Below are 144,179 nucleotides of genomic sequence, written 5' to 3'. Positions count from 1 at the left end.
CAGGTTCCCTGATTCCCCGGCCTGTACTTTTTCCCCCAGGCCATGCTGCTTCTTTAAGGAAGGAAGGAAAGGGGGCCCCTAAAACAGCACCAGTGGAAGTATGACAGTGGTAAGTGTTGGTCAATCGCTAGAGTAGCCAAGGGTTAGTCGGTCCTCCCACTTCTAGGCACCCTGGCATCACCCACAGGTGGCTAAACTCTAGACTGGAAGCTCGCCGTGGGCAGGGAATGCGTCTATCAACTCTGTTGCATTGTACTCTCCCAAGTGCTTACTACAGTGCTCTGCACAAAGTAAGCGCTCAATTAATCTCACTGATTGATTGATAAACTGAAAGGTAAAAGCCGTCAGTCACAGGAGGCGGTCCCATGGCTCCACGTCTTGTCTGCTGGAGCCCAACAGAGAATTTTCCAGTTCCCTCACGGATATAAAAGAGTCATTGCCAAATCTCCCTCCCCTCTCCTTTCATTAGTCCGTCAGTCAGTGAGTCAATCGTATTTATTGAACGCAGAACACTGCACTGAACGCTTGGAAGTGCAATATAACAATATAACAGATGCATTCCCTGACCACAACGAGCTTACAGTCTAGAGGAGGAGACAGACATTAATATAAATAAATACAATTACAGATAAGTACGTTAAGTGTTGTAGGGCTGGTGGGGGGGGGGGGCGGATGAATAAAGGAAGCAAGTCAAGGCGTCGCAGAAGGGAGTGGGAGAAGAGGAAAGGAGGAGTTCAAGAGGACTTCGAAGTTGGACTTTGAAGAGTAATTGTCTGTCAGATATGAGGAGGGAGGGCGTTCCAGGTCAGAGGCAGGACGGGAGTGAGAGGTCGGTGGCAGATAGACTGTTAAGAAACCAAGAGGATTCAATCATCTTTTTCAAACTGCCAGGAGGTTCAGCCGCTGGATGAAGTGGGAACAAGAAGGTTCCCATTATGTCAGGGGTTTTATTCAATTTATAAATGGTCTCCCTAGCAACCTCAAGTGCTGAGGCAATCAGTAACCAGTCTCAGATGTTGCAAGGTGTTTGGTATCTCTGGCGTTTGGTGGTGGTTTCAAGGAGCCCAAATGGATGGATTTTTTTTTAATGATTTCAATCAATCAATCAATCAATCAATCAGCGATATGTATTGAGAATTTACTATATGTGAGGACACTGGACTTAAGTGCTAGGGAGAGTACATTACAACAGAATTAGCAGACAAGTTCCCCGCCCAATTCAGTCTGGAAGTGCTTTCTTTGTGCCAGGCACTGTACTAAGCTCTGGGGTAGGTAGAGGCAAATTGGGTTGGACACAGTCCTTGTCCCACATAGAACTCACAGTCTTGATCCCCATTTGACAGATGAGGAAACTGAGGCACAGAAAAGTGAAATGACCTGTCCAAGGTCACACAGCAGACAAGTATCGGTGCCAGAATTAAACCCCAGGTCCTTCTGACTCCCAGTCCAATTCTCTGTCCACTAGGCACTAGAATGCACATGTAAGCGCACTGTGGGCAGGGAATGTGTCTGCTATATTATTAAGTTGTACTCTCCCAAGTGCTTAGTAGAGTGCTCTGCCCACATTAAGCGCTCAATAAATATGACGGACTGACTGACATATCGTGCATATCCTTCGCATTTGAGGATGATATCACTGCCGGCGAAGGTGATCTGCATTTGAAAAAATTCCCTTGGGATCTGATCATCTCAATCCCACCAGTGACAGTGGGCAATGGTCTCCACTGTGGTCGCATTTCCTCACAGTCTAGACTGTAAGCTCATTGTGGGCAGGGAATGTGTCCGTTTATTGTTATATTATACTCTCCCAAGCACTTAGTACAGTGCTCTGTACACAGTAAGAGCTCAATAAATACGATTGAATGAATGAATGAATGAAAGTTTGCTATTGGACCATGTGATGCCGTCTTTGATTTTGCCTTTCCCCCCAGAATTCTCTCAAAGTCTCTCCTAGAGGCCACAGGGGTGGGCAGGGTGCCAGGAGGAGGAGGAGGAGGAGGAGGAGGAGGAGGAGGAGGAGGAGGAAGAGATGGGAGTCAGGGCCTGGCTCAGGAGTCGGAGGTGTGACTGAACTTTGCCGGGGGGAAAGCCCGCTCCTGGCAACTTTCCATGAGGGTTGTTGTGTCTCTCATTGCCAGGGTCCACAGGAAAGAGTCCGGGCCTTGGAGTCAGGGAACCTGGCTTCTACTCTTGGCTCCTCCCCTTACCTGCTCTGTGACCTTGGGCAAGTCCCTAACTTTTCTGTGCCTCGGTCTACTTATCTGTAGAATGGGGATTCAATAGCTGTTCTCATTCACTCATTCAATGGTATTTATTGAGCACTTACTGCGTGTTAAGCACTATACTTAAGAGCTTGGAAAGTACAGTACAGAGACTGTAAGCCCCGTCAAAGGGCAGGGACTGTCTCTATCTGTTACCGATTTGTCCATTCCAAGCGCTTAGTACAGTGCTCTGCACATCGTAAGCGCTCAATAAATACTATTGAATGAATGAAAAGAGAGATAATCCCTGCCCGCAACAGGCATACAGTTTAGAGAGGGGGAGACTGGCATCAGAACAAGTAAACAGGCATCATTATAAATAAATAGAATTATAGATATAACATATATACATAAGTGGTCTGGGTCAGGGGCTGGGGGAAGAGCAAAGGGAGCCAGTCGAGGAGACACAGAAGGAAGGGGGAGCTGAGGAAAAGGGGGCTTAGTCTGGGAAGACCTCTTGGAGGAGGTGTGCCTTCAGTAGGGTTTTGAAGGGGGAAGAGTGATTGGCAGATTTGAGGAGGGAGGGCGTTCCAGGCCAGAGAAAGGACGTGGGCCAGGGGTCGGCGGTGAGACAGGCGAGATGGAGGCCCAGTGAGAAGGTTAGCACCAGAGGAGCGGAGTGTGTTGGCAGTGTTGGAAAAGGAGAGAAGGGAGGTGAGGTAAAAAGGGGAAAGATGATAGAGAGCTTTGAAACCAACAGTGAGGAGTTTTTGTTTGATACCGAGATTGATAGGCAACCATTGGAGATTTTTGAGGAGGGGGGTGACCTGCCCTGAACGTTTCTGTAGAAAGATAATCTGGTCAGTGGAGTGAAGTATGGACTGAAGAGGGGAGAAGTAGGAGGTTGGGAGGTTCTCCCTCCCTCTTAGTCCGTGAGCCCCATTTGAGAAAGAGATTGTGTCCAATCTGATTATCTTGTATCTACCCCAGGGTTTAGTACAGTGCTTGGCACAGAGCATGTGCTTAACAAGTACCACTGTCATCATTATTATTCTAATGAAGAGGTATTGGTGGGTGGGCTCCTTAACCTGGAGCTACATCCCCTAAAGCCCTTGCTTTAGATTAGTCCTGTTTTTTTCATCCCAAAGATTTCATGTTGGGGGTAGGGAACGTATCTACCAACTCTATTATAGTGTACTCTCCCAAGTGCTTAATACATTGTTCTGCACATGGTAATCATTATATTAATAATAATTATGATATTTGCTAAACACTTACTGTATGCCAGGTGCCGTACTAAGCACTGAGGTAGATACAAACAAATTGGGTTAGACACACTCCCTCCGCCGCAAAGGGCTCACAGTCTTCATCCACATTTTATAACAATAATAATAATAACGATGGTATTTGTTAAGTGTTTACTATGTGAGGAGCACAGTCCTAAGCGCTGGGGTGGATACAAGCAAATCGGGTTGGACACAGTCTCTGTCCCATGTGGAGCTCACAGTCTCAATCCCCATTTTACAGATGAGGTAACTGAGGCATAGAAAAGTGAAGTGATTTGCCCAAGGTCACAGAGCAGACAAGTGGCAGAGCTGGGATTAGAACCCACGATCTCGACTGCCAGGCCCGTGCTCTTTCCACTGAGCCACACTGCTTCTCACTAAGCCAGACTGCTTCTTTATTGCTGAGGTAAATGGTGCACAGAGAAGTGAGGTGGCTTGCCCACAGGTGGCGGAGCCGGGATTAGAATCCATGACCTTCTGACTCCCAGGTCCATGCTCTATCCAATAAATACCTGAGCCCCTTAAACTGTGAGCCCGTTATTAGGCAGGGATTGTCTCTATCTGTTGCAGAATTGTACATTCCAAGTGCTTAGTACAGTGCTCTGCACATAGTAAGCGCTCAAGAAATACTATTGAATGAAATACCATTGATTGATTGATTCGTAAGAGGACAGAGGTTCACCTGTCACTCACAGTGGGAGACTCCATCATCAAAGCAGTTATTCCGGTTTCCTGCCGTCAGCCATTCTCCTCACTTGTCCCACCTAGAGAAACTTGCGTTGAAGAGATTGCCTCTCTAATCTTCATGGATGGACTTGGTACCAGGTTCTGGCAGCTAGTGATCAAGTCTTGCTGGAGAAGCAGCATGGCCTAGTGGGTAGAGCAGGGGCCTGGGAGTCAGAAGGAGCTGGGTTCGAATTCCGACTCTGCCACGTATCCGCCGTGTAAACTTGGGAAAGTCACTTCGCTTCTCGGAGCCTCAGTTCCCTCATCTGTAAAATGGGGAGTAAGACTCTGAGCCCCATGTGGGACAGGGACTCTGCACACCCTATGTAGTAGATAGAGCCCGGGCCTGAAAGTCAGAAGGTCATGGGTTCTAATCCCGGCTCCGCCATTTGTCTGCTGTGTGACCTTGGTCAAGTCACTTAACTTCTCTGTACCTCAGTTACCTCATCTGTAAAAAGGGGTTTGAGACTGTGAGCCCCACATGGGACAGGACTGTGTCCAACCCATCTGGCTTGTATCCACCCCAGTGCTTAATATTAATTCTTTCAATCATATTTATTGATCACTTACTATGTGCAGAGCACTGTACTAAGTGCTTAATACAGTGCCTGGTACACAATAAGCACTTAAATATCATTATTAGTATTTTTACTATTATTACTACCATTATTGCTATTATTATCTTGTATCTACTCCAGTGCTTAGTACAGTGCCTAGCATACAGTAAGTGCCTAACAAATGCCATTAGAAAAAACCTTCCTAGACGTCAAGTAAAGAACATATATGATGCTGACAAAATTGCTCAGGATGCAGGATTTGGAGTTTGATGGGGATCAGGGTCTTCCTTCAGCCTTGCAGACTTTCACTTTGGTCTGAAGTCTCTCTCCAGCACACTCTCTATTTGAGAATAATAATGATAATGGTATTTATTAAGTGTTTTCTATATGCCAGGCCCTGTTCTAAGCCCTGGGGTAGATACAAGGTAATCAAGATGGACACAGTCTCTGTCCCACATGGGGCTCACAGGCTTAATCCCCATTTTACAGATGAGGTGACTGAGGCCCGAGAAAAAGCTGCGTGGCTGAGTGGATAGCGTACTGAGCATGTACTGTATTCAAATTGCTGTACTAAGCACTTCGGGAAAGTCTAAGCGCTAATCTTGGAAGTTCATTCTTTAGACTGTAAGCTCATTATGGGCCGGGAACATATCTGCTAATTCAGTTGAATTGGATTTTCCAAAGTGCTTAGTACAGTGCTCAGTACATAGTTAGTGCTCAATAAATACCACTGATTGATTGATTCAACTGATCGATACAATATAGCAGACTTAATAGATACGTTCCCGGCCCCCGATAAGCTTACAGTCTAGAGGGGGAGACAGACATTAAAACCAACTCTCTTGGAAATAACTGGCTTCTAGGATGCAAAAATAAGAGCATAAGGAAAATGTATCTCTACTTAGAGGTTCTAAAGCACCTTGCATGTTTTTAGGGGTTTTTTTAATGTTTTTCATTAACTGCCTACCTTATGCCAGGCACCATACTAAGCACTGGGGTAGACACAAACTAATCAACTCGGACACAGTCTAAACCTCAAATGCGGGGGACACAGCCATAATTCCCAGTAACTGAGGTCCAGAGAAATAATAATGTTGATATTTGTTAAGCGCTTACTATGTGCAGAGCACTGTTCTAAGCTCTGGGGTAGACACAGGGGAATCAGGTTGTTCCACGTGGGGTTCACAGTCTTAATCCCCATTTTACAGATGAGGTAACTGAGAGAGAAGTTAAATGACTTGCCCAGAGTCACACAGCTGACAAGTAGCAGAGCCGGAATTCAAACCCATGATCTCTGACTCCAAAGCCCGTGTTCTTTCCACTGAGCCACGCTGCTTGAAGTGACTTTTCCGAAGTCACACAAATTAGAACCCAGGTGCTTCTTACTGCCGGGCCAATGTTCTATGCACGAGACGCCACTGCTTCTAGTTGTGGAGCTTCTAGAAGTGACCCCAGTTTTTGGGTCGGGCAGCCGGAGAGAAGGGTTCGCGTGGTCAGGTTAGTATGGGGCCTGCACACACACAAGCACGCGCGACACACAATGCCACACTGGATGAAGTACGAGGTCCTCCTTGTGCAATATTGGCTTTTGTTTCAAGCTTTAGGACACACGCCAGGAAGCCCAGATAAATAACGAATTTCTTCCTTTCATCTGTCATGGAGAAAAGTATGTGTGTGTGTCTCTGTGTGTGTGTGGAAGTTTTTTTGAAAAAACTAGGATTCCCTCAGATTGAGCGGACTACCTAATCCTTGCTAAGGGGAGCCAATGGTCCCAGAGACTTTAACCGGGTGCTCTAAAGAGAACAAAGTCCAAAAGTCTAACTAGAGATGGCTTCAATTCCCACTTACAAATATATGCTAAAGTTCAGGTGCCTCTTCAGGGTATTGACAGACAAGGCTGATTGGGGAAGTCTCTGAAGTAAAGTATCTTAGCAATAATAACAATAACAACAATAATTTTCGTATTTGTTAAGCGTTCTCCAAGCACTGTTCATTCATTCAATCATTCAAAGTACTTATTGAGCGCTTACTCTGTGCAGAGCACCGTACTGAGCGCTTGGAATGGATAATATGGCAACAGATAGAGACAATCTATCCAATCTGCCCAACAACAGGCTCACAGTCTAATCGGGGGAGACAGCATATCAAAACAGAACGAAACAAAAACAAGACAACATTATCAAGATAAATAGAATCAAGGGGATGTACACCTCATTAACAAAATAAATAGGGTAATAAATAATATATATACAAATGAGCACAGTGCTGAGGGGAGGGGGAAGAGCAGAAGGTGGGGTGGGAGGGGAGGAGAGGGGGAAAAGAGGGAAAGGGGGCTCAGCTGAAGGGAGGGGAAGGGGGAAGGGGGAGGAGCAGAGGGTGGAGGGGGAGCAGAGGGAAAAGGGGGGCGCTCCGTCTGGGAAGGCCTCTCGGAGGAGGTGAGCTCTCAGTAGGAATTTGAAGAGGGGAAGAGAGTTAGTTTGGCGGAGATGAGGAGGGAGGGCATTCCAGGACAGCGGGAGGACGTGGGCTAGGGGTCGATGGCGGAATAGGTATCAACGGGGGACTGTGAGGAGGTGAGCAGCAGCGGAACAGAGTGCAGGGAGTGGGCAGTAGAAAGGGAGAAGGGAGGAAAAATGATGGTATTTGGTAAGTGCTTACTATGTGCCAAGCACTGTTGGGGGGTGAGGGGGAATAGAAGGTAATCAGGTTGTTCCATGTGGGACGCACAGTCTTAATCCCCATTTTGCAGATGAGGGAACTGAGGCACAGAGAAGTTAAACGACTTGCCCAAAGTCACACAGCTGACAAGTGGCAGAGCTGGGATTAGAACCCACAACCTCTGACTCCCGAGCCCGTCCTCTTTCCACTGAGCCAAGCTGCTTCGAACACTGGGGTAGATATAATCAGGTTGGAAACAGTCCCTGCCCCACATAGGGCTCACAGTCTTTATCCCCATTTTACAGATGAGATAACTGAGGCGCGGAAAAGTTAAGTGATTTGCCCCACGTGGGACAGGGACTGTGTCCGACCCTATTTGCTTGTATCCACCCCAGTGCTTAGTACAGTGCCTACCACATAGTGAGAGCTTAACAAATACCATCATCATTATTAATTTGTATCCAGCACTTAGAACAGTGGTCAGCATGTAGTAAGTTCATTCAATAGTATTTATTGAGCACTTACTATGTGCAGAGCACTGCACTAAGCGCTTGGAATGTACAAATCGGTAACAGATAGAGACAGTCCCTGCCCTTTGACGGGCTTACGGTCTAATCGGGGGTAAGTACATAACAGATGCCAACAGATAATTACCCCAGTGCTTAGAACTATGCTGGCACCTAGTAGATGCTTAATGAGTACTACAATCATCATTATTAACATTCTTATTTTATTATTACCAGTCTTTCTATTTTCCTTGTTGGGAGTTCTGTTTTATGGCAGAAACAGTCGCAAGAGTCTTTATTTTCTTTTTTGTTTTGGTGTTCTCTTATGGTGCTTCACACACTTTCAGCTTACAGCTCCTTTTCAGGAATCGCTCTGCCTTTTACAATCTTTCCAATGCAGATATTGTTCCCCAGATGATAAATTTAGGGCTCAGAAATCACAAAAATTCATAAATCAATTTTATTGTATAGATAGGCATTGCTCTGTATCTTCCAGCGTAGGGAAACGAAGCTCCCTTCAAGTAAGGGACCATTCCCCCAGTTCGCATTCTACAAATGCAGTGCTCTCCTTCTAAGGGCACATCTCTAAATACCAGCATCACTACTCCATCCTGCCATTTACACCTTTTAATCAATCATATTTATTGAGCACTTACTATGTGCAGAGCACTGTATGAAGTATTTGGGACAGTACAATATTATAGAGTCGATAGACATGTTCCCTGCCTACCATGAGCTTACAGTCTAGAAGATAATTACTTACTTTGGAGAAGAAGGAGTGGGTGAGGGTAATTTATTTAAATAATCAAAATAATAATGGCACTTGTTAAGCGCTTTACTATGTGCCAAACACTGATCTAAGTGCTGGGGGGGATACAGGATAATCAGATTGTCCCACATGGGCTCACAGTCTTAATCCCCATTTTACAGATGAGGTAACTGAGGCACAGAGAAGTTAAGTAACTCACCCAAAGTCACACAGTTGATAAGTGGCGGAGCTCGGATTAGAACCCATGACCTCTGACTCCCAAGCCCAGACTCTTTCCACTGAGATTTAATATGGTCTTTCCAGAATTTTCAAATATTCCTTATAGGTTCCAGCTTAATTTTCTGGCATTTCCCATTTTTTTGCTGGTAGAAATGTAGATATTTTTCCCATTTCCTTGCAAAAAAAGACTCAACTGTTTAGCCTGATCTACATGCTTCTTTCTCACAGTTTAGTAATCATACTGTCATTCACCTCTAAATTAATAAATCAATGTCACTGTCATTCACCTCTAAATTGATACCTTACCAGATGTTTGTCTAAACATTCTCGAGAAATAATTTCTTTCAAGCAGGGCCTTAGTCTGAGTACATGCTGGAGAGCTCGCATGGCCTAGTAGGTAGACCCCAAGCAGGGGAGTCAGAAAGATCTGGGTTCTAATTCTGGCTCTACCACTTGTATGCTATGTGACTTTGGGCCAGTCACTTACCTTCTCTGTGCCTCAGTTCCCTCTCCTGAAAATGGGGATTAAGGCTATGAGCCCACGTGGGACAGGGACTCTGTCCAACCTGATTAGCTTGTATCTGCCCCGGCACTTAAAACAGTGTCTGACACATAGTAAGCATTTAACAAATACCATACACACAAATTATAATCTGGGTAGCCATATTTTTAGCTTCTCCCCAATTTCTACACTGCCCCGACTAACACTTGAACAGCACCTTCCACTCGTGAGATGATAGCTTTTTCTGTTTTCAGTGGCTCTGATAATGACGCCTTCACCTCAGAAAGCTGAATAGCTGCCCCAGCTCACTAGGCCCTGTCTTTCTCTGGGTGGCTATAATCCCTTTAATGCCAGTTATAATAATAAAAATAATAGTAATAATAATTATGGTGTTCATTAAGCGCTTGCTATGTGCCATGTGCTGTGTTAAGCACGGGGAGGAGGGGGGATACAAGCAAATCAGTTTAGACCCAGTCCCTGTCCCACAGGGCTCTCAGTTTTAATCCCCATTTTTACAGATGAGGCCCGGAGAAATAAAATGACTTCCTCAAGGCCACACAACAGACAAGCGGCGGAGTGGGGATTAAAACCCATGACCTCTGACTCCCAGGCTCGTGTTTTATCTATGTCATGCTGCTTCAGTCAGCATGTGGAATCCACATCTTGACTGTGAGCCCGTTGTGGGCAGGGATTGTCTCTATTTCTTGCTGAAATGTACTTTCCAAGAGCTTAGCACAGTGCTCTGCATATAGTAAGCGCTCAATAAATACGAGTGAATGATTGAAAGAATGATCACTCCTATTTCCAGGTACCTGAGTCACAGATCATTCTCTAGGCCTCTTAACAGACCTATGCGGCTCCCCCCATTCTCTTTACAGAAACTTTACCCTTGCTGTTTTGTTCCTGAGCTCCATGCTGAGTACAAGTTTCTCCCCTCTCTAAAATCTGCCACACTTGCATTCATTCATTCAATCGTACTTATTGAGTGCTTACTGTGTGCAAAACACTGTACCAAGAGTTTGGGAGAGTACACTATTATCACACTTCCCCTCTTCAAAGCTCTACTGAAAGCTCACCTCCTCCAGGAGGCCTTCCCAGACTGAGCCTTCCTTTTCCTCTGCTCCTCCTCCCCTCTCCATCGCCCCGACTCCCTCCCTCTGCTCTACCCCCTTCCCCTCCCCACAGCACTGGTGTATATATGTAGTATTTATTATTCTATATAGTTTATTAATGATGTGAATATATCTATAATTCTTTTTTTATATTGATGCTATTGATTCCTATCTACTTGTTTCGTTTTGTTGTCTGTCTCCTCCCTTCTAGACTGTGAGCCCGTTGTTGGGTAGGGATTGTCTCTGTTGCAGAATTGTACCGTCCAAGCGCTTAGTACAGTGGTCTGCAAACAGTAAGCGCCCCATAAATATGACAATGAATGAACGAATACACTATAACAACAAACAGACACATTCCTGCCGCCCACAGAAGCCCACCCTTGTCCTCGTTCTGCTGCGAGCCAGACCACCAGTTCAGGAATCAATTCATCGTATCTATTGCTATTAATGTCCGTCTCCCCTTCTAGACTGTAAGATCGTTGTGGACGGGGAAGGTCGCTACCAGTTGTATCGTATTCTCAAAAGCACTTAGGGCAGTGCTCTGCTCACAGCGATCAATCACTCAATCATATTTATTGAGTGCTTACTGTGTGCAAAGCACTGTACTATACATTTGGAAGAGTCCAATATAGCAGAGTTGGTATAGTGACTGGTGTTAAAGGGGTGATAGCAGCCCAGAGAAGGACTGGCCCTAGTGAGTTGGTGCAGCTATAGAGCTTTCTGAGGTGAAGGCATCATTATGGAGCCACTGAAAACAGAAAACGTTATCATCTCAGGAATGGAAGGTGCTGTTCAAGTGTTAACAGGGGCAGTGTAGAAATCTGGGAAGAAGCCAGAATATGTAAATAATGTAATAAATACTACTATTGAATGAATTTGGCCACCCAAATTATGATTTGTGTGTCTGGTACTTGTTGAGTGCTGTGTGTTCCCTGCTCACAGCCAGCTTATACTAAATGCTCAATAAATGCCACTGATTGATTGATTGAGCACTTACTGTGTGCAGAGCACTGTTCTAAGCTCTTGGGAGAGTAGAATACAACAGAGTAGGTACACATGTTCCTTCCCCACAGAAACTGTTCAGAGGCAACTTTTCTTTGTATGCGTGGTTTATTCAGAGTCTTTAGAGTTGGCCCAAGTGGGCGTTTCAGCCTTAGACACTCATTTTAGTTTTGGCCCAATCAATCCTACCATCTCAGCAGCATCTTCCCAACAGCTCTTTTCTTCAGGCAAGTATGGTTCAAGATTTCCTTCAACTTTCATTCATTCAATAGTATTTATTGAGCGCTTACTATGTGCAGAGCACTGTACTAAGCGCTTGGGATGAACAAGTCGGCAACAGATAGAGACAGTCCCTGCCCAATGACGGGCTCACAGTTTAAACGGGGGAGACAGACGGCAGAGCAAAACAGAATGAAACAAAAACAAGACAACATTATCACGATAAATAGAATCAAGGGGATGTATACCTCATCCCCCGATTAGACTGTAAGCCCATCGAAGGGCAGGGACTGTCTCTATCTGTTACCGATTTGTACATTCCCAGCGCTTAGTACAGTGCTCTGCACATAGTAAGTGCTCAATAAATACTATTGAATGAATGAAAATAAACAGGGTAATAAAGAATATATACAAATGAGCACAGTGCTGAGGGGAGGGGAAGAAGGAAGGGGGAGGAGCAGAGGGAAAAGGGGCTCAGCTGAGGGGAAGTGAAGGGGAAGGGGGAGGAGCAGAGGGCGGAGGGAGAGCAGAGAGAAAAGGGAGGAGCTCAGTTTGGGAAGGCCTCTTGGAGGAGGTGAGCTCTCAGTAGGGCTTTGAAGAGGGAAGAGAATGAGTTTGGCAGAGGTGAGGAGGGAGGGCATTCCAGGACAGCGGGGGGACGTGGGCCAGAGGTCGACAGTGGGACAGGCGTGAACGGGGGACGGTGAGGAGGTGGGCGGCAGAGGAGCGGAGTGTGCGGGGTGGGCAGTGGAAAGAGAGAAGGGAGGTGAGGTAGGAGGGGGCAAGGGGATGGACAGTTTTGAAGCACAGAGAGAGAAGTTTTTGTTTCGTGCGGAAGTTGATAGGCAACCACTAGAGGATTTTAAGGAGGGGAGTAACAGGCCCAGAGCGTTTCTGTAGGAAGATGAGCCGGGCAGCGGAATGAAGAATAGACTGTTGTGGGGAGAGACAGGAGGAAGGGAGATTGGAGAGGAGGCTGACACAATAATCCAGTCGGGATATTATGAGAGGACTTACCCTCCAAGAGGCTTTACCTTCCCTACTATATTTCCTGGGAGTCAGAAGGACTTGGGTTCTAATCCCAACTCTGCCACTTGTCTGCTGTATGACCTTGGGCAACTCGCTTCACTTCTCTATGCCTCAGTTCCCTCATTTGTAAAATGGTGATTAAGACTGTGAGCCCCATGTGGGACAGAGACCGTGTCCAACCTGATTATCTTGTATCTACCACAGCGCTTAGTACGGTACTTGGCACATTGTAAGCGCTTCACAAACACCATAGGAAAAAAAAAATTCATATTTTCCATCAGTGTTGGTGCCAAGATACTAAATAAAGGGAAAGAGATTTCTGGAGTTGGCTTGGAAATGTTGACAACTCTCCAAAGGATCCAGATAAGCAGACTCGTAGTACGGTTGCTGCTTAGTGGATGCGGGACTCCTTCAACATGCAGATAGAAACACTTGACTTATGTACATACAGGTAATTTATTTATTTATTTATATTAACGTCTGTCTTCCCCTCTAGACTGTGGGCTCATGGTGGTCAGGGAACGTGTCTGTTATTTTGCACTCTCCCAAGTGCTTAGTGCAGTGCTCAAGAAATACGATTTACTTACTGACTGATTTGGAGCAGTAATAAACATGTCCCATTTGAACCTAAAGGCTCCCTGGCACTAGGTAGGTTTGTCACCCCACACTGATGACAAAGGAGCGGGAGACCCCCATACTCTCCCAAGTGCTTAGTACAATGCTCTGCACCCACGAAATACTCAAAAAATACGATCGACTGTCTTACTGATTTAAAAGAGCAATAAACACTTCCCGTTTGAACCGAAAGATGGACCGGCAACGGGTAGGTTCTGTCACTCCACACCCTGATGACGAAGGAAAGCGAGACCTTTGAACTGTCCGAAGGGCTTAGTACAGTGCTCTGCACACAGTAAGCATGGCTCAGTGGAAAGAGCCCGGGCTTGGGAGTCAGAGGTCATGGGTTCTAATCCCGGCCCCACCACTTGCCAGCTATGTGAATTTAGGCAAGTCACTTAACTTCTCTGGGCCTCAGTAACCTCATCTGTAAAATGGGGATTAAGACTGTGAGCCCCACGAGGGACAACCTGATGACCTTGTATCCCCCCAGCGCTTAGAACAGTGCACATAGTAAGCGCTTAACAAATACCACCATTATTATTATTACGGTAAGCGCTCAATAAATACGATTGGATGAATTGAATGAATGAATGACTGAACCTTGGTTCTAAGCCTTGGGGACGGATAATCTGGGTAGTGAATTCAAAACTGTAAGCCCGTGATTGGGCAGGGACCGTCTCTACCTGTTGCAGATTTGTACATTCCAAGTGCTTAGTACAGTGCTCTGCACATAGTAAGCGCTCAATAAATACTATTGAATGAAGGGGTCAGTGACTTGCCCTGGGCCACTTGGTCTCTCTGTTTCCTGCCACTTGTGATTCCAACTGGGGCACGGATTGCAACGAATGAGTAGGTGGCAAGGGCAGAACATTGTGTATTCTTCACCTGCTGCGGGGGCCTATCAGAGTGGCTGGAGCCCGAGCCCGGGAGTCAGAAGGTCATGAGTTCTAATCCCGGCTCCACCTCTTGCCTGTTGTGTGACCTTGGGCAAGTCGCTTCACTTCTCTGGGCCTCAGTTCCCTCATCTGTAAAACGGGGATTGAGACCGTGAGCCCCAGGTGGGACGGGGACTGTGTCCAACCCGATTTGCTTGTAACCAGCCCAGCGCTTAGTAGAGTGTCTGACATATAATAATAATAATGTTGGTATTTGTTAAACGCTTACTATGTGCAGAGCACTGTTCTAAGCGCTGGGGTAGATACAGGGTAATCAGGTGGTCCCCCACGAGGCTCACGGTCTTAATCCCCATTTTACAGATGAGGTAACTGAGGCACAGAGAAGTGAAGTGACTTGCCCACAGTCACACAGCTGACAAGCGGTGGAACTGGGATTCGAACCTATGATCTATGACTCCCAAGCCCAGGCTCTTTCCACTGAGCCACGTTGCTTCTCTATAGTTAGCGCTTAACTAATACCATAATTATTATTATTTTCATGAAAAGATCCACCCACCCCCTGGCTGTTGAGCTGCTGAGGGTGGTTCAAAATCCCTAGCACTGTCCTTTAGCGACCTGCCATCTTAGTGCCAGGTGGGTCAGTGAGATAGGGAAGACAGCTGGAGAGCTTCTGCTAATCGTTTGGGGTTGGAATAATAATAATAATGATGGGATTTGTTAAGCGCTTACTGTGTGCCAAGCACTTTTCTAAGCACTGAGGTAGATGAAAGGTAATCAGGTTGTCCCATGTGGCGCTCTCGGTCTTAATCCCCATTTTAGAGATGAGGGAACTGAGGCACAGAGAAGTTAGAGAAGCAGCGTGGCTCAGTGGAAAGAGGCTGGGGAGTCAGAGGTCATGGGTTCTAATCCCGACTCTGCCGCTTGTCAGCTGTGTGACTTTGGGCAAGTCACTTCACTTCTCTGTAACTCAGTTACCTCATCTGTAAAATGGGCATTAAGACTGTGAGCCCCACACGGGACATCCTGATCACCTTGTATCCTCCCCAGTGCTTAGAACAGTGCTTTGCACATAGTAAGCGTTTAACAAATGCCATTTTTATTATTATTATAGAGAAGCAGCGTGGCTCAGTGGAACAAGCATGGGCTTGGGAGTCAGAGGTCATGGGTTCGAATCCCAGCTCTGCCACTTGTCAGCTGTGTGACTATGGGCAAGTCACTTACCTTCTCTGTGCCTCAGTTACCTCATCTGTAAAAATGGGGATTAAAAAAATATGAGCCCTACATGGGATAACCTGATCACCCTGTATCTACCCCAGCTCTTAGAACAGTGCTCCGCACATAGCAAGCGCTTAACAAATACCAACATTATTATTATTATTATTAAGTGACTAGCCCAAAGTCAGACAGCTGTTCTCTCATCTCCCAGCCATTCTCTCATCATGGATCGTTCATTCGATAGTATTTATTGAGCGCTTACTATGTGCAGAGCACTGTCCTGAGACCCCCCCCGGTCCCAACACGCCCTGTGTCTGTGGGGCTGTGAGGGTCTCACATCTCTTCGTCTTCCCACTGCTCTGCTCCACAGGAAACCACCAGAATTCCCTGCCACCTTCTCATCATGGCACCCGCAGTCATGATTCCCCGCTCCTGTGGGACTGGGATGGGCTGAGCTGAGACAGCATTCGCCCGTGCCTCCGTTTTAAACGTGGAAATGCTTTGGTTCGAACTGCAATCTGGATGACTTAGGTAGCAGCACCCTGAGGCTTCACCGGCTCTCCTTTCTTACAGGTCCTGCTGGGCTTTGAGCTGGGTCTTTTACGTTGTTGGCATTGGTTTAGTGGCTCAGTGGAAGAGCCTGGGCTTGGGACTCAGAGGGCATGGGTTCTAATCCCGCCTCAGCCTCTTTGGGCAAGTCACTTCACTTCTCTGCACCTCAGTTACCCCGTCTGTAAAATGGGGATTAAGACTGGGAGCCTCACGTGGGACAGCCTGATCACCTTGTATCCTCCTCAGCTCTTAAAACAGTGCTTTGCATATAGAAAGCGCTTACTAAATGCCATCATTATTACTGTTTTCATCTTTCCCTACCTCTAGGTGAACAAACCCCTCCAGTATCATTCTTAGATTCTGAGACCTACCTCCTCCAAAAGGCTAGGGACAGTGTCTAATTCTCTCCCACGTATCTTTTCCCCCTTATTTAATACACTGCTTAACACAGCAGGCACTCAATAAATACCATCACTAATGATGATAGTTGTTAAGCGCTTACTATGTGCCAAGCACTGTTCTAAGCGCTGGGGGGAATACAAGGTAATCAGGTGTCCCACGTGGGGCTCACAGTCTTAATCCCCATTTTACAGATGAGGGAACTGAGGCACAGAGAAATGAAGTGACTTGCCCAAAGTCACACAGCTGACAAGTGGCCGAGCCGGGATTAGAACCCATGACTTCTGACTCCCAAGCCTGGGCTCTTTCCATTGAGCCACGCCGCTTCTCTAGTAATATTATCCCTCACTTACACTGTTCCCCTGGCTTGGAACTTCCTCCCTCCTCAAATCTGACAAACCATAGCTCCCCACTATTTCAAAGACTTATTTTTTTAATGGTATTTGTTAAGCGCTAAACCCCTAGCTAAGTGCCAGGCATTGTTCTATGTGCTGGGGTAAACAAAAGCTAATCAGGTTGGACACAGTCCATGTCCCACAAAGGGCTCACAGTCTTAAACAGCGTGGCTCAGTGGAAAGAGCACGGGCTTTGGAGTCAGAGGTCATGAGTTCAAATCCCGGCTCGGCCACTTGTCAGCTGTGTGACTGTGGGCAAGTCACTTAACTTCTCCGGGCCTCAGTTCCCTCATCTGTAAAATGGGGATTAAGACTGTGAGCCCCCATGTGGGACAACCTGATTCCCCTATGTCTACCCCAGCGCTTAGAACAGTGCTCGGCACATAGTAAGCGCTTAACAAATACCAACATTATTATTATTAAACCTTATTTTACAGATGAGGTAATTGAGGCCCAGAAAGGTGAAGTGACTTCCCCAAGGTCACACAGCCGACAAATGGAGGAGCTGGGTCTAGAACCCAGGTCCTTATGACTCCCAGGCCCATGCTCTAGCCACTAGGCCACACTACTTCCCTAGAGTTCACTAAAATCCCACCTCCTCAAACAAGCCTTCCCTAATTATTTCCCACCATGCTGCTTCATATAAATAATAATAATGTTGGTATTTGTTAAGCGCTTACTATGTGCCAAGCACTGTTCTAAGCGCTGGGGTAGATACAGGGTAATCAGGTTGTCCCACGTGAGGCTCACAGTCTTCATCCCCATTTTCCAGATGAGGTAACTGAGGCACAGAGAAGTTAAGTGACTTGCCCAGAGTCACACAGCTGACAAGTGGCAGACCCGGGATTCGATCTCTAGGACTACCATTTTCAACATTTTATATATGCACTTATTCAATTTTTTTTTTGATTTCTCTATCTGTAAATACATTTCAATCTTCCTCTTCTGTTAGAATGTGAGTTCACTGTGGGCCAGGACTTACTGGTTTTTTTTCTTTTTTTTGTATTTCTGAAGCATTTTTTACAGTGCACTCCACCCACCATGCACTTGATAAGTAATATTTCTGCTACTAGTACTAATTAATCACTCCCCCTTCCCTTTCTATGATGGCTATCAAAGCTTTTACTAAACTGGGCGCTTGGGAGGGAATCTAATTGCATGGTAAGGCCATGCAGGTCATAATAATAATAATAATGTAGGTATTTGTTAAGCGCTTACTATGTGCAGAGCACTGTTCTAAGCGCGGGGGGAGATACAGGGTCATCAGGTTGTCCCATGTGAGGCTCACAGTTAATCCCCATTTTACAGATGAGGTAAGTGAGGGACAGAGAAGTGAAGTGACTCACCCACAGTCACACAGCTGACAAGTGGCAGAGCCGGGAGTCGAACCCGTGACCTCTGACTCCGAAGTCCGGGCTCTTTCCACTGAGCCAAACCCATAATCAACTAGTAACAGAGAAATGTGTTAATAACAATAGACATTATAGAATCCGTATTTATCTTATTATTTATATTCATTAGGCTTACCTTTTCGGGGCCAAAATGGCAGAAGTGTGATATTTAAAGTAATATCCTATTATACATTTTTGGCTGCATTCCTAAAGCTTCCAATGAATCAGTCAATCAATCAATGGTATTTAGTGAGTGCTTAGTGTGTGCAGAGCACTGTACTAAACACTTGGGAGAGTACAAAATGACAACAGTAATAATAATAATGATGGTATTTGTTACATTTGAGAAGCAGCGTGGCTCAGTGGAAAGAGCCCGGGCTTGGGAGTCAGAGGTCATGGGTTCGAATCCTGGATCCGCCACTTGTCAACTGTGTGACTGCGCACAAGTCACTTCACTTCTCTGTGCCTCAGTTCCCTCATCTGGAAAATGGGGATGAAGACTGTGGGACAATCTGATTTCCCTGTATCTACCCCAGCGCTTAGAACAGTGCTCTGCACATAGTAAGTGCTTAACAAATACTAACATTTTTATTATTATTATTATTTGACACATTTCCTCCCCACAGCAAGCTTACAGTCTAGAGGGAGAGACAGACATTAATATCATTAAATAAATTACAGATAGGAATATAAGTGCTGTCGGGCAGGGAAAGGGGAGGAATAAAGGGAGCAAGTCAGGGCGATGCAGAAGGGAGTGGAAGGAAAGGAAAGGAAGGCTCAGTCAGGAAAGGCCTCTTGGAGGAGATGGGCCTTCAGTAAGGCCTTGAAAGGGAGCGGAGTGTGGTTTACAATGTTGATTCTAATTCATTCAGTGGCATTTATTGAGCTCTTACTGTGTGCAGAACACTGTACTAAGCGCTTGGTTCCAATGTTCCCTTCCCTTCTTTTCTTCGATAGTGCCACAGCCTAAAGAAACAGTGTTCATATTAATCAATCAATCATATTTATTGGCTGTTTGTTGCACGCAGAGCACAGTACTAAGCATTTGGGAACATACAGTAGAGTTAGAAGACACACTAGCTGCTCTCGAAAAGCTCACAGTCTGGCGTGGGAGACAGACAAAATGATTTAGAGATGGAAGGGAAAGGAAAAAGAGATATGTAAATAGTAGAGTAAGGAGGACTTGTGATTTCAGAAGGGCTTTGAGGGTGAGAGAATAGTGGTCTGCTGTATGTGAAAGGAGAGGAAGTTCTAGGGATGGGAAAATCAGTTAATCAATCAATCATAATTATCAAGTGCTTACTGTCTGCAGAGCACTGTACTAAGCACCCAACAGAGTTGGTAGACACGTCTCCTGCCCAGAAGAAGCTTACAAGGAATGAGCAAGGAGGTCATTAATGTGAGGAAAAAGAATTTAGTAGAGAGGAGAATGGTTCCTTGAGAAGAATGAAGAGTGAAACCTGGGGTGTAGTAAGACAGTGAATAAGAAATAGGAAGAGAGCTGACGGAACGCCTTAGAACCAGTGGTTAGGAGTTGCTGCTTAATGTGGAGAAGCATGGATAATCAATAAAAAGTTTTGAGAGCTAGGGAAATGTGAGCAGAAAGGGATTTTAGAGCAATAATCCAGGCAGCAGAAAAACACGGAATGGATCGAGGAGGGGCTGAGGCAGGGAGATGGATGAGGAAGGTGATCGAGACGAGGATATGTCAAGTGCCTGAATTAAGGTGAGGTAGATGAGGAAATGTCACGGAGGAAAAATGGACAGAATTTTGGGATAGATTCAGTAAGGGGATTGAAAAAGGAGCACTCAAGGATAAGACTTGAGGCTTCAGAAGTGGATAAGGTGATATCGTTATCGACTCTGATGGGAAAATTACCTGGAGGAGCCGATTTGGGAGGGAAGATGAGGAGTTCAGTTTTACATATACTGACTTGAAGGTGGCAGGACGTCCATTTGGTAATGTCCTGGAGGCAAGAGGAAATATGAAGTGGTAGTGAAGGCGATCGAATGGGGTGAGGCATGAAGACTGGCGAATCATACACGTAGAGGTGGGGGCTGAATTGTGGGTGCGGGTGAGCTCCACAGGGAGCCCCAGGATAGACCCTGGAGGGGCACCCACATTTAAGGGAGGAAGAACCAACGAAAGAGACTGAGGAGGGTTACATGGGCAGAAATTGTGTAGTTGAGCTGGAGATGCAAAGCAGGGGCCATGATGCTTGACACATAGTAAGCGCTTAACAAATACCATCATCATCATCATGATCGACATCTGGGAGCTGGGGGATGAGGGAATCTGGTACACTTGAGCTTTGCATCTGCTCCAGAGATGTCAGGATAATAATAATAATAATAATTGTGGTATTTGTTAAGTGCTTACTACTTGCCAGACACCGTAGTAGGCGCCGGGGTGGGTATGTAGAGGGGAAGCAGCGTGGCTCAGTGGAAAGAGCCTGGGCTTCGGAGTCGGAGGTCATGGGTTCGACTCCCGGCTCTGCCACTCGTCAGCTGTGTGACTGTGGGCAAGTCACTTCACTTCTCTGGGCCTCAGTTACCTCATCTGTAAAATGGGGATTAACTGTGAGCCTCACGTGGGACCACCTGATTACCCTCTATCTACCCCAGGGCTTAGAATAGTGCTCTGCACCTAGTAAGCGCTTAAGAAATACCAACATTATTATTATTATATGGGTACACCCAAATTAGGTTGGACACAGTCCCTGTCCCGCATGGGGTTCACAGTCTTAATCCCCATTTTACAGATGAGGGAACTGAGGCCCAGGGAATTGAAGTGACTTGCCCGAGACCACAAGCAAGCTAGCGGCGGAACCGGAATTAGAACCCATGACCTTCTGACTCCCAGGCCCGTGGTCTCTTCACTACACCATTCTGCTTCTCCTTAATAATAATAATAATAATGTTGGTATTTGTTAAGCGCTTACTATGCGCAGAGCACTGTTCTAAGGGCTGGGGGAGACACGGGGGAATCAGGTTGTCCCACATGGGGCTCACAGTCTTAATCCCCATTTTACAGATAGGGTAACTGAGGCCCAGAGAAGTGAAGTGACTTGCCCACAGTCACACAGCTGACAAGTGGCAGAGCTGGGATTCGAACTCATGACCTCTGACTCCAAAGCCCATGCTCTTTCCACTTCCTTAGTCAGCCAGGCAATCGGGTTAGTTGAGCGCTTACTGTGTGCAGAGCATCGTACTATGCATTTGGAGGATTATGATACAACATAAATAGATGCATTCCCTACCCACAGTGAGCTTACAGTCTAGAGGGGTGGGAGACAGACATGAATATAAATAAATAAATGACAGATATGGACATAAGTGCATTGGGGCTGGGGGGGGGGATGAATATAGGGAACAAGTCAGGACCAGGAGAAGGATGGAGGATGGGTTGGAGAGGGATGGAGTAGTCCGGGCAATGAGTAGTAGTGTGGCCTAATGGAAAGAGTTACAGGCCCGGTAGTCAGAAGACCTGGGTTCTAAACTCGCCGCTGCCCATTGCTTCCTGTGTGACCTTGAGCAAGTCCCTTCGCTTCTAATGATAATAATAATAATTATGGTATTTGAGAAGCAGCACGGCTCAGTGGAATGAGCCCAGGCTTGGGAGTCAGAGGTCACCGGTTCGAATCCCGGCTCTGCCACTTGGCAGCTGTGTGACTGTGGGTAAATCACTTAGCTTCTCTGTGTCTCAGTTCCCTCATCTGTAAAATGGGGATTAAGACTGTGAGCTTCACGTGATTACCCTGTATCTATCCCAGCGCTTAGAACAGTGCTCTGCACATAATAACCGCTTAACAAATACCAACATCATTATTATTATTAAGTGCTTACTATGTGTTAAGCAGTGTTCTAAGCACTGCGGTAATTACAAGGGAAACAGGTTGTCCACGCGGGGATCACAGTCTTAATCCCCATTTTACAGATGAGTGAACTGAGGCACAGAGAAGCTAAGTGACTCGCCCAAAGTCACACAGCTGACAAGTGGCGGAGCCGGGTTTAGAACCCACGACCTCTGTCTCCCAAGCCACAGTGCTTCTCATACTTCTCTGTGCCTCAGTTTTCTCAACTGTAAAATGGGGATTAAATCCTACTCCCTCCTACTTAGGCTATGAGCCCCATGTGGGACAGGGACCTTGTCCAACCTGATAAACTTGTATCTACCTCAGCGCCTAGAACAATGCTTGACACATAGAAAGAGTTTAACCAATAAGTTTAAAAAAAAAAGAGGAAGGCAGAAGTTGGACAGGGAAGGAGGCCTTGTCCAGAGACTGCACCACCCCCCAACCAGGACTGGACTGGCTCGACTGGGATCGTGGCTCGGTGGAAAGATCCTGGGCTTGGGAGTCAGAGGTCATGGGTTTTAATCCCGGCTCTGCCACTTGTCAGCCGTGTGACTTTGGGCAAGCCACTTAACTTCTCTGGGCCTCATCTCCCTCACCTGTAAAACGGGGATTAAGGTTGTGAGCCCACGTGGGGCAACCTGATTACCTTGTATACCCCTAGCGCTTAGAACAATGCTTGGCTCATAGCGAGCGCTTAACAAATACCATCATTATTATTATATTGATAAAATCCTGGTGGGCAGTGCCTCAGGTGACCATTGTCACTGTGTCTGGGGTCAAGGGGAAGAGTCAGGAGATGGTGTCCCGCAGCCTGAGCTTGTGACAGTTAGTGAGCATTGGCTGGAACAGCCTCCTCCACTTCCTCTCCCGCCCTCAGCGGGCGGAAGGTTACCCGAGTCCCAGATACCTAAAGATTTCCAGGTCAAGTTTTTCATGAGCTTCCCTGGAGTCTTTCCTGCAGCTCGCCACTCTGCTGATGACATCAGGAACTAGGGCTTTCCAGCAGCAAGAGAGGCTTAATACTCGCCCCCACTTCAAAGCCTTATTATTATTATTAATAACAGTACAGTAATAAGTAATATTATGGTATTCATTAAGCGCTTACTATGTGCCAGGCATTGTACTAAACACTGGGTTGGATACAAGCAGAATGGGTGGGACACAGTCCCTGTCCCAGATGGGGCTCACAGTATCAATCCCCATTCTACAGATGAGGAAACTGAGGCAAGGAGAAGTGAAGTGACCAGTGCAAAGTCACAAACCAGACAAGTTGGGGAGACAGAATTAGAACCCATGACCATCCGACTCCCAGGTCCGTGCTCTGTTCTCTCCGCCATGCTGCTTCTCATGCTGCTTATAATAATAATAATAATGTTGGTATTTGTTAAGCGCTTACTATGTGCGGAGCACTGTTCTAAGCGCTGGGGTAGATACAGGGTCATCAGGTCGTCCCACGTGAGGCTCACAGTCTTAACCTCCGTTATACAGATGAGGTAACTGAGGCCCAGAGAAGTGAAGTGACTTGCCCACAGTCACACAGCTGACAAGTGGCAGAGCGGAGATTCGAACCTATGACCTCTGACTCCCAAGCCCGGGCTCTTGCACTGAGCCACGCTGCTTGTTGAAGGCACATCTCCTCCAAGAGGCCTTTCCTGACTAAGCCCTCTTTTCCTTTCTGCTTTTAGAGAAGCAGCGTGGCGCAGTGGAAAGAGCACGGGCTTTGGAGTCTGGGCTCATGAGTTTAATAATAATAATGTTGGTATTTATTAAGCGCTTACTATGTGCCGAGCACTGTTCTAAGCGCTGGGGTAGACATAGGGAATCATGTTGTCCCACGTGGGGCTCACAATCTTAATCCCCATTTTACAGATGAGGGAACTGAGGCGCAGAGAAGTTAAGTGACTTGCCCACAGTCACACAGCCGACAAGTGGCAGAGCTGGGATTTGAACTCATGAGCCCTGACTCCAAAGCCCGTGCTCTTTCCACTTGTCGGCTGTGTGACTGTGGGCAAGTCACTTAACTTCTCTGTGCCTCAGTTCCCTCATCTGTAAAATGGGGATTAAGACTGTGAGCCCCACGTGGGACAACCCGATTCCCCTGTGTCTACCCCAGCGCTTAGAACAGTGCTCTGCACATAGTAAGCGCTTAACAAATACCAACATTATTATTATTATTATTATTCCTCTTCTGCCACTCCCTTCTTTGTCACCCTGACTTGCTCCCTTTCTTCTTCGCCCTTCCCAGCCTCTCAGCACTTATTTTCATATCTGTCATTTATTTGTTTATTCATATTCATGTCTGTTTCCCCCTCAAGACTGTGAGCTCATGGTGGGCAGGGAAAGTATCTGTTTATTGCTCTATTGCACTCTCCCAAGACCTTAGTACAGTGCTCTGCACACAGTGAGTGCTTAATAAATGATGATGATGATGATGATGTTGGTATGTGTTAAGCGCTTACTATGTGCCGAGCACTGTTCTAAGCGCTGGGGTAGACAGGGGAATCAGGTTGTCCTACGTGGGGCTCACAGTCTTAATCCCCATTTTACAGATGAGGTAACTGAGGCACCGAGAAGTGAAGTGACTACAATTCAATGAATTGAAAGAATGAATAGTGGTATTTGCTAAGTGCTTACTATCTACCAGGCACTGTACTAAGCTCTGGGGGTAGGTGCAAGCAGCGTGGCTCAGTGGAAAGGGCCTGGGCTTCGGAGTCAGAGGTCATGGGTTCGAATCCCGGCTCTGCTACTTGTCAGCTGTGTGACTGTGGGCGTCACTTCACTTCTCTGTGCCTCAGTTCCCTCATCTGTAAAATGGGGATTAACTGTGAGCCTCACGTGGGACAACCTGATTCCCCTGTATCTCCCCCAGCGCTTAGAACAGTGGTCTGCACACAGTAAGCGCTTAACAAATACCGGCATTATTATTACAAGCTAATTAGGTTGGGACTCAAAGTCTTTTAATCCCCTTTTTTACAGACCGGGTAACTGAGGCGTAGAGAAGTGAAGTGACTTGCCCAAGGCCACGCAGCAGAGCTGGGATTAGAACACAGGACTTGCTGACTCCCAGGCCGGAGTTCTTTCCACCAGGCCACACTGCTGCTACCAGAGGAGGCAGAGGGCAGCTAGGACCGAGAGTCATGGCGGGAAGCGGAGGTTGGGTGGAGGGGAGACAGTGGGATCCAGGAGGAAGCGGGAAGAGTAGCATCCTCATGGCTATTCCGGGGCTCCTTAGGGAAAAGTGCGGAGCGTATGAGGGGAAGAGGGTGTCCTCTGGAAAAGCAACGTGGCCCAGTGGATAGAACATGGGCCTGGGAGTCAGGAAGTTCTGCTGCTGTGAGGCCTTGGACAAGTCATTTCACTTCTCTGTGCCTCAGTTACCTCATCTATAAATTGGATATTGAGACTGTGAGCTCCACACGGGACAGGGACCGATCTGCTTGTATCCACCCCAGCACTTAGGACAGTGCTTGGCACATAGTAAGCGCTTAACAAGAATCCCGGCTCTGCCACTTGGCAGCTGTGTGACTGTGGGCAAGTCACTTAACTTCTCTGTGCCTCAGTTACCTCATCTGGAAAATGGGGATTGAGTTGTGAGCCTCACGTGGGACCACCTGATCACCCTGTGTCTACTCCAGCGCTTAGAACAGTGCTCGGCACATAGTAAGCGCTTAACAAATACCAACCATAATTATTATTATTAAAATAATTACTATTGGGTAGTCACTCCATACTCATCCACACAGTACCTATGTGCCTATCTATAAATTATTTATTTATATTAATTTCTGTCTAGACTGTAAGCTCACTGTAGGCAAGGTGTGTGCCTACCAACTCTGTTGCATTGTGATAATAATAATAATAATAATGATGATGGCATTTGTTAAGCGCTTACTATGTGTAGAGCACTGTTGTAAGTGCTGGGGTAGATACAGGGTCATCAGGTTGTCCCACGTGAGGCGCACAGTCTTAATCCCCATTTTACAGATGAGGGAACTGAGGCACAGAGAAGTGAAGTGACTTGCCCACAGTCACACAGCTGACAAGCAGCAGAGCCGGGATTAGAACCCATGACCTCTGACTCCCAAGCCCTGGTTCTTTCCACTGAGCCACGAGGACTGTGTCTAACTCCATTTGCTTGTATCCACCCCAGGGAATACAGTGCCTGCCATATAGTAAGCGCTTAACAAATATCATGATTATTATTATTATTATTATTATTATTACTCTCCTAGGTGCTTAATACAGTGCTCTGCACATGGTAAGCAGCAAACAGAGAAACACTGTGGCCTAATTGGCTAGAACATAGGCCTGGGAGTCAGAGGAACCTGAATTCTAATCCCCGCTCTGTGACTTTCTGGCTGTGTGATGTTGGGCAGATCACTTCACCTCTCTGTGCCTCGGTTACCTTATTTGTAAAATAAATCCCGGCTAGACTACTGTGTCAGCCTTCTCTCTGACCTCCCTTCCTCCTCTCTCGCCCCGCTCCGGTCTATTCTTCACTCCGCTACCCGGCTCATCTTCCCGCAGAAACGATCTGGGCCTGTCACTCCCCTTCTTAAACAACTCCAGTGGTTGCCTATCGACCTCCGCTCCAAACAAAAACTCCTCACTCTAGGCTTCGAGGCTCTCCATCACCTCGCCCCTTCCTACCTCTCCTCCCTTCTCTCTTTCTACCGCCCACCCCGCACGCTCCGCTCCTCCGCCGCCCACCTCCTCGCCGTCCCTCGGTCTCGCCCGTCCCGCCGTCGACCCCCGGGTCACGTCCTCCCGCGGTCCCGGAACACCCTCCCTCCTCCCCTCCGCCAATCTGATTCTCTTTCCCTCTTCAAAACCCTACTTAAAACTCACCTCCTCCAAGAGGCCTTCCCAGACTGAGCTCCTCTTCTCCCTCTACTCCCTCTGCCATCCCCCCTTTACCTCTCCGCAGCTTAACCCTCATTTTCCCCTTTTCCCTCTGCTCCTCCACCTCTCCCTTCCCATCCCCACAGCACCGTACTCGTCCGCTCAACTGTATATATTTTCGTTACCCTATTTATTTTGTTAATGAATTGTACATCGCCTCGATTCTATTTAGTCGCCATCGGTTTTTACGAGATGTTCTTCCCCTCGACTCTGTTTATTGCCATCGTTCTCGTCTGTCCGTCTCCCCCGATCAGACCGTAAGCCCGTCAAACGGCAGGGACTGTCTCTATCTGTTGCCGACTTGTTCATCCCAAGCGCTTAGTACAGTGCTCTGCACATAGTAAGCGCTCAATAAATACTATTGAATGAATGAATGAATAAAATGGGGATTAAGACTGTGAGCCCCACATGGGATATGGACTGTGTCCAACCTGATTAACTCAGATCTACCTCAGTGCTTAGTGCTTAGTACAGTGCCTGGCACACTGTAAGTGCTTAACAAGTAGACCGTGAGCCCGTCATTGGGCAGGGATTGTCTCTATCTGTTGCCGAATTGTGCATTCCAACCGCTTAGTACAGTGCTCTGCACATAGTAAACGCTCAATAAATACTATTGAAAGAATGAAGTACCCTAAAAAAAACTAAAGGCTCAATAAACAGTGAGATGTAGTGGATAGAGTTCAGGCCTGAGAGTCAGGACCTCGGTTCTAATCCTGGCTCTGCCATTTGTCTGCTGTGTGACCTTGGGCAAGCCACTTAACTTCTCTGAGCTTCAGTTTCCTCATCTGTAAAATGGGGTTTGAGACTGGGGAGTCCTATGTGAGGCAGGGACTTTTCAACACGATTATCTTGTATCCACCCCAGTGCCTGGCACATAGTAAGCACTCAAGAAATACCATTTTTAAAGAGACAAATTCCAGAAGGAGCAAAGGCTTGGGCATCAGAGTTCATGGGTTCTAATCCCGACTCTGCCACTTGTCAGCTGTGTGACTTTGGGCAAGTCATTTAACTTTTCTGTGCCTCAGTTACCCTCATCTGTAAAATGAGGATTAAGACTGTGAGCCCCATGTGAGGTTATGAGTTCGACTCCCGGCTCTGCCACTTGTCGGCTGTGTGACTATGGGCAAGTCACTTAACTTCTCGGTGCCTCAGTTACCTCATCTGTAAAATGGGGATTAACTGTGAGCCTCACGTGGGACAACCTGATTACCTTGTATCTACCCCAGCGCTCAGAACAGTGCTTGGCACACAGTAAGCTCTTAACACACCATCATTATTAAATATCATCAGTTGATCGAAGAGCAGTGGGGAGCAGAGGTGTTGTTGAAATGGGACAACGGAGGAGTTGAACAATCTGCTTCAGCAGCCATTTGATTTAGATCCACCCTGAGATTATGGATGTCGCAGCTGGTGCTCTACTTCTATTTTCATTATCTACTAATGTGTGCCTAATGGATGCCAAAGAAAATTCCCGATTAAGGCTATATTTGTTTTTGTTTCGTTCTCCCTCCTACTTAGTCTATGGGCCCCATGTGGCACAAGGGACTGTGTCCAACCTGATTATCTTGTACCTGGTCTTTCATTCAATAGTATTTATTGAGCACTTACTATGTGCAGAGCACTGTAGTCCATTGTTCAGTACAGTGCCTGACACATAGTAAGCACATAGCAAATATACAAGTATTATTATTATTATTATTAACATTATGTGTGGCTCTTCTTCCTATATAACTTCAAAAGCCTCCTCTCCCACTGTACGTTCTGAAGGAACGTACAATCGAATTAACCAATCGATAGTACTTACTGAGCACTTAGTCTGTGTGCAGAGCACTGTACTAAGAGCTGGGGAAAATACATGTGAGAGTTGGTAGATGCGATCCTTGCTTTCAAGGAGCTTTCAGTCCCCAGGAAATCCACTGGAATCTAAGGCCCCAAGAAACTTTCAATCTAATGGAAAAGACGAGCATCCAAATTTACGAAGGTACAGTAGACAAGAGAGTGTGAAGATACACGTGGTTAACACGAGTGAAAAAAATGAAAAGAAATGAAAGGAAATGCTATTAAAAAATAGAAAATTGCCTAAGAGTGCCTAGGTGGTTAAGAGGAATTATCAGTCCCTGAATACCCCATCTATATGCTCCTATTTTGGCTTTCCTCTGGGATTTACAGGTGTGTATAAATATTATATGTATGCCTAATTAATATGAAATTATCAGCCAAACTCAGATTCAACAGCAAATATTTTTGTTTGGTCCGGCATTAAGAAGTATGTAAAAATTGGATAAAGGAGAAAAGATAGTGATAGGATGCCTGTCTACTTGTTTGGTTTTGTTGTCTGTCTCCCCTGCGACAGACTGTGAGCCCATTGTTGGGTAGGGATTGTCTCTATCTGTTGCCGAATTGTAATTTCCAAGCGCTTAGTACAGTGCTCTGCACAAAGTGAGCGCTCAATGAATACGACTGAATGAATGAATGAATCCCTATTTTACAGATGAGAGAACTGAGGCCTGGAGAAATGAAGCGACTTGCCCAAGGTCACACGGCAGACAAGTAGAGAAGGAGCGTGGCTCAGTGGAAAGAGCCCGGGCTTTGGAGGCAGAGGTCATGGGTTTGAATCCCGGCTCTGCCACTTGTCAGCTGTGTGACTGTGGGCAAGTCACTTCACTTCTCTGTGCCTCAGTTGCTTCATCTGTAAAATGGGGATTAAGACTGTGAGCCTCACGTGAGACAACCTGATTACTCTGTATCTACCCCAGTGCTTAGAACAGTGCTCTGCACATAGTAAGCGCTTAACAAATACCAACATTATTATTATTATTATTAAGTAGCGAATCCGGGATTAGAAGCTGAGCTCCTTATCTTCCCTCCTAAGCCCTGTCCTCTCCCTGTCACTGTGGACAGGCACCACCAGCCTTCCCGTTTCACAGGCCTGCAACCTCGCTGTCGTCCTAGACTTGGCTCTCTCATTCATCCCACACATCCAATCAGTTACCATGACCTGCCGGTCTCATCTCTATAATATAATCTTGAGAAGCAGCGTGGCTCAGTGGAAAGAGCACGGGCTTTGGAGTCAGGGCTCATGAGTTCGAATCCCAGCTCTGCCACTTGTCGGCTGTGTGACTGTGGGCGAGTCACTTAACTTCTCTGTGCCTCAGTTCCCTCATCTGTAAAATGGGGATTAAGACTGTGAGCCCCACGTGGGACAACCTGATTCCCCTATGTCTACCCCAGCGCTTAGAACAGTGCTTGGCACATAGTAAGCGCTTAACAAATACCAACATTATTATTATTATTATTATAATATTGCCAAGATCCGTCCTTTCCTCTCCATCCAAAAGCTATCGTTCTGGTACAGGCTCTCATAATATCCTGACTGGATTATTGTGTCAACCTCTTCTCGGATCTCCCTTCCTCCTCTCTCTCCCCACTCCAGTCTATTCTTCATTCCGCTGCCCGGATCATCTTCCTACAGAAACGGTCTGGGCATGTCACTCCCCTCCTCCAAAACCTCCAGTAGTTGCCTATCAAGCTCCGCACGAAACAAAAACTCCTCATTCTTGGCTTCAAGGCTCTCTCCATCCCCTTGCCCCCTCCTACCTCACCTCCTTTCTCTCTTCTACTGCCCACCCTGTACACTCCGCTCCTCTGCCGCTCACCTCCTCACCGTCCCCCGTTCACACCTATCCCGCCGTTGACCTCTGGCCCACGTCCCCCCGCTGTCCTGGAACGCCCTCCCTCCTCACCTCTGCCAAACTAACTCTTTTCCCCTCTTCAAAGCCCTACTGATAGCTCACCTCCTCCAAGAGGCCTTCCCAGACCGACTCCCCCTTTTCCCTCTGCTCCTCCTCCTCTCCCCATTCCCCCTTCTCCGGTCTTCTGCTCTTCCCCCTTCCCCTCCCCACTGCACTTGTGCATATTTGTATGTATTATTTATTGCCCTATTTATTTTGTTAATGAGGTGTATATCTCTTTGATTCTATTTATCTTGATGACGTTGTCTTGTTCTGTTTTGTTCTGTTTAGCTTTGCTGTCTGTCTCCCCCGTTTAGACTGTGAACCCGTTATTGGGCAGGGATTGTCTGGTTGCCGAATTGTACATTCCAAGCGCTTAGTACAGTGCTCTGCACATAGTAAGTGCTCAGTAAATACTATTGAATGAATGAATGAAAGCCATGACCTTCTGAGTCCCAGGCCCAAGCTCTACAGACTACTCCATGCTACTATCATTATCATCAGTGGTATTTATTTAACATTACTGAGTGCAGACCACCATACTAAGCGCTTGGGAGAGTCCAATATAACAGAGTTGGTAGACATGCTCCTTGCCCACAGCGAGCTGACAGTCTTTAATGGGGGCAATTTCTCTAGAAGAAGGGAAACCTTCTCAGAAAACCATCAATACTTTGGAGAATTCTGAACAGTCTGCCAAGCTGTGAAGACTTTAGCTTCTGCTCCGGCAGCCTTGTCTTATCTTGTCGTCTCCATAGCGACCCCATGGACACATCGCTCCTAGAATGCCCCGCCTCCATCTGCAAACGTTCTGGTCGTGTGTCCGTAGAGTTTCCTTGGTCAAAATATGGAAGTGGTTTACCATCGCCGCCTTCTGCGCAGTCAGCTCAAGCCTCCGCCCTCGGCTCTCTCCCGTGCCGCTGCTGCCCAGCACAGGGGAGTTTTGATTTGTAGCAGATTGCCTGCCGCTGGCTAGCCACTGCCCAAGCTAGGAATGGAATGTAGGCCTCTGCTTCCCTTTCCCTCTTGTATGCGAGACTGGTAGAGGACTGGAAACTCACCAGGTGTGGTCCTGAGAGGAATCCAGCAGCCTACTCTTCCATTTTTCAGCCTACTCTTCCATTTTTTGAGATTACAGCATCCTCTGGGCTCAGCTCTTGGAAAGGGGGCTGCTGTGGGTGAATAAACTCACTTTCGTTGCTCTTGAAGTCATAAACTCGGTTCTGCTGTTTCGACAATTAGCATATATGACTTAGTAATTATGAAGAATGTCTGACCCAAACTTCTGAATTGTGTTAAAGCAATCCATTGGTTGTGTTAGACTGGTGGTATAATCAGCGGGATATTTCCCCCGGTGTAGCCCTGTGCCCAGATCTGATGGGTTAGGTTTCTGTTCTTCCCCTTGATGAGATGTTCTTCCCCTTGATTCTATTTATTGCCATTGTTCTTCTGTCCGTCTCCCCCCATTAGACTGTAAGCTCGTCAAAGGCCAGGGACTGTCTCTATCTGTTACCGATTTGTACATTCCAAGCGCTTAGTACAGTGCTCTGCACATAGTAAGCACTCAATAAATACTATTGAATGAATGAATGAATGGAGTCCTAGCTGCTCTTACTAACCAAACCAATATCTGATTCAACAAATGGAATGGAAAAATATGATTTACAGAAGTGGGATCTAAAACCTTGCTTGCCCTAATCTTGTGAACCGGGAATGCTCCTGAAGGGTAGAAGTGGAATAGCTCGAGCAGTGGTGAGGAAAAGATATTAAGGGGTAGAAGAGAACATTCCGGGAAGAAACTTTTATTAAAACACAGGGGTACAGGCTTAGAGAGAGAATAAAAAACAGCTGGTTATAAGCATGACAAGAAGAAGCATGTTGAGAACACTGGGAAAATGAAGAAGGGAACTTTAAAATTCTGTCATATTCCCAAATCACCCTTTGTTTAAAAAGTCTGGGAGATATTGTAGGAAGCATGGTACAGACCCTGGGAAAAGTTTTTGTCGATGAGTTTATAATCCAGAAATCTTGGGTCTGTTCCCTCACCATCAAAGAGTACCACTTTATTTAGTCTTCTTTCAGTGGTAACAAACTGGAAAGCAACAAACAGATGTAAGTTCCTTGTAAAGCACTTGCAAAAGTCTTGCCCATCTTATCTTTGAAAAGCATCACATTATAAAAATCATTATTAATTAGTAAATATGGCTAAGATTGTTAAGATCTCAGCTTGTTCAAAATTTATAAAAATAATTTTACAAGTATTTAAGAAATCATCATCATCAGGGGTATTGAGCACTTATTGTGTGAGGTGCATTGAACTAAGCACTTGGGAGAGTACGATACAATAGAGTTGGAAGAGATGTTTTCTTCCCACAACAAACTTAGTCTAGAAATGTATTACTTGTATTCATAGGGATTTTTGGGTTAGTGTCCACGGCACAGTTGTCTTTTTTTCTGTCCCTCTTCAGTAATAATAATGATTATTAAACATTTACCATGTCCTGTGCTTAGAGCGGGGAGAGATACAAGAAAATCAGATCAGAAAAAGTCTCCTGCATAGGGCTCACTATCTAAAGAGGGAGAGTGGGAATTTCATCCCCATTTTACAGATGAAAAAACTGAGGCACAGAGAAGTTAAGTGATTTGCCTAAAGGCATACACGGAAGGTAAATGATGAAGCTGGAACTAGAACCCAAATGTCCTACTCCTAATCCAGTATCTTTCACTTAGGCCTGCTGCTTTATCATCTGTGACTGTGTTATCTCCCTGGAATCTATGTTAAAGTTATTCTTTCTCTAGTTGTCCTTTTAAACGTAGGGATAGGGGAAAAAGGAAATACTGTCCTCCCTAGGACCGTCTTTTTTTTCCCTCTTTGAACTGTAGAACAATTCACAGACAACTGAGATTTTTGTTAATCCTTTTGTAAAACAAATCTTGAGATCAAATCTTCTTTCTTTTTTGGGGGGGGAGGGGTGCTTTGGGCAAATGGAAAACAATTTAATGGGTGGGGGGAGGTCTCATAATTTTCCAGAAAGTAGGAATGGACTTAACCATTACTCTGTAAGTCTGTAAATTTGCTTCCTATAATTTTTTTTTTTCTACAAGCAAAGGTCAAGGGCCCATTAAATCTGGCCTCACGTAAGGTACGGGTTGAGTATGATGTAAACTTAACAGAGATCTGCCTGACTGAAAAAAGGATGAGTTATTCACTGTAAGGACAGGCAGTGTGGTTTAGTGGAAAGAATACAGGCCTGAGAATTAGGAGACCCATGTTTCACACATCCAGTCCGTCGGCAGTATCTGCCAGTCTCACCTTCACAACATCGCCAAGATCCGCCCTTTCCTCTCCCTCCAAACCATTTCCTTGCTGGTAACAATCTCTCGTCATATCCCGACAGGATAACTGCATCAGCCTTCTTTTTAATCTCCCATCCTTCTGTCTCTTCCCACTTCAGTCTATACTTCACTCTGCTGCCCGGATTATCTTTCTACAGAAACACTCTGGGCGTGTCACCTCCCCCCTCCTCAAAAACGTCCAGTGGTTGCCTATCAACCTTGCATGAAGCAAAAACTCCTCACTCTTGGCTTCAAAGCTCTCCATCCCCTTGCCCCCTCCTACCTCACCTCCCTTTTCTTCTTCTCCAGCTCAGCCTGCACACTCCGCTCCTCTGCTGCCGCTAACCTCTTCACTGGGCCTCCTTCTCACCTCTCCGGCCGTCGAACCCTGGCACACGTCCTGGAACGCCCTCCCTCCTCACATCCGTCAAATTAGCACACTTCCTCCCTTCAAACCCCTACTGAAAGCTCACCTCCTCCAGGAGGCCTTCCCAGACTGAGCCCCCCTTTTCCTCTGCTCCTCCTCCCCTCCCCATCACCCCGACTCCCTCCTTCTACTCTACCCCACTCCCCACCCCACAGCACTTATGTATATTTGTAGTATTTATTATTCCATTCATTTTATTAATGATGTGTATATATCTATAATTCTTTTTTTACATTGATGCTATTGATGCCTGTCTACTTGTTTCATTTTGTTGTCTGTCTCCCCTTCTAGACTGTGAGCTCGTTGTTGGGTAGGGATTGTCTCTGTTGCCGAACTGTACTTTCCAAGGGCTTAGTACAGTGCTCTGCACACAGTAAGCGCTCAATAAATACAATTGAATGAATGAATCATGAAAAATCTTAACCTGCCTATGCTAATTAGAACGAATCACAGCCACAGGACATGAAATAAATTAACCACATAGTAAAATTAATTTGGCTGAGTGACTTTTTTTCTAAAAGTTCTAAATTGGACTACACTATTAGGAGGATATGGTTCTGATCACTCATGGTTCTTACTCTCAGAGATGTTGATGCTATGATGCTGGTGATGAAAAAAAATAGTGTGATTTTTGTAGCCTGGCAGCCCTGGGAGCCTCACATTCATTCAATCATATTTATTGAGCGCTTACTATGTGCAGAGCACTGTACTAAGCACTTGGAATGGACAATTAGGCAACAGATAGAAACAATTCCTGCCCAGTAACGGGCTCAAAGTCTAAATGGGGAGGGCAGACAGCAAAGCAAAACAGAACACAACAAGCAGTCTAGCGCAGACATCATCAAGATAAATAGAATCATAGATATACATACACATCATTAACAAAATAAATAGGGTAATGAATAATCTATACAAATATGCACAAGTGCTGTGGAGAGGGGAAGGGGCAAGAGCAGAGGGAGGAAGAAGGGGAAATGGGGAGGGGAGAAGGAGCAGAGGGAAAGGGGGGAGTCAGTCTGGGAAGGCCTCCTGGAGGAGGTGAGCTCTCAGTAGGGCTTTGAAGAGGGGAAGAGAGTTAGTTTGGCGGAGGTGAGGAGGGAGGGCGTTCCGGGACAGCGGGAGGCCGTGGGCAGGGGGGTTGACGGCGGGACAGGAGAGAAGGAGGGACGGAGAGGAGGTGAGCAACAGAGGAGCAGAGTGTGTGGGGTGGGCAGTAGGAGGAGAGAAGGGAGGTGAGGTAGGAGGGGGCAAGGGGATGGAGGGCTTTGAAGCCAAGAGTGAGGAGTTTAACCTGATGACCCTGTATCTACTCCAGCGATTAGAACAGTGCTCTGCACATAGTAAGCGATTAACAAATACCAACATTATTATAATTTTAAAATTATGAGCCCACCTTGGTGGATGATCACCCTCGGTATTCCCCTGCCTCTGTACCCTCCATCCTGCTCTCCCTCCACACCACCCATTTCTCCCCCAAACCCTGCCCCTAGTATGAGGTTTGAGGACAAGCCCTCTGTGGGAATATGGTAATTGCAAGACAACTACTTAGGCTCATTCATTCAGTAGTATTTATTGAGCACTTACTACGTGCAGAGCACTGTACTAAGCGCTTGGAATGTACAAATCGGCAACAGATAGAGACAGTCCCTGCCCATTGACGGGCTCACAGTCTAATCGGGGGAGGTAGCAGCATGACCAAGGGGATAAAGCACCAGTCTGGGAATCAGAGGACTAGAGTTCTAATCCTGATTCCATCACATGACCTTTGGGAGACCTTTGGCAACTCGCTAAATTCTGGGTTTTTTTTCTATTTGTTAAGGGCTTACTCTGTGCCTCTGTTCCCTCTTCTGCAAAATGGAGATTCAATACCAGTTTTCCTTCTGACACAATCTATGAACCCTATATGGGGCCTGATGATAATAATAATGTTGGTTTTTGTTAAGTGCTTACTATGTGCAGAGCACCATTTTAAGCTCTGGGGTAGATTCAGGGTAATCAGATTGTCCCACGTGAGGCTCACAGTTAATCCCCATTTTACAGGTGAGGGAACTGAGGTCCAGAGAAATGAAGTGACTTGCCCACAGTCACACAGCTGACAAGTGGCAGAGCCGGGATTCGAACCCATGAACTCTGACTCCCAAGCCCGGACTCTTTGTACCTAGCCCAGTGCTTGGCACATAGTAAGCACTTAATATATACCATTATCATTATTATTAGTGGTTCTATATTGCCTTCCTCAGATTCAGGCACACAACACTGCTCAGGTTACTACTAGTCCAGGGAGTGAATGCTCCTTTCTCTCATGAATCTCATGAAGGTCATGTGTTCGAATCCCAGCTCTGCCACTTGTCAGCTGCGTGACTGTGGGCAAGTCACTTAACTTCTCTGTGCCTCAGTTACCTCATCTGTAAAATGGGGATTAAGACTGTGAACCCCACGTGGGACAACCTGATTCCCCTTTGTCTACCCCAGCGCTTAGAACAGTGCTCTGCACATAGTAAGCGCTTAACAAATACCAACATGATTATTATTATTATTAATCTCCCCTCTGCCGCTTACTTCTACCTCTCATTGTCCAGGCTGATGTGCCCAGGGAATAATAATAATAACGGTGGTATTTGTTAAACACTTACTATGTGGCAGACACTGCCCTAAACATTGGGGTGGATACAAGCAAATCAGGTTGGACACAGTCCCTGTCCCACATGGGACTCCTACTCTCCATCGCCGTTTTACAAATGGGGTTACTGAGTCCCAGAGAAGAATACTAATAATAATGGTATTTGTTAAGTGCTTACTATGTGCCCAGCACTGCTTGGTAGATGCAAGGTAATCAGGTTGTCCCACGTTCATGCATTCAATAGTATTTATTGAGCGCTTACTATGTGCAGAGCACTGCACTAAGCGCTTGGAATGAACAAGTCGGCAACAGATAGAGACAGTCCCTGCCCTTTGACGGGCTTACGGTCTAATCGGGGGAGACGGACAGACAAGAGGACGGGGTCTCATAGTCTTAATCTCCATTTTACTGACGAGGTAAATGAGGAACAAAGTGAAGTGGCTTTGTGCCTCAGAAAAGAAAGAAAGAAAGAAAAGAAAAGAAAGAAAATGGTGGGCATGAGGCCTAGCTCTGGCACTTCCTAAGTGGGAAACTGGGACTGGGGAGAGGAGAAGGTCAAGTAGACCTTAAAACCCACATTTGCTACCCTGGGAGGGCGAGGAGGGCCAACACCAGAAGAGAAGCAGCGTGGCTTAGTAGAAAGAGCCCGGGCTTGGAGGTCAGAGGTCATGGGTTCTAATTCCAGCTCCACCACTTGTCAGCTAATAATAATAATAATGATCTTGATATTTGTTAAATGCTTACTATGTGCAGAGCACTGTTCTAAGCACTGGGTTAGATACCGGGGAATCAGGTTTTCCCACGTGAGGCTCACAGTTAATCCCCATTTTACAGATGAGGGAACTGTGGCACAGAGAAGTGAAGTGACTTGCCCACAGTCACACAGCTGAGGCGTGGCAGAGCCACGATTCGAACCCACAACCTCTGACTCCCAAGCCCGGGCTCTTTCCACTGCTGTGTGACTTTGGGCAAGTCACTTCTCTGGGCCTCAGTTTCCCATCTGTGAAATGGGGATTAAGATTGTGAGCCCCACGTGGGACAACCCGATAATCTTCTATCTACCCCTGCTCTTAGTGCTTGTAAGTGCTTAACAAAGATCATCATTACCAGTGCTTAGAAGAGCGCTTGGAGCCCATTTGTAGACCGTGAGCCTGTTGTTGGGCAGGGATTCTCTCTATCTGTTGTCAAATTGCACTTTCCAAGCTCTTAGTCCAGTGCTCTGCACACAGTAAGCACTCAGTAAATACGATTGAATGAATAGGAGGTGCGAAGCAGCATGGTGTAGTGGATAGACCCTCTTTTCCCCCCATCTCCCTCTGCTCCTCCCCCTCTCCCTTCCCATCCCCTCAGCACTGTACTCATCTGCTCAACTGTACATATTTCCATTACCCTATTTATTTTGTTAATGAAATGTACATCGCCTCCATTCTATTTAGTTGCCATTGTTTTTACGAGACGTTCTTCCCCTCGACTCTATTTATCGCCATCGTTCTCGTCTGTCCGTCTCCCCCGATTAGACCGTGAGCCCGTCAAACGGCAGGGACTGTCTTATCTGTTGCCGACTTGTTCATTCCAAGCGCTTAGTACAGTGCTCTGCACGTAGTAAGCGCTCAATAAATCCTATTGAATGAATGAATGAATGATAGAGCACGGACCCGGGAGTCAGAAGGCCATGGGTTCTCATCCCGGCTCTGCCAGTTGTCTGCTGTGTGCCCTTGGGAAAGTCACTTCACTTCTCTGGGCCTCAGTGACCTCATTTGTAAAATGGGGATTAAGACTGTGAGCCCCATCTGGAACAACCTGATAATCTTGTATCTACCCTTGCTCTTAGAACAGTGCTGGGTGTATAGTAAGTGCTTAACAAATGCCATCATTACCAGTGCTTAGAAGAGCACTTGGAGCCCATGTCTAGACTGGGAGCCCGTTGTTGGGCAGGGATTGTCTCTATCTGTTGCTGAATTGTACATTCCAAGTGTTTAGTACAGTGCTCTGCGCACAGTAAGCGCTCAATAAATAACTGAATGAATGAACAGTAAGTGGGAAGCAGCACCCAAGGCCTGTGCTCTGGGAGTCAGAAGGCCATGGGTTCTCATCCCGGCTCTGCCAGTTGTCTGCTGTGTGCCCTTGGGCAAGTCACTTCCCTTCTCTGGGCCTCAGTGACCTCATCTGTAGAATGGCGATTGAGACAGTGAGCCCCACATGGGGCAGGGGCTGTGTCCCACCAGATTTGCTTGCCTCCACCCCAGCACTTAGTACAGCACCTGGCACATAGCAAGCGTTTAACAAATCCCGTTGTTATTATTATTATGAAATACCGTCGTCATTGGGTAAGTCACTTAACTTCTCTGGACCTCAGTTACCTCATCTGTAAAATGGGGATTGAGACTGTGAGCCCCACATGGGGCAGGGCCTGTGTCCCACCGTATTTGCTTGCCTCCACACCAACGCTTAGTAAAGCGCCTGCCACATAGCAAGTGCTTAACAAATCCCATCGTTATTATTATTACCACCAAATGCCATCGTTATTATTGGAAAAGAGCCCGGGCTTGGAAGTCAGAGGTCATAGGTTCGAATCCCTGCTCTGCCACTTGTCAGCTGTGTGACCGTGGGCAAGTCACTTAACTTCTCTGTGCCTCGGTTACCTCATCTGTAAAATGGGGATTAACTGTGAGCCTCACATGGGACAACCTGATGATCCTGTATCTACCCCAGCGCTTAGAACAGTGCTCTGCACATAGTAAGCGTTTAACAAGTGCCAACATTATTCCAAGCGCTTAGTCCAGTGCCCTGCACATAGGTGCTAAATCAATATGATCGAATGAGGGCAAAGTCACTTGACTTCTCTGGGCCTCAGTTTCCCTCCTCTGTCAAATGGGGATGAAGACCGTGAGCCCCATGTGAGGACAACCTCATCACTTTGTATCCCCCCCCAGCGCTTAGGACAGTGTTTGGCATATAGTCAGCGATTAAGAAATGCCCTTATTATTATCATCAGCGTGGCTCAGAGAAGCAGCGTGGCTCAGTGGAAGGAGCCCGGGCTTGGGAGTCAGAGGTCATGGGTTTGAATCCCGGCTCTGCCATGACAGCTGTGTGACTGTGGGCAAGTCACTTCACTTCTTGATGCCTCAGTTCCCTCATCTGTAAAATAGGGATAAACTGTGAGCCTCGCATGGGACAACCTGATGACCCTGTATCTCCCTCAGCGCTTAAAACAGTGCTCTGCACATAGTAAGCGCTTAACAAATGCCAACATCATTATTAATGTTATTGCCAGCTGTGTGACTTTGGGCAAGTCACTTCACTTCTCTGTGCCTCAGTGACCTCATCTGTAAAATGGGGATGAAAACTGTGAGCCCCACGTGGGACAACCTGATCGCCTTGTATCCCCCCAGCGCTTAGAACAGTGCTCTGCACATAGTAAGCACTTAACAAATGCCATCATTATCATCCAGCTCTTAGAACAGCGCTTGGCACATAGTAAGCGCTTAACAAATACCAACATGATTGACCGGCTCTTAGAACAGCGCTTGGCACGTAGTAGGCGCTTAACAACTGCCACCGTGATCGTCCGGCTCTTAGAACAGCGCTTGGCACATAGTTCATTCATTCAATAGTATTTATTGAGTGCTTACTATGTGCAGAGCACTGTGCTAAGCGCTTGGAATGGACAAATGGGTAACAGATAGAGACAGTCCTTGTCCTCTGACGGGCTTACAGTCTAATCGAGGGAGACCGACAGACAAAAACAATAGCAATAAATAGAATCAAGGGGATGCACATCTCATTAACAAAATAAATAGGGTAATGAAGATCTATACAGTTGAGCGGACCAGTACAGTGCCGAGGGGAGGGGAAGGGAGAAAGGGAGGAGCAGAGGGAAAGGGGGGGAAAGAGGGCTTAGCTGAGGGTAGGTGAAGGGGGGGCAGAGGGGGAGCAGAGGGAAAAGGGGGAACTCAGGGTGGGAAGGCCTCTTGGAGGAGGTGAGCTGTAAGTAGGGTTTTGAAGAGGGGAAGAGAATGAGTTTGGCGGAGGTGAGGAGGGAGGGCGTTCCGGGACTGCGGGAGGACGTGGCCCGGGGGTCGACAACGGGATAGGCGAGAATGGGGGACGGTGAGGAGGTGTTTTAGTTGAGGAAGACTTCTTGTAAGCGCTTAACAAATGCCACCATTATTGTCCGGCTCTTAGAACAGTGCTTGGCACATAGTAAGCACTTAACAGATGACATCATTATCATACAGCTCTTAGACAGGGCTTGGTACATAGTAAGTGCTTAACCAATGCCACCGTGATCATCCGGCTCTTAGAACAGCGTTTGGCACATAGTAAGCGCTTAACAAATACCACCATAATCGTCCGGCTCTTAGAACAGCGCTTGGCACATAGTAAGCGCTTAACAAATGCCACCATGATCGTCTGGCTCTTAGAACAGCGCTTGGCACATAGTAAGCGCTTAACAACTGCCATCATGATCATCTAGCTCTTAGACAGGGCTTGGCAGATAGTAAGCGCTTAACAACTGCCATCATGATCGTCCAGCTCTTAGAAGAGCGCTTGGCACATAGTAAGCGCTTAACAAATGCCACCATGATCATCCAGCTCTTAGAACAGTGCTTGGCACATAGTAAGCGCTTAACAACCGCCATCATGATCGTCCAGCTCTTAGAACAGGGCTTGGCACATAGTAAGCACTTAATAATAAATAATGTCGATATTTGTTAAGCGCTTACTATGTGCAGAGCACTGTTCTAAGCACTGGGGTAGATACAGGCTAATCAGGTTGTCCCACGTGAGGCTCACAATCTTCATCCCCATTTTCCAGATGAGGTAACTGAGGCCCAGAGAAGTGAAGTGACTTGCCCACAGTCCCCCAGCTGACAAGTGGCAGAGCGGGGAGTCGAACCCATGACCTCTGACTCCCAAGCCCGGGCTCCTTCCACTGAGCCACGCTGCTTCTCCAATGCCACCATTGTCAAACAGCGCTTGGCACATAGTAAGCGCTTATCAAACACCACCATTATTATTCTTATTAATGTTATGATTCTTATTAATGTCATTATTCTGATGAACAGAAAAGAAAGGCCGTCGTTATCTTTATTATCATTAACAGAGAGGGGCAGAGTGACTACTTGACTCTATTTATTGTCATGGTTCTTTGTCTGTCCGTCTCCCCCGATTAGCCTGTAAGGCCGTCAAAGGGCAGGGACTGTCTCTGTGGCCGACTTGTCCATTCCAAGCGCTTAGTCCAGTGCTCTGCACATAGTAAGCAGCGTGGCTCCCTGGAAAGAGCACGGGCTTTGGAGTCAGAGGTCATGGGTTCGAACCCCGGCTCTACCACTTGTCAGCTGTGTGACTTTGGGCAAGTCACTTCACTTCTCGGTGTCTCAGTTCCCTCCTCTGTCAAAGGGGGATGAAGACTGTGAGCCCCACGTGGGACAACCTGCTTCCCCCGTGTCTACCCCAGCGCTTAGAACAGTGCTCGGCACCTAGTAAGCGCTTAACAAATACCAACATTATTATTATTCTCGGTGCCTCAGTTCCCTCCTCTGTCAAATGGGGATGCAGACTGTGAGCCCCACGTGGGACAACCTGCTTCCCCTGTGTCTACCCCAGCGCTTAGAATAGTGCTCGGCACCTAGTAAGCGCTTAACAAATACCAACATTATAGTAAGCGCCCAATAAATACTATTGAATGAATGAAGGAATGAATTGAAGGAATTGAATTGAATTGAAGGAAGGAAGGAAGGAATGAATGAATGAGTGAATGAATGAATGAAGGAAGGAAGAGTTAGGCCAAGGCGCCGTCGCGACGCCGAACGGGCGCGCTCCCGAGACGCGCGCGGCCCCGGGAGGCGGGGGCGCGCGGGGGCGCGCGGGGGCGCGCGGGGGCGCGCGGGGGCGCGCGGGGGCGCGCGGGGGCGGGGCCTCGGCGGCGGCCGGCCAATGGGAGGTCTCCCCTGGGGGGGAGGCCCCGCCCCCTCGTCCTGGCCCCGCCCCCCGGGGGGTGGGCGTCCCGCGGGCTCCCAGGGTCCCCCGCGGCGGGGCGGGCTGCGCGGCCGGCGGCGAGGAGGCATGGCGGCCTACAGCAAGTACCTGACGGCGCGCCGCTCGGCCCTGGCGGGGGCCGCCTTCCTGGGGCTCTGCCTCCTGCACCGCCGGAGACGCCGAACCCACCCCCCCAACCTCCAAGGGTAGGCCGACCGTCCCCTGCCTGGCTCCCCGCGCCCCGGCGCGCCCCGGCGCGCCCCGTCCGTCCTAGGGCGGCTTGGGTGCCAGGCTGCCCTGCCGTCCGTCCGTCCGTCCGGCCCGGAGCCCCGGGCTCTCCCCGACACAGCCGCCCCTGCCTGGTTGGAGGGATGGACGGCCTCCCCTGCCTCCGGATGCACCGGGGACCCCTCTTCATCTTTGCCTTTCCCCTCCCCGGCTCCCCCTTTCCCTTCCCCAGCTCCCCTTTCCATTTCCTCCTCCCCATCTCCTCCTTTCCCCTCCCTGTCTCCCCCTTTCCCCTCCCCATCTCTCCCTTTCCATCTTCTCTTCCCCCTCCCCATCTCCCCCTCCCAGTCTCCTCCTTTCCTCTCCCCATCTTCCCCTCCCCACCTCCCCCTTTCTCCTCCCCACCTCCCCCTTTCCCTTCCCTTTCTCCCCTTCCCATTTCCCCCTCCCCATCTCCTCCCCCCAGCTCATCTCCTCCTTCCCCCTCCCCATCTCCCCTTTTTCCTCCTCCCCATCTCCCTTTCCTATTTCTTCCTTCCCATCTTCCCTTCCCATTTCCCCCTCCCCTTCCCACTTTTCCCTTTCCCCATCTCCCCCTTTCCCCTTCCCATTTCCCTCTCTCCCCCATTTCCTCTCCCCATCTCCCCATTTCCTCTCCTCATCTCTACCTTCCCTTCTCCCCTTCTCCCCATCTCCCCATCTCCCCTTCTCCCCTTCTCCCCATCTCCCCTTCCCCATTTCCCTTTTCCATTTTCCTTTTCCATTTCCCTTTCCCCATCTCCTCCTCCCTCCCCATCTCCCTTTTCCCCCTCCCCATCTCCCTTCTCTATCTTCCCATTTCCCCCTTTCCCCTCCCCATCTCCCTTTCCATTTCCCTCTCCCCATCTCCCCCTTTCTCCTCCCCCCCCCCCCGCCATCCCTCTCCACCACCCCTATCCCGGTCCCCCCCTCCCCCCCCAGCTGGGGATGAGGGTTGGGGTGGGGGCTGCAGGGGCAGCCGAGGGTCGGTCCTTGTCAGAGTTGGCATGATGAGCTGTCAATCCCTCAAGCTGTCCACCCCCCTACCCTGCCCAGGAGGGCGGACCGTGCTGCCCACCAGGCCTGGAGCCCCTCGGGACCCCCTTTGTAAATTGGCTCTGCAAAGCCCATCATTCAGTGGTATTTATTGAGCACTTTTTTGGGTGCAGAGCACTGTCCTAAGCACTTGGGAGAGCATTCATTCACTCAATTGTATTTGCTGAGCGCTTACTGGGTGCGGAGCACTGGACCGAGCACTTGGGAAAGTACGATACAGCGCTAAAGAGTGACAATCCCTGCCCACAACAAGCTCAGGTAACACTTGGTAGACGGGTTCCCTAACTCCCAAGAAATTTACAATCTAGAGGATGCGCAGAGCACTCTGCTAAGCGCTTGGGAGGATAGAATCCAACAGAATTAGCAACAATCCCATTCCCTGCCCACAAGAAGTTTGCGGTCTAGAAGGGGAGAAAGCCATGCCAGGCGAAATCCTTTTCCGTGAAATTTATTTATCTTCCTCCCCAGGTTCCTGTTATCCTTGTGTAGGTGAAAGGTGAAAGTCACCTACTTCCTAGATGAGAATAAGCCCAAATCCACTTCCCTGAATCCCAGGCGGAATTCCCAGCCAAAATCCGTGCCTTTTCATTCATCTCCTCAACACAAAAATCCTCGACCCACACGCCTTTTTAATGACTGAAAACACGTCAGTACTTTTTCACTCAAAAAAAAAATAAAAAATCCTAGGACAGGAACTTTTACTCTCACGTTGTGCGCATTTAACTTCTTCAAGTCTCGGAATTAGGATATGGGAAGAACTTCTTTGGATTCAACATGAAAACTTGCCAAAAAACCCCTCCAAAATGGTAGTTGAGGGAAGGGATGGAAGAAGGGTGGATTGAGAGAGTTATTGTGGGAGGTGTTAGAACTTTTATTAGACTATCTGTCTCCTTTAGAGGATAAGATTTCTGTAGGGAACAACTCATAGGCAGAAGTTATTTGTGAGATAACGTGTTAAATTGGATATAGAGTGGAGATTCTTGTTTGTGGGAAAAATAGAATCGGGACTTGGCTGACCCAGATTTTTTTTTTTTTTAGTTTTAATGACAGTGAGAGCTTTAAGAGCTGCACTTCACTAGAGCCTCAATTTCCACTTATGGAAGAATTGAACCCAGTTAAAGAATTGTGAAAAGCAGCGTGGCTCAGTGGAAAGAGCACAGGCTGGGGAGTCAGAGATCATGGATTCAAATCCTGGCTCGGCTGCTTGTCAGCTGTGTGTCTTTGGGCAAGTCACCTAACTTCTCTGAGCTTGTTTCCTCATCTGTAAAATGGGGATGAAGACTGTGAGCCCCACGTGGGACAGCCTGATCACTTTGTATCCTCCTCAGCGCTTAGAACAGTGCTTTGCACATAGTAAGCGCTTAACAGATGCCGTCATTACACTAAGAACCACTAGGATTTGCATTAGCATCGATCGTTTGCTGTTGTAGAGCACCGTAGAGAAGCAGCGTGGCCCAGGGGCAAGAGCCTGGGGCTTGGGAGTCAGAGGTCGTGGGTTCTAATCCTGGCTCTGCGGCTTGTCAGCTGTGTGACTTTGGGCAAGTCACTTCTCTGTGCCTCAGTTCTCTCAACTGTAAAATGGGGATTAAGACTGTGAGCCCCACGTGGGACAACCTGATCACCCTTGTATCCTCCCCAGCACTTAGAACAGTGCTTTGCACATAGTAAGCGCTTAAATGCCATTGTTATTATTAGTAAGTGCATGACAGACACATTCACAGCATGGGCTTGGGAGTCAGAGGTCATGGATTCTAATCCCCTGCTCCACCACTTGTCAGTTGTTTGACTTTGGGCAAGTCACTTAACTTCTCTGGGCCTCAGTTACCTCATCTGTAAAATGGGGATTAAGACTGTGAGCCCTGCCTGGGACAAACTGATTACCTTATATCTCCTCCAGCGCTTAGAACAGTGCTTGGCACATAGCGCTTAACAAATACCATCATTATTATTATTATTCCCTGCCCCGCATGTTGACATATCGCATTTACAGTCACATAATGGTTGCCCAGAGAGTGGTAGGTATTATCATCCCCATTTTATAGTTTGCCTAAGGTCACGTAGAGTTAGTTTGGTCAATCTGAAAACGAGTCCAGTGCTTTGTCCACTCTACTCTGAGGTTTCCTCTTTACCATCTTTTTGGACCCTCTCCCCTGTGACATCTGCAGTCCTCAAAATCTGAAGCCAGGGATAATTTGACAAGGAGGAGAGGGGAGAAGATCCACACCTAGGAGAGTGGATTGGCTGTTGCATAATACCTCAGTCCTCTACTATTTACTTAGTCATGAACCCCAGAGTGATTTGCTTAGGCTCAGCAAAGAGTTCTGAGTTCTGTTCTTGCCAGATTAACCCTAAAACCTACAAGGTTTCCTTTGGCAGCTGCCATAGAAATGATCCAAGCAGAAGAGAGACACCCTGAAAGCAGTTGCTTCCCCCCTCGCCCCTATTAGTAGGAATAAGTTCCAAACGGGTACATCTGGGCCATTCCAATCAAGGGAAATGCACCAGTATTTGAGCAAAACAACTTGGCCTTGGATGGTGAGCTTCCTTATCTTAGAGCATTGCTTTAATGCGGTGAACCATCCGTTTAGTGGTCAAAGAAAGAACTCCTCACTGTTTCCAACTGGAGCCCGCCGAAGAGTCTCACACAGAGTCAGAGAACCTGGAATAAAACCAAAAAAAAAGGTACTTAAAAAGCTGCAGAGTGCACTTTAAGGTACTGAAAAGGCCACTTGGGTTCTTGATAGATTTCATTATTAGCCCAATTTTAAAGTGCCACAGCCTTTACAGTATCTAGATAGTCACAAGTGCAGCCACAGGAAAATTTTCTTTGCAAACCCCCGCTCTTAAATATAGACCAGTCTCAGCAAGACTGTTCAAACTATAACTTGACGGGAAAGGAGTTTAGCAATAATAGCGCAACCGTGTTACATAACGTAGTTTTACCAGGTTTCATTAGTGTCTGTAAGGCGGGAAGAAAATCAGAAATCTAGAGAAGAAATTTTGTAGAGTTTTTAAAATTGGAGTGTAGCTCACTGTGGGTGGGGAATGTGTCCCTTTCATTGTCGTGTTGTGCTCTCCCAAGCGCTTCGAGCAGTGCTCTGCACACTAAACACTCAGTAAGTGTGATCGATCGGTACAGGGCTGATGCAAAGGTATAGGTCATGTGGTGTTAGGCAAAGTTTGAAGGATAGATAGGGTGGGAAATCAAAGATCCAAGTTGTTCCCTACTCAATCCGAACAGGTTTGTAAGTATTTTCATCTGGAGAAAAATATGTGCAGAAGAAATTCAACTTTTAAGGGGAAGAGGAAAGACTGAAAAATAATACATTTGCCTAAGACTACTCTCCCAAGCCTAGTACGGTGCTGTCCACGCGGTAAGCGCTCGATAAGTAGGATGGATTGAGTGAAAGCATCTTGTGGGCAGGGAACATGTCTACCAACTCTGGTCGAGTGTATTCTCCCAAGTGTACAGTGCTGTGCACATGGTAAGTGCTCAATAAATGCCACTGATTGACTTAAGCTTTGGAGACTCAAGTGAGATGAATCAAACAGCTTTAAACCAGTGTTTATAAATAATGGAGTTCAGAGTGTAAGCCTTTAAATTCACATTCCTCTAAGTAGCATTCTGGTAGTGAAAGAAAAATTATCTTCTGCCATGACTTGTGAAAACTTGGAAGAGTTGAGGGTGGAGTATTAAACTGGCTTTATGCATGTCTTCCTTGGTAGCAAGGTAATTAGATATGCTATCTGCTGTTTGATCAAAGAGGGCTAATCATGCCTTTCCTTTTTCTTTGTAGTTTAGCAGGTTTTTCTCGCCTGCTAGAGAATGCCACTTCAGGTCTAGTAAAATTGTTTTTCTCTTTTTTCATTGTCTTAGGGAAAATGAGACAGTGTCTTCTGCAACTGTCTTTAACATGCAAAGGAGCACACTTTTTGTGGGTCTGTTTTTTGCTGCATTGTACTCTCCCAAGCGCTTAGTGCATTGTACTCTGCACGCAGGAAGCGCATAGTGGAAAGAGCCCGGGCTCGGGAGTCAGAGGTCATGGGTTCGTATCCCGACTCTGCCCCTTGTCAGCTCTGTGACCGTGAGCAAGTCACTTCACTTCTCTGTGCCTCAGTTCCCTCATGTGTAAAATGGGGGTGAAGACTGTGAGCCTCACATGGGAGAACCTCATTCCCTGTATCTACCCCAGCGCATAGAACAGTGCTCTGCAAGTAGTAAGCGCTTAACAAATACCAACATTATTATTACAATAAATAAGGTTGAATGAATGAATGAACTTTTTGGTCCTTTTTATAGATAGCGAAAAAACCCACCAATTATCCATTTAAAATTCCTCTTAGTGTCTGAAATGGTTTTAAAGAAAGATGCTTTTCTGTTACAGAGAGTTCATAGATTCATCCACTCATTCAGTCGTATTTGTTGAGCACTTACTGTATGCAGAGCACCGTACTAAGCGCTTGGGTAGTACACTGCAGCCAAATAGAGGGACTCCCTACCCACAGTGGGCTCACAGTCTAGAGAGACCAGTCTGAAAACCAGACTGCTCCACACATAGCAAGCGCTCAATAAATACGATTGATACGAGCCCCATCATCAATCATGTCAATTCACTGAATCCTAGTAATTTTGCCTGTCGATCAAACCCTCTGTCTCTCCGTCCCTTCCCCCTCCACCGCTGTCATCACTTTCCCCAATTGACCTGGCTGCCTCCTTTGAGAAAATTGAAACCCTCCAGTGTGATCTCCCTACAACCTCCCCTGCTTCTCTCCGTTCCCTCCCTCCTTCGCCCTCTGACTCACCCATCTTTCCCAGTAGTATTGCAAAAGCTTTCCCGCCTCCTCTCAACTTCTACTCCCAGCTTCTGCGTGTCCGACCCCATCCCTTATCCGAACACTCTCCCCCTCTCTCCTTCTCTCCCGGACTGCCGTCTTCAACCGTTCGCTCTCGGGCGGCTTCTTCCCCACCGCTTTCAAACGTGCTCGTGTCTCCCCTCACCTAAAAAGACCCCTCCCAGGGCTCCCTCCAGTTATTGCCCCATCTCTCTCCCAGCACCTAGTTGAGCAAGGTGCCCACATCCACTGCTTCCATCTCCTCTCTTCCAGTTTTTCCTCGACTGCTCCAATCTGGTTTCTGCCCCCTTCATTCCACAGAAACCACCCTCTCTGTCACCTTCTTGCCAAATCCAGCTGGCTCTATATTATTATTGTTAGGGTGTTAAACACTCTCTGTGTGTCGAGCACTATTTTAGGGGCTGGGGTCGATTCGGATTAATCAGGATGGACACCATCCTTGTCCCACATGAGGCCCGCAGCCTCTACTCCATCTTAATCCTCCTCGGCCTCTCAGCTGCCTTTGATATTCTGGACCACCCTCTTCTCCTTGAAACAGTATCCAACTTTGGCTTCAGTGATACCATCCTCTCCTGCTTCTCCTTCTATTTCTCTGGCTGCTCATTCTCAGTCTTTTTCACAGGCTTCTCCTCCCGTCTCCCACTCCTTAAATGTGAGAATCCCTCTAGGGTCAGTTCTGGGTCCTTCCGTTCTCCATCTACACCCATTCCCTCGGAGAGCTGATTTGCTCCCACGGCTTCAACTACCATCTCTACGTGGAAGATTCCCAAATTCATTCATTCATTCATTCAATAGTATTTATTGAGCGCTTACTATGTGCAGAGCACTGTACTAAGCGCTTGGGATGAACAAGTTGGCAACAGATAGAGACAGTCCCTGCCGTTTGACGGGCTTACAGTCTAATCGAATGTACCCCTCCAGCTCTGACCTCTCTCCTTCTTTGCAACCTCATAATTCCTCCTGCCTTCAGGACATCTCTACCCAGTTGTCCTGCCGACGACCTAACATGTCCAAAACAGAACTCTTCACCTTCCCACCCAAACCCTGCCTTTTCCCTGTATTCCCCATCACTATGGGCAATACCACTGCCCTCCCTGTCTCTCAAACCCATACCCTCTCATTTTCCTCAATACATCTCTGTCATTCAACCCACGTATTTAATCTGTCACCAAATCCTGTGGGTTCTGTGTTCACAACATCGCTAGAATCCACCCTTTCCTCTCCATCCAAACTGCCACTGTGTTGATCCAAGCACTTATCCTTTCCTGCCTTGATTACGGCATCGGCCTCCTCCCTACCTCCTCTGTCTCCCCACTCCAGTCCTTACTTTACTCTGCTGCCTGGATCGTTTTTCACCAAAGAAATTCAGCCCATGTTTCCCCACTCCTCAAGAACCTCCGCATCAAACGGAAACGCTTTGCCGTTGGCTTTAAAGCACTCAGTCGGCCTGCCCTCTCCTATCTTACCTCGCTGATTTCCTGCTACAACCCAGTCCGCACGCTTCGCTCCTCTAACGCCAACCAGCTCACCCTGCCTCAGTCTCATCTCTCTTGCTGTCGACCCCTGGACTCGTCCTCCCTCTGACCTGGAACTCCCTCCCCCTCCATATACGAAGACCACCACTCTCCCCATCTTCAAAGCCTTATTAAAATCACATCTCCTCCTGTAGGCCTTCCTCAATTAATCCCTCTTTTCCCTTACTCCCTTTCCCCTCTGGGTCACCTATGCCCTTGGATCTGTACCCTTATAGCAGTTGATATCCATTTCACCCTTAGCCCCACAGCACTTGTCTATGTATTCGTAATTTATATATTTATATTGATGTCTGTCTCCCCCCTAGACTGTAAGCTCCTTGGGGTTAGAGAAAGTGTCTACCAACTCTGCATATACTCTCCCAAGCACTTAGTACGATACTCTGCACGCAGTAAGCACTCACTAATTATGATTGATTACCTGATTGAAGTTAGTGACTTTCTGTGTATAAGAATTCCATGTGAGTAATGCCTCTGTCCATTTAAGTGATTTAAAATTATATATGTGAAAATGAGGATACGGTGGGCATGTCACGAAATCCAGGCATTTAAATTCAGGTATTACTAGTTCTTCCAAAGGAAAATAATATTATATTGAGATCTTCTGAAATTGTCATCAATCAAATCCTTAATGAAATAGAAGCAGGAACGTAAGGGAGCAGCATAGAGAAGCAGCATGACTTAGAGGATAGAGCATGATCTTTGCAGTTAGAGGGACCTAATCCTGACACAAGCACTTAAGTGCAATGTGACCTTGGACAAATCACTTCACTACGCCTCAGTTACCTCATTTGTAAAAGAATATTTAAGACTGAGAGTCCCATTTGGGAAAGGGACTGTGTCCAACCTGATTTATTTGTATGTACCCCAGCACTTAGTAGAGTGCCTGGCACGTATTCATTCAATCGTATTGAACATTTGTGTGCAGAGCACTGTACCAAGTGTTTGAAAAGTACAATTTGGCAACAAATAGAGACAATCCTTACACAAAGTAAGCGTTTAACAGATAACATTAAAAGCAAAACTGGAATAGGATATATGTTTGAAACACTTAAACGTTGCAGTGGTATGGATGAAATTCAACCAAATCATCCTTACCAAAATGTTAGTCTCTTTACGCCTGGGCGTTACTCGCCGTGATCGCTTGCTCCTCAAGCCAGAATGGTCCTATTGTCCCAAGCACTTCGTACAAGTGTTCTGCACACAGTTAAGTGCTCAGTAAATACCATCAATGACCGATAGTAAATTTGTGTAGACGTCACTTGCTGTGATCGCTTAATGCTCAAGCCAGTACAGTGCTCTGTGCACAGTAAGCGCTCAATAAATACGATTGAATGAATGAATGAATGCCAGAATGGTGCTCTGCACATAGTAAGCGCTCAATAAATACTATTGAATGAATGAAAGAAGGTACTTGGCCTCCTCTCTCGCCCCGCTCCAGTCTATTCTTCACTCCGCTGCCCGGCTCATCTTCCTGCAGAAACGGTCTGGGCATGTCACTCCCCTTCTTAAACAACTCCAGTGGTTGCCTATCGACCTCCGCTCCAAACAAAAACTCCTCACTCTAGGCTTCGAGGCTCTCCATCACCTCGGCCCTTCCTACCTCTCCTCCCTTCTCTCTTTCCACCGCCCACTCCGCTCCTCCGCCACCCACCTCCTCACCGTCCCTCGGTTTCGCCCGTCCCGCCGTCGACCCCCGGGCCACGTCCTCCCGCGGTCCTGGAACGCCCTCCCTCCTCACCTCCGCCAAACTGATTCTCTTCCCCTCTTCGAAACCCTACTTAAACCTCACCTCCTCCGAGAGGCCTTCCCAGACTGAGCTCCCCTTCTCCCTCTACTCCCTCTGCCACCCCCCCTTTACCTCTCCGCAGCTAAACCCTCTTTTTCCCCTTTTCCCTCTGCTCCTCCACCTCTCCCTTCCCATCCCCACAGCACTGTACTCGTCCACTCAACTGTATATATTTCCATTACCCTATTTATTTTGTTAATGAATTGTACATCGCCTCGATTCTATTTAGTCGCCATTGTTTTTACGAGATGTTCTTCCCCTCGACTCTATTTATCGCCACTGTTCTTGTCTGTCCATCTCCCCCGATTAGACCGTATGTCCATCAAACGGCAGGGACCGTCTCTATCTGTTACCGACTTGTTCATCCCAAGCGCTTAGTACAGTGCTCTGCACATAGTAAGCGCTCAATAAATACTATTGAATGAATGAATGAATGAATGAATGTTGTTAAAACTGAAATTGCTTTGGGTTTGCTTCCAGGCAGCGGCTTTTCTTCCTAAGTACCCTTTTCAGTGCTGGAATTGTCAATGGATGCTCTTTTAAGAAGGATTTTTTTTTGACTCACAACAGATGAGCGTAGATGGGTCAGCAGAGGAAAGGATCCAGACGGAATTCCATGCCAATCCATTGTGCACACCTCCTTTGCCCGTGGCATGTGTGCTTTATTGTAAGGAGCTGTTATCGGAGCGTATTCGTCGTAGCTTTTAAAGGCAGGAATTCTAAGCTGGCCTTTTGAATAGGTGCTTGAAAATAGAAATTAAGATCTCCCCCAAATGAATCTTACGGTTTCATATTAAAACAGAACACAATGTTTCTAAGTGACTCTAGGATTGTTCAGGATATGAGAGCTTTAGATTGAACTAAATAGCAGATCTAAATTTTGAGGGATTTTAATTTTTTTTGGATAGGAGACGTGTTGCTGTATTGTGTTTGTGTTTGAACTTTCTCCCACTTGCACCCAGGTGCCACTGTACTCATGTCACTGGGCTCCAGGTAGAACTGAGGCATGATTCATAAAATTTATTGGCATTTGGGTACTCTTTTAGTAGGGTAAAGGCAAATCTATGACATTTGATACCTATATGCTATCTGAATTAACTGTCACGTCGGCCAGTATTCTGCAATAAGTGCGAGTCAAGTGTTACCCTATTTCACAGATGAAATGACTGAAATGTCAAGGTCAGATGAGATAAACGATTTTAAAAAATCCTGATGTACTCAATTTCAGCAATTATCACAATTTTTAACTCCTGGGAAATAGAAAGCAAGACTGTTGAATTTGGGTGACTCATCGTTATCTTTGTTTAAAATTCATCTTATCAACCAATCACTGGTATTTATTGAATGCTAACTAGGAGCAGAGCACTGTACCTTGTTGTATTTATTGAGCGCTTACTGTGTGCAGAGCACTCTACTAAGTGCTTGGGAGAATATAGTATAACAGCAATTAACAGACACATTTTCTGCCCACAATGAGCTTACAGTCTAGAAGGGAGACAGAAATTAATATAAATAAGTAAATTACAGATATGTACATAAGTGCTATGGATGTACATAAGCACTTTGTACAGTGCTTTGCACACAGTAAGCACTCAGTAAATATGATTGAATTGAGTAAATGCTGTGGATGTACAAAAGTGATGTACATAAGTAACGGTACAGAGGAGTAGGTATAGACCATCTTGGTCATAAGGAGCTTAGAGAATTTTATGAGGAGCAGGGAAGCTTTTAAATCTTTCTGACCTCAGGCATTTTGGCTAAAAATTGTAAATTTTATTTATGTAATCCTCATGAGAGCAGCATATCTATAACAGAACTACTTAGATTTCTCCCTAAATTACTCTTCCTAATTTTACCATCTTTAAAACAGTTGAAATGATATCTTTCCCCCAAAATCCCATTCTTGAGGTTATAGTACTGTGCCAGTTTTTAGATGAGAATGAGTTTTATTATTAAGGCAGGCATCTTTGGTTTTCAGTGGGTTCTTTTTTGGTCTGGACTGGTATTTTATGGTGAAAGAATTTAATAACTCTTTGTGCAGAAGATGAACTTTGCAAAAATGGTGTTAACTCCTTCAATCCCAGTATGATTCTGATGATTCTAAGAGAAGCAGCGTGGCTCAGTGGAAAGAGCCCGTGCCTGGGAGTCAGAATAGGTCATGGGTTCTAATTCCGACTCCGCCGCTTGTCGGCTGTGTGACTTCAGGCAAGTCACTTCACTTCTCTGTGCCTCAGTTACCTCGTGGAAAATGGGGATTAAGACCGTGGGCCCCACGTGAGACAACCTGATCACCTTGTATCCCCCCCAGCGCTTGAAATGGTGCTTTGCACATAGTAAGCGCTTAACAAATGCCATCACTGTTATTATTATGTATTCTTCTCAGGTCTAACCTGAAAAAATGCATAAGTATTTGTTTGGTGATAGTGAATATTTTCACTTTTATTAGTAGTCCTTACTCTTTTAATGCAGGTCTTAGATTGTGAGTGCCCCCAAGGGTCAGGGATCATGTTTAATTTCCACCTGTGTATTCTCCTCCAGTGCTTAATCAGTCAGTCAGTTGTACTTATTGAGCTCTTACTGTGTGCAGAGTAGTAATAATATTTGTTAAGCGCTTACTATGTGCAAAGCACTGTTCTAAGCCCTGGGGGCATACAAGATGATCAGGTTGTCCCACATCAGGTTCACAATTTTAATCCCCATTTTACAGATAAGGTAACTGAGGCACAGAGAAGGCTAGTTACTTGCCCAAAGTCACACATCTGACAAGCGGCGGAGGTTGGAGTAGAACCCATGACCTCTGACTCCCAAGCCCAGGCTCTTTCCACTAACCACGCTAAAAAGGGAAAAAAAAAGAACTCTGTGCCAAGTACAGTTCTACGCTCTAGGGGAGATATACGTTTATCATGTCGTCCCAAGTGGGGCTCACAGTTTTCATCCCCGTTTTGCAGATGAGGTAACTGAGGCACCGAGAAGTGAAATGGCGTGCCCAAAATCACACAGCTGAGACAAGTGGCGGAGCCGGGATTAGAACCCACGACCTGTGACTCCTAAACCGGTGTTCTTTCCACTAAGCCACACGGCTTCTCTTAAGCAAGTACAAATACAAATACACTAAGCACTTGGGAGAGTAGGGTATAACAATATAACAGACACATTCCCTGCCCCCAACGAGCTCACAGTCTAGAGGGGAAGACAGACAATATAAATAAATACAATTATAGATATGTACATGTGCTGTGGGGCTGGGAGAGGGTTGAATAAAGGGAGCAAGTCGGCGCCGTGGAAGGGAATGGAAGAAAAGGAAAAGAGGGCTTAGAAAGGGAAGGCCCTTGGAAAAGATGCGCCTTCAATAAAACTGTGAAGGAAGGTAGAGCTCCCTCCAGGCCCTGTTACTATTCCTTGTCTTATGCTATCAAGTCGTCTCCTACCCATCGCGACGCCATAGACTATCCCAAAATGTCCCGTCTCCACCTGCAGTTGGTAGCGTAAGCCGTGGAGTTTTCTTGGTCAAAATCCAGAGGTGGTTTACCATCGCCTCCTTCCGCGCAGTCACCTTGAGCCTCTGCCCTCGACTCTCTCCCGTGCCGCTGTTGCCCAGCACGGGTGAGTTTTGACTTATAGCAGATGGCCCGCCACACGCTAGCCATTGTCCAAGCTAGGAACTTTACTCTCTCTCCCGTCATCGAGATTGGTAGTGGACTGGAAACTCCAGGTGTGACCCTGAGAGGGGAGTTACTCCTACTATGTTGGTATTTGTTAAGCGCTTAACTATGTGCCGAGCACTGTTCTAAGCGCTGGGGTAGACACAGGGGAATCAGGTTGTCCCACATGAGGCTCCCAGTCTTAATCCCCATTTTACAGATGAGGTAACTGAGGCACAGAGAAGTTGTTTTATAAACACTACTGTTATCATCTCAGTTGATAAGACTATCACCCTCCCCATCCCAGAAGCCCCACAACCTCGACGTCACCGTCTTTCAACTCCTCACTTCTTTTCAACTCTCACCTTCGATTTACTGCCAAAGTCTGCCAGTTCCTCCAATAAGGCATCTCGTGGATCCTTCCCTTCCCCTCTCGAACCCAACAGCTCCCACCAAGCTTGTTCCGCAACCTCGACGTCACCATCTTTCAACTCCTCACTTCTTTTCAACTCTCACCTTCGATTTACTGCCAAAGTCTGCCAGTTCCTCCAATAAGGCATCTCGTGGATCCTTCCCTTCCCCTCTCGAACCCAACAGCTCCCACCAAGCTTGTTCCGCAACCTCGACGTCACCGTCTTTCAACTCCTCACTTCTTTTCAACTCTCACCTTCGATTTACTGCCAAATTCTGCCAGTTCCTGCAATAAGGCATCTCGTGGATCCTTCACTTCCCCTCTCGAACCCAACAGCTCCCACCAAGCCTGTTCCTTGGGCAGACTGATATATCAGTCACCTTACTGGTCTCCCGGTCTCCAGCCTCTCCCCCACGCCACACCGCTCCACAGATCATCCTTTAGACTGTAAGCTTGCTGTGGACAGGGAAGGTGTCTGTAACAGAGCTGATAAGGTAGTCTCCCAAATGTTTAGTACACGGTTAGCGCTCTATTACTACCAGTGATTGATTGATTGATTTCTACAGTGAAGGGAAAGACGGGGGGATAGGGTTCGCATGGAACGATGAGTTCTGTTTTGGACATGTTAAGTTTCTTATTTTGGCAGGACTTCAAAGTAATTATAATAATTATTATGGTACTTGTTAAGCGCATCCTTTGTGCCAAGCATTTTTCTAAGTACTGGGGTAGATATAAGATAATCAGGTCGGACACAGTCCCTGCCCCACATGGGGCTCACACTCTTATCCCCCATTTTACAGATGAGGTAACGGAGGCACAGAGAAATTAAGTGGCTTGTCCAAGGTCACACAGCAGATATGTGGTGGAGCTGGGGTTAATAGAGATGTCCTGAACGCAGGAAGAAATGTGAGACTGCAGAGGAGGTGAGAGGTCAGGGCCGGGGAGGTGGATTTGGGAATTAGTCACAAAAAGATGGAAGTTGAAGCTGTCGGAGCAGATGAGTTCTCTCAGGGAGTGGGTGTAGTTGGAGTACAGAAAGAAACCCAGAACTGACCCCTGAGGGATTGCCACAGAGAGTGGAAAGCCACAGAGGAGTCCACAAAAGTGACTGAGAATGAGCGGCCAGAGAGATAAGAAGAGAACCAGGAGAGGAGAGTCAGCGAAGCCAAGATTAGATGACATTTTCAGGAGAAGGGGGTTGGTTGACGGTGTCAGAGGCAGCTGAGAGGTCGAGGAGGATTAGGATGGTGTGGAAGTGGTCAGATTTGGCAAGAAGGTGGTTATTGGTGACCTTTTAGAGGGCAGTTTCCATGGAGTGAAGGGAGTGGAAACCACTTTGGAACAGATCAAGGAGAGAACTGGAGGAGAGGAAATTGGGACAGCGGGTGTAGACGAGGCACTCAAGGAGCTTGGAGAGGAATGGTAGGAGACAGAGGGGGAGGTAACTGGAGGGAGCCACTGGGTCAACAGAGGGTTGTTTTTTTTAGGAGTGGGAGACATGAGAATATTTGAGAGTAGTGGGGAAGAAGCTTTTGGAGGGTGAACGGTTGAAGATACCGATTTGTACATTCCAAGCGCTTAGTACAGTGCTCTGCACATAGTAAGCGCTCAATAAATACTGTTGAATGAATGAATGAAGATAATGGTCAGGGAGAGCAGAAGGGAGGAGGCAAGTATGTTGATAATGTGCAAAGGGATGAGGATGGAGGTGCAGGTGGAAAGGGTAGATTTTGAGAGAAGATGGGAGATCTCCTCTTGAGATGCTGCTGGGAAAGATGGGAGAGCCAAAGAAAAGGAGCAGGGGAGATTCCTCTCTTGCTTCTTTCCCTCTCATGGAACCTGAGAGAAATATATCTGTGGGTGTGGAAGCCCTGCAAGTTGATTCAGTGTTAGAAAGAGTGTGGCCTAGTGGACAAAGGGGATTCCCAAATCTACCTCTCCAGCCTGAAGACTCTTTTAATTCATCTCCCTCCTACCGTTCCTTCACTTGGATCTTTGCACGCTTGATAGTTACTCCACCCTCAGCCTCACATCAGTCAATCGTATTTATTGTACACTTACTGTATGCAGAACGCTGTACTAAGCACTTCATAAGTACAGTAGTATAAACCTGATAATTGTGGTATTTGTTAAGCATTTACTATGTGTCAAACACTGTAGCAAGCTCTGGGGTACATACAAGATGATCAGGTCCCACATGGGACTCACAGTCTAGGAGGGAGAAGAGGTATTGAATCCCCATTTTGCAGATGAGAGAACTGAGGCACAGAGAAATGAAGTGAAATGCCCAAGGTCACATAACAGGCAAGCGTCGGAGTTGGGATTAGCTCCCAGATCTTCTGTCTCCTAGGTCCGGGGCTCTTTCCACTAGGCCACGCTGCTTCTCTCCATATAGCAGAATCGGTAGACACATTCCCTGCCCACAGTGAGCTTACAGTCTAGAAGGGGAGACAGACATTACTAGAAATAAAGTGTGGAGCTGACGGTGGGTTGAATAAATGATGCAAATCTAGCTGCAAGTGGGATGCGGAAGGGGTAGTTGAGACAACACTTAGCTCTGTAGCCATAATTTAAGGTCCATCTCCCTCTCTAGACTGGAAGCACCTGGTGGGCAGGGAACATGTCCACGAACTCTAGACTATACTCTCCCAAGCGCTTAGTTTAGTGCTCGGCACACAATAAGCGCTCAATTAATACAACTGATTCTTTGCCAGACTCCTCGAGTGAGCCGTTTGCAACGGCTGCCTCCACTCCCTCTCGTCCAGTTCTCTTCTCGATTCCCCCAAGTCTGTCTCCCACTACCTTCACGCCACAGAAACTGCCCTGCAGTCACACCAGTCATCTCCTTCTTGCCAAAATCAATGGCCTGTACTCCACCCCCCTCCTCCTCTACTTTTCGGCTGCCTTCAGCACTGGAAGCGTTATCTAACTTGGCATTCACTGACACTGTCTTCTCCTGGCTTGCCTCATATATCTCTGGCCTCTCCTCCTCTCTCTACCTCCGTGTCCCACCAACATCTCAAGCTCAACATGTCCAAAACAGAACTCCTCCTCATGTGTCTTTCACGTGTCGACAACACCACTTTCCTCCCCGTCTCATATGCCCATAATCTTGGTGTTATCCTCCATTCATCCCTCATTCAACCCGCGTATTTAGTCTGTCACCAAGTTCTGTCATTCTGCCCTCAAGGCATTGCTAAGGTCCACCATTTCCTCTCCATCCAAACAGCTGCTATTCATTCATTCAATAGTATTTATTGAGCATTTAATATGTGCAGAGCACTGTACTAAGCGCTTGGAATGTACAATTCGGCAACAGATAGAGACAATCCCTGCCCAATGACGGGCTTACCGATCCAAGGTCTTAACCTATCCCACCTTGATAACTCCATCAGTCTCCTCGCTGACCTCTTGGCCTGCTGTCTCTCCCCACTCCAGTCCATACTTCAGCCCGCAGCTCGGATCATTTTTTTTTTTTTTTGAAGTTCCATCCACGTTTCCTCATTCCTTGAGGTCCTCCAGTAATTATCCATCCACTTCTGCCTCAAACAGAAACTACATTCAAGTACTCCATCAGCTCTCCTCCTCCTGCCTTTCCTCTCTGATTTCCTTCCACAACCATGCCATCACTCCTCAAGCACCTACCTACTCACTGTACCTCTTCTTTGTCACCGCCAACTCCTTGTCCGTGTCCTCTCTCTGCCTTGAAATTCCCTCCCCCATCATATCCAGCAGACACTCTCCTCACCCTCAAAACCTTCCTTATTAAAAGCACGTCCCCTCCAGGAGGCCTTCCCTTAATCACACCCCTTGTTCCCTTTTCCATCCTTCTGCATTGCCCCTGCATTTGGATTTGTAATAATAACAATACTTGTGGTATTTGTTACGTGATTACTATGTGCCAGGCACTGTACTAAGTGCTGGGGGGGATACAAGCTAATCGTGTTGGACGCGGTCTCTGTCCCACGGGGGGCTCACAGTCTCGGTCCCCATTTTACAGATGAGAGAACTGAGGCTACATATAATAATAATGTTGGTATTTAAGCACTTACTATGTGCAGAGCACTATTCTAAGCACTGGGGTAGATATAGGGTAATCAGATCGTCCCATATGAGGCTGGCAGTTAATCTCCATTTTACAGATGAGGTAACTGAGGCACAGAGAAGTTGTGACTTGCCCACAGTCCCACAGCTGACAAGTGGCAGAGCCGGGATTCGAACCCATGACCTCTGACTCCCGAGCCCAGACTCTTGCCACTGATCCACACTGCTTCCCCTTCCCTCTACACGTATTACATATGTGTAATTTATTTTAATGTCTGTACAAACTCCCCCTCCAGGTTCCTTATCTACTGCAGGCAGCAAGTGTGTCACTCGAATCTGATATACATTACTCTCCCAAGAGCTTAGTACAGTGCTCTGCACCCAGTAAGTGCTAAATGAATATCACCGATTGATTTTAAAGATAGTTTCAAATTATGCCTTATAACACCATTTTATTAAATGGCAGTGCAATTAGTTTGCATGAAGGCAATGTTTTTTATTATTATTATTATTATACAGTACAGAAGTCTGGGATGATTAGAGAATTTTTGAGGGAGTACGAACCACTTCCCTTTCAGATTGATTTAAATAGCTAAGTGCTTAGTACAGTGCTCTGCACATAGTAAGCGCTCAATAAATACTATTGAATGAATAAATACAATTGAATGAATACGATTGAATGAATTAATATAAACTTTTGCAAACGAAGGAATAGTTGTTTGGGGAGAGATTTCTTCTCTGTTGACACTTTCTGAAACATAGGCACATTGTTTCTGTCTGAAGCGTAATAATTGCTTATTTTACCAGAGAGAAATTTTGTCTTAGTTTTGTGTGTGTGTGTAACTGGAGGCAAATTTACTTGCTTGTGTAAATCTGTTGAAGTAATTTGAAAGTATTTGAGGACAGGTTATGCCAAGGGCTATTAGAGATCATTGCAAACAGATGATTAGATTAAATAGATCAAATGTTATATGAATGCTTATATTAACTATGACCCAAATAATTGCAGTTTTTCAAAAATTTCTCCTTGCTTTCCTCTAATGCTCTGTAGTAATGTTTGCGAAGTGATTTCACTGTTTGAGTAGCCTAACTGGGTTTAGTAGGGCAAGTTGCTTACCTCGTCATTCTGAGGGTTCAAAGTCAACTGCGAGAACAGCATCACCCTGTGACTGCCTTTAAGTCTCGATGAGCTCCGGTAATTGTCTTTTATGCCCGCGTGGCTGAATTGTTTCGGTTCCCTTGACTATCCTTCAGCTTAAGGGGTCCAAGCGGGAACTGCCAAGGAAGGAAAAGGACAATTAAAGTATCGGATCGGCTAGTGTAGACCTAGAAGCTTTGGGTAAGCAGAGAACCGTACAGCAGTATAAACCTTCCTAATCTGAAAAACAAATTTTTGATTACACTAAATGTTAGCTACTTACTCCTCCCCCCACCCTCCTTACTTTACAGGATGAAGCCAGGAGCATATCCCAAAATCCTAGTTGCCGCTCCACCACAGACCGGCACTGCCCTACCCCAAAGGTAGGGGTAGAAGCAGCGTGGCTCAGTGAAAAGAGCGTGGGCTTCGGAATCAGAGGTCATGGGTTCGACTCCCGGCTCTGCCACTCGTCAGCTGTGTGACTGTGGGCAAGTCACTTCACTTCTCTGGGCCTCAGTTACCTCATCTGTAAAATGGGGATTATCTGAGCCTCACGTGGGACAAACTGATTACCCTGTATCTGCCCCAGCGCTTAGAAAGTGCTCGGCACATAGTAAGCGCTTAACAAATACCAACATTAAGGTAGCCTAAACGTGGTCCAGTCTTAAAGATGGAGACGATCAGCCTAGGTGCAAAATCCAGATCAAAAAAGAGCCAGTGCTTTACTTCCTGGGGCAGGTACAGCGTGGCTTAGTGGAAAGAACATGGGTTTGGGAGCCAGAGGACGAGGGTTTTAATCCCGGCTCCACCACTTGTCTGCTGTGTGATCTTGGACAAGCCGCTTAACTTCTCTGTGCCTGTTACCTCGTCTGTAAAATGTGGAATAAGACCGTGAACCCCATGTGGGACAACCTGATTATCTTCTGTATACCCCAGCGCTTAGAACAGGGCTTGACACATAGTAAGCACTTAACAAATACTGTAGTAATTATTATTATTATTATTACATGTCCCATAGCCCAAAGGCGTCAATCAGCGAATGGAGTTTGAGTGCTTTCCGTGTGTAGATCACTGTATTAAGTGCCAGGAGGAGTACAGTATAACAGAGTTGGTAAGCATGACCCCTACCCTCATGAACTCTTATGGTTCAGAGAGGGAGACAGATGATAAAATAATTACAAATAGGGGAAATTGCAGGGTATGAGGATATGTACGTAAATGCTCTGCAAGTGTAAATTCAAAAGTTCAGCACTTGTGGACAGTATTCCAGCTATTGAGCCGCCTTAAGCCATCCACTCATTCCTCTATATCGAGCGCTTACTGTGTGCAGAGCACTGTACCAAGCGGTTGGTGGAGTACAGTACAACAATAAACAGAAACAAGCGCTGCCCACAATGAGCTTACGGTTTAAGCCAGCCAGTCAGTTGTATTTATTGAGTGCTTACTGTGTGCAAAAGCATCGTACTAAGTGCTTGGGACAGTACAGTATTGCAGTCACATTCCCTGCCCACGGTGACCTTAAAGTTTAGAGGGGGAGATGGACATTAATATACATAAATAGTGGGGAGGCAGGGGAGAGTGTGGGATCTCCAGGTTGGGATGAGCTCAGCCCAGAGCAGCCTTAGGGCCATGGTCTTTGCATTCGTGTATGTGTAGCATTTAATAAATACCACAAATAATATTTTTTCCAGCCTTAGAACTGTGCCTGGCACATAGTAAGTGCTTAACAAAAAACATAAGCGAGCATACCCTATTTTAACCACCCTTTTATTTGTCAGTTATTTTGTCTGAGTCTCCCTCTAGCCGTGAACGTCTTGAGGGCAGAGATCCTGTCTTCTATCTGAATTGTGATCAAGTAATCAAATTTATTGTTCAGTCAGTTGCCAGAATTGAGCAAGTACCATGTGCCGAGCATTGTATTAAATGCTCTGGAGAGAGAGCAGAGTTGGTAGACAAATTCCCTGTCCACAGTGAGCTTATAGTCTCGAAGTGGCTACAAACCATTAATACAAGTGCTTAGTACAGTGCTCTGCACATAGTAAGCGCTCAATAAATACTATTGAATGAATAAATGAATGAATTATGGAAGTGTACAGAAATGCTGTGGGACTGAGGGAGGGGGTTAATAAAGAGTAGCAATCCAAATGCAAGGGAATCACAGAGGGGACTAGGCGATGAGGAAATGAGGATTTTATAAGGGAAGGCCTTTTGGAGGGGGTGTGCTTTTAATAAGAGGGTGGGAGTTCCAGGTCGGAGGCAGGATGTGGGTGAGTGGTCGGTGGCAAGATGGACGAGATCGAGGTGCAGTGAGTAGGTTGGCATCAGAAGAGCGAAGCGTGTGAGCTGGGTTTGTAGTATGAAGTCACAGACTAAGGTAGGAGGAGGTAAGGTGATTAAATGGCTTAAAGGCAATGGTAAGGAGTTTCTGTTGGATTCGGCGGTGGATGGACAACAGCTGGAGGTTCTTGAGGAGGGGGGAAACTTGTACTGAACGGTTTTGTAGAAAAATGATCCAGGCAGCAGAATGAAGGGTGGTCTGAAGTGAGGAGAGACAAGAGGCAGGGAGATCAGCGAGGAGGCTGATGCCGTGATCGAGGTGGGGTGGGAGAGGAGTTGGATTAACGTGGTAGCAATTTGTGTGGAGAGGGAAGGGTGGGTTTTATCAGTGTTGTGAAGGTAATAGTAATAATGATGATTATGTGCCAAGCACTGTTCTGAGCGTTGGGGTAGATACAAGGTAATCATGTTGGACTCAGACCCTGTCCCACTAGGGGCTCCCAATCTTAATCCCCATTTTACTGATGAGGTAACTGAGGGACAAAGAAGTAAAGTGACTTGCCAAGGTCACACAGCAGACAAGTGGCGGAGCTGGGATTGGAATCATGACCTTCTGACTCCCAGGCCCGTGCTCTATTCACTATAATAATAATGTTGGTATTTGTTAAGCGCTTACTACGTGCAGAGCACTGTTCTAAGCGCTGGGGTAGATTCAGGGGAATGAGGTTGTCCCATGTGAGGCTCACAGTCTTCATCCCCATTTTGCAGATGAGGGAACTGAGTCACAGAGAAATCAAGTGACTTGCCCACAGTCACACAGCTGACAAGGGGCAGAGTCGGAATTCGAACCCATGACCTCTGACTCCCAAGCCCGGGCTCTTTCCACCGAGCCGCGCTGCTTCTCTGCCATCCTGCTTCTTAGTACCCTACAAGATTTGGTGACAGATTGAATATCCGAGTTGAGTGAGAGAGATGAGTCGAGGATAATGCCAAGGTCATAGGGTGGTGAGAGAGGGAGGATGGTGGTGGTGTCTGCAGGGGTGGGGAAGTCAGGGGGAGGACAGGGTTGGGATGGAAGATGAGAAGTTCTGTTTTGAACTTGTGAAGTGTGAGGTGTCAGCGGGACATCCAAGTAGAGATGTTCCGAAGTCAGGAGGAAACGTGAGGCTGCAGAGGAGAGAGGTCAGGGCTGGAGAGGGAGATTGGGGAATCCCCCACAAAGAGATGGAAATAAAACAAGTCAATAAATCAGCTCTGCGAGCGAATGAGTTCTCCAAGGGAGTGGGCGTAGAAGGAGAATAGAAGGACCCACAACTGAGCCCCAGACACTCCCACAGTTAGAAGGTGAGGAAGCAGAGGAGGAGCCAGTGAAACAGACTGAGAAGGAAGGCTCAGCGACATACGAGGCCAACCAGGAGAGGACATGTTTTGGACACCTTAACCTGGAGATGTCGACCGGAGTAATGAGCAGCATGTTTCAAAACTGTCGTCAACTACTGAACGCCTTTGGCCTTTGGGTGGATGACGCTACAACTTCAAGAAACTACTCAGGACCTTTTTGTCTCAACACAATCTGTCGTCAGTGGTATTTGTTGAGCACGTACTGTGTGCAGAGCACCGTACTAAGCGTTTTTGAAAGTACAAGACAATAGAGATGGGTAGATGCGATCCTTCTGTCCTTCTACAAAATCCAGCCCTCACACTCTGCTCCTCTGGTGCTAACCTTTTCACTGTGCCTCCATTCCGCCTTGTCGCTGACTCCTAGCCTACGTCCTCCCGCTGTCCTGGAATGCCCTCCCTCCTCAAATCTGCCCGACAATTAGTCTCCCCGCACTTGGAAGCCTTATTGAAGGCACATCTCCTCCAAGAGGCCTTCCCAGACTAAGCCCCGCTTTCCTTCATCTCCCACTTCCTTCTGGGTCACCCTGACCTGCTCCCTTTGCTCTTCCCCCCTCCCATTCATTCATTCAATGCTGTTTATTGAGTGCTTACTATGTGCAGAGCACTGTACTGAGCACTTGGAATGTACAATTTGGCAACAGATAGAGATAATCCCTGCCCAATGACGGGCTTACAGTCTTATCGGGGGAGACATACGGACAAAAACAAGACAACATAATCACGATAAATAGAAGCAAGGGGATGTACACCTCATTAACAAAATAAATAGGGTAATAAAAATATATACAAATATAAAAATATATCAGCCCATGTATATATTGATAATTTTATTTATTCGTGTTGGTGTCTGTCTCCCCCACTCTAGACTGTAAGCCCTTTGTGGGCAGAGAATATGACTGTTTATTGCTATATTGTACTCTCCCAAGCCTTAGCATACGGTAAACCCATAATAAATACAATTGAATGAACGAATAAATGAATGAATACAGTGTGGGAATGTGACTATTTATTGCTGTATTTTACTCTCCCAAGCAGTCAGCACACAGTAAGCGCTCATTAAATACATCGTGAATGAATAAATAAATGAATACATTGTCATACATCTTGTAGCACAGGCCTGGGAGTCAGAAGGACCGGGTTTTAATACCCACCAGTCTCCGCCACTTGTCTGCTGTGTGACCTCATCCAAATCACTTAACTTCAGTATGCTTCAGTTACCTCAGAGCACCTGTAAAATGGGGATTAAAACTGCGAGCCCCTTGGGAGACGGGGACCGTGTCCAACGTGGTTAGTTTGTATTTACCACAGCATTTAGCAGAGTGCCGTGACTCATACCAATTTTTTAAAAAAGGCCATGGATGGAAACGTACATCAGAAAGATTTATTAGCCTGAATTTTTTAGAACTCAGGGAGGGAGGTATAATTTGGGTCCTTAGCAGTGGTAGTCATAATATTTGTTAACCACTTAGTATGGGCAGAGCATTCTCCTGAGTGCTGGGAAGGGATACGTGCATGGGAATTAGACACAGACTCTGTTCCTCAAAGGGCTCACAATAATCTAAGAATATAGGTTGGGGGAGAGGACCGGAGACAACAGATCAGGAGCAATGAAATGATAAGACACTAAACCAGCATCAGAGACAAGGACAGACACATAATATACGAATAAAAACAAAAATCCATAAGGAGCCGTGGCCGGAGGAGCGGAATTAGGTTAGAGGAGCAGAATTTCAGCCTCCTGTGGTGATTCAAAATCCAAGGAGCACCTACAGCCACAGCAATGTCTACCAAAGCCACTCGCTTTCCCGAAGTTTACCGAGGTCTCAGGCTGCAGAGGGTGGAAAGCAGGAGCCGGTGGGGTGTCCTCCTCGAGGTTGCCGAGAGGAGCCGGTGCCAGTTCCTGCAGAAGCAGAGTGGCTGGGGCACGGAGCAGGCCGGTGGACAGGATTTGATTCTGTGCTCTTTTGACCGTGTACTTGTTATAACAGCATTCATTACCTGTTGGAAGAGATTGCTGTTTATGGTTTTACCTAGCATCTTTAGTCAAATACGAGAAGCCGCATGGCCTAGTGGATAAAACTTGGGCCCGGGGTTCAGAAGGACCTGAGTTCAAATCGCAGCTTTGCCCCTTGTCATTTCTCTTCTCTGGGCCTCAGTTACGTCATCTGTAATATGGAGATTAAAACTGTGAGCCCAGGTGGGCCAGGGACTGTGTCCAACATGATCATCTTGCATCTAATCCAGTGCTTACTACAGTGCCTGGTGCAAAGTAGGCACTAAAAAAATGCCATAAAAATTACATTTTTATCCCTTTCCTCGGGTGAGCAGAAAGCCTGTGTGTTTTATTTTCTAAACACCCAAGTACCGATTGGGATTACATCATCTTCACATCAAACAGAAACTCCTTGCCGTTGGAAACTCGATCAGCTTGCCTTCTCTTACCTTACCCTACTGTACTACGGCCCAGTCTGCACTTTGCTCCTCTAGCACCAGCGAGGTCACTGTGTCCTGATTTCGTCTATCTCCCCGCCGACCCCTTTCCCGCATCTTCCCTCTGGCCTGGAACTCCTTCCCCCTCCACATATGCCAGACCAGCGGACCCCCCACCTTCAAAGCTTTATTAAAATCACATCTCCAAGAGGCCTTCCCCGATTAAGCCCTCTTCCCTCTCCCTTCTGTGGCGGCTACGGTGTTTTCATTTGGCATTTAGGCACTTGGATCCGTTCCCTTCGGGCACTCGGTATTCACCTCAGCCCCACGGCACGTACACATCCATATTCTATATATGTTAATGTCTCTGTCCCCCTCTAGACCGTAAGGTCATAATAGTAATGATGACATTTGTTAAGCGCTTACTATGTGCCGGGCCCAGTACTAAGGGCTGGGGAGGGTACAAGCAAATCGAGTTGGACATAGTCCCTGGCCCCACGTGGGGCTCACAGTCTCAATCCCCATTTTATTCATTCAGTCGTTCAATAGTATTTATTGAGCGCTTACTATGTGCAAAGCTCTGTGTTAAGCGCTTGGAATGTGCACTTCGGCAACAGATAGAGACAGTCTAATCGGGGGAGACAGACGGTAGAGCGAAACAGAACAAGTAACTGAGGCACAGAGAAGAGAAGTGACTTGCCCAAGGTCACGCAACAGACAAGTGGTGGAGCCGGCATTAGAACCCATGACCTTCTGACTCCCAGGCCCGTCCTCTGTTTACTATGCCATGCTGCTGCTTGGTGGGCAGAGAACGTGTCTACTACTCTGTTATATTGTACGTTCCCGAGCGCTTAGTACAGTGCTGTGCACACAGTAAGCGCTCAGTCAATACCACCGATTGATAGAGGGGTTGGGATTCAGGAAACCGCCATCTGTCGACATCGAAAACAGGGTCTAATTTTGAAACCCCTGCTGATTCCTAAATGAGTCGGAGGCGCTGTCTTTGATTCACAGGATGATCATTCAGGAATATTTATTGAGCGCTTACTATGTGCAGAGCACTGTACTAAGCGCTGGGAATGTACAAATCGGCAACAGATAGAGACAGTCTCTGCCCATTGATGGGTTTACGGTCTAATCGGGGAACGGGAGTTTACAGGATTACAGGATTATGATTACAGGAGTTTTTCAGCCTAAATGAAGCTGTAGCTGGGAGACTTTGCCAAAGTCTAGGTGCCTGGGGCCTGGCCTCCACCTCGGTCAGATCAGGTTGAGAAAACTTCCTGGCTGGTGCAAGAGCGCGCCAACCCGAGACCAGTGCAGGTGAGACCTTCGGGGATTTGAACGAAGGATGCTCCGGGCAAGATCCTCATCTGCAGGAGAGATCTAATAATAATAATAATGTTGGTATTTTTTAAGTGCTTACTATGGGCAGAGCACTGTTCTAAGCACTGGGGGAGATACAGGGTCATCAGGTTGTCCACAGGTAATCCCCATTTGACAGATGAGGTAACTTGAGGCACAGACAAGTGAAGTGACTTGCCCACAGTCACACAGCTGACAAGTGGCGGAGCCGGGGTTCGAACCCATGACCTCGGACTCCCAAGCCCGGGCTCTTTCCACTGAGCCGCGCTGCTTCTCTAGCTGTTGCACGTGGTGGCATCCTACTGAGAGCTCACCACCTCCAAGAGGCCTTCCCAGACTTTTCCCTCTGCTCCCCCTCCACCCTCTGCTCCTCCCTCTTCCCCCTTCACCTCTCCTCAGCTGAGTCCCCTTTCCCTCTGCTTCCCCTTCCCTTCCCTCCTCACCCTCTGCTCCTCCCCCCCTTCTTCCCCTCCCCTCAGCACTGTGCTCATTTGTATATATTCTTTATTATCCTATTTATTTTGTTAATGAGGTGTCCATCCCCTTGATTCTATTTGTTGTGATAATGTTGTCTTGTTTTTGTTTCGTGCTGTTTTGCTCTGCCGTCTTTCTCCCCCGATTAGACCGTGAGTCCATCATTGGGCAGGGATTGTCTCTCTCTGTTTCCGAATTGTCCATTCCAAGCGCTTAGTACAGTGCTCTGCACATAGTAAGCGCTCAATAAATACAGATGAATGAATGAATGAACCACCAGGCCCAGGGGCTACCTCCATCCCCCTGACGGGTTTGGAGAAGGTGATAATAATAATTATGGTACTTATTAAGTGCTTACTATGTGCCAAGCACTGTTCTAAGCGCTGGGGTAGTTACAAGTTAATCAGGTTGGACACAGTCCCACCCCCCCCCCCCCCATAGGGCTGCCATTCTTTTAATCCCATTTTACAGATGAGGTAACTGAGGCCCAGAGGAAGTTAAGCGACTTGCCCAGGGTCATACGACAGACATGGGGCGGAGCTGGGATTAGAACTCAGGTCTTTCTGGCTCTCAGACCCGGGCTCTTTCCTCTAAGCCACGCTGATTCTCAGTAGAGGCTGTATTACCACAAACTAATCTTTGGTCTCTCTAGAGAAAGCACTATTTTGGCATTTGCTAAGAGGCGATGTGATGCAGAGGAGCAAAAGGTGGATTTAAAGTTCTTATTCTAATCCCTGTTCAGATATTAGTTTTTTGGTGTCCCTGGGAAGGTGTTTAACCTTTCAGCGTAGTATTTTCCTCAGTCGTAAGCTGGAAAGGAGAATGCTGATTAAAGTTATAATTCTCATTTACCTGCCTCCTGCTTTATATTGGTGGTCCGAGAAAAGTCTGAGAGAAATGAATTCATAACAGTGAACAGTTGTATTTCTTAATAATGTCGGTATTTGTTAAGCGCTTACTACGTGCCGAGCACTGTTCTAAGCGCTGGGGTAGATACAGGGTAATTAGGTTGTCCCATGTGAGGCTCACAGTTAATCCCCATTTTACAGATGAGGTAACTGAGGCCCAGAGAAGTGAAGTGACTCACCCACAGTCACACAGCTGACAAGTGGCAGAGCCGGGAGTCGAACCCATGACCTCTGACTCCGAAGCCCAAGCTCTTTCCACTGAGCCACGCTATTTCTTGTGCGCTTACTGTGTGCAGAGCACTGTTCTAAGCACTTGGAAGGGTACAGTTAGAACAGTCACATTCCCTGTCCACAGTGAGCTTAGGAAAACAGTATATTTTTTTATGCCCCTTTGGTTCATTAAAAGAACATATAATTTTCTGTTTAAACTTGGGTTTTTTGTGCACCTTCATTCAGTCGTATTTATTGAGCGCTTACTATGTGCAGAGCAGAAGCAGCGTGGCTCAGTGGAAAGAGCACGGGCTTTGGAGTCAGAGGTCACGGGTTCGAATCCCTGCTCGGCCACTTGGCAGCTGTGTGACCGTGGGCAAGTCACTTCACTTCTCTATGCCTCAGTTACCTCATCTGTAAAGTGGGGATTAATTGTGAGCCTCACGTGGGACAACCTGATTACCCTGTATCTACCCCAGCGCTTAGAACAGTGCTCTGCACGTAGTAAGCGCTTAACAAATACCGACATTATTATTATTATTACAGTGCTCTGCACATAGTAAGCGCTCAATAAATCCGATTAAATGAAAGAATGTTTGGACCTGCACTCCAGAGGCTTGACGTGGATCAAGCCATTTGCTCCTTATCCCCGCTGGGAATAGGCTCCACAATTTCAGCCAGCCATTCAATCAGTGGTATTTATTGAGCACTTACTGTGTGCAGAGCACTGTACTGAGTGCTTGGGAGAGTGTAGTGTAATAGAATTAGTAGGCACGTTCCCTGCTCGCATTGAGCTCGCAGTCTGGAGAGGGAGACAGACATTGATATCAGTGAATAAGTTATGGGTGGGTACGTAAGCACTGTGAGGCTGAGGGAAGGGGTAAATAAAGGGGGCAAATCCAAGTTCAAGGGCAGTGCGGAAGGGAGTGGGAGAAGAGGAAACGAAGGCTCAGTCAGGGAAGGCCTCTTGGAAGAGATAGGCCTTCAATAAGGCAGGAGAGAAGCAGCGTGGCTCAGCGGAAAGAGCTCGGGAGTCAGAGGTCTTGGGTTCGAATGCCGGCTCTGCCACCTGTCAGCTGTGTGACTGTGGGCAACTTAATTCACTTCTCTGTGGCTCACTTCCCTCATCTGTAAAATGGGGATGAAGACCGTGAGCCTCACGTGGGACAGCCTGATTCCCCTGTATCTCCCCCAGGGCTTAGAACAGTGCTCTGCCCATAGTAAGCGCTTAACAAATACCAACATTATTAATAAGGCTCTGAAGGTGGGGAGAGTGATCGTCTGTAAGATATGAAGAGGGAGGGCGTTCCAGGCCAGAGGCAGGATGTGGGGAGGAGGTCGAGGGGGCTAGAGGTCAGCCGGGGCCTTTGAAGTACAAGTGGGAGTTGCTGGTATCCAGTAGCTGTGAAATCAGAAGGAGAGGAAAACAGAAGATGGGAGAAAAGAGAGAAATCCTTCCTTTTCTCACTATAGAGAACAGGCAAGGGCAACCTCAAGTTAGGAAAGAGCAGAGTAACTGGGAGATGGGACATCTGGGTTCTGATCAGTCAGACAGTGGTATTTATTAAACACTTACTGTGTGCAGAGCACTGCGTGGTTCAGTGGAAAGAGCCAGGGCTTGGGAGGCCGAGGTCATGGGTTCGAATGCCGGCTCTGCCACTTGTCAGCTGTGTGACTGTGGGCAAGTCACTTCTCGGTGCCTCAGTTACCTCATCTGTAAAATGGGGATGAAGACGGTGAGCCTCACGTGGGACAACCTGATTGCCCTGTGTCTACCCCAGCGCTTAGAACAGTGCTCTGCGCATAGTAAGCGTTTAACAAATACCAGCGTTATTATTCATTCAGTAGTATTGAGCGCTTACTATGTGCAGAGCACTGGACTAAACACTTGGAATGAACAGTTCGGCAACAGATAGAGACAATCCCTGCCCACTGACGGGCTTACAGTCTAATCGGGGGAGACAGATGGACAAAAACAGTTGGTAGACCTGTTCCCTGTCCACAAGAAGCTTGCAAGTCTAGGGGGAGACAGGCGTTCAATTATATATGCATGCATAAGGCTGAGGGTGCATCAGAGCCTTCTTGAAGGCACGTCTCCTCCAAACGGTCTTCCCAGGCTAAGCCCCACTTTTCCTCATCTCCCACTCCCTTCTGCTTCACCCTGACTCGCTCCCCCTCCCAGCCCCAAAGCACGTATGTGCCTATCTGTAATTTTATTTATTTGCATCGATGCCTCTCTCCCCCTCTCTAGACTGGGAACTCACTGGTGGGCAGGGATTGCCACCGTTTATTGTTGTAGCGTACTTTCCCAAGTGCTTAATCCAGTGCTCTGCACCTAGTAAGCGCTCAGTAAATGCGACTGAATGAATGAATGAATTTCAAGCACTTAAAGGGCATTGGTGCAAGGATATAGGCGACACCGAAACTCATTTAGGGACAGGGAACGTTTCTGCTAATTCCGTCAAATTGGACCGTCCCAAGCGCTTCTCAGTAAAGACGATTGTTTGATGGATTGATTGAGGGCAAGTAGGGGAAATAAGGGTTTAATCAAAGAAGGCCTCCTGGAGGAGATGTGCTTCTTGTAACTTTAAAAGTAGGAAGAGTAGTGGCCTGTGAGATATGAAACGGGAAAGAGCTCCAGGCCTTAAGGAAGCAATAAGTCTCTCCCATTCTGTCTTTTGGCCCAGATGGATGGGGAAATGAGAATGAGGAATGTCATAGAGGGGACAAGAAGTTCATGGAGTGGGACAGAGAGGGAAAAATGTAAAAATGCAGATAAATAGAAACACACACACCGGTATACTGACAGAAAACTCTTTCTGTCTCTGTCTTTCTCCCTCTCATTTTATATAAAGCTTAAAGGGGTCGGCACCTCCCCATTTACGTGTTGTGGGCAAGGAAAGTGCTAATTCTGTTGTATCGTGCTCTCCCAAGCACTCAGTACAGTGTTTTGCACATAGTAAGCGCTCAATAAATACGATTGTTTGATTGATTGATTGCTGGCATGCTAAATTCCCATGTTGGCATGGACCCTCCTCTCAGGGGTAGGGTTCTGGGTGGGGGCAGCTCACGTGGTTCCTTTCATGATCAGGAGTCTATGGTATTTATTGAGCACTTGTGTGCAGAGCACTGTGCTAAGCAGTTGGGAAAGTACATTATAACTGAGTTGGTAGGCATGTTCCCTGCCCACGAGTGGGAAAGAGCACGGGCTTGGGAGTCAGAGGACGTGGGTTCTAACCCCAGCTCCGCCACTTGCCTGCTGTGTGACGATGGGCAAGCCACTTCACTTCTCTGTGCCTCAGTTACCTCAACTATAAAATGGGGATTAAAATTGTGAGCCCCACCTGGGACAGCCTTATTACCCTGTAGCCACCCCAGCACTTAGAACAGTGTTTGGTACATAGTAAGCACTTAAATACCGTAATTACTATTAGAGGGGGAGACGTTAATATAAATAAATGAATCAAGGATATGTACATAAGTGCTGTGGGGCTGAAGGTGGGATGAATGAAGGGTATAAATCCAAGGGCGAGGGTGGACGCAGAAGGGAGCGGGTGAGAGGAAAGGAGGGCAGAGTCGGGGAAGGCCTCTCGGCAGAGATGTGTCATCAGTGAGGCTTTGAAGGTGGAGAGAGTGATGGTCTGTCGGCTGTGAAGAGGGAGCGATCAAGAAATCCCCGGGCCCGTCTCCTTGCAGACTTGGCAGCGGGAACAAGGGCTCTGAAACCCCAGTGGAAAGGTCCCATCCGTGCCCAGTGGAGAGGGCCAAGGATATCAGGCATACCGGACCTTCCTGACCCTGATTCAAGCTCGCTTCATCTCTGGTGTGCGCTTTCAAGTTTCGAGACTGTAAAGCTCGTTGTGGGCAGGGAATGTGTCTGTCTATTGCTAGATTGTAGTCTCCCAAGCGCTTAGTACAGTGCTCTGCATATAGTAAGCACTCCGTAAGTACAACTGAATGAATGGAAGTTTGTGGCGAAAGGGGCTGAGAAAGAAATCCATGCAACCATCCTGTACATGTTTACCCCCCTTTTTTCCACCTTGACTCTCTCTCTCTCCCCTTTTCTCTCTCTCTTTCTTTTTTTCTGCAATTTTTTAAGCCCTTGCCAGGCTGTACTAAGCACTGGGGTAGATACAAGCTAATCGGGTTGGATATGGTCCTTGTCCCAGAAGGGGCTCACAGTCTTAATCCCCATTTGACAGACGAAGTAACTGAGGCACAGAGAGGTTATTGGAGTTGTCCAGGGTCATACAGTAGACAAGTGGAGGAGCCGGGAATTTTATTTTATTTTATTTTTTTGGTGTTTGTTAAGCACTTAGCATGTGCTGGGCCTGTACTAAATGCTGGGGTAGGTGCAGACTATTCATTCATTTGTTCATTCATTCAATAGTATTTATTGATAGTAGTACTTGATTACTATTAGTAATAGTAATAGTATTAGTAATAGTAATCGTAATCAAGTTGGACACAGTTCATGTCCCGCTTGGACTTGGGAGTCAGAGGTCATGGGTTCGATTCCTGGCTCTGCCACTTGTCAGCTGACTGTGGGCGAGTCACTTCACTTCTCTGTGCCTCAGTTACCTCATCTGGAAAATGGGGATTAAGACTGTTAGCCTCACGTGGGACAACCTGATTACCCTGTATCTCCCCCAGCACTTTGAACAGTGCTCTGCACATAGTAAGCGCTTAACAAATGCCACCATTATAATCCCTATTTTACAGATCAGGGAACTGAGTAAGTAAGTAAGAGTAAAGTAAGTCGCCCAAGGTGACACAGCAGACAAGCAGAGCGGGGATTAGAACCCAGACCCTTTTGAATCCCAGACCCAGGCTCTATCCACTAGGTAACACTGTTTCTTTTCCTCCCTATCCGAGAAGAGATGACTTCATAATGCCTACTTTACCAGGAAAGTGCTGCAGTGACCTTTTAAAATCAAAAGCCGCCTTTTGTTTTGAGGCCGCAGATTCACATGAGGCCCCGAGGGAGAGAAAGGCTTAGGCACATTTATTCATTGTTCCCATTCAGGGAGAGAAATTAAGGAAGCCGGGAAGGTTGCGCTAGAGACAGAGAGAAATAAATAGAGCAAGGGAGTATGTGTGAGGGGGAAGAAAGGAGAAGGGAAGAGCAGCTGGAAAGGAAGAGAAGGAGAAATATCAAAGGAGACAAATGACATGTCTAAGGGGAGCGGGGCAGAAAGGGAGAAAGATTACAGAGTAATTAAAAAGCAGAAAAGGGAAAGACGAAGGATGACGATTACAAGAAAAAGTAGGAACATTGAGTGGCAGAGAAGATTGAGAAAGAGGAATGTTAGAGACGGAACAAGGTCAGAGAGGGACAAATAAGCAGCGTGGTCTAGTGGAAAGAGCACTGGCCTAGGAGTGGGAGGATCCGGTTTCTAAACCCAGCTCTGCCACCTGTCTCCTGTGTGACCTTGGGCAAGTCACTTAACTTCTCTGGGCCTCAATTACCTCATCTGTAAAGTGGGGATTAAGTCCTACTTACTGCTATTTAATAATAATAATAATTATTATGGTATTTGTTAAGCACTTACTATGTGCCACGCACTGTCCTAAGTGCTGGGGTAGATAGGGCTCACACAGAGCTCACACAAGGCTCACAGTCTTAATCCCCATTTTACAGATGAGGGAACTGAGGCACAGAGAAGTGAAATAACTTGCCCAAGGTCACTCAGCAGGCAAGTGGCAGATACTGGGATTACAACCCATGACCTTCTGACTCCCAGGCCTGTGCTTTATCTACTTAGCCATGAAAGAGGGACTGAATCCAACCCGATGCACTAGTATGTCTTCCAGTGCTTAAAACAGTGCTTGGCACATATTGTAAGGGTGTAACAAGTACCTTAATGATGATGGCAGGTAGAGAAAGGTAGATCAATTTATAAACTGAGGGACCTGAGGGAGATGACAGAAAACTAGAGAGACTGAAAATAAAAAAAGGTTGAAAGAGAAAATGTGTAACAACCCTTACTTAATAGAGACCTAGAATTTGCCAGGGATCCAACTCATATAAACCCCTTGGCCGTCTCTGGAACTTTATGTACCTAGAGCGTGGCTTAGTGGAAAGAGCCCGAGCTTGGGAGCCAGAGGACGTGGATTCTAATTCCGCTTCACCACTTGTCTGCTGTGTGTGACCTAGGGCAAACCACTTAACTTCTCTGTGCCTCACTTCCCTCATCTGTTAAATGGAGATTGAAAATGTGAGCCCCTTATGGGACAACCTGATTGCCCTGTATCTACCCTAGTGCCTAGAACAGTGCTTGGCACATAGAAAGCACTTAACAAATACCATTATTATTATTATTATTATTATTATATGGTCTTCCTCAGAACTTTTTTCATGGTCCATTCAATCATTCACTTTGATTACTCTCCTTGTAGAAAGTTTTTTTTCACATCTCCTCAGTTAGAGTAGAAGCTTCTTATGGGCGGGGAATGTGTCACTTGCTTTTTTTTTTTGACCTTTCCAGTCAATCAATGGTATTTATTGAGTGTTTACTTTGTGCAGAGCATTGTATTTCATTCAGTCATGTTTATTGAGCACTTACTATGTGCAGAGCACTGTATTAAGTGCTTGGGAGAGAACAATATACCAATATAGCAGACACATTCCCTCCCCACAGTGAGCTTACAGTGTAGAGTGGGGTAGACCGACATCAATGCAATTAAATAAAATTACAGATATGTACATAAGTGCTTTTGGGAGAGTACGATAAAGACACATTCCCTGCCCACAAGGAGCTCACAGTCAAGAGACTCTAAGTTCTCAGTACAGTGCACTGCACTCCATGGGTGCTCAGTAAATACTCCTGCTGTGTCTACTAGGTACTCTACAGTGGGCGGGGAGCAATTTACTTGGAGAAGCAGTATGGTTAGAGAGGGGTGGGAGCCAGAAGGACTTGGATTCTAATCCTGACTCCACTTTGCTGCATGACCTTGGTCATGGCACTTAACTTCTGTTTGCCTAAATTACCTCATCCGTAAAATGAGGATTGACTGTGAGCCCCAAGTGGGACATGGACTATGTCCAAACGGATTACCTTGTAACAACCCAGAACTTAACGTAATGCCTGGCACATAGTGAGCACTTAACAAATACCACTAAAAGAAATTTAAAAATCCAGAAGTTCTTATGAAGGAATGTTGGCAAAAATGTGTACATTGAACTTTGCATGCAGAAAGAAACCCTATTGTAATCCTACCAGTTTTTCAACCTTAAAAGTAGTTTGACCGTGCTCATTAATTAATCATTCAATTATATTTATTGAGCATTTACTCTGTGCAGAGCACTGTACTAAGCTCTTGAGAGACTACAGTATAACAACAAACAGACACATTCCCTGCCCACAACAACTTACAGTCTAGAAGAGGAGACAGATAGTAATATAAATATATAATGGACATGTACATAAGTGCTGTGGGCCTGAGGGAGGGGTGAATAAAGGGTGCAGATCCGAGTGCCAGGGCAACTCAGAAGGGAGTGGGAGAGAAGGAAATGAGGGTTTAGTCTGGGAAGGCCTCTAGCTCAGGGTATCAGTTTTATACTTATTGAATAGAAAATGTCCAGTTGGCTAAAATGATTATCTTTAAGCTTCAGGAACCAGGCCAATTGGTACCTGCTTAAAATATATTCAAGGGGAAAATACACCTTCAATTGATTATGTTGGAGTATTTGACTTTAGGTTAGTTTTTATTAATGTTTTCCTTCATGTTTACTGACCATGAACTCTGGTGCAGTGGCTAGGACATTTATAACCGTTCTACTGGTAAAGTCATCTCTCCTTTCAATGGTCGTGATCTCATTGGTGGTTTAGAAATAGGTGAAAGGAACTGCTTGTGTACTTTGAATTCCTACCTAATGACTCTTTAGTTTTCGGTAGTTTGGTTATTCAAGGGCTGTGGAGCAGAAGGTATTAGCGTATATACTCACACACACAAAAGTTCTGGAATCAACTTTCTTCTTGTATTGTTCTGTATATAAATGGCAAACTGCACAGCACGATTCAGTTCTTGCTTTTCAGTTGTATTAGGGAGTGAGCTGATTTTTAAAATATGTTTGGCTGAGCACCCCACATTTCGTCCTTATCAACAAAAGCTTTGGTAGGAAAGGCTTGTCAAACTCATTCCTATGGGTGTTTATGCAGTTCTACATTCGTACACAGGTCACGTGTAAAAAGGTTCAGATTACTCACAGATCCTTTGTAAATTTTGAGCCACAAAATCTGTCGTTATTAAACAGAAGGAAGGTGATCAACCAGTTAGCTCAAGACATTGTACTAAGCGCTTGGGAGTGTAAACTACAACACAGTTGGTAAAAACATTTCCTGCCCCCAAGGAGTTTACAGTCTAGAGGGGAGTAATACCTAGTTAGAGCTGTGGGGCTTTCATTCATTCATTCAGTCGTATTTATTGAGCGCTTACTGTGTGCAGAGCACTGCACTCAGCTCTTGGGGGAGCATAATGCAACAACAAACAGACACATTCCCTGCCCACAACGAGCTCACAGCCTAACAACGAACTCACAGCCTAGAATCATTTTCCTTCAAAGACATTCAGGCCCCCAACTGCTCAAGAAACTCCAGTGGTTGCCCATCTACCTCCGCGTCAAACAAAAACTTCTCACCATTGGCTTAAAAGCACTCAATCATTTTGTCTCCTGCTGTCTCACCTCCCAAATCTCCACCCTCCTACTCGCCTACTACAACGCAGCCCGCACACTTTGCTCCTCTAATGCCAACCTTCCCACTGTACCCTGATTTCATCTGTCTCGCTGCTGACCTCTCGCCCACGTCCTGCCTCTGACCTGGAATGCCCCCCTCCTTCCTCGTATTCAACAGACGATTACTCCCTCCCCCTTCAAAGCCATTTTGAAGGCCCATCTCCTCCAAGAGGCCTTCCCTGATTAAACCCTCATATCTTCTTCTCCCTCTCCCTTCTGTGTCACCCTGACTTGCTCCCTTCATTCGGCTCCCCCATCCAGCCCTACAGCACTTATGCACCTATCTGTAATTTATTCATATTAATGTCCGTCTCCCCCTCTAGACTAAGCTCATTGTAGCCTGGGAATATATCTATTTATTGTTGTCCTTACTCTTCCAAACGCATGATACAGTGCTCTACACACCAGTGTTCAGTAAATACCATTGAATGATTGAACGTAGAAGGAAGCTTTCCCCTGTGAACCACACATACCCCAACGGATTGAATAGGGCCAAGGACGGTGATTTGGCCATCCTGGTTTAGTCTACCTAGAGTGCTAGGTTAAAGTTGTCTGTTTCTCTCAAATATTATTTATGCTAAACCTCCCCCATTTTGAATGATAAACTCTGCCAGGAAACCCCCGCAAAAGCCTTAAACTACATCATGAAGCTTTTTAAAGTGTCTATTGTGTGAAAAATAGGTGGGTTTGTTTAGTTAGAAGTGTCTGTTTGGGTTCATATTGGAGGCAAAAATGAGAGCAGTATATTACATTCTGTTCTCCCAACACGTCATTCAGGATTTCTCTTTGTTCTCTGGCCCTTTTTGGAGATGTCTTTAAAAGTTTCAGTGACGATGGGAAAATATGCCAATGAAAAGTAATTTTGGGGGGAAAAATAAAGACTTGTTTTTCTTTTTGTTTCCTCTGCAGCAAGAAAAGTGGAAAGCCACCGTTACAGAGCAATGAGGTAATACTTCCAAATGATTATCTGTGAGATAAAATGCATTATCATCACTTCTGTTCACTTCTGTTTTAGTGGAAACAAGCTATTTTAAAGATTCATTCCTCTTTTATATTGTGTTGTATCCATGAGGCGAAAGGAAATATCCTTGAGTGGCTCATTTGTCAACTATAGATCTGTAAAACCAACAGTGTTTCTCACCGTCATAGGCTGATAATTTGCTAACTAGAGAAATCAGTAAAATAATTGATCAGTGTAAATGCTTCATGTGGGTTTAGAAATAACAACTGGCCTAGTGGAAAGATCAAGGGCCTGAGAATCAGATGACTTGGGTGCTAATCCTGGCTCTGCTACTTGCCAGCTTTCTGACCATGTGCTCACAGTTTAAGGGGGAGGGAGGACAGGTATATTACATATCTATTTACAGATAAGGAAACTGAGGCACAGAGCAGTTAAGTGACTTACCCAAGGGCATAGTATAGGCAAGTGGAGGTAGGATTAGAATTCAGCCCTCCTGATTCCTAATCCTGTGCTCTTTCTACTAGACTGGGCTGTTTATCTGCCTTTTCCTGCTGAGTGACCTTGGGCAAGTCACTTAACTTCTCTGGGCCTCAGCCTCCTCATCTGTGAAATACCTGTTCTCCCTTTTAGTAGTTTGTGAGTCCCGTGTGGGACAAGGACTGTGTCTGATTTGGTCATCATGACTCTACCCCATGATGCAATAATGAAAAGACTTTGAAGCGGGGGAGTAGTTTTTCAGTTGAAAAAAAAACAACTTTGTACTCAAATGAAACAATACAAAATGAAACACTTTTGGGTGATTTCACAGCTTAGTCAGGCTGGGAAAGGAGAGCAAGATGTTCTTTCATTTCTGAGGTTGATTTTATTTAGTCCCTTTCATTGCACCCCAACAGATACCATATTCACTTACTAGAGTGCTTGGTACATAGTGATGCCTAACAAATATATCATTATTATTATTATTATTATTATCATTATTATTATTATTATTATTATTATTATTACCATCTTTCTCTTTTGGTCCCAGATCAGATTTCCTCAAGCATCTTGCGGAGTCATTTCTACATAGTTTCCCCTTTCCTAGCCTGTTACAAACTGGATGGGAATACTGTTAGTCGAGGGATCCTCAAACGTTGGATGAAGGGATTTGTAATCACAGCATTTTATTTTTTCCAAAAACTTGCCTGAGAATTAGTTGGGTAACTTTTCAGATCCTTCATCTCCTACCCTGCATCCTGGAGTTAGGAAGAGAGATTTATCTCGGTAAACAGAACTAAAACATTCCCTGCTTCATCCTTGGAACATACTAATGATGGGAGATTATGTTCCCTAGACTAGCCATAATCTCCGAACCTGGAACTTTTCAAATTAAGTAAATCTTCCCCTCCAGCCCCTCAGTAAGTCAAGATTCTTGTAAGTACCCAAGAAATGAAATATTTTGGGAAACCATTCTGTAAACACCTGCTTTTAGAGATTCCCGTAGTTTATCTCCAACGACTAGTGTGATGTGTTATTATAAAGTTTTATAATTATAGTTTTAAAGAAGCATTTTTGTATCACTTCTGACCCGGCTCCCAAATTGTTGCCCGATAGAAAAACTCTATGACAATCATTCAACTTTTTTGATGTTGAATTGTTTATTTTCTTCAATTCCATTCACCAAAGTATCTCATTTAATCACATGAATGATCTCTTATTCATTCATTTATTCACTCAGTCGTATTTATTAAACGCTTACAGGGTGCAGAGTGCTGTACCAAGCATTTGGGAAAGTGCAATGCAATAATAAAATAGTGACATTCCCTGCCCACAGCAAGCTCACAGCGAAGAGCAAGCTTACAGAGAAGAGTCGGGGAGATAGATATCAATGCAAATAAATAAAATTATAGATATCTACATAAGTGCTTTGGGGCTGGGAGGCGGGAAGAGCAAAAGGAGCAGGTCAGGGCCAGGCAGAAGGGAGTGGGAGATTAGGAAAAGTAGAGCCTAGTGTGGGAATGCCTCTTGGAGAAGATGTGTCTTCAAAAAGACTTTGAAGCAGGGAAGTAGTTTTTCAATTGGAAAAACAACTTTTTACTCAAATGAAACAATACAAAATGAAGCACTTTTGGGTGATTTCACAGCTCAATCAGGCTGGGAAAGCAGACAGACAAGATGATCTTTCATTCCTGAGGTTGATTTTATTTAGTCCCTTTCACTGTACCCCAAGAGGTACCGTATTCATTTGTATTCATTTTTTGAGTTCAGTCAGTCTGTGGTATTTATTAAGCACTTTCTCTGTGCAGAGCACTGTACTGAGCACTTGGGAGAGTACACTACCACAGTTTGGGTGGACATGTTCCCTGATCACGGTGAGCTTACATCCAGAGAGTCTTTATGTGTTTGGTTTTTGCAGCTTCACACCCATCCATGGGTGAGTTTCACTATGGAGACTGAAGGGCAAATGATTAATCTTAACTTCTTAATAACATCTTTGATTTCATATCAGTTTTATGATCTCTTAGAGGGCCCATCACCTGTAGCTTGGATAATCAGTATTGGCCTAGTAAAGGAGACCTACTCTTTGAAAATTGGCCTCATCATTTATATTAATCGCTGTCTCCCTTTCTATTGGGAACTCATTGTGGGCAAGTTATGTGTCTACCAAATCTGTTATATCACACTATATATGCTTAGTTCAGTGCTCTGCACACAGTAAGCGCTCAAGAAATACAATTGATTGATTGATCATCAGCATTTCTAAGGCAGTCAATCAAAAGGAGGCCTGGAAATCAGTTTTCCTTCTGATGTCGTTGCTTCAGCAGCCACTCTGAACATCTTTCATCTTGTCCGTGATTTTACTTAAGAGAATAGAATGCCCGCTGAAAATACAGTTCAGTTTTTTTTTAAATTTCTCCTTTCTCCTTACCTGCTGCTTTTTCAGCTGTGTACCACTCAGGGATTTCTAATTAGTGGCCTTTTCCCCCTTAATAAATCAGCACTTCCTCTGTTTCTTCACAACATGTATTTTCTTGTTTGGGGCCAGTTATCATTACTAAGGACAGCTCAGGAAAGGGTGTTAACTTCTGCAGAAGGAATATGAATCTATAAATATTCCACTTACTGTGCTTTTACATATTGATCAGTGCCATGAAAAATTTGTTCTATTGATGTTTTGTTTTGTTTTTTTTTTTACCATTTCCCCAGTTTCCAAGATTTAGCCTGTACTGAGAAGTTTGTAGTTGTACTCAGCTCACTTATTTTTTTAGGGAACCAGAGTAACTCTCTCAGTTTGTTATTGTTGTGAGGGATTGATGTATTAACTTGGACAGAGAAAACGGCACATTTTTCTCTTTTTGTGATCAGTATTTGTTTGACATCACCAAGAAAGCTTCATTTTAAATTTATTTCTCAAATTTATTATGCAGAAAGAGGGAAAGAAGGAGCGAGCTATGGTGGACAAAGTGTTCTTTTCAAGGATCAGGCAAATCCTGAAAATCATGGTCCCCCGGATGTTCTGTAAAGAGGTAAGTCTTGTTCTTAGCTATCAGGTTAAAGTTTAATCCATCTTTTTAGTAATTGAACACAGCTCGGAAAGTTATATCATAAAATTTAATTGTTACCAATTCCTGCTTGCTCTCGTTTTTAGTCTTTGCTATTTTTTGAAAAATGAAGTTAGTAGGTTTCTCAATTTTATTGATCTGAGAGATTAGGACAAATTACGTATTTTCTATGGAATACCTCTAGATGGAGAACAGATGAGAATTTTAAATTCCTGGTAATCTATAGAGAGGCAAAGGAAGGAGGAGATCGCGGAGAAGTTGTTAATGCAGAGAGCACGGACCTGGGAATCAGAGGACCTGGATTCTAATCACAGTTGTGCCACATGTCTGCTATGTGACCTTGGGCAATTACTTTTTTTTCTCCTCCTTTTTTTTTTTAAGAAAATGGTATTTGTTAAGCACTCAGTATGTGCCAGGCACTGTAGTAAGCCCTGGGGTAGATACTAGCTAATCAGGTTGGGCACAGTCCATGTCCCACATGGGGCTCACAATATGAATCCCCATTTTACAGCTGAGATAACTGAGACACAGAGAAGCTTAGTGACTTGCCCAAGTCACATAGCACATAAGTGACGGAGAAGGGATTACAACCCAGGTCCTTCTGACTCCCAGGCCCGTGCTGTACCCATTACTTCATTTCCTTGTGCCTCAATTTCCTCATCTGTAAAATGGGAATTAAATTCTGCTCCCTCTAATTTAGACTGTGAGCCCCATGTGGGACAGGGACTGTGTCCAGCCTGATTATCTTGCATATATCCCAGCACTTGTCACATAGTGCTTGTCATGGAGGATAAATACCATTAAAAATATGAGATAAAATGAAACTAATGGGGCCGGACAAATGCAGCTGACTAAAAAAAAATTCTTAGAATACACAAACCACACCCTGTTATCTGAAACTACTGGGGTTTTGAAGAGGCAAATTGGCCAAGAGAGAAAATCTGGTTAATCTTACTGATTCTCCCTTTATTGTTTTCTTGGCCTCCTAGAGAATGCACAAGAGCTTAGTTCTCTATAGGTTCTTTTCAGCATGACAAATCGGCTTAAACCTTTGGAGAAATCATCACAGAAAAGTTCTGCGTAAAGACCTCTTAGGCCTGAGAAGAAAGAAATTCAGGTGGTACTGGGAAAAGTAAAGAGAGGCAAATATGTACCGTGAGGTTTGTGAACACTGAGGGGAGGAACTTTGTTTAACCCACGCAGTGTAAATCTTAGGAGTGCTTGGTATAAGGCCGGGTAACAGCCACCAAGGTATTTTATCCGCAACAGCACTCAAATAGTGGGTCTGCAGTGACTGATTGATAAATCAATTGATTTGACAATTGATTGACGTTTTGACAAAAAAAAAATCAAAATTGGATCTGATTCTGCTCACTAATAGCCCTAGTATTCCCAGTATTCCCAGTCATTTTCATTTCTCAGGAAACGGGAGTTATAACTGGCATTTTGTCCTCTCAACTCAGTCCGTTCTTGATTTGTACATTCCAAACGCGTAGTACAGTGCTCTGCACATAGTAAATGCTCAATAAATACTATTGAATGAATGAATGAATGAATGCCAGGTTGGATTGCTACAGGCAAGGCTGCAGGTCCCTGTGCATGTCTCTTAATTAGCATAAGGACATTATATATTATAAATTATTTATTCATATGAAAGTCTACCTCCCCCTGTAGCCTATAAGCTCATTAAGGGCAGGGAGTGTGCCTGAGAATTGTGTTGTATTATACTCTCCCAAGTGCTTAGTACAGTGCTCTACACATAGTAAGCACTCAATAAATGCCATTCATTGAGTGAACATGTAATTTAACAGATGCTATCCTCTGGATCCAGTACCCCCAAACCTCCATTCCCTTCAATTTCCCCGTGGTCTCCTGACTGGACTCTAGTATAATAATAATAAGAAGAAGAATATTTGTATTAAGTGCTTACTATGTGCCAGGAGCTATTCTAAGCACTGGAGTAGATACAAAATAATCAGGTTGGACACCGTCCATGCCCCACACGGGGCTTCCGGTCTTAATCCCCATTTTACAGATGAGGTACTTGAGGCCCATTGAAGTGAAGTGACTTGCCCAAGGTCACTCAGCAGACAAGTGATGGAGCTGGGGTTAAAACTCAGGTCCTTCTGACCCCCAGCCCTGAGCTCTATCAACTAGGCAATGCTGTTTCTCAGTTTCCTCCTAGCTGCCCTGCAGTTCCTCTCCAAAGTTGCCTGAGGTACCTCTCTCCCTGCACCAAGTGGAGTGGAAAGGAACTGATTATTCATAAACTCCTGCATGTGCATGGGATTTTTCTCGTAACCAGCCACCCTCCTTCCTGTCGAACTACATGCTATTCTCCACATCAGACAGAAATTCCTTGCCACCAGCTCTGAGGCATTCGATTTACTCCTCTCCCACTACTACTAAGCCAGCACACTTTACTCCTCTAACACCATTCATTCAATTGTATTTATTGAGCGCTCAATGTGAGCAAAGCACTGTACTAAGCACTTGGGAGAGCACAATACAACCACAAACACCAACCTACTCACTGTACCTCGATCTAGACTCTAATCATTGACCCCTTGCTCACATCCTCCCTGAGACTCCCTCTCTCTTTATATCCTTTAGACTCTAAGCTCGTTACGGGCAGGGAACGTGTCTGCTAATTCTGTTGTATTGTACTCCCCGAAGCGCATAGTACAGTACTCAGCACATACTAAGTGGTCAGTAAGTACGATTGATTGGTATATGTCAGTCAATTTTATTTTTTTGAGCGCTTGTCGTGTGCAGTGCACTGTACTAAACACTTGGGAGAGTACACTACAACATATCCAACAAACTACTACTCTATCTATAAAACCCCCATTAAAAAACCTGTCTCCTCCAAGAAGGCTTCCCTGACTAACATCTCATCTTCTCACTGAATTCTCCCTCCCAGCTGCTTGCCTCTGTGCTGCGATCTGTACTCCCTAAGCAGTTTGATATTCACCCGACCACCCCAGCACTTACATACATATCCTTATACTCTTCTGCTTTCCCCATCGTCGTTTATTTTAACGTCTGTCTCCCCAGCTAGACTTCTGAACGCAGACATCGTGTTTACCAACTCATTTACTTGTACAGTGCTCAGCATCCAGTAAGCATTCAATAAAAAAAATTGGTTGATTATAATAAATTCTGAATGTATAGTATGTAGATTCCAGATTGGGGTAGGCATGGTAAAAGATCGATAGATTTTAAAAAAAAGTTCAGCTCAGAAACTGAACTTTGGAAATATTACTTTTACGTTATAATAGAGCCTCGCATAGAAGTCAAAAACCAAAAACTTGCTCCTTTATGCCCCAGGTATTATGAACCCAGCTGAACTGATTTAGGACAGAGTCAAGGGTCGAAATCACATCTTAATAAGTGCAGCCTTATATTTTGTTGAAAATTTCTCTTAAAATCTGTGGTACAAACTTATTCAAGACCCAGCTACAGCTGTGTTCCTTTTCAGGGCAGTAGGTAGTAGGCAAAACATAGATTTCTTTTTGGTAAAAATATTAGCCAAGAAAGGTCTGGAATGATTAGCTGGTAACAGTAGGTAGATGAAATAGAGTGCAAAGGGATTTTGGAGAAAGACTGATTGCCATCTTTGCCATAAAAAAAGTGATTTTGGAAACTTCACACTGCCCTTCTTTTGGTCTCTCAAGAAGACTTTTAAAAATTGTATTTGAATGCCTAAATGAACAGGTTTCATTCAGTTTAATTAAAATGTTTTCTACTAGACAGGTTATTTGTTACTTATTGCTGCTATGCTGGTATCTCGCACCTATTGTGATGTTTGGATGATTCAAAATGGAACCCTCATTGAAAGGTACTTTTCCGTTAAACTTCCGCTGTTATATCTCTGTCTCATGTACACCTGTGCTATCCCGTTAGCTCGGCTCTGAGTAGTATAAGCTTCCGGTTTTCATTTTGCGCCCAGTGATGAAGGTGGGCTGGGGCTCCCAGGGACTATAATTTATTTATATTAATACCTGTCTCCCCTTCTGGACTGTAAGCTCCTTGTGGGCAGGGAATGTGTTTGTTCTACTGTTATATTGTACTCTCCCAAGATCTCCTCACACAGTAAGTGCTCAGTAAATACTGTTGACTGACTGACTAGGAAACAGACTCAGAGAAAGGAAAATGAAGACAGAGACAAACCTAGAGAAAGAGGTACAGGAAAATAAGAGGCGAAAGAATGAGAGAGACACAGGAGATGAGAGAGGATTTAGGACCCAGAGAGGAAGAAGAAATCAAAGAGGAAGATGTTGGGGGAAGAAACACCACAGCCTTGGCCCAAAAAAACAGGTCCCAGCGCGTTGCCGGACAGAGAAAGAGAGACATCTCTCCCTCTGCCCCAGCCCCGAACTGGCGTTGGCAGGGCAAAAGGGACTTCACAAACACCCCAATTCAGCCTCAGCGATGGCCCCAGTGGGAGCTGGAGGCGCTCAAGAGTGGTAGATTGGCATGGGTGCAATGCTAAGCACACAACACGAGAAGCAGCGTGGCTTAGTGGAAAGAGCCCGGGCTTGGGAGTCAGAGGTCATGGGTTCAAATCCCCACTCTGCCACTTGTCAGCTGTGTGACTTCAGCCAAGTCACTTAACTTCTCCGGCCCTCAGTTCCCTCATCTGTAAAATGGGGATGAAGACTGTGAGCCCCACATGGGACAACCTGATTACCTGGTATTTACCCCAACACTTAGAACAATGCTCTGCACATAGTAAGCGCTTAGCAAATACCATCATCATTATTATTATTATTACAACAAGCACAATGGGAAGCAGTGCGGTTCAGTGGATAGAGCACAGTACTGGGAGTCAAAAGGACCTAATTCTAATTCCGGCTCTGCCACTCATCTGCTCTGTGCCCTTGGGCAAATCACTTTGCTTCTCGGTGCCTCAGTTAGCTCATCTATAAAATGGGGATTAACATTGTGAGCCCCAGGTGGGACAGGGACTGTGTCCAACCAGATTATCTTGTATCTACCCCAGCACTTAGTGCCTGGCACATAATAAGCGCATAATAAATTCCATTAAAAGAACAAACAACAAAAAAAGATACACCGCTCCCTAGGTGAGCTTGACATGGCCTCTAGAACAAAATGTCTTTTGGTCAGCCCCAGCCCAGGCCAGGACGTCCCAACCTGGTTTGGGGCCGGTGCCGGGCAGTTGCCCTCCATGGCCCAGGCCACTAATTTTGCACCACCAATTAGGCAAAAGGATCCCTAGCCTGGGGCCGGGTAGAGATGAGAGAGATGTCTGCTCTGTCCTAAGCCTGGGAGGGTAGGAAGGGGGAAGAGCGAGAAAGAGAATGAGAATATGAATATCGGGCTAGCCGAAACATTGCTCTGACCCGTTTTGGTGTTGCTTTTCATTTTCAAAAGATGAATTCAGGGTTCCAAGCTACAGTTGATTTTCCTGCGTTAAATGGGATAAAAGATCACAAGGTCACGGGTGACAACTCGATAAGATGCAAAGTATCTTTTGGTCTGTTGGGAAGACCTTCCTGCTCCTTATTCAGTCTCCCTCCTTAGAATGGGAGCCCCATGTGGGATAGGGACTGTTCAAACTGCTTAACTTGTCTCTGTCTCAGTGCTTAGAACACTGCTTGACACGTAGTAAGTGCTTAACGAATACCATAATAATAATAATGATGATCGTGCTTGACACTTAGTGAGCTCTTAAATGCCATAATTAGGGATTAGAAATCCCAACTCTGTGACTGACTTGGGAGTCAAAAGGACCTGGGTTCTAATCCCGGTTCTGCCACTTGTCTGCTGTGTGACTTTGGGCAAGTCACTTAACCTCTCTCGGCCTCAGTTTCCTCATCTCTGAAATGGGGATAAGATTTGCTGTGAGTCCCTTATTTTGGACAAGGGTCTTGTCTGAGCTCATTACCTTATAACTTCCCGAGAGCCTAGCTTATATTAAGAGTGTAATAATTGCCATAATTATTACTCCTTAAGGAAATAGTTATCACTCAAAAATAAAATCTTAGCCAATTCACCTTATTCTAAAAAAACCCCCCTTTATATTTTGAAGTCGTTATTATGTATACTTTCATCATTTGCAAAAAAATATATTTTACAAGATAATTTTGAATTAAGTTATCTTAGAAATTAAGGATTGAAATGACCTATCTGCCAGTGCTGGAGTCTTTTTTTTTTAAATGGTGTTTATTAAATGCTTACTATATGCCAGGCACTGAACTAAGTCCTGGGATAGATACAAGTTGATCAGGGTGGACACAGTCCCTGTCCCATATAGAGCTCACTGTTTTGATCTCCATTTTACAGATGAGGTACTGAGGCTCAGAGAAGTCTTGCCCAAGGTCACACAGCAGACAAGTGGCGAAACAGGGATTAGAACCCAGGTCCTTCTGACTCCCAGGCCGGGGCTTTATCCACTAGACCGTACTCTGTCCAACCCGATAAACTTGTATGCACCCCAGAGCTTAAAACAGTGTTTGATGCATAATAAGCACTTTAGAAATACCATAAAACAATAAAATAAACAAACATGAGGCCACACTGCTTCTCTTTCCTCTATGTTTTATAGGCTGGATTTAAATGTCTAAAGAGCAACAGCTTTTTCATGGACTATTATTTGATAAAGCCTATTATTTCAGGCATGAGTTTCTCAATTTTTCAACTTTAATGCAATTTCTTAATTTATACCTGTGGGGAATAGCTTCAGTTCCCAAGTATTCAATTTTGCTATTCGGACTAATACAGATAGCTCTTAGTCCTTGAAAAGGGATTTTTCTGAGTATTGTTTTTTATGTTTTCTAAACATCTTCAAGTGTAAATTACTTTCTGCTACTTACTGAAGGATTCCTGGCCTTCTGTCAACAGAATTGTGTGCCTAAAACCACCTTCTTGCTCTGTCCCAGAACTGTCCATTTCTGCATCTGTAGCAAATTGCAGACTCATTTAATAAACTGTCTCCTTTAATGTCTTTCACTTGAAGGTGAACTTTTGGATGATTCTTTTCCTCTTTGTGTTATGCAGGTTGAACTTTGTCTTTTCCCTTAACAAAACTCAAACTGCTGCTTAGTGTTGTGGTTTCTGCCTTTCCTTGGCATTCGCAATATTTTCCAAATGTCCTCTGAAAATTTCATTAATGCAGAATGTGCATGCTATCTTTTCAAAGTAGCGAGCCCAATTTCTCAGGCTAAAATTACTCTCTGAAAGTAAGAAAGACAAGTCGGGGAGAACATGTATTCTTACAGGTCATTAGGTTCCATGCATATAATAATAATAATAATAATGGTGGTATTTGTTAAGCCCTTACTATGTGCCAAGCATTGTTCTAAGTGCTGAGATAGATACAAAAGTGATCAAGTTGTCCCATGTGGGACTCACTGTCTTAATCCCCATTTTACAGATGAGGTATTTTGAGGCGCAGAGAAGTTAAGTGACTTGCTTACAGTAACACAGCTGACAAGTGACTGAGCAGAGATTAGAACCCACGACCTCTGACTCCCAAGCCTGGGCTCTTTCCACTAAGCCACGTTGCAGTATTTAAATGGCTCCCTAGAATTTGAATTAATTCATACTCCTTCCAAAGGAGTAAATTTAGGCATTGGGGAAGAATTGGACTGGATATGTTTTAAAAACAACCTGAAACTAATTCCCTGTATTCTTGAAGAATTTAGATGCTTCCCCTCTGTTTAAATAATTGAGGTCGTTTCCCTTTTATTTCTCAATTCAATTCAGCTGTATTTATTGAGTGCTTACGTTGTGCAAAGCAGTGTACTAAGACCTTGGAAGTTTTCAATTTTGATAGCACTCAGTATTTCTTTGACTTAGTGTAGTAGATTTCATTTTTTTCTGTGGCTTTGCAGTTAAGATGTAGCACATCTAATTCATTCCTTTTACACACTGATTTTATAGTTACATATTTCAGAAGGCTTAAACTATGATGTATGACCAGAGTCCATTGTCATTGGAAAATAATTTAATATGGGATTATGTTTTTTTATGGTATTTAAGTTCTTACTACAAATCAGGCACTGTTCTAAGCTCTGGGATAGAGACAGTCAATCAGGTTGGACAAAGTCCCTGCTCCGCATGGGGCTCATAGACAAGTGACTTGCCTAAGGTCACACAGCAAGAAATTGGCAGAACTGGGATTAGAATCCAGGTCCTCCGACTCCCAGGCCTGTTCTCTTTCCTCTAGGACATGCTGCTTCTCAAGTCCTTTCTTTTTTTAAGCACATTAGAGATTAATGGACTTTTAAAAGAAAATGCCAAATATGTTTTTTAAGTTTATATGAATATGGAAAATGCTCAGCATTTCTTTCTTTTAGAAGTTAATTTTTAAAAAACATCATTCTATCTTTTTCTCTTTTCCAGTGGAATCATAAGCAGAAATAAGACACTGTTCAAGAAACACTTTTTTAAGTTTATAGCTGCCTCTCCAATGGTAAACCATTGCTGAAAAATAGCATGCACATGTCCCACTTCTGTAATTCTGTGTGCTTCACGGCTTGGGCAGTACTAAAGCTCTTGGCTTTTCACTTGAAATTTGTTTCGTTTCAACTATTGCAGCCAAAACGTTTTGTTTCTTGCAGCAGTCTCAGTCTCCTGATCTTAGCCGTTAGTGTTCTTAGGGAGGTAAAGAATGTTGTTCTGTGGCTTTCCACTGCACTTCCGCTCTCCAGCGTATCTGTCCTCCATGTAAGGCTTTTTTTCATTTTTCAAGAGCAATATGAAAATTTAGAGGTCTCCCTTGAATTTTCCTGCCAGTATAAGTCGCTTAATTTTTTGCTACTAGGGAAATCGTTATTCTTGTTAGAATGCCATGCTACTGATATCCTGGTAATAATAATAATAGTTGTGGTATTGGTTAAGCACTGTCAAGCACTGTTCTAAGTGCTGCGGTGGATACCGGGTAATCAGGTGGGACATAATCCCTGTCCCAATTGATTTCACAGTTTTAATACCCATTTTACAAATGAGGTAACTGAGGCCCAGAGAAGGGAATTGACTTGCCCAAGGTCACACAGCACACATGTGGTAGAGCTGGGATTAGAACCCAGGTCCTTCTGACTCCCGGGCCCGTGCTCTATCCACTAGGCCACACTGCTTCCATAAGAAGCTGGCCTAAAAATGTAGAGGGAGCGATTTAACGTAATACCGTGCAGAGTGCAGAGCTTCATTTAGGACATTAGTAACTCAACGGCCACAGTATTCTAATGGACTTGTTCACTTTCCTAGTGGGCCCCAGGATCTTAACTACTGTGGTGTTTATTTTTATTTTTATGAGTCATGTTCTAATCCCGGCTCTGCCACTTGTCAGCTCTGTGACCTTGGGCAAGTCATGTAACTCCTCTGTGCCTCATATCCCTCATTTGTAAAATGGGGATTGAGACCGTGAGCCCCACATGGGACTGTATCCAACTGGATTTGCTTGTACCCAGTGCTTAGTACAGTCCCTGGCACATAGTGTGCGCTTAACAAATACCCTATTTATTGTTGTTATTGTTATTGATAAAGAAAGAGCATTTCTCTGCACCACGCGTGCTCACACATAGGGTAAATCCGGAGTCTGGTGTGTCTTGTGGCATAATGAAGACAAAGAAGCTAGGAGCACCCTGTCTTTTTCTGGGCCCCAGGCGTCCGGGGCCGTAGAGGAGCCAGGGTTCATGTGTGTCTCCTTGTTAAGATTTGAGTGGCCTGTAGCAAGAACCGTATTTGTTTTGAGGCTGTATACGGTTGATCATCATTCATGGTTTCGGGAGTTTGTGATAGTCTTCTGTCGCATAAATGAATACTGTTAATATCTTAAATGGTATGCCCAAAGCTGCACTAGAATTGAGTGAACGTGGCTAACTTCAGGAGTCCATTCTCCCTAAATTGCCACCCTCCGCTGTTTTTTTTTTCCTTTTACCTTTTTTATGAGAAAATTATTTGCGGTGGTTTTCAGTCTTAAAAATACCCCTAATTGTCCTGTTAATTGACCGGGATCATCAGGAGAAGCAGTTCGTAGAATCATAGGCCTGGAAGAGTTTGAGATGATCCGTAGTGTATTCCCCTTATTACTCTCACCGTGATTTAGGCACCATGCCGAAATCGCTCCAAAGAGATGAGAATCTTTGCTTTTTCAAGCTTTCAAAGCAGGTAATCCAGTGCCGCGTTCAGTATCTTCAATTGGTAAATCTCCCCTAGATCGACTCTATATCTTTGATACTATACCTATTTGCTCTTGTTTTCCTCAGACTAGATGATCCTTTGCCTAATATAACCTTGCCTATGCCCTTAGACAGTTGTTGTCCCTTTGGGAAACGTGACTCCTGGAAAGCTGTCTAAACAAAACCTCAAACATTTGGAGTCCTGGTGTACTAAGGAAAAGCAGGAACTTTTACGTGTTGACATCTCTGTAGTCTAGTAAATTTAGCACCACAGAGTGATCGTTTAGTATGAAGTTTTGCATTTGCTTCAATTGCAACTAACCCTTTGCATGTGGTGGTTTGCAGTGGTATCATTGGTCGCAGCAGAAAAGATTTCAAGAAATATTTGTTCAACTTCATCGCTGCCATGCCTCTTGTAAGTGCAATTCATTAAAATTTGCATTTCTTTAAAAAAAGAAACACACATACTGGTTTGCTAAAAATGATTATAAAAACCGTTGGGTTTTTTTAACCTTTTTTTTTTTACAAGAAAATTAAGTGTGGTGGTTTTCAGGCAGTGTCACAGAAGCGTAAGGGAAGTAGCTTTCTAGAAAGTGGTGTGGTTCAAACCAGTTTGGAGAAGGTCTTTAGATCCACCTTTTGAACATATTGAAGTGGATTAAAGGAGGCTCTCCGCTCATAACTGATGATAAAGAAAATTCAATCATATTCAGACTTGGTGAGAAACTCTGATTTAGGCAACTTTAGAGTGGAGATAAGTGTATTTTAGACTACGGTCTAAGAGCTGAACTTAAAAGAAGATTCGTTTTCCGATCTGGGGCATTTCATTGAGCTATTTCTATGAGATACAGACATCTTTTACGTGGCAACCACTGTGACTAGTACATTTTGAAACTAAAAGAAGAAATCTATTGAAACCTGAGTAGTTACAAACCCAAGAAGTGTTAATTGCAAGCAAGTGTAAAACAGCCAGAGCAAAGAACCAAAGATATGGGACTGGAAGCCACACTGATTGGTCAAAGTCAGTTGTGTTATTTTTTCCAATTTTTTTCTAAATGCATCAAGTCCAAACTTCCAGAAGTGCTCAAAGGTGACAGGTCAAGAGAAGAAAAATCAGATTTTAGGTGTCTGAAGCTTATCTTTACGACTTGTGGAAAGGTGATAGATTGGCCCATTTTGGAAAGTAAGAAAGATAGTAAGAGGTGAGGAGTTAAAGTGCATGATATTATTCGTGATATTTAGCATCATATGCCAAAGTAAAATCCCAACTCAAATCTAACAAAGTTAGATTATTGACTGGCCCACAGGTTTAGCGTGTGTTTCGGTTATAGATGACTTTATTCAAAACTCCATTTAAAAAGTGTAAGGGAAATTTGAATCTAAAAACTTATTTCATGTAATGTGACCTGTCTCAAGTTACTGTCCCATCATAACAAGTTAACTGTCCCATCATTAAATGTTAAATGTTGGGGGACAGACCAGATGTGAGAGGAACAAGGTTTTCTGGGGTGGATAATGATCTAAATGAAGTAAAGCCAATCACGTATTTTTGTAATTCCTCAGATCTCTCTGGTGAATAACTTTTTGAAGTTTGGGCTAAATGAACTGAAACTGTGCTTCCGAGTAAGACTCACCAAATACCTCTATGAGGAATATCTACAGTAAGTAGTCACTTGCCTATCTTTTTTTTATGGTAAGCGTGGGCTGTATTTTTGGCTTTGTATGTTATAAGATGCCATTAGTTTAGCTCTCGGAATAATTCGTACAGTTGCATTGTGAAACTTTTGTCGATTAAAATCAAATTTCTCATATTGCTATTTCAGAGCTTTCACATATTATAAAATGGGCAACCTAGACAACAGAATAGCTAATCCGGACCAGTTGCTTACTCAAGATGTAGAAAAATTTTGTAACAGTGTCGTTGACCTGTATTCTAACCTTAGCAAGGTGAGTCTTATTCAAGAACTTCAATATTTAGAACTTGTCAATTGTTGAACTCCATGCAGGTATTTAAGAGCAAAAAATTAGTGTTCAAGTGTTTTTGTTTAATTCCTCAGTTCACTGTATGAAGTGTCAATTCAGTTTGATCATATTTATTGGGCACTTACTGTGTGCAGACCACAGTACTAAGTGCTTGGGAGAGTACAGTACAATGATAAACAGACACATTCCCTACCCACAACGAGCGTACAGTGTAGATGGGGGGAGACAGACATTGATATCAAAAATAAATTACAAATGTATACATAAGTGCCATTAACTTCATTAGAAAAATTCTACCTTCCTCTCTAGGGCCAGTGTGTGATCTGAAACAAATTTCCTGATCTAGGGGAATGGGAAGGTAATAATATTAATAATAGCTGATAAATGCTTGTTAGGTGCCAAGCACTGTACTGGGATAGATATATGATATTCAGGTTGGACACAGTCCCGTGTCCTATATGGGGCTCACAGTCTAAGTAGAAGGAGTAAGATTTAATCCCCATTTTACAGATGAGGAAACTAAGGTAGGTAGGAAGAGAAGAGCTTAAGGAGTAGAACTACTTGCCAGCACTTATGCACGTGTATGTTATTCCTTTATTTATATTAATGTCTGTCTTCTTCTTTGGATGGTAAGTTCGTAGTGGGCAGGCGATGTGTCTGTTTATTGTTATACTCTCCCAAACACTTGGTACAGGGCTCTGCGCATAGTGAGCACTCGATAAATACAGTTGACTGAGTGACCGACAGTACAGTTGAACCGCCCTTAAGCGGTTCCCCGTACAGCTAGAGTTTTTCCATCCTGCCCCGAGAGCCTCGGCTAGGCACGGGAGAGACAGACCCCCACAGCTTCCCCAATTCACCACTCACTGTGGTCCTTGCCCGTTCCTCAGTCTTTCATTCAGTCATATTTATTGAGCACTTACTGTGTGCAGAGCATTGTACTAAGCATTTGGGAGAGTACAATGCAACAATAAATAACAATAAACAGATAGCATAACACAACACACTGGGCTGCTGGGGTGGATACGAGCAAATCGGGTTGAGCGCAGTCCCTGTCCCACATGAGGCTCACAAGCCATGCTGCTTCTCAGTTTATTAGATTAAAGCAGTAGTCCAGATTTCCCAGTGACCCTAAAGAGCCAGGATATTGCTAAACACAACGAGCATCAGGTGCACATGGGCATATCTATGTATCACTGAGTACCTCCAAAGAGATCTGTGTGTGATTGTATGGATGTAGGCTTATCTCGTACAGTGCTTGGGAGAGTACAGTGCAACAGAGTTGGTAGATAAGTGCCCTGGACACAGGGAGCTTACATTGTAGAGGGAGAGGTGGGGATCTTCCAGTGTAGAGGGAGAGGCAGACGTTAAAATAAATTACGGACGTGTATGTAAGTGCTGTGGGGCTGAGGGTGGGGCGAATTAAGGGTACAAATCATAGTGCCATGACTTCTCAGAAGGCAAAAGGACTAGGGGAATTGAGGGCTTAGTTGGGGAAGGCCTCTTGCAGGAGATGTGATTTTAATACGACTTTGAAGATGGAGGAGTGATGGTCTGCCGGACAATAAAGATGGAGAGAGTTTTGGCCAGAGGCAGGATGAGGGAGAGGGGTTGGCGGTGAGTTAGATAGACGAGATCTAGATACATCTACACAGTAGTCTTGTCTTCGTTAAATGGTTCCACTCTTTTAAGGTTGGGTTCATTCTCTCGCTTCTTTTTTTGTAAAATTCTATAGTACTTCTCTGTAGTAAACTGAATGTTTTCATTTGTCAGTGGATATTACTGGGCAGTATGATGGTTTAGTATAATCAAGTTTTGCTGATAATTCTTTTTTTTTTTGACAGCCATTTTTGGACATAGTTTTGTATATCTTCAAGCTAACAAGTGCAATTGGAGCTCAGGTAAGTTAATTCCATATATCTAAAAGCAATCAAATGTTTAAACTAATGAAAAATGATTTTTAATGACTATTATTTAGCATTGATTATTGTATTAAGCACTCACTACGTGTCAAGCACTGTTGTAAATGTTGGGGTGGATACAGGTTAACCAGGTCAGGCACAGTTCCCATCCCACATGGGGATCACGGTCTCTAAGTATTTCTTCCAATCCAATTAGCAAAATTCAATATAAGTGGCGGTTTTAGTTCATATTCTATTTCTAAGCTCAAACACTTCAATTTCACCATACTTTCAAATTGTACTGCTTATTCATCTTCCAACATCCGATATATTAATAATCATCCTTAGCATGTTGTCATTTATATCGTATTTCACATTTACTTCACCTCATTTTCATCAAGTACAGTTTAATCTTTCAATTGTAATTTTCATTTGGCCCTTTTTATATTGCATTTTGCTATAGATCAGTTGTTTTTTTCCCCGCCCAAGATGGTTTAAAAATTTGAGACCAAATCAGAGGATGTTTAAATATTAAGTATTTAAAAATAAAGATTTGAACTGTATTTTAAGTGTATCTTATTATACGACTCAAGTTTTTGGAAAATGAACCAGATATCGGGTTAGGAAATGAGTGCTTATAATTTAAGGTAGGCTGCCGTAAGTAGGTGAGTGGCTTAGGTTTTAGGATCATACTAATAACCCAGATATCTGACTTCACCCTGCAGTAGAAAGTTCATTAACCAGTTTAACTGGTCTGTGCTTTAGCTACTGACTCAGGATCTTAAACTGTGAGAGGGCTGCTTTGCTCTTTTGTTCTGTTCCCCTGGTTTCAAGAGCTCTTCATTCATTCATTCAATAGTATTTATTGAGCGCTTACTATGTGCAGAGCACTGTACTAAGCGCTTGGAATGAACAAGTCGGCAACAGATAGAGACAGTCTCTGCCGTTTGACGGGCTTACGGTCTAATCGCGGGAGATGGACGGACGAGAACGATGGCAATAAATAGAGTCGAGGGGAAGAACGTCTCGTAAAAACCGATGGCGACTAAATAGAATCGAGGCGATGTACATTTCATTAACAAAATAAATAGGGTGATGAAAATAGATACAGTCGAGCGGACGGGTACGGTGCCGAGGGGATGGGAAGGGAGAGGGGGAGGAGCAGAGGGAGATGGGGGGAAAAGAGGGTTAAGCTGCGGAGAGGTGAAGGGGGGGTGGTAGAGGGAGTAGAGGGAGAAGGGGAGCTCATTGTAGGAAGGCCTCTTGGAGGAGGTGAGTTTTAAGTAGGGTTTCGAAGAGGGGAAGAGAATGAGTTTGGCGGAGGTGAGGAGGGAGGGCGTTCCGGGACCGTGGGAGGACGTGGCCCGGGGGTCGACGACAGGATGGGCGAGACCGAGGGATGGCGAGGAGGTGGGCGGCGAAGGAGCGGAGCGTGCGGGGTGGGCGGTAGAAAGAGAGAAGGGAGGAGAGGTAGGGAGGGGCGAGGTGACGGAGAGCCTCGAAGCCTAGAGTGAGGAGTTTTTGTTTGGAGCGGAGGTCGATAGGCGACCACTGGAGGTGTTTAAGAAGGGGAGTGACAGGCCCAGATCGTTTCTGCGGGAAGGTGAGCCGGGCGGCGGAGTGAAGAATAGACCGGAGCGGGGCGAGAGAGGAGGAAGGGAGATCAGAGAGAAGGCTGACACGGTAGTCTAGCCAGGAAATAACGAGAGCCCGTAGCGGTAAGGTAGCCGTTTGGGTGGAGAGGAAAGGGCGGATCTTGGCGATATCGTAAAGGTGAAACCGGCAGGTCTGGGTAACGGATAGGATACGTGGGGTGAACGAGAGAGACGAGTCAAGGATGACACCGAGATCGCGGGCCCGAGAGACGGGAAGGATGGTCGCGCCATCCACGGTGATAGGGAAGTCTGGGAGAGGACCGGGTTTGGGAGGGAAGATGAGGAGCTCAGTCTTGCTCATGTTTGCTTCACAAACCAATTCAAAAAGGTAGGGAAGGCGGGAGAAGCTCCATTCTTCCCATATAATAATAATAATAATGTTGGCGTTTGTTAAGCACTTACTTTGTGCAGAGCAGTTTTCTAAGCGCTGGGGGAGATACAGGGTAATCAGGTTGTCCCACGTGAGGCTCACAGTCTTAATCCCCATTTTACAGATGAAGTAACTGAGGCACAAAGAAGTTGTGACTTGCCCACAGTCACACAGCTGATAAGTAGCAGAGCCAGGATTTGAACCCATGACCTCTGACTTCCAAGCCCATGCTCTTTCCACTGAGCCACGCTGCTTCTCTATCCATATCCATTGATCAGGTCATATCAAGTGCAGTTATGCCCCTTGGGAAGGGGCAAAAACTTTATACTCCACGGATACCTTTTTTTAAATGTTACTTATTAAGTGCTTATTATGTGCCAGGCACTGTACTAAACACTGGGGTAAATACAAACAGCGTGGCTCAGTGGAAAGGGCACGGGCTTGGGAGTCAGAGGTCATGGGTTCGAATACCCACTCTGCCACTTGTCAGCTGTGTGACCTTGGACAGGTCATTTAACTTCTCTGTGCCTCAGTTCCCTCATCTGTAAAATGGAGATGAAGTCTGTGAGCCCTACGTGGGACAACCTGATTGCCTTGTATCTACCCCAGAGCTTAGAACAGTGCTCGGCACATAGTAAGCGCTTAACAAATACCAACATTATTATTATTATTACAAACTAATCAGGTTAGACATGGGGCTCACAGTCTTAATCCCCGTTTTACAGATGAGGGGACTGAGACGCAGGGAAGTGAAGTTAGTTGCCCAAGGTCAGGTGGCGGAGCCAGGATTAGAACCCTGGTCCTTCTGACTTCCAGCCCTATCCTCTAATAATAATAATCACTGTGGTATTTGTTAAGCGCTTACTGTGTGCCAGGCACTGTCCTAAGTGCTGGGGTGGATAAGAGCAAATCGGGTTGGGCGCAGTCCCTGTCCCACATGGGGCTCACAAGCCACGCTGCTTCTCAGTTTATTAGATTAATGCAATAGTCCAGATTTCCCAGTGACCCTAAAGAGCCAGGATATTGCTAAATGAGGAAAGGGAACATGATAGGGACAGGAATTAGAATTTAGATTAAAGCCAGTAATTTCTAGTTTTAAAGAAGCTCTAGATCTCAATTCAGGAGAATAATAGTAATAATGTTATTTGTGTAAGTATTTACTGTGTTGTCAAGCACTGTTCTTAAGATCTGGGGTAACCTAATCAGATTAGATACAGTCCCTGCCCCACGTGAGGCTCACGGTCTTAATCCCCCTTTTACAGATGAGGGAACTGAGGAGCAGAGAAGCGAAGCGACTCGCCCAAGTTCATATGGCAGAGCGGAGCTGGGATTAGAACCAGGTCCTTGTGACTCCCGGGACTGTGCTCCATTCATTCAATAGCAGAGCATTGTACTAAGCGCTTGGAATGTACAATTCGGGAACAGATAGAGACAATCCCTGCCCAATGACGGGCTCCCAGTCTAAAATATTAATCCACTGAGCCATGCTGTTTCTCCGTTTATTAGATTAACAGAGTAGTCCAGATTTCCCAGGTTTTCTGGCTGCCAACCAAGTCTTCAACTGGCAACCACCATTGGCCTAGACATGCCCAGCCTCGAGCTGGAAATGAACATGCTGAGCCCTGTCCAGCCCACTGGGGCCTAGGTTTTCCAGTGATTCTCGATCACTTTTTGTGCGTATGTTTTCATGTATGCTATGAGTGTGTGTGTCTGTGTCTTTGTGTCTACAAATCTGTTTTCTCTGATCCCATCTGTATGCCTACCTCCTTGATCTTCTGTGTTTGTCCATCACCCTCTTCTTGTCAGTGTGTGTCTCCCTGTTTTTTTGTATTTTGGGGAAACCTCTCTCCCTGGGACCCCCCCATTCCAAATCCCCTCCCACACTGGAAATAAAAACCTGGCAAATTGTCTTATCCGACAGTCAACCTGCGAGATTATATTTTAGCAGGGTTAGCAACATAGAAGGATTTTCATAAATACGTGAAGTTTTGAGGGCACAACCTGATCTATTAAATATGAACTAGGGCTATGAAACAGTACTTGTGGGGAAAAAAGTTACTCTTGCAAAATAATGTGGAAAGAAAGATTTCTTAGTAGTCATTTTGTTGTGGTGACTTGGGATGTTGTCTTTATATTCCGCTATGTTCTACCTTCTACATTCAGGGCATCTCAAAACAGTTTTCCGAATATTTTAGAAGATTTTCAAGCCACAGGGTCAGACTTCTCCTGTATCCTGGATCGCTGTTATTTGTTCTGTGATGTTAAGATTGAACTCGATTCTCTAGTCTTTATCGATGAATTCAGGTTTGAAGGCTAATGCTGAACTATTTTACACTTCAGATGGAAATATGGAGTTAAAAGAAAGAAATAAACAGGTAGCTTCTTTGACTCCACCTAGTCAGTCATCACACTCGTGTTTTCTTTACACTGATGTAGGATTTTTGGTCTAGTGAAATGATCGTGGTTGTATTTTTAATTTTTTTATAATTATTGTAGGGCCCAGCTAGCATGATGGGATATTTGGTTATCTCAGGTCTACTCCTTACCCGTCTCAGAAGACCTATTGGTAAGATGACTATGACTGAGCAAAAATATGAAGGAGAGTACAGATATGTCAATTCAAGGCTTATAACAAACAGGTAGGACTTTTCTGTTGATGATATACTGTGAATTCATATTGATGTTGAACCTAGGAAGATTAAGGTAAATACAAAATAAGTGGAATTATGGTGGTCGATGGGCTAAAATTTGAAGTCAAGCTGTAAGGTTTGTGTATATCAAGCCGGGAGACAAAGTTTTTAAAAACTAAACTGAAATTGCTTTTGCCCCTTTTAAGTCTTTGGAATCTCACAAAGTGGGATGTAAACAGTATTCAAATTGGGAGACTAGAGCTCTCTATGCACAGAATTGTTTTCCTTTTCTAAAAACATGTCCTAGAGTGACCAATGCCAGACATTTTATCTAAGAAATTAGCTTTGTTTTCCTATTCTAACTGTAATGTGAGAATTAATTTGCATTTTTAATTTTTTTTAACTAATGAGACACTTTGATTTTCCTTAATAATGGTCCTTGAAATGTTGGGTTTTTTATTTTTGTTTTATTTTGGGGGGTGGGGGGAACACTCACAACACTTGTTTCAGTTTACCAAATAGCAACAAGGAGAGTCTGTGAAAATCAAAATATTCTTCACTTTAATGAAAGCATGACCAAAAACAGTTGGGAAATGAAGAAATGGGCAATGGTGAAATTTCGCTGAGAGTTGACTTGGAAATTATGTCCAAAACTCGGCAATTCATCTGTTGAGAAAGAAGATTCGTATTCACTATTCGGCTGTCTTGCACCTCCAATGTTTGAATTTATTTTAAAATATAATGTAATCCCCCAGGGGCAGGCTGCATTGATTTTCTTCCTAAATGGGTGTATTAAATTTCCTTTGCTCTGTTATAGTAACAGTCATTTACCTTATTTGTGTCTTTTGACATTGGAGTTTTTAGTAGCTCCAGAGAGACTAAGGAAAGTTTGGCAAATCATTTTTTTGTTTAATCTTGCTAAGGGAATAGAAACGAAGGACTTTAGCAAGTCTGCTTTAGTCAAGTGGAACAGCCAAAAGATTTGCCAGAAAATCAAACCGGTAACGGTTGAACCCAAAGGCAAGCCTCCCAGTAGAATCTCGTGTTTCTTATTTCTTCGGCCAATGGCATTCACTCTCAAAACAGATAGCCCTGCTCTCCCAGATGGATTGGGTCGATTTAATTGGATCCATGCTCTGATTAGATCAGTGTAAAGTATTCACCTGGGTTCCTTATTCCCTTTCTATTCCAAGATTGCAAAATTTTCAGCCAACCTGTCAAGCCTGTGCAGTGCACGTGGAAGATATTTGATGTAATTGCAAAGAACAAATAGCAGTGGTTTCTCCAGCTGCGTTCTTGTAAATTCGTTGCTCCACCGGGCTTGCTTAATTCACTTGAAAGAAATGCCGAAACCCAAATGAAATGAGGACGGGAGACTAAAGAACTATCATTAAGCTGGGATCTGTGTCTGCTAACTCGGTTGTATCGTACTCTCCTAAACGCCTAGTGTAGTGCCCTGCTCATAGTCAGCACCCTTTAAAAATAACTTTGATTGATCAAGAGAAACAAAATGCCAGCATCTGCTCTGACTCTGAAGGCATAGGAACAGGAGTTGCTGTGCTGCATTGAACAGTTTCCAGCTTCCTTTGAAGAAAAATGAATTGCTATGCCGTGCCTCACAAATTGCAATAATAATAATACTTATGGTGCTTGTTATGCCCTTATTATGCATCAAGCAGTGTTCTAAGTGCTGGGGTAGAAATGAGTTAATCAGGTTGGATGCAGTCCCTGTCCCAAATAGGGCTCACACTCTCATCCGCATTTTACAGATGAGGTAACTGAGGCAAGAGAAATGAAGTGAGTTGCCCAAGGTCACACGGCAGACACGTGGCGGAGCTGAGATTAGAACCCATGTCCTTCTGGCTCCCGGGCCTGTGCTTTATTCAATGAGCCACGTTGCTTCTCCCTGAATAGTTACTAGTAAGATCCAGTTTTTCAGTATTATTGAGAATGATCTTCCTTTTGAAAATGAAGGATTTTCAACTACTTAAAAACAACAACCCCAAGTCTCTGTCACTTCCAGCTTTCATCTGAAACATCCCCGTTGCTTGACTCTTCCTCTTGAATGTTGTCACTGTCACCCACCAACACTCATCCAGGCCCATTCTCCCATGGATAATAATAAATAATTATGGTATTTGTTAATTGCTTATGATTTGCAAAGCACTTCTCCAAGTGCTGGAGTAAATATAAGTTAATCAGGTTGGATGTAGGGTTCGAAGTCTTAATCCCCATTGTACAGATGAGGAAACTGAGGCACAGAGAAGTTAAATGACTAACCCAAGGTCGCACAGCAGACAAGTGGCAGAGCCGGGATTTGAACCCACGTCTTCTGACTCCCAAACCCATGCTCTTGCCACTAGGCCATGCCCCTTCTTAGAAAAAACACCCACACCACACACTCCCATCATCACTTCCCCTCCTAGATACACACGGTAATGCTGGAATGTTCCTTCTAGTGTCCAGCAGGGACTCAAAATATGGGAAGCTGAGCTTGGCACTCATCTCAGAGAAGCAGCGTGGCTCAGTGGAGAGAGCACGGGCTTGGGAGCCAGGTCATGGGTTTGAATCCCGGCTCTACCACTTGTCAGCTGTGTGACCCTGAGCAAGTCACTTCACTTCTCTGTGCCTCAGCTACCTCAACTGTCAAATGGGGATTAAGATTGTGAGCCTCATGTGGAACAACCTGATTACCCTGTATCTACCCCAGCGCTTAGAGCAGTGCTCTGCACATAGTAAGCGCTTAACAAATACCAACATGATTATTATCTCTGTGCTGTTGCTGCTTCTTGCTGAGCTCCTTAGAAGTTCCCACTCTCTGGCCTCATTCTCCACAACAGTGACTCTGCCCATTACATAGCTTTGATGTACGAGGAGGAAATGCTGACGGTTGGCAGCCTCTGATTGAGAATATTGGTGATGCAGTAACACGTGGTTCTAAGCAATCTGACCTACTGACTTCAATTAGAGTTCAGTAAAATTGTATTTCTACTATGGGGAGGATTTTCATGGTTTTTAGTCATTTAACTAGTTTTGTGCTTTCCATTGTATCGTGTCAGTTGGGAATATCGGAACAGCATTAGAGCAAGTAAGAAACGTGATCATGGTAATTTTAGTTGTGAGATTTTTTTTTGTAAGAAATGAGAAGCAAGGTGGGGAGAGCAAGCAGGAAAGAATCATGGTTTTGGAATGTTATCAGATGTAATTTCAAACACTTCTATTTTCTTTGTTACTGCTTTGAGTAATTTCTTACAGTACCTTCAAGGTGCACAACACTATTAAGTACTTGGAGAATTTGGAGTATTTAGACATTGCCCACTGTGTAAACTCTTCCTTAGTTACAAAAGGAATATTTCATATTTTTTTCTTCAGGATGTGGTGATGTGTGCTAATTAAATGCTATACTGTTTTATAGTGAGGAAATTGCCTTCTACAATGGGAATAAAAGGGAAAAGCATACAATTCACTCTGTCTTCCGCAAACTGGTAAGATAAGCATGCCCGTGAATGACTTCATATTCTTAAGAAAAAACCAAAATGTGTGAGGTTTCATTTCTGAAATTAAACTTGTATTGATGTTTAAGCTATAGTACACTTATGCGTACAGTGTTTTGTAGGTTGTTGATGGAGTCTTAGTGGGGTAGAAGGGTGGAGTTAGGTATTCTTTTGTCACTTTTAAACTGATGTTGCTAATAACAATTGTAAGTTTGGGAGGGGAAATCTTAACTGCTAGTTCAACTATTTTTAAAAGGGAGTTCTTAAATTAGGAACCATAAACTATTAGGTTATAGGTCCAGAGTTGTACACATATGTTGAATCAAGCTAAGACCATTTGTATCTTAATCTTTGGTGAATTATTTCATTATTTTGCCATGACCTCTTGATTAGAGTTTCACATATCAGATTTGAAAGTTGATCATTTCAATGCGATCACTGAAATTAATGTTGCCTTTTGTTTTATTGAGGCAAATGTTTGTAACATTCATCTGAATATCAACTTCCTGCAAAACCAGAATTTAAAATGTGGTTCTACTTGTTTGGAAATGCAGTAGAGTTTTGAACCCTTAAAAATTGTATGCAAATTTGAGTGGATTTTAGTTATAAGAATGGAAGGTAGTTTTTTTATTCATAGGAGGTGAAAGGAGAGAGCATCTCCTAACCTGTAAACGTTGTGTAATACAATGTCCTTAAATTGCAGAAAACTTTGAAAGAATGTCTATTTCAGACCGATTTGAAGCTCCTCAAATTTTGCATTCATTGTTTGCAAACCAGATTAAATATAAAGTGTTTTCAAGGTATTACAAATCTTAACGGAGGGTTGCCTATCTTTTCCCCACTCTTTGCTTAACTAGGTGGAGCATCTACATAATTTCATCTTGTTTCGGTTCACTATGGGCTTCGTCGATAGCATCATTGCCAAATGTAAGTATCCCTTAAAGAGCTGGTCAAGGAGGATGAGGGATGAAGAAAAAAGAAATTCTGTCAAGTTCTTTGGGTGTTAAACCCACTCTGACTGTCCTTGCAGATCTGGCCACTGTGGTCGGTTATCTCGTCGTCAGTCGTCCTTTTCTGGATCTGTCTCACCCTCGCCACCTTAGGAGCTCGCATTCCGAACTCTTAGAGGTAAGACGTAGAAGAGAATCGAGCACGGTATGGAATTTTGAGGCCGGTTAGATCATGAAGGTGGAAATAACGTTTTGTTTCTGTTAAGGATTACTACCAAAGTGGAAGAATGTTACTGAGAATGTCTCAAGCCCTGGGCAGAATAGTCTTGGCTGGTCGTGAAATGACCAGATTGGCTGGGTAAGATCGGTGACAGCGGACCGCATACACTTCAGAAACTGTTTTCTTTGAATGTGCCATCCCCCCTTGAGTTTCCACGCCTGCTTTCCTGATGCCGAACGAAAAGATTTAGTGATGTGGGGGCTGATTATCTTTATTGGATCAGTCTGCCATGCATGTCTCAGCACTCTGATATTGGTATGGTTAAGGACAGCTGGGGTGGAAGAGTTTATTTAGACATCATCATCCTTTCTTGGTTATGATATCACTCAGTGGTATTTATTAAGCACTTGGGAGAGTGTTCCTTCATTCGGTCATAATTATTGAGCGCTTACTGTGTGCAAAGCACTTTACAAAGCATCCGGGAGAGTACAATGTAACAGTAAACACATTCCCTGCCCACAACGAGCTCACAGTCTAGAGTCCAATAAAATCGAGAGAGAAACGCGCTGGGCATGTCACTCCCCTCCTCAAAGCCTCCAGTGGTTGCCTATCAACCTTCGCATGAAGCAGAAACTCCTCACTCCTGGCTTCAAAGCTCTCCATCCCCTTGCTCCCTCCTACCTCACCTTCCTTCCCTTCTTCTCCAGCCCAGCCGGCACACTCCGCTCCTTTGCCGCCAACCTCCTCACAGTGCCTCGTTCTCGCCTTTCCCGCCGTCGACCCCCCCAGGCCCACGTCCTCCCGCTGTCCTGGAATGGCCTCCCTCCTCACCTCTGCCAAACTAACTCTCTCCCCCTCTTCAAAGCCCTACTGAGAGCTCATCTCCTCCAGGAGGCCTTCCCAGACTGAGCCCTCCCTTTCCCTCTGCCCCTCCTCCCCTCCCCATTCCCCCTACTCCCTCCTTCTGTTCTACCCCCTTTCCCTCCCCACAGCACTTGTGTATATTTGTATATATTATTTATTACTCTATTAATGATGTATATTTATCTATGATTCTATTTATTTTGATGATATTGATGCCTGACTACTTGTTTTGTTTTGCTGTCTGTCTCCTCCTTTTAGACTGTGAGCCTGTTGTTGGGCAGGGATTTTCTCTGTCTGTTGCCGTATTGTACTGTCCAAGTGCTTAATACAGTGCTCTGCATATAGCAAGCGCTCAGTGAATATGATTGAATTTGAATAAATGAATGAATGAGTTGGTAGACACATTCCCGGCCCACAAGGGGCTTACAGTCATTTCTCTGGCTCACTTCCTCATCCCGCAACCCTAATTTCTTCTAGGGCCTATGAGCTGAATAGGAGAGGTTCTATAAAACTGCCTCTCTTTCTCATTTCCACCCAGTTCCATATTCCTTTTTGCTGTAAAACCAATTCTTAGTTTCACTGTTCATAAACTCCAACTGAGTTGGAAGACAACAGGGTTCAACAAAATGAAGGACTTTCCTCGACTCAGAAGATGACCCCAAGGAAACTGAATGTTTTTCACTTTATCCGTGGAACGTCTCCCCATCTTCTACTGTTAATCTGATTAATAGATGCAGTTGTTCTACAGGAAAGGAATGGCAGTATAGAGTTAGGTGTCTGAACAGTTGGCATCCGAGTCGCCTTCTTAAGTTTGCTCTGTGTCTGGGGGCATTTAAATTCCACCTTCTGATAGAACAGTTTTGTCGGTCATTCTCTCGGTTGTATTTATTGAATGCTTACTGTGTGCAGAGCACTGTACTACACACTTGTGGGAGTACAGTATAACAGAGTTGATAGACTTGTTCCCTGCCCACAAGTCCCTGAAAGTATTGACTCACAGAAGCTAAAAACGTTAGGCCGCAAATTTGGAGGCTGAGAGAATCCCAACTAATGATTCGGATCCATGGCAATGTTATTCTCACAAGTCAACCCAGAAAGAAGCTCTGGAAGATGGTCTTTTAGAAGTGATAACTCACTCATTCATTCATTCAGTTGTATTTATTGAGCACTTAACTGTGTACAAAACACTGTACTAAGCGCTCGGGAGAGTATAATGCAACAACAAACAGACACTTCCCTGCCCACATGACATCAAACTCCTCTCTGTAATCTAAGCTTTTGGTTTTGGTTCAAGTTGGAACTTTCTGTCCAACTTCAGTTGGAATCGGTGCCGTGTAGAAACTTATTTAGTGAATTTGAATGGACACAAACTCCAAAACGGACTTAGATATCTGATCTCTACCTGTCAATGGGCAGGGATTGCCTCTATCTGTTGCTGAATTGTACATTCCAAGCACATAGTACAGTGTTCTGCACATAGTAAGCACTCAATAAATACTAAATTCTATTGAATTTCTAGTTAACCGTTGGCACGGTGAATGCAGATCTGCCACGACGGTTTAACTCTATTAGGGATTGGCCTTGCCAGTTTTGCCCGGGGCCGGCTTCTAGCTGAGGCAATATATCCTTGGATTATTTTTCCACTGTGACCACTGGGCATGATAAAAATAATCTTTATTTCAAAGTAAAGTGTTCTCTACTTTACTCCGTTGGAACCGTACTCAACCACAGGCCCTGTAAGGTCCAGAAAAGTGGAACTTGATATTCTTAGGATTACAGCATAAGGGGGTTTCTCTTATCTGCCTGCATGGATTTGTATTTTATTTTATCTTAATGGTATTTAAGCATTTATTATGTGCCAGCTGCTGTACTAAGCTCTGGATTTCAGTGGGAATCTTTTCAGGGATTTACTTGGAAAACCATTCACAAACTATTTCAGGATCTAGGCAGTACCCATGTCAGACTTGAGTTGATTCATATTTACCTAATCATTCTTAACATTAGCTTAGGAAGGGGGAAAAAAATCAAACCTACTTTCCAACTTGAATCCTAAAATGTGTTCATCATCTTCTTCTGAGGGTGACCATTACTTTTTCTGGTGACTGAAATTTTTTTTAGCAACTTTTACAAAGGAGCAAATAGCAAATCTATAGCGAGAACAGGTGCTCTACCTATTTCTAACAAGCTCTCCCCACATTTTACTAAGTAGTTGTTGGTGCTCTAACAAGCTGTTGCCATATTTTACTGAGTAATTGTTATCTTGCATTAGTACTGAATACAAGGACGCCTCTGAATACTCTCTTCTGCCTAGTACTTTTCCTGAGGAAGCACTATTGAATCTTCATGCCAGTATTTCTTATGTACTCTCACTTTGAGGGAACACTTTAAAGTTCACCTTGGCTTAAGCATCCTCAAAACCATCGAAGTATTTTGACGTACTTGAACAGAGTGAACAAAGCCCATTTCATTAGATTATGACAGATCTATTTCTCCTCGATATTGACAGGTCTCTAGTCTGTTAGAACCAGATGCCTTTCGCTGAATAGAGTGAACACCTAGAAAAATTGAATTCGGAGTATGTAATTATTCGCATACATTTAACTTCAGTTTCATCAAGTAACTAGATTCGCTTTTATCATGTTCTGGATTTGGAGAATGGATTAACGTCCAGTACCTTATTTCCTATTAGAAAGCATCCTTCATCCATCAGTCTTTCATTTTCCACTCTTTTTCTGAAACCAGTTAAATAGCGCTAACTGGAATATAGCTATACTCATTTTAAGTATAATCAATCTATCAATCAGTGGTATTTATGGAGCACTTACTCTGTGCAGAGCACTGTACTGAGCGCTTTGGAGAGTACAATACAACAGAATTGGTAGACATGTTCCCCGCCCACAATGAGCTTACAGTCTAGAGGGGGAGACAGATATTAATGCAGATGTATGAATTTTTATAAAACAAGTATATGTGTCTGGGAATGTAAGCCCATCAATGGGCATGGATTGACTCTATCTGTTGCCGAATTGTACATTCCAAGAGCTTAGTACAGTGCTCTGCACATAGGAAGCGCTCAATAAATGCTACTGAATGAATGAATAGCAGTTAATGTGTTTGGGGAATTTCCTTATGTCCAGTAGTTACAGGGCGACCAGTATGTTTAGATCTGGGCACCTTTAATCGAGGTCCAGATAATGGACTCTGGTCTAGGGGTTTCAGTGGGTTGTGTGTCCTTGAGAAACCTCTTCTGATCCAAAAGAAAATTGAGTCATATTCTAAATTTAGTCTCATGTGTGTTTTCATTTTTACTTCTGTTGTTATTTTTATTAATAATAGTGTAATTCGCAATATCCATTTTTATGTATGTAATGGTAAAATCTAAGTGTCTCACATATACTTTCTCTTAATTGTTTTCTTCAAATTTTAGTTTCACTGCTCGAATTACAGAATTAATGCAAGTGCTAAAGGACTTGAATCATGGAAAATATGAGCGTACAATGGTTTCCCAGCATGAAAAGGGTAACTTAATAATCATCATTAATGTTTTTGTTTAGTGCCCATAGTAATGTGAAATGTAGTAAATGTTGGAGTAGATACAAAATAATCAGATCAGACACAGTCTCTGTCCCACAAGGCGCTCACAGTCTAAATGGGAGGGAGAACTGGAATTAAGCCCTCATTTTACAGATGAGGAAACTGAGGCACAAAATGGTTAACTGACTTTCCCAAGGCAACTCAGCAGGCCAGTGCTGGAGCTGGGGCTAATAATAAGAATAATAATTGTGGAATTTGTTAAGCACTTACTATGTGCCGGGCACTGTAATAACTAAGCTCTGGGGTGGATACAGGCAAATCAGGTTGGACACAGTCCCTGTCCTATATGGGGCTCACAGTCTCAAGCCCCATTTTAGAGATGAGGGAACTGAGGCACAGAGAAGTGAAGTGACTTGCCAAAGCTCACCCAGCAGATATGTGATGGAGCCGGGATTAGAACCCATGACCTGCTGACTCCCAGGCCCGTGCTCTGTCCGCTACACCACGCTGCTTCTCTAGATTAGAGCCTAGGGCCTCTGACTCCCAAGCTGTTCTCTATCTACTAGGCCACCCTGCTTCTCAAGTTAAGTGCACAGTTTTAGGGACTTCCAGGCAGAGCATCTAGTCTGAAATATGTTTTTGTCATTTAAGGTGCTGAGGGATCCGTGACCCTTCCCTTGATACCTGGTGGTGGAGAAATCATCAATGTAGATAACGTTATCAAGTATGTACAAAAAAAGTTGCCTAGTTGTGCAGCTATTGTCATTTAAACTTTCTAGTAGTCTAGCTCTTTTCAAATGGAAGCATACATTTTAGTGTGAATCTCTCCTCTTCTTGTTCCTTTTCCATATAGGTTTGATCATGTTCCTTTAGCTACGCCTAATGGGGATATTTTGATTCGAGATCTTAATTTTGAGGTAAGTTTTGTCATCAGAAATAAAACCACTTTGAAAAAGGTGAGCAGAATGTATGTGCCTGGGTCATTAACCCCACCGGGAGTGAGCTTAAATCCCAAATTTGAAGGCTGAAGTGTTTTCAAATCTTAATTTCACTAAATTCCTCTGATCTCTACCTCAGCTGTGGATCGTGTTGCGTAATAGGCTAACCTAACTATTCCTTAAAAAGACCAAGCAGATTAACTCCTGCAGAAGCACATTTTCAGTCAAGAAAACATTTTGGTTTATTTTTCATCCTTAAACCCCTTACATGCTTTTGAAACCTTCAGATCTGTGTAATTATTAAATACCCAGATACACCATTTCAGGTTTCCTTGAATGAAAACACTTTGTAGTAATTCTCTTGCCTGGGTGGAATGTGCCATGCTTCTTTAGTCGCTGTTATGACTATAAATAATGGAATGGAAGTAGTGCCTTGTGAAAATAGCTACTTACCCAAGGTGACACCAAATGCCTACTTTTGATAAAATCTGATGAGCAAAGTCATTTTGGTGGGGGTGGATAGTTCTGGAGCTCATTTCCGCAGGGTCCCCAATTAAGGGTCCCTGATTAAACTCAGGCCTTGCGTTTAGTACAGTGCTCAGTAATTAAAAATGATGGTTATTGAGACTTGTGTGCCGTTTTGTGACAGATATGGCAAAACCGACCGGTTTCAAAACTATTCGGGGCCAAAATTCATTCATGCGATTGTATTTATTGAGTGCTTACTGTGTGCAGATCACTCTACTAAGCGCTTGGAAAGTGCAGTTCGGCAACAGACAGTCCCTACCCAACAACGGACTCAGATGATTTGACTATGTAGGATTAGCGAAAAGAGAGGCAGGGGTCACCTGTCTTGGTCTCTTGTATTTCGTGGGGGTCTGCCCTGGCTACTCAACCTGTGATCAGAAGTGGAAGCCAGACGTCTCAGTCTGTTGGTCAGTTGTAATAATTGAGTGCTTACTGTGTGCAGAACACTGTACTAAGCACTTGGGAGAATACCATACAGGAGTAAACAGACACGTTCCACAGCGTGCCCACAACGAGCTTACAGTCTCAGCAGCGCCAGAGATGGAGCCAGAATCAGCCATAATCAATCTTATTTATAGTATGCTTTCTGTGTTCAGAGCACTTTACTAAGCGCTTGGGAAAATACAGTATAGCAGAGTTGGTAGACACGTTTCCTGTCCACAGTGAGCGTACACCCTGCGGGGGGGTGGAGGCGGGTAGCAGACATTATAAATAAATTACAGATATTTACACTGGTGCTGTGGAGCTGAAGGAGGGTACAAATCCAAGTACAAGGGTGACGCAGAAGGGAGTGGGAGAAGAGGAAATGAGGGCTTAGTCGGGGAAGGCCTCTTGGTGGAGAGGTGCTTTGAATAAGATTTTGAAGGTGAGGAGAGTGTTTGCCTGTAGGATGGGGAGAGGGAGGGCATTCCAGGCCAGAGGCAGAGTGAGAGGATGGCGGTGAGATAGACCGAATCGAGGTACATTGAGTAGGTTGGCATTAGAAGAGCAAAGTGTGTGGGCTGGGTCATAGTAGGAAATCTGGGAAGTAAGGTAGGAGGGAGCAAGGTGATTGAGTGCTTTATAGCCGATGGTTTGGAGTTTCTCTTTGATGCGGAGTTAGATGGGCAACCCACTGGAGGCTCTTGAGGAGTGGGGATACACGGCCTGAACGCTTTTCTAGAAAAATGATCCGGGCAGCAGAGTCAAGTATGGACCGGAATGGGGACAGACAGGAGGCAGGGAAGTCAGCAAAGAGACTGATGCAGTAATCAAGGCGGGATAGGATAAGTGCTTGGATTAAACGTCGTAATAGTTTGGATGGAGAGGAAGGGATGGTTTCTAGTAATGTTGGGAAGGTCGAACTGAAAGGATTTGGTGACAGATTGAATATGTGGGTTGAATGAGAGAGATGAGTTGAGGATAGCGCTAAGGTTCTGGGCTGTGAGAAAGGGAGGTTGGTGATGCTATCTTCAGTGTTGGGAAAGTCAGGGGGAGAAGAGAGTTGGGGCGGGAAGATGTTTTGTTTTGGATGTTTAGCTTGAGGTGTCCATGGAGCATCCAATTAGAGATGTCCTGAGGGAAGGACGAAATGCGAGACTGCAGCAAGGGGAGAGATCAGGGTGGAGATAAGTGGAAATAACCCACTCTTTGCTCTAAGCTCAAAGCTGCTGCTGATGAAGAGGATGATGATCCTATTTGTATCAAGTACTGTTCTAAGTGTTGGGGTAGATAGAATCTAATCAGGTTGGACACAGTCCCGGTCCCACATAGGGCTCATAATCTTAATCCCCATTTTACATATGAGGTAACTGAGGCACAGAGAAATGACTTGACTTGCCCAAGGTGACACAGCAGACAAGTGGCGGACCCGGGATTAGAAAGGTTCTTATCCACTGGAGTGGTGCTGGGCTGGCTAAGGCCCCCACCTTGACTTTAAACTCTCAAAATTTCAATTATCCAAAATTTTTATCAGAAAAAAAATTGTACAGCTGAAGATTCGAGTAATCGCTATTCAGTAAAAGCTGTGTCTCTGTGGCTCATCCCTGGAGGCCTTCAGTCTCTCAGGGAGTGTCTGGTGATAAAAGTCTAGGCCTGGGACTTGAATTCTCCATTCAATCATTGATATGCTATAGTTTTGGACAAATCATTGATCCCCTCTACTGCAGTCAGTCAGCTATTTATAGGGACACATCATGATTCTTGCAACCATATTATTTCCCAAATTCTTAAGCTTGAAATCGTCCCATATGAAGAGCATAAATAATGATTGTGGTATTCATTAAGCACTTACTCTGTGCCAAGCACTGAACTAAGCACTGGCCGAGGTATCAGATAATCAGGTCCTACTTGGGGCTCGCATTCTAACAAAGAGGTAGCACAGGTTTTTGAATCCCCATTTTGCAGATGAGGGAATTGAGGCCCAGAGAAATTAAGTGATTTGCCCCAGGTCACACAGCAGACGAGTGGCGGACTCAGGGTTAGAACCCAGGTCCCCTGACTACCAGGCCTAAGCTCTTGCCACTAGGCCAGGCATCCCAAGAACCTTGGATACACTGGTAGTTCAGCAGTAAGGTTTTAAATTCAGACATACAAATCAAGAAACAGAAGAGTGTAATTACAGTCGGGTAAAATTTTTTGTTTTATGTGATCGGTCACAGGAGTGCCACTCACTGTAGGGTTTTGAAGAGGCAAGTGATCAGATCGATTGCCTGAGAAGGCTGATCCTTGCAGTTTCACATAGGATAAGCAAGCAGGGAAAGACGGAAGTCAGGGCGATCCAACAACTTCCACGGTAACCCTGACGTGAGGTAATAAGATCTTGTACTGATTATGAAATCTGTAAGCTCTTAGCTCAAAGAATGCCTTCACTATTTGTGAAAATGCACATATTTAAGTGTGTTTTCTATTTTGAGCACTAGTTATGTCCTGAACTCCAAATAAATCATAGAATCAGACACTCTGTGCCAATTGGAGTCGCATAAAAATCATGTAATTATCCTGTTCTGACTCGTGGCCTCGTGAGTCAACGAATGATAATAGGGAGGGAGAAGGTAAAAAGAGGCTGAAGCTGACTCGTCCAGGCAGCACACAGTTGGTAGTGGATGTTCATTTGTTGAGAGGTACAAACCTTTTCACTTATGAAGAGTATGTTGAAAGTTTAAAATGCCACTTGTGGGAGGGAGCTGGGAGAGGAAAGCTGGAAGAAAAAAAGAGTTTTTCACCAACTGGGAATAGTGCTCATTAACTCACCAATTAGAAATTATTTCACAGTGCATCAGTTGACAGAACGGCTAAAACAGTTGCATTTAAGGAGATGACAAGTTTCAATTTCAAACTTGAGATTTGAAATTGGCGAGCACATGTATTTTCCAAAGTCAAGATAAAAATCGCCCTGTTCCTCCAAAAGTAACAAAGGTTCTTTGTTATGTTTGAGAAACAGGCGGCTCAGGGAAATTAAGCACAGGCCTGGGAGTTAGAGTTCCTGAGTTCTCATTCCGCCTCCGCCACTTTCTTCAACTGTAAAATGGGGATTCAGTACTCAGAATGAAAGCCCCACGTGGAACAAGGACTGCTTCCAACCTTATTATCTTGTATCTATCCCTGCAAATAGAACAGTGCTTGACACTTAGTAAGCACTTAGCAAATACTAGTATTGTTATTACTATTATTAATAATAATATTTTGATTGAAGAGCCTTTCAATAACAATTGTGTGTATGTAGATATATATATATCTATATATCTCTATATTTCTATAGAGATATATATCTATTTGTAGACTGATAATCTTGTCTACTTTATAGGTTCAATCTGGGGCAAACGTTCTGATCTGTGGTCCAAATGGATGTGGGAAGAGTTCACTTTTCCGTGTTCTCGGTGAGGTAAGGTTCCCTTTTCCAGAATGCGGACTCATTTCTTTTCAAACTACCTACAATTTGAAAAGTTTAAACCTCTCTTCCCCCATTCTTTTAAAGCTCTGGCCTCTCTTCGGTGGCCGACTAACCAAGCCTGAAAGAGGAAAGTTGTTTTATGTTCCCCAGGTAAACTTGAGCACATTTTATCACTTTTTTTCACACCCCCCCACCAATACACACACACTTGCTTGATGGGGGTTAAGACTTTTATTTAAATCCAGCTTTACTTACCTTTATATCTTAAATTAGAGACCCTATATGACCCTTGGGACACTTCGAGACCAAGTGATCTACCCAGATGGAAAAGAAGACCAGAAGAAGAAGGGGATATCTGACCTAGTAAGAGGATACTTATATCTGAGTTCTAGTTGAAATCTTGTCTCTCAAATTATTTCCCAAATCTCAGTGCAGATTTTTTTGAAATGTACTCCCAACTTCTCATTGCAGTTCTTGTTAACTTTCTAGTTTATCCAGTAGTCCCGAAACAGGGCTTAATTGGAGAAGCCTGACTTTGTCAACAGCTATCATAGCTTACAATCCCGTGAGACCTCTTAGAATCGTGCAGTTCATTAAGTAAATTCCCCTTCTTGCCAGTTGAGGCCACTTGATATTTTCTTCCTTTAACTCTGGACCTTATTATCAAGAAATGTCCAGCTTCCGGCAGAACATTTATTCATTTTTCCTTTGTTTTCCCTCCTTTAGCTCTGGGTTGTTGAGCTATAGCCTGCTACTTGATTATCTCGGCACAAGTGCTTTGTAAACTGGAAGTTGTTGAGAAAGCTCAAAAAAGAAATTTTTCACACTAGAGTAACTTGTTAAGTCATAATAAGCACTTAGGAGCGTTCTCTTGTAGATCTTTGCGGGTATATCTAGGCACTCAACGGTCAAATGCCAATAAGTGCTCTGCTACACAATTATTTTGTTCAAAGGTGCTGAAAGAATATTTGGACAATGTCCAACTGGGCCATATCCTGGAGCGTGAAGGAGGCTGGGACAGCGTTCAGGATTGGATGGATGTTCTCAGTGGTGGAGAAAAACAAAGAATGGCGGTATGTGTAATACCTAAAAGACGTTGGCTCTGAACTAATATTGAGGCATTTACTTCCCTACAGCCTAACTGTGCAAGTGTGATGTCTTTATTTTTTATGGTATTCGTTAAACACTTACTATATGTCAAGCACTTTTCTAAGCACTGGGTAGCTACAGGTCAATCAGGCCGGATACAGTCCCTGTCCCGCATGGGACTCACAGTGTTAAGTAGGAGGGAGAACAGGTATTGGATCCCCATCTTGCAGTTGGGGAAACCGAGGCCCAGAGAAGTTAGGTGACTCTGCCCAAGGTCTCACAATAGGAAGTGGGGAGACCGGCATTAGAACCCAGGTCCTCTGGCTCCCAGGCTTTATCCGTTAGGCCGCGCTGCTTCCCGTGTATATATCACCATTTTTATTTAGCAAGGACTGAATTGTAACACCGGGACAAGCGCAGATAGTCAGAGATGGCCAGTGCCAGCTGGGGAACAAGTATGTGCGATCCCCAGTTCTATGTTGTAGCAGGAAGAGAGAAGATAGTTCAGTGATTAGGGAGACTGAACCGGTCTGAAGGCTTTGGTGGTGGGGTTGAATGCGGTGTGGGCACGGTGCCAGAGGTGTAGAGGGATGCTGGGGGCTGATAACCCAACTCCACTGCCCTCTACCTCCTCGTGCGGCTTCCCCTGCAGATGTTCTGACTAGATGAGGGGCTAGGTCTGCGGGTAGCAAGGCCCTGATCCTCACCGTATCCTTCTTCGCTACGTGGCCAGACGGCTGTGTATATGAATCACTGCTCATCCAGCTCAAACAGTGAGGTTAGCTTAGTGGAAAGAGCCCAAGCTTGGGAGTCAGAGGACACCGGTTCTAATCCCGGCTCTGCCACTTGTCTTCTGTGTGACCTTGGGCAAACCGCTTAATAATAATGTTGGTATTTGTTAAGCGCTTACTATGTGCAGAGCACTGTTCTAAGCGCTGGCATAGATACAAGGTAATCAGGTTGTCCCACGTGAGGCGCACAGTCAATCCTCATTTTACAGATGAGGTAACTGAGGCACAGAGAAGTGAAGTGACTTGCCCACAGTCACACAGCTGCCAAGTGGCAGAGCTGGGATTCGAACCCATGACCTCTGACTCCCAAGCCCGGGCTCCTTCCACTGAGCCACGCTGCTTCTCTAACTTCTCTGTGCCTCAGTTACCTCAGCGTAAAATGGGAATTACGATTATGAGCCCCACATGGGACACCCTGATTACCTTGTATCCACGTCAGTGCTTAGAACAGTGCTTGGCACATAGTAAGCACTTAAACATACCATAATTATTATTATTATTATTAATAAAGAGTTTAAAATGGAGATCCCAGCTATTAGGACAGTTACCACTGCAAGTGCAGAAACCTGTGCACCTGATCCTTTGTAAACCATGTGTCCTGCCAAATGCCAATCAGGAGCTAGAGTGATTGAACAGAGCGATTGCATCTTCTCAGAAAATTATCCCAAGAGGGAGAGTGGTTCTTGAAGTTAGGGAGAAAAAGCTGCTCATTCTGCTCATTCTTTAGGGGTGAGGGCTCTGCTTCCTCCTCAGGCTCTCTATGTGTCCTTCTCTTATCTACTACCGTCCATGGCTCCCCCCACTCTCCGGATTCTATCCACCAATCAATCGGTGGCATTTATTGAGCCCTTCCTATGTACTAAGCACTACAATGCAAACACAACTAGCCCTGCCCATAAAGAGCATGCAGTCCGAAGGGGGAGACAGACATTACTATAAATTAATTCAAATTATAAAATGCATTATTATGTATGACATACATAATGTACTATGACACTGTAGTATATAATCTAAATTAAATTCATATAAATAGATAATGAAACCATAAATAAATGGATTATGGGCGCTTTCTCTAAGAAAACAGTGAGAATCTCTTCCAGCTACAATTTCCACTGCAGCCGGGTAAATGAGGTTTCTCGTCTCAGGGAGCACTGTTGACTGAACAACGCGTGAGGTGGTGTATGACTTAAGAAATACGGAATCTGGAGCAGATCATTCATCTGACTTGGTCCGAATGACGTAGGTGTTCTTGAGAGCACATGAAATGAACATGAACTTATTATTCGTCGATGACCCTCAAAATCGATCCATTAATCAGTGGTAATTCATCGAGCATTTTCCGAATGCAGAGCACCATATTAAGGGCTCGGGAGAGTACAGTTTGATAGTCAGTAGACGCCCAAAAATTGGAAAGACAGGAGAACAAGGGTGTGAACGCGTTTCATTTCTGGGGAGCATAGGAAAAGGATAGGGAAGTATGTGGGTAAACAGGTTAAGCTAAAGAGATGGCTGTGGGGGTGGAGGTTTTCAAAGATAAGGGAATCAAGGGTGTGTCTGGCTAAAGGAGGAATGAGAGAGGGAGTGGTTGAAGATGAGTAAAAGGGAAAGAAACCCATAGGAGTAGAGTAATATTTCTCAAAGTATTATTCCTAAGAAACCTCCTATCAATCCGTGGCCTGTGTCACTGACTTCCTCAGTACAAAGCATTGTGGTAAGCACATGGAAGCATGCAACAGTTAGTAGATGCCATCGCCCACCCTCACAGAACCTACAATTTAGCAGGGGAGACAGACTTTTAAATAAATTACAGCTAGAGGAAGCAGCCAAGTAGAAAGACATGTACTAAGTGCTTTGGGGGCGGAGAGTTTCTAACCGCTTAGTGGATAAGAACTCCGACTGTGAGCCCGTTGTTGGGTATTGTCTCTGTTTGTTGCTGAATTGTATTTTCCAAGCGCTTAGTTACAGTGCTCTGCACACAGTAAGCGCTCAATAAATACCAATGAATGAATGAATGAATGTAGTAGGGAGGCAAGATGGTGGAGATGGGAGATTAGTCAGGAAGAGCTTCCTAGAGGAGCTGAGGTTTTAAGGTTTTAGAAGGGCTTTGAAGATGGGAAAAGTGGCTGATTAGTGGATATGAAGTGGGAGGATAATAATTACGGCATTTGCGTAAGTGCTTACTATGAGCCAGGCACTGTACTAAGTGCTGGGTTAGTTAAAAGCTGATCAGGTTGGACACAGTCCCTGTCCCATGTGCGGCTCAGTCTCAATCCCCATTTTACAAATGAGGTAACTGAGGCACAGAGAAATAAAGTGATTTGCCCAAGGTCACAGAGCAGACAGGTGGTCAGGATTAGAACCCATGACCTTCTGATTCCCAGGCCCGTGCTGTAGCTTCCCTGTGAGCTACAGTGGCAGTGGTCGTAACACTACTCAGGAGACTTTTTGTTTTTTTAATGGTGTTTGTTAAGTGGTTACTCTATGTCAAATACTGTTCTAAGCACTGGGTTACGAACAAGCCAATTACGTCAGACACAGTCTCTGTCCCACGTGGGGCTCAAAGTCTAAGTAAGGTCATTTAATCCCCCTTTTACAGTTGAGGAAACCGAGGCACAGAGAAGGCAAGTGACTTGCCCAGGGGCCCACAGCCAGCAGTTGGCAGAGCTGGAATAAGAACCCAGGTCCTCCGACTCCCAGGGTGGGGTTCCTTCCACTAGACCACGCTGCTTCCCTCCCCCTTCACTTCTTAATCGAGAGCCACTAAATTCGTTTCCTTTTGCATAATTTTCGGTCCAGTAGTCTGGGCAGCCCAGCTGAGGCAGCGTAGTGTGGTGAATTGGGGCAGAGTGGAGGATTGGGGATGAGGGAAACTGTGAACGGGCAAGTACTGAGGGACCGGCTTCTGGAGCAAGCACTGCCATAAGTCCTAGGCACAAACAAATGGTTCTTCAGAGAAAAATGGCGGGAGGAGGATGGAACAAGCGTGGCCTAGTGGGAAGAACCTGGGCCCAGGAGGCAGGAGACCTGGATTCTCCTCCTGGTTCCACCGTTTGCCCAATAATAATAATAATGCTGGTATTTGTTAAGCGCTTACTATGTGCAGAGCACTGTTCTAAGCGCTGGGGTAGATACAGGGTAATCAGGTTGTCCCACGTAAGGCTCACAGTTAATCCCCATTTTCCAGATGAGGTAACTGAGGCACGGAGAAGTGAAGTGACTCGCCCACGGTCACACAGCTGCCCAGTGGCAGAGCTGGGAGTCGAACTCGAGGCCTCTGACTCCGAAGCCCAGATTCTTTCCACTGAGCCACACTGCTTCCCTAAGCAGTTAAGCGCTTGTTAAGCGCTTACTATGTGCCAAGCACTGTTCTAAGCGCTGGAGTAGATACAGGGTAAATCAGGTTGTCCCTCGTGGGGCTCATAGTCTTCATCTCCATTTTACAGATGAAGTCACTGCGGCGCAGAGAAGCTAAGTGACTGGCCCGAAGGCACACAGCTGACAGGTGGCGGATCCGGGATTAGAACCCGCGACCTCTGACTCCCAAGCCCACCACGCTGCTTCTCTTGCGGCCCGGTCACTTCACTTTTCTAGGGCTTAGTTTCCTCAGCTATAAAATGGGAATTAAATAGCTGTACTCCTTCTCCTTAGGCCTGGGAGCCCCATGTGATCAAGAACTGGGTCCAAACTGCTTCCAGTGTAGCCCACCTTCCCCTCCCCCCAGTGCTTAGTACAGTGCTTGGCCCAAAGTAAACACATAACAGATATCACAATGATTGTAATCACTACTATCTCTCTGATGTCCCTACCAACTCTGTTATTTTCATTCAGTCGTATTTACTGAGCACTTACTGTGTGCAGAGCACTGTACGAGAAGCAGCGTGGCTCAGTGGAAAGAGCGCGGGCTTGGGAGTCAGAGGTCATGGGTTCTAATCCCGGCTCCTCCACTTGTCAGCTGTGTGACTTTGGGCAAGTCACTTAGCTTCTCTGTGCCTCAGTTACCTCATCTGTAAAATGGGGATTAAGACACGTGGCGCAACCTGATTACCTTGTTCTACCCCAGCACGTAGAGCAGGGTTTGTCACATAGTAAGTGCTTAACAAATGCCATAATATTAATAATTATTATTTTTATTACTAAGTGCTTGGAAAGTACAGTTTGGCGACAAATAGAGATAATCCCTACCCGACAACGGGCTCACATGGTATTCTCTCAAACACGAAGTACAGTGTTCTGCACACAGTAAGCGCTCAATAATTATCATTGATCGATCTGCCTGAGTATCTTTAGCGGCAATCATGATGATAATGACAATGATACCCTTTTCCTGCAAGCTGTATTTAGAATGGAGCAATTACTGCAATCGTCTATTCATCCATTCATTCAGTCGTATTAATTAAGCACTTAGTGGGTGCAGGGCACTGTACTAAGCGCTTGGGAGAGTACAATACAACCATAAACAAGCAGCGTGGAAGCAGCGTGGCTCAGTGGAAAGAGCCTGGGCTTCGGAGTCAGAGGTCATGGATTTCGATTCCCGGCTCGGCCACTTGTCAGCTGTGTGACTGTGGGCAAGTCACTTAACTTCTCTGTGCCTCAGTTACCTCATCTGGAAAATGGGGATTAACTGTGAGCCTCACGTGGGACAACCTGATGACCCTGTGTCTACCCCAGGGCTTAGAACAGTGCTCTGCACATAGTAAGCGCTTAACAAATACCAACATTATTATTATTTAAACAATGACATTCCCTGTCCACAGCGAGCTCACAGTCTGGAGCGGGGGAGGCAGACATTAATACAAATAAGTAAAATTACAGATATAGGTCTTGTCTGAGAACCGTGTCTTTAGAGAGGCAATTGTTAGCTGGGGGCGGTCAATATTTTTTCTTCTCCCACCCCAACCCAAAAGAGGAAAATCTCCGGTTCAAAGGAGGATTTCACTCCCCTGAAATGGTCGGAAGCAGTCCTGAAAAGTCAGAAGATGACTGAAGGAGAGGGCCGGTATTGGAGATGAATAAGAAATGAGAGAGTCGATGGGAGGAACCAATGAGTGTGGCAGATGGAAGCCTATTCTGTGGGGAACGTATCGCCGGTCATCTTCGTGGAAAGGTTTTGGGTGAGAGCCGAAGTAAGATGAAGTGGCTATTGTCCACAGCTGAGGGTGAAAGCACGTAAGAGAATTGGGAGTTTAGCAAGGCTAAACTAAGGAAGGCTATCTAAGAAACAAAATCCCCCAAAAATTCACAGTGAAAGAAAAAGTCTGGACAAGAGGAAACATTTATTCTGTGGAATCTAGGCAAGGAAATGCTCAGAGAGTCATAGTGAAAAATGGTTCAGGATGAAGATTTCGTAGTTAGGCCGTGGAGGTGTGGAACTCCAGTAATGCGGTACAGATTGAAGTCGACTTACTGATTCATCACCAGCATTATGAATAAAAAAGCCGTGTCAAATGAGTGTTTCTTGCCCCTCATGTTTCGTTCTAGGCATCCTTTCAGTAACATTTATTGAATGCCTACTGTGCAAGGAGGACTTTATTAGGTGCTTGGGAGAGTCCAGTAAAAGTAAAAAGGAAGAGAAAAAGCCAGCCCCTGCTCTAAAGGAGTTTTATTTAAGGTCTGGTCTTCTCTTAAATTTGAAATCAACCTCGAGAGATGAACTGATCCTCAACAACTCGGCAGATGCAAAGATGGAAATCAATAGGCGTTACCGGTCTTCCAGCCTGCATCGGCAGGCCCCAAAACAACTAGCCCTGGAGTCCCTCAGATTACTCCACTTCTTGAGGGTAAACTAATTTCTATCAGTCTCCCCTAAGCACTTACTTAAGTGCTCCGCACCACAGGAGATGCTCAATAAATGCAACTGATTAAGTGGAGCCTCCTTTATCATTCTTCTTCTTCTTAGTAATAACAACAATAATAATAATAGTGTTTTTTAGGTGCTTATTATAACAACAGTAATAATAGTGTTTTTTAAGTGCTTATTATATATCGAGAATTGTTCTAAGCACTGGGGTAAGCACATTATAATCAAGTTGGGTACAATCCCTGCCTTACATGTGGCTCATAATTAAAGTAGGAGGGAGAACAGGTATTTAACCGCCCCCATTAAGATTATTTAGCAATAATAATGATAATTATAATGATGATATTTGTTAAGCACTTTCTATGGGTCAAGCACTGTTCTAAGCACTGGAGTCGATACAGGTTAATCAGGTCAGTCATAATCCCTGTCCCACATGGGGCTCACAGTCTAAGGAGGAGGGAGAACAGGTACTGAATCCCTATTTTACAGTTGAGGAAACTTGAAGCACAGAGAAGTTAAGTGACTTGCTTAAGGTCACACAGTAAGCAATTGGCAGTCAGGACTCCCGCCTTTGGCTCTGACTCCATTTCTGACTCCCAGCCCCGTGCTCTTTCCGCTACGCCACGCTACTTCTACTAGATACCCGTCTCTCCGACACCTTCATTTGGACGGGGCCCTTTGTCAAGGCAGTTAAGGTAAAAAATTAATTTGCCCAAGACACAGTTTGTCTTCATCCAGAAAGAGAAGCAGTGTGGCCTAGTGAAAAGAGCCTGGGCCCGGGAGTCAGAGGACCTGGGTTCTACAGTCCTGCTTCTGCCACTTGCCTGTATGCGTGATCTTGGGCAAGTCAGTTCACCAATCTGTGCCTCAGTTTCCTCATCTGTAAAATGGCGATGCAGTATACCTGTTCTTCCTCCTTAGACTATGAGTCCCATGAGGGACAGGGACTATGTCTGACCTGATTAACTTGTGTCTACTCCAGTGCTTAGAACAATGTACTTTCCAAGCACTTAGTACAGTGCTCTGCACATAGTAAGCGCTCAATAAATACGATTGAATGAAAGCGCTTAGTACAGTCCTCTGCACACGGCAAGCACTCAGTAAATCAAATGGATTGATTGACTCTTTCTGTATAATTTGCACAATTGGAAATTATTTATAATAGATCCCCCGAGGTGGGTAAAGATGAGGTTCCCTGGATGTTTTTGGTGGGAAAATCAGTTAAAACGTTTTAAAATTCAGATCTAAGCACTTAAGCCAGTCCGACTCCCGGGAATCCTAAAAAGCCCATCCAAGTCCATAGAAAGCACTTAACAAATGCCATCATAAAAATTCTCATTAGGACTAATATTTATAAAGACTCTTATTCATTCTGAAAACGGTGACTTCAGGAATAGTGAAACTCTCAAAAATAGTTGACGTGGATTTGAATGGAAGCCTGTTTGGGAATTGAACAACGGCTTTCCCTGCTTGCTTTCTGTTCTTGAACTATTCCCAGATCTCTCTTCCCAGTGAAAAATGGGATCATACCTCCACCTACCGACTTGGAAAGGCTTTTTAGGATTTCCGGGAGTCGGACTGGCTTAAGTGCTTAGATCTGAATTTTCAAACGGGCACCCCCCCCCCATTGGCTACTACCTTGCCGAAATTGTAGCCTGGCACATTTTAATTGATTGGGCCACCAAAAACATCCTGGGAACCTCATCTTTACCCACCTCAGGGGATCTATTTTAAGTAATTTCCAACTGTGGTGCAAATTGCACATAAAGAGTCAATCGATCCATTTGATTTATTGAGTGCTTGCTGCGTGCAGAGGACTGGACTAAGCACTTTCATTCATTCATTCAATCGTATTTATTGAGCGCTTACTGTGTGCAGAGCATAAGTGTTTAGAAAGTACAATTCGGCCACAGATAGAACAATCCCAACAACGGGCTCATAGTCTAGAAGGGGGAGACAGACAACAAAACGGAACAAGTAGACGGGCATCAGTACCGTCAAAATAGATAAATAGAACCATAGATCAATGCACATCACTAATAAAATAGAGCAATAAATATGTACAAATATATACAAATGCTGTGGGGAGGGGAAGGGGGTAGAGCAAAGGGAGGGAGTAGGGGGAAAGGGAGGGCTCCGTTTGGGAAGGCCTCCTGGAGGAGTTGAACTCTCAGTAGGGCTCTGAAGAAGGAAAAGAGAGTTAGTTTGGGAGAATATAGCGTAACAGAGTTGATAGAAACGTTCCCTGCCCACAAGGGGCTTTTGGTCTAAAGCAGGGGACGGGCATTAAAATAAGTAAATTATGGATGTGAATATAAATGCTGGGGGCTGTGGGTGAGGTGAGTATCAAATGCTTTAAGGGTACAAATCCAAGGGGAAGGCCTCTTGGAGGGAATGTGATTTTACCAAGGGTTTGAAGGTGGGGAGGGCGATCATCTGTCAGATATGAAGGGGGAGGGAGTTTCAGGCCCGAGGCAGGATACGGTTGAGGGTTTGGCGGTGAGATAGATGAGATCCAGTTCCTCTAGGTTGATGTTGGGCGTTAGAGGAGCCAAGTAAGTATGCTGGGCTGTACAAAATCAGTGAGGAAGAAGGCAAGGTGATTGCTTTAAAGCCAGTGGTAAGGAGATTCTGTTTGATGTGGAGTTGGATGGCAACCATTAGAGATCTCAAGGAGTGGGGAAGCATGGACTGAAAGATTTTTGTGGAAAAATGATCCAGACAGCAGAGTGAAATATGAACTGGAGTGGGGAGAGACAGGAGGTAGGGACGTGGGCAAGGAAACCGATGTAGTAATCACGGCAGGATAGGATAAGCGCTTGGATTAATGTGTAGCAGTTTCAATAGAGAGGGAAAGGCGGATTTTTAGCCGTGTCATGAAGATAGAACTGACAGGTTTCGATCAAGGAAATGTGAAGCTGGAGGTCTGGAAAAGGTAATCAACTGAATGGGCCCTGATGCTTTGGGTCGGTGAATTAATCTATCGAGTTCATCTCCTGGTTAAATAGTTGCTGCCGGGGAGTAGGAAAAATCCATCGCTACCATCCCACGTGCCCGGTAGTCATTTGCGTCAGAGTATAACATTTCAGCCTGCAAGTGCATACTTCAGCTTCATTTGGTCAAATACTATTATGTTTTAAGATACACATCTGTGCTTTTTATCAGTCAAACCTCTGTTTGCTTTCAGATGGCAAGACTATTTTATCACAAACCCCAGTTTGCAATCTTGGATGAATGCACTAGTGCCGTTAGTGTTGACGTCGAAGGTTACATTTACAGTCACTGCAGGAAGGTAAGCCATCTTAGTTTTCGAGGAAGTAGAAACCTCCAACGTACTGCTACTAGTAATAATGATTATGGTATTTGTTAAGCGCTTACTCTGTACCTGGAACTGTCCTAAGCTCTTGGGAGAGAACAACCTAACAATGTAATAGAGACATTCCCTGCCCACAGTGAGACTATAGTCTAGAGAGACTGGAAACCGGGCGACCAGTGAGGAAGCTGATTCAACAATCTAGCCGGAATAGGATGAGCGCTTCAGTCAGGGAGGCGGTGGTTTGGAGGGAGAGGAAAGGGTGAACCTAGAAGAAAAACCAGCAGGATTTAACAGCCTGCCTCTTCTCCACATCAGAGACAGGGAGGGTGGGGGGATTGATGACTGATTGGAAAGCCAGGCACAGTAGGCTTGAGAATGAAGTTGAGATGTAGATGTAATGAGCTTAAGGTACCTGTAGACATCCATGTGGAGATGAACAGGAGGCAAGAAGAAATATGAGATTGCGGAGGAGGTGAGGTTGGGCTTAGTGAGCTAGATTTGGGAGTTGTTGTGCTAATGTACTGGAATAATAATAGTATTGGTTAAGCGCTTACTGTGTGCCAAGCACTGTACCAAGTGCCGGGGTGGGTACCAGCAGATCGGGTTGGACACAGTCCCTGTCCCACGTGGGGCTCACGGTTTCTATCCCCATTTTACAAGTGAGGTAACTGAGGCACAGAGAAGTGGAGCGAGTTGCCCAGGGTCACCCAGCAGATACGTGGCAGAGCCGGGATCGGAACCCATGACCTTGTTATTCCCAGGCCATTACACCGTGCTGCTTCCCATATTGGACTCTCCCATGTGCTTAGTACAGTGCTTTGCACACAGTAAGCATTCAGAATGAAGGAATAAAAAGTTACAGAACAGCACATGTATAATAGATGCTAAAGGAGAATGAGAAAATCATCTACTGTTTAATTCCATTAAGATCTTATGACCAAGTTTATCATTTTTAACTAAGCTTTTGAAGACAACTAGTTTCTCTGGAACTCAACACAGGTTGGTTTTGAAATTTGTTCTAAATCTTTTTTTTTTTTTTGTCTTAGGTTGGCATCACCCTCTTCACTGTGTCTCACAGAAAGTCTCTTTGGAAGCATCATGAGGTTTGCATTTCTTAATCCTGGTAGCACTGTATAGCTAGTACACTTTTACTTTTTTTATTATTATTATTATTATCAAGTGCCATCAAGTTGTTTCCGATTCCTAGCGACTCTGTGGATATATTTTCTCCAGAACATCCTGTCTTCTGCCATAACCCGAAAGCTTTCTAACTACCAGAGTCAAAATTAACTTCGGGCGGGTCCTTTCCAAATGTGATTCTTGAGAAGTATAGAAAGGGCAGGGATTCCAAGCACTTAGTACAGTGCTCTACACATAGTAAGCGCTCAATAAATACTATTGAATGAATGAATAGAAATGTCGGTAACAGTTTTCACACATGCTGTAAATCTTCGAAGGAAAAAAAAGTAAGTTTTTCTATCCTTCAACCCTAGGGAAGTTTATGTGGAGAAATTTATGGTTGAAGAGACTGAGGTGTAGGAAAAATGACACGTTTCTCACCCTACAGGTGACAGTGTCTAAGAAAAATGACTTGCATGTTATGAACTGCTCTGAACCGAATCGTCAACTCTTGCCTAGCCTGATCAAAACTCTAGTATATTGTAAATAATAATAATGACAGGTATGACTCTGTGCTACCTACTGGGATAGATACAAGGCAGTGAGAAGGGACCGAATCCTGTTCTCACATGGGACTCACAGTATGTTTTATCCCCACTGTACGGATGAAGAAAATGAGGCCCGGGAAGGTGACTTGACTTATCGAGGTCACCTGGTAGGCCCATGGCAGAGCTGGGACCTGAACCTGGGCCTCCTGACTTTCGTGCTCTTTCCACATGTCCAGGTCTTTTCACTATTCATATTTAATCAATACTGTTGCTTGACCAAACTTGGAGAGGGGAGGAAGCTTGCATTATTCCAATATCAGTCTTTGCAAAGGAAAGTTAAGCATGGAGAAAGCAACCGATGAGTTACCTCCTTTCCCCGTTGCTTTCTGTAATTTCAGCAGTAGAGTTTTTGACCCCAAACTGTAGTGTGGCCTCCACTGGCCCAGAGGAATTGATATTCTAAAATTTGGGGACTGGCTGTCACTAGATTTAAACTCTCGGATGAGATAAAGGCACGGCTGTTTACACAGTGGCACTTATATGCAATTATCACCTAAACCCAATCAAGACGGAGTGACTTTTTATTATTTGTTTTATCACTTTGACAGGGTGTTCTCTGAACCCTGCTTCCTCTCACCCTGGCAGAGATACTGTCGGCCGTAAAATAGCCAAAAGGCAAGTCTGAGGACGAAGAAAAGTCGGGAGCTGAGATAATGTACATACCGGATAATGAAGGCTAAATTTATGAAAAGAAAAGCTTGGGTCATTCAATCCATTTTGTTGAGCGCTTACCGTGTGCAAAGCACTGTAGTAAGCGCTTGGGAGAGTACAGTATAACAACATATCATTCCAATACTTTTAAAGTAAAATATGAGGGCAGCATTTCCGCTTCCCCTTTACCTCAGTTACGAATGAGCTGCAGCAGTGGGCTCAGAGAATCGAGCCGGCGTTGTCAGTTTCCCTCTCATCTTCCCCCTGACTCCCCACTTTAGAAATCGTGGCCCTCGGAGAAAGGTGACATCCACCCATCTGGTTTCTCGGCCATTCCGTGAGGGCAGCCTATTGTCTGGCCGATTTCCACGTTTTTAAGTTTTTAAATCGTCCTAACCAGAGGGTCTGAATTGGTCACATTCCTCCACTCCAGGAATTCAAGAAGGGCAGGAAAGCCACCTCATTCGAGCATTCCAGGGAACACGAGTTATAACCCCAGAAATAACACAGATCATGAGTAGCATTGGATTATAAAGACGGTTGCAATTTCTTAGTCGTTCCTGTGGATCACACGGGGATAATCGAAAATTATCCACTTGGCATAAAAGGGAGAGATGTGTCCATATAAGGTATCGACACTGTGAGAACTATGGGGGCTTAGAAGAGGGAAAAGTATTTAGAAAATAATCTGATTTAGGGCATACACACAATTAGTCTTTACCGATTTGGGTGAAGTAGTTTCTGTTCGGCCTTTTCCTAGATTAAAACTGAAAACCTTGCCACAGAAAGGATTTTTTTTTCTATCTTTGATCAATCGATCAGTGGTATTGAGCTCTGATCATTCATTCAGTAGTATTTATTGAGCGCTTACTATGTGCAGAGCACTGTACTAAGCGCTTGGAATGTACAAATCGGTAACAGAGACAGTCCCTGTGATTATGTGCAGAGCACTGTACTAAGCGCTTGGGGGAGTACAATACAGAAGAATTAGCAGAAACGTTCACTACCCGTCACGAACTCACGTGAACTTTCCCTTCTCCCACAGTACTATCTGCACATGGATGGCCGAGGCAATTATGAGTTCAAGCAGATAACCGAAGACACGGTTGAGTTTGGATCCTAAACCGAAGAACTACATAAATGTTCCCGCCTGAAATGGAGAATTACTACAGATGGCACGTAGAAATACACAACCATTGTAAATGAAAGCTTTTTAGCTTGTTTTAAAAAACAAACTAGGTACAGAATAATCCAAAAGAAGCAGTCAGAACATTTAGTATCATGTAGATTATTGCTAATTGTGTATATGTTGGTTTAATTATTAATATGTACTAAGAATGTCCTTATTCTTGTGGTTAAAAACCTGCCTAAATTAAATTGGGCTTAAATCAGTGTAACCAGATTCATCTTGGGATGTAAACCATTCGAAGTCAGCTAATTTGACTTTTCTGGACCCTGCTCCTTCCTTCAGTGAAGAGCCCGTTTCAAATTGGGGGCGCGGCCGGTCCAGGGTTTTAGGTTATCTTGCGACCTACGTTCCGAGAACCGAAAAGAACAATCCCATAATGTATTATCGGAATCTTTTTTTCATCTCTGCGTAAACGTCATTAGTTGGAAAATGGCAGATTTCGATAGCTGCCCCTGTTAAACTCACTCCTGGTATCCTAGAGCTCTCTAGAAAGCCTTTACTTTTCTGAGTAACAGATGGAGCCTCTGCTGTCGAGCATTTTGGGTTGTGTCCATCCCTGATCTCCCCCTCTCCTGCCCCACTACACTTTTCTGAAGTATAGGCCAAGGTGTATGCTTAATCTTGTTTTAGAAGTGTGGAAGCCAGCCGTAAGTACCTTGTGTTCCACCGAAAGCTGATCTTAACCATTAAGTTCCAGTTTTTTGAAGGATGTTTATGGTTTTAATAAATTGGATAGTTTTGGGTCCCCTAGTAAATCATGCATTGGAGATGTCTGGTGGGTGTATCATGTTAAACACCTAATGTACCATAGGAATGCACTACATGAAGGTATGCACTGAATATGAAATGTGAGCTCTAAGTCCGTTACCCTGATTTTATAGAAAAGTATATTTCTTTTATAATATCAGAATGCACACAGGGAAATTGTAACTCATTCCCTAGAGATTAGTTGACCTGTGTGAATCTTGAGTAACTTCTTATTTTTTACTATGAATGGATACATTTAATTGCTCTCTCCTTTTGCAGTGTTCACTAAAGCACTCACAAGACACCCCCACCCCCGACTGCCTGTATTAATTTATAAAATGAGAACCTTTGATCCAACTAAACGTAGTGGATTGTTTCCCCCCGCCCCAAACTGGGTGTTCGGAGAGAAACGGTTGGAATTTTTGCCTCTGTAGTTTGTAACATTATTCCAAGGATCACCAGCTACTAAAAGAAAACTCGATGAACTGATTCCATGAGACATAACGTATACTTTTTACTAATTATCTTAGGAAAAAAACGTATTATGCATCTCAGTTACTTTCTGTTCAAGATTAAAGGAAATCAAATCTCCCGTACAGCTTGCCTCATTCTGTTCCATATTACGGTGGGAAATAAATGTACACGTGCGTTCAACGTGCTGACTCAAGCTGAAACTCACTCGAATTACGAAACTCCCTCAATGTAGATTTTTATATAAGGGGGCTAAGTAGAGTGTTATTAGAATATTGAAACTAAATAGTATCTGTAAGCCTCTTGGCACCTTCATTCATTCAATCAAATTTATTGAGCGCTTAGTGTGTGCAAAGCACTGTACTAAGCGCTTGGGAGAGTACAGTAGAACCCCAGACACATTCCTGCCCACAGCGAGCTCACAGTCTAGAGCACTGAAGTCAGAAGTTGACATTTTGGGTTACTGTTCACAGTTAAGGTTAAGCCACGAATGGTTCAGTTTCCCCTTATTAAGCCCATCAGCTACTCAGTTGGTAATAAATCTGGGGGAATTTAATGTGACGTCTCACCCGCCGCCCTAAAGAGGCCAAGGCAGTCAATCGGTGGTATTTGTTGAGCGCTTAACTGTGTGAAGAGCACTGAATTAAGTGCCTGAGAGAGCACATTAATAATAATAGTGGTATTTGTTAAGCGCTTACTATGTTCAAAACGCTCTTCTAAGCGCTGGGGGGATACAAGGTGATTAGGTTGTCCCACGTGGGGCTCACGGTCTTCATCCCCATTTTACAGATGAGGTCACTGAGGCCCAGAGAAGTTAAGTGACTTGTCCAAAGTCACACAGCTGACAAGCGGCGGAGCCTGGATTAGAACCCATGACATCTTGACTCCCAAGTCTGTGCTCTTTCCCCTCAGCCACGCTGCTAATCAGCAGTTGGCAGGCATATTCCCTGCCCATAGCGAGCAGCTCAGTGGGATCCTCTTCGAAACCGTTGGGGGCCAGGGATTATATCCAATTCCCTCGCGTGCGTTCTTTCCTGGCACTCGGTACAGTGTTCCACGTACACGGTAAGCGCTTAAGTTCTATTTCGACTACTGCTATATTGAGCTTGCTGAAGTCAGATGAATCTAGTCCGGGAACTGCTTTGGAGCCTCCACGAGAAGCAACGTGGTCCCAGCGGAAAGACTACGGCCCTGGGGGTCGAGGCCCTGGGTTCTAACCCTGGCTCCACCACTTTTCTGCTGTGTGACCTTGGCAAGCCACCTGACTTCTCTGTGCCCGTTACCGTAAAATGGAGTTCTTGTCTGTCTCTTCCCTCCGATTAGACCGGAAGCCCGTCAAACGGCAGGGACCGTCTCTATCTGTTGCCGACTTGTTCATTCCAAGCGCTTAGTCCAGTGCTCTGCACATAGTAAGCGCTCAATAAATACTATTGAATGAATGAAAGATTAAATCCTATTCCCTCCGACTTAGATGGTGAGCCCCATGTAAAACAGGGGACTGGGACCGATCTGATCATTGTGGGCAGGGAATGTATCTGTTTATTGTCTTCCAAGTGCTTAGCACAGTGCTTTGCACACAGTAAGCGCTGTGTAAATACGATTGAATGAATGATTAACTTGTGTCCACCGCAGCGCTTAGAACAGTGTTTGGCACATAGTAGGTGCTTATCAAGTACCATAATTACGGGCACCAGGGAGGCAATTAAATCATATTTACTGATCGCTTACTGCGCAGAGCACTGTACTAAGCACTTAGGAGAGTACAATATAACAGAAGTTAGTCTAGAAGAGGAGACACATTAATGTAAATTAATTACAGAGATGTATATTAGTGCTGAAGGATGGAGGGGTGAATAAAGGGCCCAAATGCAAGTGCAAGGGTGATACGGGAGAGAGTGGAGAAGAGGAAACGAGGGCTTAGTCGGAGAAAGTCTTTGGACGAGATGTGCTTTCAGTGAGGGTTTTGGAGGCGTCATATCTGGTTTCTCGGTTCCGTACTACAGACTGCTGAAAAACCAGGAGCTTAACTGGACCGATACAAATTTGGTTTCCGTCAAGGCAGGGGCAGTGAAAATCATTCCTGGTTCATGTCTTTAAAATAAACTGGTCATTAAACTCATCTTGTCCTGCATCTGCTTTACATAAGGCTTCACATTTGACCTGCATTTTCTTCTCTGCTATTAGGGCTTGAGGCTGTCGCGGTTGCGCTTCTCTGCTCTGCCCTAGATTTGAGCAGGTTTCAGTCACCTTTCACCTTCATCTTCTCGTATTCAGTGCCATTTGCCATTTGGTCCTCAGGTTCAGTTAAATGGTCAACTATTTTTGGAAACTGGCCGATTTCGTCCACGGAGTCCACGCGCTTTTTTTAATGTTATCTGCCGAGCACTTACCCTACGCCAGGCACCGCACTAAATGCTGGAATCGACACAAGATAATCAGGTCGAATGATCACAGCCTCAATCTCCGTTTTACAGGGGAGGTAGGCCCAGAGATGCGAAGCGACTTGCCCAGAGTCACACAGCAGGTGAGTGGTGGAACTGGGATTAGAACTCAGGTCCTTCTCTCTTCCAGGCCCTGTGCTCTTTCCACTAGGTCAGGCTGCTTCTCTAGTAGGCCACGCTGCCCCTTGAACTCCACAATTCGCCTGGTCACTTTGGGGACCAAGACAAGCTCATTCAGCTCATCAAAACGTGCAGTCCAATGGCATGCTTGGCCATTATAATAATAATGTTGGTATTTGTTAAGCGCTTACTATGTGCAGAGCACCGTTCTAAGCGCTGGGGCAGATGCAGGGTAATCAGGTTGTCCCACGTGAGGCTCACAGTTAATCCCCATTTTACAGATGAGGTCACTGAGGCCCAGAGAAGTGAAGTGACTTGCCCACAGTCACACAGCTGACAAGTGGAAGAGCTGGGAGTCGAACCCATGTTCATTCTCTTCATTCGGTGGTATTTATTGAGCACTTAACTGTGTGCAGAGCACTGTACTAAACACTTGGGAGAGTAGCGTGGCTCAGTGGAAAGAGCCCGGGCTTGGGAGTCAAAGGTCATGGGTTCGAGTCCAGGCTCCGCCACTTGTCAGCTGTGTGACTGTGGGCAGGTCACTTCACTTCTCTGGGCCTAAATTCCCTCATCTGTAAAATGAGGATTAACTGTGAGCCTCACGTGGGACAACTTGATTACCCTGTATCTACCTCAGCGCTTAGAACAGTGCTCTGCACATAGTAAGCGCTTAACAAATACCAGCATTATATTGTGTTCACGTAGGAGATTCTTGATGGCTTGAAATCGATTCCCTGTGATCCTCAAAGCAGGGAAACAAAAATCCCAAGGAGGCGACTAAAATCCTGGCTCCTCCTGATAATAGGGCAAGATTAGCAGTAATATCCCTAGTCATTTAGTGATTGTAATGGATTCTTGTTCTAAAGAGTTGAGCTAGTTGGGTTAACTTAAATATGTTTTGTAAATGTAATTGAGATAAAAATCGGTCACCTCCCAGAACTGTAGTTTTGAAAAACAAGGAACTGAGTTAAGAGAGTCACAGCAAGTCAACATGAAAAATATTTTCTTGAAATCTGTATATTCCTAATTTTAAAATGAGAGTTGACTAGATAGAGAAGCAGCGTGGCTCAGTGGAAAGAGCACGGGCTTTGGAGTCAGAGGTCATGGGTTCGAATCCTGAATCTGCCACTTGTCAGCCGTGTGACTGTGGGCGAGTCACTTCACTTCTCTGTGCCTCAGTTACTTCATCTGGAAAATGAGGATTAAGACTGTGAGCCCCACGTGGGACGACCTGATTCCCCTATGTCTACCCCAGCGCTTAGAACAGTGCTCTGCACCTAGTAAGCGCTTAATACCAACATTATTATTAGACTTGTAGAGATCAGTCCTACTTCATTTCAAGCTTTCTAATCTTAAATACCCTTCGGCAGTACAGCTGTTTAAATACTCCAAGGAGAAGGAAACTAACGTGCAATAATTGCCTACAGGTTTTTCTCTCCCGGTTTAATCTCAATCAAAAAAATTCCAAGAAATGAAGGAACAGCCGAATTAGGAACAGTTCTCTTTCTGAATCACCGACCGAACCCACTCAACTTCCATTTCTGGCTAGCGTGAGGAGAGTGGTGGCGGAGAGGAGAGAGCACCATCTGTGCTCTTGAGTAAATCCGATACAGATTTCGACCTCGCTGCGTTCCTGATACGTCCTGACCTCTCAGCCCCGGAGGCTAGCCTGGGCTGGGGCAGCCAGGAGTCATCCCGAAGGTCGGAGGCCAGCGTGGTCTTGGAGCTCGTCGGAGAGTTCGGAAATCCCGGAGGGATCCGTCGTTGGGAAGTCTTGAGTTGGAGCACACAGGAGTTCACGCCAGCCTCAGAGCTGACCGAATGTCAGCTCTCTGGGATGAGGGGGTTGGGAAGGGGCTTGTGATGGGGCAGAGTCTCGAGCAGATGTTTTTCCCCACCACATCCCTCCCCACAATTCTGTCCTGTTCCCCCCACAGAGACCTCCAATCTTTTGACCCTAACCGGTTTTCTCTCTAAACCTACCCCGTCCACTTGGACCTCCAACTCTAGAGCTTCACACCTTATCAACCTACCCCGTCCCTTCTTCCCTCCTTGTTCACCCTCCGGTGGCTTCTCCCCTACAACCGTGTTCACGCATCTCTCCTCGGCTCCACGGCTCCCTCCAGGTACCGCCCCATCTCCCTCCTACCATTCCTCTCCGTACCATACCTCTCCATTCCATCCCGTCCCATCCCTCAGCTCTATGCTCACGTGTATATATTCTTTATTACCCCATTTATTTTGTTAACGAGCTGTACATCCCCTTGATTCTATTTATCGTGATAACGTTGTCTCGTTTTTGTTTCGTTCTGTTTTGCTCTGCCGTCTGTCTCCCCCGATTTGACTGTGAGACCGTCATTGGGCGGGGATTGTCTCTGTTGCCGAACTGTACATTCCAAGTGCTTAGTACAGTGCTCTGCACATAGCGCTCAATAAATACTATTGAATGAATGAATGAATACCTCTCCAAACTCCTTGAGCTAGTTGTCTACACCTACTCACTATACCTTCATCTTAATCATTTTAATGAACATTTACTCTGTGCAGAGCACTGTACTAAGCACTTGGGAGAGTAAAATATAATTGGTAGCCATGTTCCTTGCTCACAATGAGCTTACACTCTAGAGAGAGACAGAGAGATTGACTCTGAAAAGCAGATCTCCATTTACTAATTATGACATTTGTTAAGCTCTTACTATGTGCCTGACATTTCCAGTGGGAAAGGGCAGAGCGCTAGGGAAGCTGTAAGCTTGTTGTAGGCAGGGAATGTGTCGGTTTAGTGTTGCATTGTACTCTCCCAAGCGCTTAGTACAGTGCTTCACACACAGTAAGCGCTCCATAAATGCAACTCAGTGAAAGATCGTGGACCAGCCCAGGCTGCCTTAACACATTTTAGCGCCTGAAGTTAGAGGCAGGGCCTCAATCAGTCAATTGTATTTTTTGAGCGCTTACTATGTGCAGAGCAATGTACTAAACGCTTGGGAGAGGACAACAGATGCATTCTCTGCCCACAGTGAGCTCACAGTCTAGAGTGGGAGACAGACATTAATATAAATCAAATACAGATATGGACGTAAGTGCTACGGCGTTGGGAAGTGCGGGGATGATAGTTTCAAGCACAGCCAGCTGTGCCTTAGGTGAGAGCTTCATTTTCTTATAGGGCGGAGTCAGTTCTCGCACCAGGGACATGATGAAAAACAAAATACACAGCGATTGTAAACTGATACCAATCCAGGATAAGGGCTTATTTTGGCTGTAGTGATGCTGATAATGATGGCATTTGTTAAGCACTTACTATGTGCAAAGAAACACTGTTCTAAGCGCTGGAGAGGATACAAGGGGCTCACGGTCTTCATCCCCATTTTACAGATGAGGTAACTGAGGCCCAGAGAAGTGAAGTGACTTGCCCACAGTCACACAGCTGACAAGTGGCAGAGCTGGGATGCGAACCCATGATCTCTGAATCCCAAGCCCGGGCTCTTGCCACTGAGCCACGCTGCTTCTCAAGTGATGGCAGGGACACATATTTATTGAATTCTTCCTGTGTGCAGAGCACTGTACTAAGCAGTTGGGAGAGTACAACACAATAAATAATAATGTTGGTATTTGTTAAGCGCTTACTATGTGAAGAGCACTGTTCTAAGCGCTGGGGTAGATTCAGGGTGCAGGTAGATACAGATACAGGTTGTCCCACGTGCGGCTCACAGTCTTAATCCCCATTTTACAGATGAGGGAACTGAGGCACAGAGAAGTTAAGTGACTTGCCCACAGTCACACAGCTGACGAGTGGCAGAGCCGGGATTGGAACTCATGACCTCTGACTCCCAAACCCGTGCTCTTTTTACTGAGCCACGCTGCTTCAGTGACATTCCCTGCCCACAGCGGCTCAGGAATGACTAAATGGATCTAGAATCTGTCTGGATGTCTTAATTGAATTTGCTATCTTGGAAGGCAGCATATTCCATGCATAGGTAATGATGACTGAGGTTTTTTTAAGTGCTTACTATGTGCTAAGCACTATACTAAACGCTGGGGTGGATACAAGCAAATCGGATTGGACACGGTCCCTCTCCTATGTGGGGCTCCCAGACTCAATCCCCATTTTATAGACGAGGTAACTGAGGCCCAGAAAAGTGAAGTGCACTTCACGCAACAGCCAAGTGGCAGAGTCGGGATTAGAACCTGTGACCTTCTGACTCCCAGGCCTGTGCTCGATCCTCTAGGCCATGCTGTCCTCCCAGTGGCTCAGTTTCCTTTTGCAACGGGTGGCATGTGGTATTCCTTTGATCCAGGGCCCCAAAAACCCTTTGGCTCGAGCTGTACACCTCCTCTACCTCAAAACCCTTAGAAGGTGGACGTGGGGGCCACTAAAGCCTTTTTTATGGTATTTGTTAAGCACTTACTATGTGTCAAACACTGTTCTGAGTGCTGGGGTAGGTACAAGTTCATTACGTCAGACACCGTCCCTGTCCCAAAGGGGGCTCACAGTTTAAGTAGAAGGGAGAACAGGTATTTTCCAGGTGAGGAAATGGAGGCACAGAGAAGGGAAGTGACTTGCCCAAGGTCACACAGCAAGCATTTGACAGAGCTGGGATTAGAACCCAGGTCCTCAGTGGGGCCTAGTGGATAGAACATGAGCCTGGGAGTCAGAAGGACCTGGGTTCTAATTCCAGCTCCGCCACTTGCCTGCTCTGTGACCTTGAGCAAGTCACTTCACTTCTCTGTACCTCAGTTACCTCATCTGTGAAATGGAGATTAAGACTGTGAGCTCTATGAGGGGCAGGGACAGTGTCTGCCCTGATAGTATGCGCTCAATAAATACCATTGAATGAATGAATGAATGATAGCCTCAGTGCTTGGAACAGCGCTTGAAACATAGTAAGTACTTAAGACTATCATCATCATCATCATCATCATCATCATCATCATCATCACCACGGGAAGTAGCGTGGCTCAGTGGAAAGAGCCTGGGCTTTGGAGTCAGAGTCATGGGTTCGACTCCCGGCTCTGCCACTTGTCAGCTGTGTGACTGTGGGCAAGTCACTTAACTTCTCTGTGTCTCAGTTACCTCAACTGTAAAATGGGGATTAACTGTGAGAGCCTCACGTGGAACAACCTGATTACCCTATATCTATCCCAGGGTTTAGAACAGTGCTCTGCACATAGTAAGCGCTTAACAAATACCAACATTATTATCTCCCAGGCCCGTACTGTTTCCACCAGGCTATGCGGCTTCTCCCTTTCCCCGGGGCAGCATTTTCTTCAATCAATCAATCAATCAATCAAAAGCATTTACTGAGCACGAACTGTGTTAAGAGCACTGTACTAAGCACTCAGAAAAGAGCAACACAATAGAGCTGCCAGACACGATCCCCACCCCAAAGAATTTAGGGTTTAGAAGGGGAGAAAAACAGTGAAGCAAATATCAGGAGAAATGGAAAGAAAAAAGAAGTGAAGATAAGTGCGGTGGGACAAATAACAGGTGTTCAAGGGGTAGAGACCTAAGTGCAGATGTGACAAAAAAGGAAATGTCGGCTTTGCTGCTTTCCACCTCCAGCCTTAACCCTCCCCCTTCTCAGTTTCCCTCTGCTCCTCCCCCTCTCCCTTCCCCTCAGGACTGTACTCATCTGCTCATTTGTATATATTTTTATCACCCTATTTATTTTGTTAATGAGATGTATATCCCCTTGATTCTATTTATTGTTTTTGTCTGTCTCCCCCACTAGACTGTATGTCCGTCAATGGGCAGGGATTGTCTCTATCTGTTGCCCAATTGTCCATTCCAAGCGCTTAGTACAGTGCTCTGCCCATAGTAAGCGCTCAATAAATACTAGTGAATGAATGAAAGAAGTCCCTTCTATAAACATTCCTGAAAGATTCCCGGTGGGCTGAATGGGGCACAACTAGCACGGATAAAAGTCTTTGATGATGATGTTGGTATTAAGTGCTTACTATGTGCCGAGCACTGTTCTAAGCGCTGGGGTAGACACAGGGGAATCAGGATGTCCCACGTGGGGCTCACAGTCTTAATCCCCATTTTACAGATGAAGTAACTGAGGCCCAGAGGAAGTGAAGTGACTTGCCCACAGTCACACAGCTGACAAGTGGCAGAGCCGGGATTCGAACCCATGACCTCTGACTCCAAAGCCCGTGCTCTTTCCACTGAGCCACGCTGCTTCTCTGTTCCCGGGGCTGCGAGGCGCAGGTCACACTGGCCACTGTTCAAAATCTCTAAAATCTGAATGTTGAAGAAAATTTACCGGCCACCAGCAAGGACGCTCCTAATCAGAACCACTTCTCACCTGTGGAATTCCTTCCTTAACCTAAATCCACCCACAGGCTAGTCAGCTGTGCCCAGTCGTGGCTCAACGTGCTGGTGCGAAGGGGTGGTTAATGTGATGGTGGTGCTTGGAGGTAATCTGGGTTTTTTTTCTCCAGGTTAATCAATCACATTTAATTAATTGAATTTATTTCATTCAGTAGTATTTATTGAGCGCTTACTATGTACAGAGCACCGGCCTAAGCACTTGAGGAGCAGCTTGGTCTAGTGGCAAGAGCACGGGTTTGGGAGTCAGAGGAGGTGGGTCCTAATCTCAGATCCACCACACGTCGGCTGTGTGACCTTGGGCAAGTCACTTCTCTGTGCCTCAGTTATAAATAATGTTGGTATTTGTTAAGCGCTTACTATGTGCCGAGCACTGTTCTAAGCGCTGGGGTAGACATAGGGGAATCAGGTTGTCCCATGTGGGGCTCACAGTCTTAATCCCCATTTTACAGATGAGGGAACTGAGGCACGGAGAAGTTAAGTGACTTGCCCACAGTCACACAGTCACACAGCCGACAAGTGGCAGAGCTGGGATTCGAACTCATGAGCCCTGACTCCAAAGCCCGCGCTCTTTCCACTGAGCCACGCTGCTTCTCCATCTAATCTCATGAGATAACATCTCATGAGAGTTATCTCATCTGTAAAATGGGGATTAAACACGGTAGCCCCACGTGGGACAACCTGATCACCCCAGTGCTTACAACAGTGCTTGGCACATAATAAGTGCTTAACGAATACCATCCTCATATTTATTATTACGATATAACAATACCCAGACACAATCCCTGCCAATAATGATTTTACGGTCTAGAGGGAGAATCAGGCATTGATAGAAATAAAGAAATGGCAGATATGTACATAAGCAGCAGCGTGGCTCAGTGGAAAGAGTCCGGGCTTGGGAGTCAGAGGTCCTGGGTTCTAATCCTGGCTCCGCCACTCGTCAGCTGTGTGACTGTGGGCGAGTCACTTAATTTCTCTGTGCCTCAGTGACCTCATCTGGAAAATGGGGATTAACTGTGAGCCTCACGTGGGACAACCTGATTACCCTGTATCTCCCCCAGCGCTTAGAACAGTGCTCGGCACATAGTAAGCGCTTAACAAATACCAACGTTATTGTAAGTGTTGTGAGGCTGGGAGGGAGGATGAATAAAGGGAACGAGTCAGGGTGACGCAGAAGGGAGGGGGAGAAGAGGAAAGGAGTGTGTGCATTACCAAATTTGGGATGGATAGAGCGAAACTGTGCATTTTTCTACCTCCCTTCCTATCCTTAGGAAGGTCCTGTTGTCTTTAGCTGTGAAGACTGATTCAGCTGGAACCAGGCCTGTTGGCAGAGCCTGATTATGTTATTGCTCAAACACCTGTCATGTTTAGACCGCGAGCCCGTCATTGGGCAGGGATCGTCTCTATCTGTTGCCGAATTGTGCATTCCAAGCGCTTAGTACAGTGCCCTGCACCTAGTAAGCGCTCGATAAATACTGCCGATGAATGAATGAATTACCATGTTACACTTGAGTTCTGTGGCAGGAAAGCAGCAAGGCCTAGTGGATAGAGCATGGGCCTAGGAGACAGAAGGAACTGGGTTCTAATCCCAGCTCTCTGCTCTGTGACTTTGGGCAAGCCACTTCATTTCTTGGGCCTCAGTCACCTCACCTGTAAAATGGGGATTAAGACTGTGAGCCCCATGTGGGACAGGGACTGGGTCCAACCTGATTAGCTTGGATCTACCCCAGTGCTTGGAACAGCACTTGACACGTAGTAAGCGCTAAAATACCATCATCATTATTACCGTAGTGATAGAAGGCATTCTCTTATTAATATCTACTAAGATGTTGAACTATAACTGGAGAGGAAGGGGTAGAGGGTGAAAGAGAAGCAGTGAGGCCTAGTGGAAAGAAGATGGCCCTGGGAGTCAGAGGACTCGGCTTCTAATCCAGCCTCTTCCAGTTGCCTGCCTTGTGAACTTGGGCAAGCCACTTAACTTTTCTGTGCCTCAGTGACCTCATCTGTAAAATGGGAATTAAGTCTGCGAGCCCTGTGTGGGACAAACTGATGGCCTTGTATCTACCCCAGAGCTTGGAACAGTGCTTGGTGTATAGTAAGCACCTAACAAATGCCAGAATTATTATTATTATTAATAGCCTCATCTGTAAAATGGAGATTAAATCCTCCTCCCCACAGTTAAGACCGTGAGCCCCGTATGAGACGGGGACTGTGACCAACCTGATTAGCTTGTATCTACCCCAGCATTTAGAACAGTGCTTGACACATAGTCAGTGCTTAACAACTTTAATTTTTAAAAAATCCAAAA

At 45.1% G+C, this 144,179-nt stretch overlaps 1 protein-coding gene across 2 annotated transcripts; it reads left to right on the top strand.

Annotated features, from left to right (window-relative positions):
- Positions 1-43,191: 43,191 nt before the first annotated feature.
- ABCD3 (ATP binding cassette subfamily D member 3) lies at positions 43,192-133,161 on the top strand. Of its 2 annotated transcripts, none has more exons than XM_029062864.2 (23): positions 43,192-43,310; positions 80,528-80,564; positions 83,987-84,085; positions 87,874-87,962; positions 94,615-94,684; positions 95,833-95,930; positions 96,093-96,216; positions 98,097-98,153; positions 102,675-102,817; positions 106,224-106,293; positions 107,160-107,229; positions 107,333-107,430; positions 107,519-107,610; positions 111,764-111,855; positions 112,522-112,594; positions 112,724-112,787; positions 117,121-117,198; positions 117,292-117,357; positions 117,481-117,570; positions 118,161-118,280; positions 128,072-128,176; positions 129,247-129,303; positions 131,624-133,161. In XM_029062864.2, exons 1-23 carry the CDS (start codon positions 43,192-43,194, stop codon positions 131,699-131,701), a joined length of 1,989 nt encoding a protein of 662 aa, XP_028918697.1. In that variant the 3' UTR covers positions 131,702-133,161. The 2 variants fall into 2 exon arrangements, with proteins under 2 accessions (XP_028918697.1, XP_028918698.1); XM_029062865.1 differs by lacking the exon at positions 43,192-43,310 and adding an exon at positions 62,114-62,199 and having other exon boundaries at positions 131,624-131,970.
- The last annotated feature ends 11,018 nt before the right edge of the window (positions 133,162-144,179 follow it).

Source organism: Ornithorhynchus anatinus, chromosome 4 (genome assembly GCF_004115215.2).
Source record: "Ornithorhynchus anatinus isolate Pmale09 chromosome 4, mOrnAna1.pri.v4, whole genome shotgun sequence".
NCBI lineage: Eukaryota > Metazoa > Chordata > Mammalia > Monotremata > Ornithorhynchidae > Ornithorhynchus > Ornithorhynchus anatinus.
This window is presented reverse-complemented; position numbering and strand designations above follow the sequence as displayed.

Bases quoted from the DNA above. Each gene is read 5' to 3' on its own strand.
- ABCD3 (XM_029062864.2), top strand. From the start codon at position 43,192: ATGGCGGCCTACAGCAAGTACCTGACGGCGCGCCGCTCGGCCCTGGCG. The intron at 96,217-98,096 runs GTGAGTCTTATT...TTTTTTTGACAG, and splicing joins TGTATTCTAACCTTAGCAAG to CCATTTTTGGACATAGTTTT. The intron at 128,177-129,246 runs GTAAGCCATCTT...TTTTTGTCTTAG, and splicing joins TTTACAGTCACTGCAGGAAG to GTTGGCATCACCCTCTTCAC.